General features: G+C 35.4%; 2 protein-coding genes and 2 pseudogenes across 7 annotated transcripts; 2 read left to right on the top strand and 2 right to left on the bottom strand.

Moving 5' to 3' along the window:
* Positions 1-2,999: 2,999 nt before the first annotated feature.
* Positions 3,000-3,435, bottom strand: LOC119242773 (tubulin-specific chaperone A-like). Its single transcript, XM_054692397.1, is given in 2 exon segments — positions 3,000-3,340; positions 3,343-3,435. Coding segments are annotated over 2 exon segments (324 nt in total). The 5' UTR covers positions 3,392-3,435; the 3' UTR covers positions 3,000-3,065.
* Positions 3,436-3,461: 26 nt separating this feature from the next.
* Positions 3,462-4,321, bottom strand: LOC119242761 (40S ribosomal protein S7-like; annotated as a pseudogene).
* A 6,848-nt stretch (positions 4,322-11,169) lies between these two features.
* On the top strand, positions 11,170-85,528 carry NDUFA4 (NDUFA4 mitochondrial complex associated). 6 transcript variants are annotated; one of them, XM_054692392.1, is made up of 6 exons: positions 11,170-11,345; positions 12,195-12,283; positions 12,956-13,016; positions 30,108-30,182; positions 63,204-63,239; positions 65,906-65,923. In XM_054692392.1, the coding sequence occupies exons 1-6, from the start codon at positions 11,304-11,306 to the stop codon at positions 65,906-65,908; spliced, it is 306 nt and encodes a 101-aa protein (XP_054548367.1). In that variant the 5' UTR covers positions 11,170-11,303; the 3' UTR covers positions 65,909-65,923. The 6 variants fall into 6 exon arrangements, with proteins under 6 accessions (XP_054548367.1, XP_054548366.1, XP_054548368.1 ...); XM_054692391.1 differs by lacking the exons at positions 63,204-63,239; positions 65,906-65,923 and adding an exon at positions 85,439-85,528; XM_054692393.1 differs by lacking the exons at positions 63,204-63,239; positions 65,906-65,923 and adding an exon at positions 34,605-34,647.
* On the top strand, positions 71,750-73,757 carry LOC119247032 (heat shock cognate 71 kDa protein-like; annotated as a pseudogene).
* Positions 85,529-121,896: the final 36,368 nt, after the last annotated feature.

The following is a 121,896-nucleotide window of genomic DNA, read 5'->3' as shown; positions in this document are numbered from 1 at the left end:
CAGCACTGTGAAGCTGTCCGCAGCCTCTGCAGTGCGGGTTCGATCCCGGCCGGCAAGGGAGCTACCCACATGGCGCAGTAGACCTTTCCTGTCTCACCCGCTGCTCCCCTCAGCAGTGTATTTCGTCAGTCTGCCTGTTCTGTTCCCTGCTCTATCTCTGGTGAATTCTCTCACCCCCCTGTACCTCTGGCCTGTACCCCCGTTCTTGTATAAAAATAAATAAATCTAAAAAAAAAAATAACATGTATGTCAAAATTCTTCTACCTTTACCCATTACCCAATTCCCAAACCATTTCCTCACTTTTAGATATTTAGATAGCACCTCACTTTTGGTACCCAAAATCCATATTAGTTTTCACGGAAAGCCATAAAAATTACCACAAATTGGATAGTATAACACAACAGAAATTAATTTTTTTCCTTTTAATTCTAGGTTCAGAAGTCTGAAATCAAGATATAAAGAGGGCCATAATTCTACCATGGCTGTAGAAGAGAGTCTGTCCTCTTTCAGCTCTTAGTGGCCCTTGGTATTGTATTCCTGGGTGTGTGGCAGCATAACTCCAGACTCTATCTCCATTTTATGATCTTTGCTGTGTGTTTCTGTATATTTGTGTCCTTCTCTTTTCTTTCAAGGATACCTTATCTTAACCAATTATATCTGCAAACTCCTGTTTTCATGAGTTCACACTTTTGATGTTCCAGGTGTTCATGAGATTTTCAGGGACACTTTTCAACACTATTCAATGTCACTGAACAGAAAACAGAGTCTGAGCTGTCATACAAAGTCTGCCAATCTTCAAAGTGAAATCTATGAACAATTTTAAAATCAATTAATTTTAACTTGCAATATTTTACTTGGGTCCCACCTTTTGAAAGATCTGTTTTGTCTTTGACAAAACTGCTATTATTAGCCTGGTTGTTGTTAAAGAAAGCGCAAGCGGACAATTCTTGTCATATATTATTTTGAGGTTAATGTTTGCTTTGTAATGTGAATTTGCAAGATTTCCTTTTCAATATTGGGTCAAATTTCATGGCACAGGGATTAGCTCTACCTTGAAGGTTTGATTGCTATTACGGATTGAATGTTTTTGTTCTCTCAAAATTGTTATGTTGAAGTCTTACTCTCCAATATGATAACATTTAAAAATGGGGGTATTTGGAGGTATTATATTTAGATGAGGTTATGAGTATGGGGTCCCCATCATGGGATTGTGTCCTTATAAAAAGAAGAAAAACCAGGACTCACTCTCCCTTTCTCTCTAAGGATACAACAAGAAGGCCTCCATCTACAGAGCAGGAAAATTTGTCAGCATTTGACCTTGGACTGGTAAATACTTTTGTATTTATCTGTTCTTAAAAACTGCCAAAAGTAGTTTGCTTTCTGTTGACTATAAACACGCATTGACTGTCTTACCTCAAGAATACATCCACTCTCCAATCCTGCTGCTGTTTCCTTGACCATGTCTTTATTCCACAGAAAATCAGGTTGGTGAGTTACACTGATGGTATCATGATAGCTTGACCTATGAATAAAGTAGTAATAACTACTCTAAACATATTGGCAACATATGGGTAGGGAGTTGGTGGGGAGTAAATGTGACAAAAAATCAGATTTCTGCCAATTCAATGAAATGTCTTTTTTTGTTGTTGTTAAGATTTATTTACTCAAGAACCGGGGTACAGGCCAGATATGTGGGAGGGTGAGAGGATTCACCAGGGACAGAGTGTGGAACAGAACAGGCGAACTGATGAAATACAGTGCTGAGGGGAGCAGCAGGTGAGACAGGAGCTGTCTGCGGCACCATGTGGGACCATCGCCGGCCGGGATTGAACTGGCACTGCAGAGGCTGCAGACAGCTCCACAGCGCTGCACTCAACTGCCTGTGCCACCAGGGGAGGCCCCCAATTCAGTGAAATTTCTAAGGTTACAATGATTGGGTACATGCCAAGATAGTCCTTTCAAGGTAAAGGATCTGTTACTGCATCTGGTTTTTCTTGTCATGAAGATGCATAATGCAATGTCTCTTTGGATTCTGGACATCAGTGCAGCTCAGTTGATACTCAAATGGATCTCACCTGGGTTTGCTACACTGACCCATTTACCAAGCAACCTAAAAATCTGCTAGTTTGGGCCTCCCTGGTGGCGCTAGGGGTTAAGACACAACCTATGAAGCTGTCTGCAGCTTCTGTAGCATGAGTTCAATCCCCGGCCGGCCAGGGAGCTACCCACATGGCTCAGCAGATATCTCCAGACTCGTCCACTGCTCCCCTCAGCCGTGTACTTCGGTCAATCTGCCTGTTCTGTTCCCCACTCTGTCTCTGGTGAATCCTCTCACCCCCACCCACACACACACCTCTGGCCTGTACCCCAGTTCTTGTATGCATAAATAAATATTTTTTAAAAAGCTGCTAGTTTGTGGGAGGACCTAAAACTGGTCTAGGCTTCCATGAAATTGCTCTTCAATTGAAGTGTATAGCCTAGCAAATGTGTTGGTGTTTAAAGCAAGTTATTATGCTACCTAAATAATCTATCATGAACTGGGGCTTGTCTGAACAATAAAACCATAATATGGTTGAATGTGCAAAGCAGCAGTCTATCGCCAAATGGAAATAACAGAAACCATATGAGTTTGAGCAAGTTATACAGGCATAATTTTCATGAACAAGGGCTGCAGATATCTAAGGTCCATACTCCTGAATAATGCCTCCTTTCTTCCTTTTCAACTTGCATTCATGATTATATGATGTATTCCCTATGACCTACTAAGTGAGGAAGAAATATTTGAGCCTAGATTGCTCTGTATGAAATACTGTCAATATCCCAAAGTAGATAGCTATTATCACTATAAATCCATTCTGGGTTGACCCTGAAGAACAGTAGTGAAGACAATATTAGATTTATTCTTTTAACTTTTTTTTAAAGTATGAAATAAACAATTTTATTAGATGACACATTAAAAAGAATCACATTCTCATACTACTTGAACATACTAGCAGTGGTCAAAATGATGAATTGTGGAATGGATCCCAGGATTTAATGCAAAAACACCCCGTACAGAAAAATTTCATGTTTCTAACTTCACTGAGTCCAGTACTGAACGTGCTTCTTTATATTCCTCAGCCTCTTCCAAGTCTTTTTCTTTCTCTAATATCTGCAGAAGATCGGTATATGCAGCTTCCAACCTGCGCTGGCAATCTGGGATCATCATTTGGGACTCTTGCAGGATCTCTGCCTGCTTTTTAATGGCATAATTTTCACCATCTTCAGCTTTCATTTTTTCAATCTTTTCTTCTTGTTGTTTTGCTTCTTTTTCATACATCACTTTTTCTTTTACCAATGCTTCACCACGCCGGTTTTGATCTTGATCTGCCTCACGAGGGGATCGGCCATGGTCCCTCGAGCGCCGCAGCAACGAGGGGCGGAGAGCTGAGGAACCCGGGAGCTTATTCTTTTAACTTTTAATTGTGAATGACATTTTATTCAGTCATTTGTTTACAACTGAAACTCTGGGAATTCAAAGTTAACATCCTTGCCTGTGAGTTTCTTATAAGACACCAGGAAAAGTTTTAATTTTGTGTTCCATGTTGTTCTGCTGTGTTTTATCCAAATGGACCTTTGTGAGCTGGCTGCCCTGCAGTTTCACATAGATTCTCTTGCCCACAATTTCAGTTGGGAAGACCAATTCCTCCAGGATGGTGTTGTGCACAGCTGTCAGAATGAGGCTCCTGGGACACTTTTGCTTATTTTTCTGAGTTGACTTAAGCAGAAATTTCCCTCTGAGCAATGAAGACACTTACTTTGCATTGAATTTCTTCTCCAATTTCTGTGCCAGTCAGACTTGAATTTTTTGGAAAAACTTCAGTTGTGAGATGGAAACAGATTACAGCTTTGCCACCTCCAACAAATTCAGCTTCCCTGACTGCTGTTACGGTCAGCTCCCATGGCTGAGCTTTGAGGTCCAAGTTCATCTCTAGCTGGAAGAAAGCCTGAGAGGCTTAGGACTCAATCTCATTTGAATTCTCACCTTTGGGCTTCATGATAGTTGTGCTCGAACTGAACATAGCTTTCTCCTTATTGAGCGCAGGCCTGGGAAGTGACTCTTATTTTATCTCTTGTGTTTCACTAGTGAAATTTTGACATACAATCCCTGCATCTGTGGATTTGTTAATCTAGAAATTTTGCTGGTCTATTCTGAGGGCGAAATATTTCTTTCAGGAGATGGGACAAAGATCCCTTTAAACTGGAAGTTTAGACTGTCCCTGATAAATATGAACGCCTCATACAGGTCAACCAACAGGCAAATCTAGGGGTTACTCTGTACCTTGCCTGAGTTTGATTAGCAAGGGGAACTTGGGACACTACAATTCAATGAAGGTGAAAAGGTGTATGTCTGGTATGCATGAGATTCCCTTCAGCTTTTACATTCCTGGATTAGGTTTATGTCTACTTATTTGACAAAGGACTCTAGCTTCTTCTGCAAGATAACCATATCCCTGAACTTCACAGTTTGGAAGCAAAGAGATACCTCTGGGGTCTCTCACCCTCATGGGTTCCACCGTCTCCACAAGCTTTAATGTGTCTTTCTCTATGTCATTCTCCCTTCCTGACTGCCTCTTCTGCTCACTTTGCTCTGCAATAGGTAACACTGTTCCTACAATTGCCTATTCCTACAATAGTGTTAATTTCTCATAATAAATCCCCATATATATTCTACAGTTCTGTTTCTCTGGTCGAACCCTGACTATCTCTGTACATTTCTGATTTATTCTAATTTCCCTTTTGATATTCCATTCTCCTAACCTGGTCCTCAATTGTGCATGTTCACAAGGATTTTAACACTGAACCTCTTCTCTCCTTACAGTCTTTTTAGACAAGCTCATCAATTCCCAATAACTCTCATCGCTATACCCTTTTCTTTTACATTGTACATCCTGCGCAAACTCATCTCTTTAGCCCAAGAGTGATGTGTCTACTGCCTGCCTTTGGAGCATCTCCAATTGGATATTCCAGAAGAATTCTACACTGGACATTTCCAAAAATTAATTCCATTCCTGGCTTGGTAAGAACACTGTACACCCAATAACCTAAGATATTATTCTAGTATCATTGTAGTATTTATCATAAAATTATAATAATTATATCTCCAGCCTCTCTATACTACAAGGTATTAAAGAAGATAGCAGTGTTATTCTTCCAATCCTAAGCACTCAGCACAGTGAACAATACACAGCAGACACTTAGTATGTTTAATGAATGAATATGTGAGTGAACAAGTGAATGAATTCATAGAAAAGAGAAAAACTGCAGGAAGATAATGGTTATCAACATAGATGAAAAACAGAACACTAAAAAAAAGCTATAATTTGAAGATCTAGGAATGTGGCACAATATTCTCTAAATTGTAAATATATAGTTTTCCCAATGTCATTGAACCAAAGGGTTTAGTGGAAAGGACTACCACTATTCTAAATTGTCCGTTTTTTTACTTATTAGAATTCATTAAACTTTGTACATAAAGTACTTCAGGTATTTAATTTAAATTGATGATAGTATATGAAGCTTTGAGATTTATAACAGTGGAAGTAAACTCCACAGGCCAAAATATGTTTTCATTTTTCTAATATAAATTTTATAATTACAGTTTATGCTAATTAACCACAATAGGACTCATGGAAGAAAATATTTATTTTTAGATTAAGGATAAATGCAGAATCTTTTCCAATAAGTGAAGGTGTAATTTGTATTTCTGTTATCAGAAAAATAACTTCAGTTGTCAATTTATGTGTTAGAAAAATAATTAAATGCTTAGATGCAAATAGTAAAAAAATATAAGACTCCATATTCAATTTGCATTAATATAATTGAGCTCCATGGCTCACTTATCAATTTATTCCTCTCTAAAGAAACAATTTCTTTACTGTCACATATTAATAACAACACATATTCACTATACCTTCCAGAATTTTCTAGATTTGAATCTTCAGAGAAACTATCAACAAAAATAATTTCTCTTGCTTGCTATTGATACATTGCCTAGATTATTTTAGAACTGCTCATCAATTTACATTTAATTTAGACAACTAATATTTATGCTTTTTGTATTTAAAAATTATTTACAAAAATTAGATAAAAAATGAAAAGTAAATCCATAAGGCACAAGTTTTAGATTTGGATGGTAAAAAAAAAAAAATTCCATTCATTTATTAAGATAATATAGCTTTCTTGCAGTTGTTTTATCTGTTTAATACAAAACTTTGAGTCTTCACTAACAGTAAAGACCTAAAACAAAAATTCTCAAAAATCTAGGCTACCCTTTGCCATTTCATTTCCTATCATTCCTCCCTACACAAACTAAGCTCCCATCAGACTGAACTCGTTTCATTTCCTTCTACACGTGATGCACTTGCATTATGATCTTTGATTCCTGTCTAGGTCAGGCATTTCATGTGGAATTCCTCTTTTCTGGCTTGATCATTCTGCCAAATTCATAGTTTGAAGTCCTTCTCAGACCCTATAGGTTTTTTTTTTCCTGTATTATCAGTAATCTTAACCCTTATTGCCTAAATTGTCACCTGGCTGTTTGATATCAACAGGAAAATAAAGTATCTTTTTCAAGTAGGGACATTAAACTTTTGTGAACAAAATGACAACATGCTGCCGGGAGTCCTGGACTAGGCTACACAACAATTTACCGTAGTCTGCCTTTCTAATTACAATCATCTAGATCTTTCTCCTTTTCTCTTTCAAAATATACTTACCCTCTTTACCAAGTGTGAGTTCTATTGTCATTTCTATCCAGCTCAATGATCTATGAGTGATGCTGTAGTCTCTGTTTGTTCTGAGAATTTCTCCTCTTGATCAGGAGACCCATGAAATAACAAAGATAAGCTATTTGACCCAAATCACAGAAAATACAATGTGGAACAGGGACAGGATAACCACAGAGAATGATCCTATTCAGAAAGAGAAAGAATGGGAAGCACAAGCTGGCCCTGAAATCTTACAGGACAGCAATTACTGCTGACGGAAAATGTGGATAAGTCCTGATTAAGCCTTGATTTTACTATCTGGGGATTAGTTTTAGCCCACTCTTCTCTGTGGCTCTTGCTTCACCCTCTGGAAAGTCTTGACTTAGATCCATCTAAGAGGACATTAAAGAATAGACCCTCCATGGAAGATGGTCCTGTATCTCAACTTACTTCTCATTTCCAGAAGACTGGAGAGTTCAAAGTCTCATTTCTCATCTCAAATAATCACCATCTCATTCATTCAATGTTGATGGTTCTTTTAGCAGTACTTAGTCTGCTTCAATTCTATTTGATTCCAATTTATTTTTTCCATCAATGTTCATACAAACAATTCTTTTTCAACATAGCTCTTTCTTTTTCTAGACTTAATTTCAGTCACTTTGATCCTGTCAGGCTTTGGTAAAAGAGTTACACTCATCTATTTGTCCAGACTTTCAAACTGTTCAATTAAAAGGAATTACTGCGACATTAATTTATTGAGATGTTTCAACAAAGGTGTGATGGCTACATGCTTGATTGGCCAATTTTTTGAGGCTTTAGTTGATTTTTGTAGCCCAAACACTTTCTCACTTTTACCGTTTACAGGGGAGATGAGAATCAGTCACATTTTCCAACTCTGCAAATCTCTAGATTTCTAGATGCTAAAATTCATCATCAGACCTTGCAAACTCACGTTTTTGACTCCAACTCTTTATTGCATGACCATGTCAACTGTTAACAATGGCAACTGACATGTTAACATATCATTTGCTTGCCATTTCAATGAAAACAACAGTTCATCAGAGATGTTAACTGCCTTCCAATTGAAAATTGTTTCAACAACTGTTACAGCAGTGGTCACATAGATTGCTAATACTTCTAGCCTCTGGTAATAGTTACCTTGTCACCTGAACCCAATGCCAGTTATTTTAGCATTTTTATTATGCTAACATGCCACCACACTTTCAGAGCCAAATTCTTTATTTGGCTTGAATCTCAGAGAAACTAGCCAGAGAAGGCTAACTTATCTCACAGTTACAAACTGCTTTCAAATCTGGTGACTTGCAACAATAAAGGTTTATTTCCCACTCAATAATGCTCCACACATGTCAGCAATGGCTGTGCTCCAACTAGTTTTGTCCCTGACAGACAAGTCTCTTTCTAGGACATTGCTTATCTTGTGGCAGAGAGAAAAGAGAGATGTATCCACTCTTTAAAGCTTCTGCTTGTGCATGACACATGATAATTTTCACATCTCATGTTAATAAAGCAAGTAATTTCATCAAGTCTGACATTAATGAGGAAAGTAAGTGATATATCTTTTGAAGGTGAGGCAGTAGGTATTTGTATACAACATAATCAACCACAGATATCAATCCTATTTGTAAGGTTAAAATTTGTTCTTACACTGTCCTCTATCATGGTTTCTTTTTCTAGACTGCCACTTCATTTTGGTATATTTAATGAAATTTGTATTCTGTAACCCTGCTTTGTTAACATCTCCAAAGACATCCCCTCACTGCCCATGTTATTACCTCTAAAAACTAGGTCAATGACAAAAAGCAGCCACTGGATTTTACTTTCTTATTAACAATGCATTCCTATATACATATTTACTTATTTTAGTATCGACTGATACCATTAAAAATAGAATATTGCAAGAAGCAGTCTTCCTTCTAATTTATTTGTTGGAAGTTTACCTACACTACTGCTTTTTGATTTCTGTGTTCACTTCTAAGCATATTTTATGTTTTTGTGCTGATTTTAATATATCCACACTCCTTACCATAGTCCAACATTTTTTTTTTTATGCCTTTAGGTGTTTTTTTTTTTTTAAAGATTTATTTATTTATGCATATAAGAGCTGGGGTGTAGGCCAGAGGTATGGGGAGTGAGAGGATTTACCAGAGACAGAGTGGGAAGCAGAACAGGTGGATTGCCTGAAATACACAGCTGAGGGGAGCAGTGCGAGACAGGAGAGGTCTGCTGTGCCCTGTGGGTTGCTGCAGTGGCTGGTGAGAACTTCACAGGGCTGTCTTTAACCCCTGCACGACCAGAGAGGCCCAAAACCTTACAACTTCTGATCTCATTTTCTTTTCCTTGGTTATGTATCAGTCACGCTGGTCTCCCTTGAACATTTTTTTGACATCTATAAGCCATTTCTCCTGATTACTGGAATGTACTTTTCCTAGATCTTCACCAGGTTGCATCTTTCTTTTCATTTAGGTTTCAGGTCAAACATTACCTTCTCAGTGTGACCTCTAGTGTTTACTCTCACTAAAGCAGGCTTCTTCCTTCAACTCCCCCAGAAGAGTTCCTCTCACTGTTATTATTCTACTTTATTGGCTTATCACTCTCTAAATTTACTACAATTGTTTTTTATGGTTTGTCTTCCCCAACCAGCAGGTAAGCTCCATTAGAGCAATTTTCTCATTCATTGTTATATCTATAGTTAGGTCAGTGCTTGGTAGAGAGTAGGTACTTTGTAAAGATTTACTGAATGAATGAAAAAGACATTAGTCTTCATGACCTATCATCTTAATAATCACAATCTGTCTTTTTCCTCCTTTTGTCACTGTCATAGCTCTTTCCCAAGCATTGCAGTTGAAATGCCCTTTGTCTCCTCACCCTGCATTCTCTCCTAAGCAATCTCATTCAGCCATACGGTTTTGTTTTCCATCAATAAATTAAGTCTTAAATGTATTCTTCTAGTCTAGATCTCTTCTCCCCTACAGAAAATCACTTGGATTTTACAGAAATACATATCCATCATTCTCTTATTTCAATAATTGGCATTAGTATCCAGAAAGTTCGTTAAAACTGAACCTACAAAAATATCCGTGATCCTCCTTTTCCTCACTAGTCCATATTCAGCCAATCACTAAGTCCTGTTAGTGCTACCTCCTAAATATTTCTGGAATCTGTTCTTCATCATAACATTTCCTACACTAGTCCAAGTTACTATTCTGTCTCATAATAATTGCAATGGCCCTTTAAACAGTCTCTCCCTTTCATGTTTTATGTCCTCTAAACCAATCTTAAAAGTAATTCAAAACCACTGCATCTTGCCTTTAATTTCCTAGTACTCCTCGCATAAAATCCATGATGTGTATGGTGGTTATTGTTCCATTAGCTCTGATCCCACCTTGCTCTCCTTCAAGTTCTAACCATACCCGGGACCTCTCTCAGGTCCTCAAAGGGTCTCTCTAGCTTCAGACCATGACATATGCAACCTCTTCTGTATACTAGCATCCTCCCTTATCACTTCGTTAATGTCTACTCCTTCAGATCTAATGTTGCTTTTTCAGAGGAGCCTCTTTTTACTCTTCCCTGTCTCAATTAAGCCAAGTATGAGGTTGGAGAGGATTCAGATCATCACTGGTATACCAAGAGCCAGTTCCATAAAAATACTTTTGGGTAAAAAATGAGGGGGGAAATCATACTGGGGTAGTGGGAAAGAATATGCGTAAGGATAATTGACCACTATCCATTGGAAACACAGCTTAAACAACGCAATTTCGGACCCAGCGACAGGCGATAGTGCCATGTCGAAAAGATCTTTGTGGGCTGGAATATTCAGAGAGGAGGTATCTGAAGGTTTAGAGATCACACTGACAGGCCTATTGCCATCTTTAAGTCATTTACTGGTTTTTAACTTTTGCTCATAAGCGACAGTCTAAGACAGGAAGCAGCTGCAGTCTTCTTAAACCACAGTCGCTGACCTTAGAGACACGAGCCTTGACCTTCAGTCTAGGCGCTCGGCACTCAGCCATCACAGGCGCCGTGCAGCTCCCTCAGCGGCTGTAAGAGCCTGGCCGGCGCGCGTCCGGCACGCGCGCCCCCAGCGCCTCAACTCCAGGACCTCGGTCGCAGGCGCCGCGCTGGAGGACCTAGTTCGCGGAGCGCGCGTACCGTCCTTCCGCCCGCCCGCGCCAACTCTCATAGGTGGTCCCCAAAGAAAGTGCCTGTTTAGTAATAGACAGATTTTCGTTCATCCCCAAAAATTACACGCCCAAAACACACCTATCACAGGAATAAGAATACATATTTCTCGGAGTGGCTCGTTGATGGTCTGGCTAGTTTAGGGCGGGTGCGTGAGGCGCGGGAATCAAAGCAGGCACTGTTACGGTCAGCCACATCCGGGTCCTCCTTCCATAGGATGCCCTTCTCGCCTAGGGGCCTTCAGGTAGGAGGTCCTGGATGACTTTGGACGTCCGCACTGACTAGGAGCGGTGACTTCGATCGGCCTTGCAGGCTTGTTCTCATCTTCCCGGCCCAAGGTCTCTCCCGCAGCCATGCTCCGCCAGATCTTCAATCAGGCCAGGAAGCACCCTAGCGTAAGTTTCTGACCTCTAGCATTTTGTATAGCATTGCATCTTTAATATTTGGAGCTTCCTCTTTTATGGCCGCTTACCTTTCTCGGTGCTGCGCTTTCCTCTGGGTTGCCCCAGGCGCTTGAGCTCTGACCTGCAGCCTGTTTTGTGGGGTTTGGGCCGAGCGCCAGAAGGTGAGGGATACCTTCAAAGAAATTGAACCCGTGAGTAGTGGCACACTATTTTCGTGGCCGCGCCTTCTTGGGAGTTGATCCGATCTAGCAGGATAGTTGAACGCTGTGTGGTTTGGAGACCAGCTGAGATCAGGTTCCCCTTTGGTTGTGCAGTGTGTTAAGGATCATGTACTGACGACATTGAATGGCCAGGCCTTTTGGTAAGTGTAAGGGTTTGTGATCTTGGACTCGTCCTTGTTTTGATAAATTTGGGGGGCTTGGTAGTGCAGATTTTAATCGCAGTTACAGATTTTTTGTAGCTGTTATTCCCCCCCCCCCGCAAGTCAGCGTTTTGTGGTCCTACAGCTTAATCACTCAATGTAATCTTAAAGCCAGTTGTTAACAACGCGTTAGACATTGGCAGTACATTTCTGCTCATTCAGATTCTCTTTAACAAAATTTGTTTTCCATGACGCCCATATTGAAGCATACTTAATTATAAGATGAAGAAGACCATCTATTTTCTTAGAAATCTTACCCTCAATGTAAGGTTCACCATTATGCATTTTCTACAAGATTAAAAATTTGCTTTTTTGAGATTTGGGAATCAATAAGTAGAAAGTACTGTAGCCTCTCTCTAGTCAGTATCTACGTGTTACTGGGTAGCTACTAATCGTGTCTATTTTGTGTTTGGTTCTAGTTGATCCCACTCTTCGTGTTTATTGGAGCGGGAGGTACTGGCGCAGCGCTCTATGTCATGCGTCTGGCTTTGTTCAATCCAGATGTCAGGTGAGTGCATAAAAATGTTTAGAATGGTTAGATGGTTTATCAAGTTGTTTTAGGAACCACAGTCTATATAGGGAGGCAATGCCAAGTCATAGAAAAGAGGTCAGTTTGGTGCTGAGACAGTAATTTCAGATTCCACTTTTAATTTTTCCTCGTTCATGGTATTATTTAAATTTCTTTGGGTCTCAGTTTCTCATCAATAGAGTAGAAATGCTAGTACCTCTGTTGGAATGTTGTGAGGAGTGAGAATATACTGTTTTTATAAAATATTTTAACTAGCTTTACTGGTTATTGTAGTGATTTTTGTCTGCTTTTCCACAATAGATGTTTCTTTTTGAGGTTGAAAATAGACAAAATAGATTGATTCATTGTCATTCTATGTATATTTGTAGATATTACTTAATAGATGAAATATTGATCATTAGTAAAAACAAAATTTCCTGAGACAGATAATGACAAAAACAATTGCCTTAAGAAGCTGTGCATTCTACCTTTTTTTCTTACTGATTATGTGGGATTGTTCATCATAGATTTGTTTTAGTTCCATAATGAAGACAACACAATACTTTAAGAGAAAGTTAGATCAATTAAAAATTTTAACTTCTTGAGAAGTACAAAACTTGTTTCAAGTATTGTTTAGTTACTGTAACAATTAAAATGTTTTGTTCCTTTTAGTTGGGACAGAAAGAATAACCCAGAACCCTGGAACAAATTGGGTCCCAATGATCAATACAAGGTAAACTACAAAATTGTTTGAGAAATGCTGGAAGTTGTATTTTAATAAATTTTGTTAGGGTTTTTTTGATATTGAATGTACAAGTAAAATTTCATTATAATGAATTTTGAGCAGCTGCTAGGTTATTCTGTGGAGTTAAGGTGGCATATTTTCCTAATATTTTTGTCTAAGGATATTATTTACATAGACTTTGGATGTGAAATTAAGATAATTTCTAAATTTTGATTTGGCTAGAAAAGAGGTAGTATATCTCTTTTTTACCAGTTTTTAGATATTGTATAGTCTTATGTAGTAGTTCTCAAACTTCAGTTTATATATAAGCATCAACCAGTGAAGTTGTTAAAACAGATCTTTAGCTCCACCCCCAGAAATTATGATTGAGCAGGTCTGTTGTAGAGACCGAGAACTTGAATTTGTAATTAGGTTTCAGGTGATAATGATGCTGCTGGTTCGTGAACACTACTTTGATAGCACTAATCTGATGGATGGTTGGGTTGTCTGTTTCTTACTGGTAGAGTTGAATATTTAAAGTGAGGATTAGTAAGAAGAATAACAAGTTTATTGAAAATTATATTTTACCATGACCCTTCTAGATAAACATTTTAACATCTTTTCTTGAAGAGTGGTTTGTGGAATTTCTCTTCCAAAGAATGATTTCATCCACCGAGACCATTATTTATTTTATTAAGATAAAATGAACATATAAAGTGTTGCATTGATAGCATCCGTCTTATAGTATAATTACTATAATATTTTAATAAACACCTTTATTGCATCAAATAATTTTTTTAGGGTTGAGAACCATTAAGATATAGCCGTTTAGTAGCTTTGACACAAGACTTGTTGATTATACTCACTATGCTATTCATTATACCTCCAAAGTTTATATATTAATTGTAAAGTTTGTACTTTTAAATATTTTATCGATTCCCTCAGTGCCCCAGGCCCTAGTAACTTTCATTCTACTCTCTATTTTTGCAAATTTGGCTTTTTTAGATAAGCAAGCCTTAATGTACTCACTCTTTGTTTTTCTTTGTTTTCTCATGTAATATAATGGCCTCAGTTGTACATTTTATATCCAGTCATGCCATTGCAAATTGAGACCATTTATTGGTGCCCCAGATATACTCTTGTTAATACAATGTTCTTGTATATTAAAAAAAAAAAATAAAACCCTTTCAGTGTTGGGGAGGAGTCAGCTTTTTTAGGATATAATTTACTACCTTACTGTTTACTGATTTAAAGTGTATAACTGGGGCCTCCCTGGTGACACAGGGGATTAAAGTCTCAGAGCTGTCAAGCCATTGTCAGCCATTTCAGCATGAGTATGAGTTCGATCCATGAGTGAGTTCGATCCCCTGCCAGGTAGCTAACCCACGTGGCTCAGCAGACCTCTCCTATCTCACATACTTCTCCCCTCAGTAGATCTGCCTATTCTGCTCCCCACTCTCTCTGGTGAATCCTCTCACCCCCTGTACCTCTGGCCTACACCCCAGTTCTTCTACACACACAAAAAAAAATCTTAAAAAAAAATAAAGTGTATAAAACTCAGCCACATGTATTTTCCACTATACCTGATTACATCATCAAATGAGAGAAATAGTAGTTTGCTTATGAGCTCCTAAGATGTGCCCTTACCAGTGAATGCCCAGTGTCCTTAGCTGATACCCCTCAATGATAAACTTGGATACCGATGCTGTCATTACTGTTGACAACACTTTTAAGATAGTTGTCACTCTTTACTGATTTCAAGCTTTTTTCTTAACTTGATAATTTGACTTCCAAATCTTTAAACAGATCTCCCTATAGGAAGCAAATAAAAATACTGGTTAGGCTGAATTGAACCTCTTATAGTTTGCCTCAAAAAATAAAGAATAAACTGGCATCCTGTCTTACTTGCTCTTATGTATGTGTTTAAGTTTATTCTAGAGAAAATGAGTCTACATCCAACCATTAAAATGGAAGACAAAAATAGGACATGATCCTTCATCAAAGGTCATATTGGAGTCTTTGGAAATGCATAGTTCAAAAAGCTCCGTGGGTGACTGATAATTCCAGTTACCAGTGCCCTTGAACATGCTATGTAAACTGAGAATGGAACGTTGAAGCTATGTAACTGAAACAGTGAGAAGCTATGTAAACTGAAAATGGAACGTTGCTGCAACCAAAGTCTAATGTGTTGGAATAGATTGGGTTTTGGATAGTTATTCACTGGTGTTAGTGATTGGAAAGATGGATCATAGTACATAATGGCAAAATATTTAATAAAATTGATCTAACATGGTACGTAAACCCTGTTCCTAAGGAACTTCTTATAGAAAAAGATTTGGAAACAAGAATTTAGTGTGCTAATGCTGAGTATGTTTGCCAAAAGATGAGCTAACAGAAGAAATGGGAGATTTGTCAAGAGAAATAAGTGGAAACCAAACCCAGAGACTTGAAAAGGGTAAAGTAAATGAAGCCTGCTACTGCTGCTCAACCCAGATAATGAATTAGACCATATTTTTCTGTCATTCACTGACCCTCATTTGAAAAATTTCTTTTTATGGTCCATTGACATCAAGCTTGGCCATGTGACTTGCTCTGCCAAATTATAAGTGAGGAGAAGTACATCTGCTACTTTTGAACCAGTGTCTGGCTTCCTCATTGTTCTTTCCTGTCCTGAGACCAGATGAACTACTCATTCATCCCAGGATTGAATGAAGATAACATGGAGCAGTCTTTTTATAAATGGCATACAATGAGTGAAAAATAAACCTTTGTTGTTGCAAGCCACTAAGATTTGGGAGTTAACTTAAAGTCTAACAAAAGCCAACTAAATGCAAACAAGGGAGGGATTAAAATAGAATTTTAAGCATCAAAGACCCAACAACATTTCTCACCTGACTGCCCTATACCGTGCCTTCCCAACTGTCCTCTATACCGTGCCTTCCCAACATCCCTCCAGAGACCTTTAAGGTAGCCATGATTAAAATGAGAAAAAGGATAAAGACATAAAAGCTGAAAAATATAGCAGATTTGAAATTTAAATTCTACAGGGAATTTTGATACTGGCATATGGAACTGAATAGAAACTCCAGAAATCTGTTTAGTTTTGAGAAAACTGGAAAGGTACCGTGACCTTCCCTTTCTGCCTGGGTATAGAGCCATAATCCAGCCACTTACTCAGTTTTTGGCAATTCGTAAAACTTCAGTTGCCTCTTTTATGAAGGAAGAATGAATAAGGTTATAATTAAGTTAACCATAAAACATTCTGACCACAGTGCCTGCAGCTATTCAAAAAGCCCAATAAATGTTTATTTTTTTAAGTATTATTTTCTAGTTTCAGTTGCTTCATAAGAGAACACTGCCAGAATGAAAAATACTGCTTTATGGCTTATACATAATTCCTTTTTTTAAAAGTCCATGTATGTGTATCTTGAGGATAACCTTTATAGCCTAGGATTTTTTTTGTAGGTCAAGTAAAATAAGAATTTTTCAGTTAGAAGTGAAGAGGTTAGCTTTGTTCGGAAAAATAAAGGTTTGAAGAAAAATGGACTTAGATTTTTGAACTTCTTGCTTTATAAAAAGCCAGAAGAAAAAGTTTGATGTTTCTGCAGTTTCAGCATTAGTATTTTTGGAGTTAAATGATATAATCTTTAATTTTAGCACAACCTCTGTCATTTTTTTTGTTTTTGGCACAAGACTGAGCAAACCCAAGATTGTAGTCTTATTTGGGCTTATGTGCAAATCTTAGTGCTTTCTTTGTAGAAACTCGGGAACAGAGTTCAAAGATAAATCATTAAAGTTCAAATTTGAACAGTGTCAAATAAAAATCATTAAAGTTACTGAGAGGGCAATTTTTTAAGGCAATAATAGTCTTATTTCTAAAATTAATTTTAATTGCATATAAGGAATTTTCAGAAATTATAGCTTTTAACTGTGCAGTTATTTGAATAAGATACTTAAAAACAAAAATAAAGTATTATGTAAAAGCTCTTTTTACTATAGGATGGCCTAGTGTTGGTTTGATACTGATGAAGTCTGTCTTAGAAAATTAAGGAAACTTCTAAATGAGAGAGAAAATGGAAAAACCATTGCAGCAAGTCAGTTTGTAGGTGAGAAGTTAATGTAAGCAAACAACAAAGCATTACCTTATATTGCTAGCCTATTTTTGTTGCTATAAATCTCTTACTTAAATTACAGCACTTCACTAATCAAGTAAGGATGATAATCCTTAGTATTCCTCTATTTTGGACAGTCACCCATTCAATTAGAGATGGAAGTGAAAGCATAAGAATTGAAGTATTAGAAGACATTCTTACTCACTGTGAAATTAAAGAATTTTTTGTTTCTAACATACTAACACTTCTAAAGTATATTAAATATTTTAACCTCACTAAAACTATCATTAAAGGACTGAAATGTTAGTATCTTTTACATTGTTAATATTCTTGATAAAAAATTAATGTCTGTAATGTTACTACAGAAAGTTGAATAAAAATAATTTTAAAACTTACCATCTCTGTGTATTTTGACAGATTATCTAAAATATCTTTTTTCTTTTCAAGTTCTATTCAGTGAATGTAGATTACAGCAAACTGAAGAAAGAAGGTCCAGACTTCTAAATGAAATATTTCACTATAAAGCTGCTTAAAATGAAGGTCTTCCAGAAGCTGTCCGCACAATTTTCCACTTAACCAGGAAATACTTCCCTCTAAATGCACGAAATCATGTTGGTGTATTCTGTAGGGGTTTACACTGATTAATAAATGTATCTGAAACTTGGTTTGTGTCTCTCTTTAATCCTGAAAACCTGACCTGAAATTTAAAGTAGGGTACAGCAAATAAAGTAGAATTGAAGGAATTCCTTGAATTTCTGTATATTTGTGTGATCAGAAAATAGGACTAAACTGCTCTAATACATGTCTTGTATATGGATCATTGGTAACTTTACTTGAGTAAATTTAACACCTGAAACTGGAAATTACAAAGGTCAGTCAGGAAGAATATTCAAACTTCTGTGCATTGGTAAAATAGAAATACATACCGAGTTTTGATACTAGCTGACATCAAAGTATGCGCAGTTGTGAACAGTAGTTTCTACCGTGGCATCCTCTTTGCTGAAGATTTTCAAGATTATCAGCTGCCGTGGTATGGGAATTGTAGTTTGATCTGAGTCCATTGTTAACCATGTAACTATTGGCTAAGAAGAAATGTTGAGAATTTTTGTTGAGTGTTGGCAGGTTTTGAAGGCTGAAAGTACATGAGTAGCATTTTAAGATGGGAGAAAATGTGAATTATCTATAAATGGGGTATGGAATTGGTATTTGGATAGAGAAAATGTTAAATGTGTATATTGGTGTTACTTGTTATATAGGTCTAAACCTTTTGGCTGAGTGGTCATCCAGTAAGTCTAACACTTCTTCAATGATTAAGCAAGAATGAACCGTATCTTATTTATCAAATCTTCACACAGGTGTGTGTTTATATGTCATGTAGAAATTTACATGGAACTTAGTACAATTTTGGATATTAATGCATAACTTAATTTTGTTTTCAAGCTATGATGCACTTTTTTTTTTTTTTTAAGATTTATTATTTATTTATTTATTTGTACAAGCACTGGGTACAGTCAGAAGCGTGGGAGGGTGAGAGAATTCACCAGAGCCAGAGCGGGGAGCAGAGCAGGCAGAAGGACCAAAGGACACTGCTGAGGGGAGCAGCGCGGCAGGAGAGGTCTGCGCGCCATGTGGGACCCTCCTCCCGTGGCCGGGGAGCAGCCGGGGATTGAACCGGCGCTGCAGAGGCTGCGGGCAGCTTCGCAACCCAGCGCTCAACCGCTGCGCCACCGGGGAGGCCCACGATGCACGTTTTACATGTTAGTAACTGAAATAATTTGAATTGCACAGATCATGTCAAGTGTTTTAATCTTTTTAAGCTGTTGAGGAAACAGATGGATTAGTAAATTTCCTCAAATTCATTCTCAGGATATTTGAACCCAGGTAGTCTTGAGTATAGAGTGCCTTTCACTTGGTTATGTTTTAAGTTCCTGGGTCTCTAATTTCCATCTCGAATGCAGGGTTTCTCAACCCATCACTGTTGATGTTCAGTCAGATAATTAGTGCTGTAATGGCACATCCTGTGAATTGCATTATATTTAGAAGTGATCCTTGCCTCTACTACTATAGGTCAGTAGCACTCCCTCTCTCCCCAGTTTGTGAAAATCCAAAAGTTCCTCCAGACATTGCCAAATGTCATCTAGTCAAAACTTTCTCATTCCTGCCCCTGTTGAGAACTGCTATAGTTACTTTGGTATGAATTACCTTATTACCAATTTTCAGCATGGTGGCCTTAGTTGTAGCCAAGTAATTAGAAAACATTAGGTAGTTCTAAGTAAACACTGCAAAGAAATAGTAATAGCAATTTTTAGTATTAAAAGTATACTTAAAGGGATAATTTTTAAGGATACTTAAAAATTCTTGAAAGTTAAATGATACCTGTATTTAGTATTATGAGATTTTTCCACGTAAGAATGATAACTTTGGTGTGAAATACAGTTGTGTTTTTGAAATTATATACTGTTACTGCTATTTGATAGCAATAGAAACTACAACGTGGATTGTCCATGTAAATGTCTAATAGGCATTTTTACCATGTCCAGTTCTGAAATTATGCAAAACCCACAATCTTCCAATCAAATTGCATTATAGGTACATCTTTGTTAACTTTTATCATACCTCATATCCAATGTCAGTAAATCATGTTCTACTTACAAAACATGCAGAATCTTACCTTTTAAATACAAAATTCCTCATCTAACACTTTGTCCCAAACTGTCATTAGCCTGGATTATTAAAATAACCTCTCAATTGATCTTCCAATTGAGAACAATCTCTTCTCAACATAGTAGCCAAAATTATCTTTAATATGTAAGCCAAAATGGCATTCCTTTGCTTAGAACTTGCCAGTATTTCCCCATTTCACTCAATAAAGAACTGGATACTTAAAGTTTTGACTTTATTCTGCTAACACTGAAGGGAATTCCTTAATCTTCCATAACAGGAATACTATCCCAGGACTTAGCAGTAGCCCCTTTACTGGCTTAGAATTTTCTTTTCCAGATATTGGCATGGCTTACATCTTTCTGGTGTTAGTTCCTGTGTTAACCTTTTCAGTTACATATATTTGAAGTATATATTTGAAGTATTTCCCCACACTAAAATGTAAGTTCCATGAGGACAAGTATTTTTGTCTGTTGATATATCCTCAACACCTAGAATGGTGCCTAACACACTTGCTATTCAATAATGTGCCAGCTCAAGTGTACAGAACAGAGCAGTCTAAAAAGTGGTTGCAAGTGACTTGACTTTGATGGTGGCAAGAATCAAAATTTGAGTCAATGATGCAAGCCATTTTGCAAAAAGAACCCTGGCTGTACTGTCACCACTTGGTTGATAATTTGATTAAGAGTTCTTTCATTTCCAAGTAAAGCATTATGTTTATATTGAAACAACATCTATTCTGGAATTTAAAGGCTATTCTACAATATTCAAGATGAATCTGAGTGAAGAATAAAACCAGACCCTCCACTATTTTAAAAAAAAACCTCTGAAGTTGACAATCCTATAGTTATCAAAACTACCAAATTTCTTTTTCTATTTTTTTTCTTTTTGCATGTTCGACATAGAATAATCGACAAAACACTGTCACATACCCAAGTTTTGCTTGTGGTGTGAAGTACATGTTAACGAATGCTGTTCTGTAACTACTTTCTCAAAAGTGCTCAAATACAACATTAAGGAACCTCATTTTAACAAAATTAAGTTGTGGTTGACCAAAACAGGCTATCTTATTTGAAATTTAAATTTCAAAATAATACAAATAGGTACATATAAATAAATACACATTTACTACAATTTAATGTTTCCCATTGTAGCAGTTTGTTCCTTCTAGAGTGGTTGGTAAATGCATTTTTGGAAAAACATCTCCATTTTTCTTGATTATATAGAAGGTAAAGAATGAGAGAAAGTTAAAAGAGAACATCTTTAATCAGGATGAAACTAGTGGACAGTGAAAGATTTTGAGCCAGGTGCCACACTAAGCTCTTTATATGTAATATTTTATATACTACTAGTTACAATGTTGTGAGACAGACTTATTACTACCCCCCATTTTTTAATACAAATTAAACCAAGGTATAAAAACATGCCCAGGGTCATATACAACACTAGGAAGTGATGGAACCAGATTTCAATCTAAGCAACTTTATTTTTGTGCCCAAACCGAGAACCAAACAAAATCCAAGCAGTTTGATTTAGGATTTTTGTGTCAAAAGTTGTCTTTAGAATCAAATAACATAATGCATTTAAGAGGATTAGTATATATCCTGCCAGCTTAGTAACTACCACAAGTCATGGAACTCATTTCTAACTCTCCTTCCATTGGAAATTTTAAAGGAAAATTTAAAATCCACATTATATAAAACTTAAAGAAAAAAATTAGTTAAAGTTCTAACTACCAACAATTTGACCAAATGATCCTTTATTGCAAATATTGATTTCAACATGTGGACAAACTGACTATCTTTTACAGTACTAAGATATGTGGTTTACATTTCTCCCTAAGTTTGCTAAAGAAATGCTTGCCCACATAGTGTCATTATACTGTTCCACCTTCTCAAGTTTGCATTATGACTCAGTACATTAAAATCTGATAAGTAGGTCATCTTTTTTTTTTTTCTCAAATATTTTTATTTATTTATATAAGAACCGGGGTATAGGCCAGATGCGTGGGAGGGTGAGAGAATTCGCCAGAGACAGCGGGGAACAGAACAGGCAGACTGACTGAAATACACTGCTGAGGGGAGCAGTGGGCGAGACAGGAGAGGTCTGCTGCGCCACGTGGGACCCTTGCTGGCTGTGATCCAACCAGTGCTGCAGAGGCTGCGGACAGCTTCACAGCGCTGAGCTCAACTGCCTGCGCCACCAGGGGAGGTCCCTAAGTAGGTCATCTTCCCTAGGTTGCAAATGATACTGAGTTTATTCTTGCCTGATTAATGAATGAATTCTTCAATGCTGTATGAATAAAAAAATAGCATCTGGAAAAATGTACCCCAGGTCTTTCCCCCTTCTTAAAAGGCAATATCTTATTTACTCTATAATAACTTTTTAAAAAAGATTTATTTATTTATGCATACAAGAACTGGAGTGTAGGCCAGAGGTGCATGGGGTGAGAGGATTCATCAGACAGAGTGGGGAGCAGAACAGGTGGATCTACTGAAATGCACTGCTGAGGGGAGCAGCGGATGAGACAGAACAGGTCTACTGTGCCATGTGGATCAGCTCCTTGGCTGGCCGGGGATTGAACTCTTGCTGTAGTGGCTGGAAGTACTTTGATAGTGCTGTCCTTAACCCCTGTGCCACCAGGGAGGCCCTATAATAACTTTTTTTCTCTTTGTTCCTAACCAAAAAGAGAAATGAGTTAATGTTACACAAGATTTCAGTCTCCATATTAATCCATTCTCAGTTACTTTGTATTGTTTTAAATTGGTCAAAGAGTAAGTTATCATTCCATGTTATATAGTATATTTAAGCATCTTAAATTACAAAGCCACTTTGTTAGGAGAATCCTGTTAAACTGCTTTAATCCTATAAATCTTGTAAGGGGTTTGCCTGATATTCCCTCTTGATTACTTCTAGTGGTGGTGTACTGATAAATACTTAACAATTAGCTCTCCGGGGAAAAGATCCTGATTTGTACAATTTGCTTATTTCTTTGATAGATAGAAGATTAATGTCTTCTCCAAAAGCTGTCCACTTCATAATGCCTGAAGCCTGAGACTATATTAGTTTGCATGGCAAAGGTTTCAGATGAAATTAACATTGCTAATTAACTGGCCTTATAATAGGGAGATTATCCTGGATTATATAGGACCCAGTCTAATCGGAAAAGTTCTAAAAAGTGGGAAAAGGAGGTGTAATTACAGAAGAATGATCAAAGAAAGGCAATGTTACTGGCTTTGCAGTTGGAGAAAGGAGACCATGAGTCACGGAATGTGGAAAGATTCTAGAAACCAGGAAAATGGAAATGGATACTTTTAGAGCTTCCAGAATTGGAGTTTAGTCCAATGAAGCCTGTGACTGGGTTCTAACTTATATAACTGTAAGATAACAGATTTGTGCTTTTTAGCCACTAAATTCACCATAACATAGTAGAACCCATGTCAGGGTTCAAGGTACCATTTTGGTGATTAATCATAGATTGGAAAAAGATGAGAACAGTTAGCTCTTGGGAGCTGAGGTGAACTGTCAGTAGCTTTAGCATAACTCTGAGCCAACTCAAATAAGATAGCCTAGTTTATTTTCTGCTTTTAATTCATATTATTTTCATAAAATGATAAGCCAGGAAAAAAGTAATACAAATATTATCATTAAACTATTTTTTTAGTATTTACTTTTTTGCTTTTCCCCCCTTAGGATCTAAGGCAGCTAGAAGTTGGTACATAAGCAATTAAAGAAGAAAAAAGAGGTGGGATAGGGTCATCACATTGAACAACTCCTAAGGGGACCTTTTCACATAGATTAAGGTACAAATGATATCCCATGGAATTAAGCAAAGTTAAATCATCAGTATGATTTTAGATTTTTATACAAATATAAAAACCACTGCTCTTTGATGAAGTGTTTTAATTTTTAAAATAGAAACTAAAGCAATTTTTAAAATTAAAACTTAAGAATAGTGTAGGAAAATCATGGAGTTTGAAATCACATAGACCTTGGTCTTACTGTCTAACCAAAGCAACCAAAAATAAATGAAGAGATCAAAAACACTAACAGAAATTATTCCAAACCTTGAAAGCAAACAAAATATCCTTTAGTAGATAAGTAGACAAAATGGATATTCAGAAAATTGATAATTGTTTATTCACCAAAAAAAATCAGTCCATGGAAAGAGGAACCTTAAATACATATTACTAATTAAAAGAGGCAATTCTGAAAAGCCTCCATGTTGTGTAATTTCAACTGTATAACATTCTGGAAAAGGCAAAACTATGAGACAATAAAAAGTTCAGAGGTGGATGGTGGGATGAATAAGTGGAGCATAGGATTTTTAAGGCATTGAAAATACTCTGATACCATAGTGATTATACATATCATGTATTTTTCCAAACCTATAGAATGAAGAATACTGAGTGAACCATAAAGTGACTTTTGAATGATTGTGATGTCAGTTTAGGCTCATAATTATAAGTAACTTTCTGTGGGAGATGTTCATAATGATGTTGATTATGCAGGTGTCAGGAAAGAGGATATATAGAAAATCTTTGTATCTTCCTGTCAGTTTTGCTGTGAACCTGAAGCTGCTCTAAAAAACCCAAAATTGGGCCTCCCCTGGTGGCACAGCCGTTGAGCGCTGAGCTGCCCGCAGCCTCTGCAGCGCCATTTCCATCCCCGGCCACTGGTGAGGGTCCCACATGGCACGACAGACCTCTCCTGCCGCCCGCTGCTCCCCCCAGCCAGTGTATTTCTTCATCAGTCTGCCTGTTCTGCCCTCCGCTCTGGCTCTGGTGAATTCTCTCACCATCCCGTGCTTCTGACTGTACCCAGAGCTTATATAAATAAATAAATAAACAAACAAACAAACAAACAAACAAATAAATAAATAAATAAATAAATAAATAAAATAAACAACAAAACAAAATTTTCATTTAAAAAAGAGGATGGTTAGAAAAAAATTCATGTGATTTCCAAACAATCTGCAAACTTAGTTTTTTCCTTCTAGCATCTTTCCTAACATGTGGCCATGGATTTAATACTTACGGTGCCTTTAAAAACTTTATATGCGTACATCTACTAACCCATTTCACACCTCTTGAGTACAACACTGAGGTTTTCAATGTACCCATGAGAATAAAATCTCTGTCTGTGTTGTTCATCATTGCATCTCCAGGGCTTTGTAGTGTCTGCACTTAATAGACTCACAATTACTCATTGATTGAATATATAAAACATAATGTGGTTGTAGAGGCTTTTGATTTATAGATATTTTCTCAGTGATAGTATAACTTAATTTGTTGATGGTAGCTGAATTTTGAATGAATGTTTATAAGTGAAAATTCAAGTGCTTGTAGGTTATTAAAATGAAAATAAAATGCAGTAAATGCTTTTCTTTTTATAAGCATCTAAGGGAGCATATATAAAATAGCAATAAAATAGCTTTTGAAAACCCTAATTACTGACAGGTGTTTACTATGTAGAAACCCATGCTATTTATTTGAATTACTCTAGAAGAATAATGTATACAGGCATTTTAGTTTATCATTATAATATAGTAATATACCCCTCTTTTTTTTTTTTACTAGAATCCCACAGTGTCTAACAGTCATAAATAAATTTATAGAGTTGTTTTTCATTTTGAAGCAAACTGATTATGAGCATGAAATGTCCTTTTAGTTTCCTTACAATAGGTAAATAAAACAAAGAACTGATTGGATAATGATAATAAGTTGCTCCATGTATAAATAGTTAACTAGATGCCTATTATTAATTATTAGATCCATAGACAGTCAAAATAGATCATGTTACTAGTGAATATTGGTCAAAAACCTATTTTAATTCTAGTTTTGAACTTGCCTTTCAGATAAGTTTAATTTTGAGTTCAAAAAATGTTATTTCCAAGAGAAGAAAATGAGTAATATGTTTGCTGGCATATCAATTTGTAGATGTGATCACAGATCATAAACAATTGCAAGAAATACAATGCTACTTATTTATTAGAATGCGGTGAGAATTAGCTCAATGGGAAGAAAACAGAAAGATTTTTTAGCTAATTTATATTGCTGCTTAAAAGCACACACCTAATGAAATATTGTGTTAAGAAAGAAATGCTTAGCAAGTAAAGAACATGAAGAAACATTGAGTAATCAGACTGGTAGGCATAAAAAATAAAGCTTAAGGAATTAGGAGGATTAATTTTGCTCTTGCTTCTGTAATTGATAGGCAGGGAGAGAGGGAGCTCTTGTTGAAATGTGCAAGGCTATTTACATTGGTTGTCTGGCTTTTTATCCTCACATCAGTCCTATTGGGTTATTATTTTTCTCATTTCCATATAAGAAATATAAAATTCAGGGAGCTGATTGAACAAGTGATTCAAAGACTCACTACTAGCTTGTAAGAACAGATAATTGAATCCAAATCTACATTGCTCCAAAGATCCACTCTCCTATGCCTCTTCTCTGGCAAGATTCTACTTATAACTATGCTTGCCATAGCAGCTTATGAAAGGTGTCAGTAATTTTGAGTCCTAAAGCCTTTAACAAAATCATCTGACTTTACAAATCTGCAAACCTAGTGGGAGTAGCTTAACCTTTTCTTAAGTATAGATTGCTCCTTTCATTGCCTTGAGGCTATTTTTATTCCTATTTTGACAGATGAAGAAACTGGAGTGTTGAGGTTAAGTAAATTAGATATGGTTGCACAAAATACAACTGCTGAAATGGGATTCGAAATCAGTCAGGGTTACTGCAGAACATATACACTTAACCCCACTGTACTAAAATAGCAGGTTTCATGGAGGAGGAAATAAAATCTTCCCTACTACAGGTTTCATTATCTCCTGGTGATTTCTGCTTCTCTGGAAAGGTGACTGGGGATAAAGGGAGTGCAGCAGAGGGGAGTATAGAGGTGAGGTAACTCAAATGTTTTTCTTTAATTTATTGCTCTGGTGATTGCTTCATGGCTCGTACCTGTGCTGGTATATGCCATGGGAGTCAGGAAAACAAAGGGTATATATCTGGATAGTGATAGATAGGGATATAAGATATAAAGTTTAGCATAGGGTATGTAAGCTATTAGTAATAGAAAAGACTGAAAATGTGATCGAGGACTGATCAAGAAAGGAAGAAAAGATAAGAAGATTAGATTTTATCTAATCTGAAGAGGAGCATTTATGATGGGTGCAATCAGAGGTTTGCTTTTGAGAGATTAATCTGGCATAGTTGTACATGGGGAATTGGAGAGAGGAGATTTTGGAATTAGTAAGTTCAACTGAAATGCTATTTAAAAAATGTTTTACTTGGGTCCTTGCTTCCAAGATGACCAAGAAAAGAAAATAATGGCTGTGCCGAAAAGGGCCCTGGCCACATGCAGCCTATTCACTGCATCAGCTGTGTGATGCAGGCCTAAGGACAAGGCCATTAGGAAGTTGGTGATACAAAACATAGTAGAGGCTGCAGCCTTCAGGGACTTTTCTGAAGCAAGGGTCTTTGATACCCATGTACTTCTCAAGCTGTACGTGAGCTACATCATTGTGGTGAGTTGTGGAATTCACATCCATGTAGTCAGGAATGTATTTTATGCTCCTGAAGCCCAGAGGATCAACACCCCCACCCCGATTTAGACCTCAGGTGCTGCCCCAGACCTCTTCGAAAGCCCACACAAAGGAGCTAAGTCTTTAAGGACTGAAGAAAAACTCTGGGGAGAAATAAAATGGAAATTATGCTTAAAAAGTAAATAAAAATAGGTTACACTGCATATATTTATCAGGGAAATATTAATTATTAAAACAGAAAAATGCCGGTCTTAACTCATGATACTATAACAAAATACCATAGATCTGGTCACTTAAACAACATAAATTGATTTTCTCATAGTTCTAGAGCTGAAAGTTAGAGAAATACCTGCATGGCTCAATTTCTTATCAGAATGTTCTTCCTAGCTTTTCACCTCTCTATGGCATCACATGGTGAGAGAGAGAAAAAGAGAATGAAGCAAACTCTTTAGTGTCTCTGTAAGGCTACTAATTTTGTCATAAGGTCCCCACCCATTGAATATCACCTAATGCTAATTACATTTCAAAGGCCCTATCTCAAATAATATCACATTAGGAATTAGGAATTCAACATATGATTTTTTGGGAAATAAATATTCAGTCTATAATCCTTCAAATCATCATTGCTTAATACAATAGCATTTAGTGAAGTTCAACATAGGTGCTCCTTAACCTGAATTTTTTATGAGTCATGTTCAGGAATTTATTTTTATGCTGTGAGTCTATCCTCTTGTAGGACCTTGGAGTCTTTTGCATAAATTTGGCAAATAGATAAAGATAATGGAGGGTCATACGGAGAAGGTTTTATAGGACTTGCCTGAAGTGGTTCACATCACTTCTGTTACGTGCCTTATACAAAAACTCATTCATGTGCCATAGCTAATTTTAAGGAGACAAACAGGAGAATGTACTTTAATCAGTCAAGATAGTTTAGATTATGCTGTTGTAAAAAAGCAACACCAAAATTGTCATTAACCTTACCAATGAAAGTTTATTTCTCACTCATTGAGTATTTTCAAAATAGGTCAATCAGGAAGCTCTGCTTATCATAGTTACTGTACCCCAAACTAATGAATATCTTATTTCCTAAAGTAGCCCCCTAGTCATTAAAACATTTGAGTCATTCTCTTTTTCTCCTACAAAGTGGTCAGTTTATTTGTATCTAATAAGGAGTTAATCTCAAAGTTGAGATTGATCCCTAGGAGATGTGTAATAGGTTCTACATCAGGGGTGATGTGTAATAATTTCTACTAGGTTAGTGCTAGATACAATTCCTTTTAATCCAGAAATTTAAGAACTGCAATATATGGTATTGATGAAGATGACCCCACTGCTGATAACAGCAACACTGCTATGACTGAGAAGCCCCCCTTGAAAGAGATGAAACACTTCACACATGGAGAAAGTAGACCAAGCTCTCTGGAGAATTACTTGTACATGTACATGTAAAATTCAGGGAGGCTGATTGAATAAGTGATTCAAAGACACACTGCTAGCTTATAAGAACAGGTAATTGAATCCAAATCTACATAGCTCTATGTACTTTATCTTCATTCCCTCTGATAATATATTTTCAAGGACTTTTTCTTTAATTTTCTTAGCACTTGTGGCATGATGATAACTAAAGGGGAAGATTTCAATCTTTTAAGTGTGATACTGGGATACTTCAGGTACTAGAGTAGAGCTGGATGTTTTGTAGTTTATGTTGGTTTGTTTTAACAGACAAATGTAACAAATGTTTAGCCCTTGTGGTCTAAACTTTCAGTGTTCAAACAAATTCCTTAGTATGAATCTGGTGACTTGGTGTTTATGGGAAAAGCATTTGTTAAAACAACTTTCATCTTCTGGATTTACTCTGTAATATTTCTGTCCCCTGTAGTTATCAATTGCATGTCTAATACTCTAGAAAATGGTATGTTGAATTGAACCAACTTGATGGGAATAACTATCTATAGTTTGTTTCCCAAAGAAAATTAGCAAAATTATAAGTCTACTTGTTGTAGACATGTTGTAAAGCCATTCAAAAGATAACTCAAAGTAAGTTTTGTGAATGTAAATGTAGTTTCCAAGTCACATTCTACTTTGAAATATAGTGAATTAATAAAGTAAAAAGGAAAAGAAAACAAAACATAAAAAAACTATAAGACGAAGTATCCACACCCAATCTACTTAATATATAATTGTAGAGCAGGGACAGAATAACTGCAATAAACTTTTCTATTAAGAAAGAGTAAGAATAGGAACACACAGCAGTCTCTTGTCCATTATAATTTTGAAATCCCTCCATTTTATAAGGGCCCCTGACCCTTATATGGTAGTTGACATGGAGAATTTATGATGGACACAGTCAGAGGTGTGCTTTTGGGAGATCAACCTGTTAGATGGTGAATTGGAGAGAGGAGATTTTTGGACTTAGCAAGTCCAAATGAAATGCTACTTAAAAAATAGTTTAGGTAATGTTCTTGATTGGGTCTCTGATTCTACTTTCTAGGAGGTGCTGCTCAGCCTGTTACTCTGTGACTCTCAGGTCATCCCTTTTGAAGATTCCATTATTCCTGTTGGTCTCAACTAAAATAAACATTGGGCGGTATGCCTTCTTTAAAGTCTGAATAACTTTCTTTCAATCTATCAAGAATTATGACATGAGTAGTGCTAGGGAGAGTAACAGTGGGCCGAAAGTTCAAAATTTACAATGCATAATTGGGAATGAGCTACAGGTCATAGATGGCCACAAGTAGAGATGACATGATGAAAAGAATAAGGGTATATTTCTTTATTTAGGAAGAAGAATGGGAAAATGGTGTGGAAATAACTAATGAAGAGCAAGAAGGACAACTACACCAGGAAGGGCTTTGGGTAGGAAAAATTAAATATATATATATATTTATATTTGATAACTCAGTTGATACTACAATTCCCACTGTGCCTGTTAGTGTTGCTTGTGTAAATTGATTGACCTATTTAACTTGCCTATTTGCATAAAAGATCATATTTTGTTAAAAAAATTCACATAATTCACACGAACGTCTCTGCTCTGAATGCTCAAAGCAATAGAACATCTGGTAACTCGCTTTTGAAGTCACCCCTACATAGTTCGTTGAAAAATTTAATTGACTTAATTTTCTAAAAGAGATTACTTTCCCTAGAGAGTCTCTAGGCAGAGAGACAACAAGAGACTATGACTAACCCTCTGGTTTGTCTTTCCTTTGTAATGTTTTATCCCACCCACACTAACATGGTCCATGTCTTTGGCTATGATGCCTCTGCTATCACTGTGATTACCTGCACAGGCTATATGAAATCTTTTTTGGAGACCTAACTTTCAATCTTACAGTCAGACCTGAATGAGTCACAGGTCAGCACCCATGAATGCTACTTTTATGATTATAAAACACTAAACATGCTTACTGGATGATGGAACAACCAACCAACAATTTAGTTAAGTAGATAAATCAGAGGAGGCTATTTATATATTAGACAACAAATACTTTGGGAAATCTTTTGTGGATGTAAAATATAGGCATTTAAAAATTTAAAAAAATCCTTAAAGCTGCTTTGTTTAAATTCTGATCTGCTTTTTCATCTTTTGAATTTATACAAAAATTTAAAGCATATAAAAGATGGTGCATAGTCAATTTAATTTTTTAAAGTGGGAATATATCATAGACCTCTGGTACAAGTGGTCCTCAACATTTCATTGTGACGGACTTAATTATTTTTTTTCTAGCGATTCAATATTTTGAAATTTTTACCAACATTTCACGCCTTCTTTTTTCTTTCTCTGTTTTGTGATGTTTGTGTAATTTTTTTTAATGCTTAGCTATTACAATTATTTCACAATGGCTTATGAGTTTTTTTGAAACATAATTTTAATTAGTCACAAAATATAACAGTGTAAGATTCACACATTTATCTAATCCCTGATTATTGTACATTTAGGTTGTTTTTGTGACTTCTTCCTTTTGAAGTGTTCTTGAGCCAGGATTTTAATTGAACAGCTAATGGACTTAGAGAACTGACCCCTTGTAAGGGACCATTGATGGGCATTAGAATTGGGCAGATAAAGTGAGATGTAGTTGAGGTGCATGTATAGCTGTTATTATACTCCATTATAGCCCTAACTTTAAAATCAGGTTCTGACTCTGGTCTGAAGTTGGGAGGATAAAAGAACAGCAGCACCAATTACATATCAATTTTTTTATAGACTGTATTTCATGATGCCGAAACAATTCATTGAATAATTCATTACAGTGAAAATATGACTTTGTTTCAAATCTTGCTATGCTACTAATGGTTGCTAGAGGGCAGCAGAAGCCAGGAACTGGCCATAAAAGCAATAGCTTGAGTAGGCTAAAGAGCCTCTGTCCAGGTCTGGAGAATGATGTGTTCAGTGTTGAGACTGAAGATTGAATTCAAGGAGTCTATAATAAAGGTCTTCTCAGTAACTTGAGAGGTCAACAAAGTAAAGGAGTAACAAGAGTGCTAAAAGGGTTTAGTTCTTAACTGCCCCATACCTACGATGTTTTAGAGGATTGAAACAAATAAGTGAAGACTAGGGAGAATCACCAAATTTAAGCCCAAAACATGGGTTACCAGGATATCCATTTGAAGGAGAGGGTAAAGTTAAAACTGTGGTCAAGTTTGAAGTGCATCAGGAACAAGATATTTGTATAATAACCAGGGATGTCAGAGGGCAGTGACAATATGATATCACCTTGAGCAGACCTTCCATTTGAAGAGTCCACATGTGAGAGCAACAAGTGAGCAAGCGTAAGGGCATAAAAACTTGGGGATCTGGAAGCTATAAGAAGAGGTAGAATTTAGTAAAATATTTCCTTCCTCCTGATAGTAGAAAGAACAATGGACAAGAGTCCTGAGAAATGACAATTGGATTTAAAGTCTAGTGATAAAATAGTTTTTTGATTGTGAACAAGTCACTAATCTTTCTTGGATTTCTGGTTTCTCATGGACAAATTGGGGGTTTGATAGCTGAAATTGTAGGACTGGATTGGTTGGTGATTAGTTTAAACCAAACCAGTTACACAGTGTTAGCAGTGGAGACGATAGCCAGCATCAATCCTTTTTTATTCTCTGCAAATTTTCCTAATGTAGTTAGGCTGAGAGTGTTGCAATTTAATTTCTGCATGTTTCATACTATGTGTTCATATAGAAGGAAGAAGAAAGTTTTCCCAGGATTTATTGATTCTATTTTATTTTATTTTTTTAAGATTTATTTATTTATACAAGAACTGGGGTATAGGCCAGAGGCACAGGAGGGTGAGAGAATCCACCAGAGACAGAGCGGGGAGCAAAACAGGCAGAAGGACCAAAAACACTGCTGAGGGGAGCAGCGGGTGAGACAGGAAAGGTCTGCTGTGCCATGTGGATATCTCCCTGGCTAGCCAGGAATCCAACCAGTGCTGCAGAGCCTGCGGACAGCTTCACAGCACTGAGCTCAACCTGCTGCGCCAGCAGGGAGGCCTGTTGATCCTATTTTAATTAGATGGATGTGTTTATTTATTAAATCTTTTTTTTTTTTTTAAAGCATAGATCTCCCTTTTTTTTTTTTTTAAAAAAAAAAGATTTATTTATGCATGCAAGAACTGGGGTGTAGGCCAGAGGTATGGGGAGGGGGTGAAAGGATTCACCAGAGACAGAGTGGGGAACAGAACAGGCAGACTGACTGAAATACACTGCGGAGGTGAGCAGCAGGCAGAACAGGAGAGGTTTGCTGTACCATGTGTGTAGCTCCCTGGCTGCCTGGGGATAGAACATGTGCTGCAGAGGCTGCCAATAGCTTCACAGTCCTGTGCTTAATTCCTTGTGCCGCCTGGGAGGCCTCTGTTAAGTCTTTAAAAAATTTGTAAGGGCCTCCCCGGTGGCGCAGCGGTTGAGCGCTGGGTTGCGAAGCTGCCCGCGGCCTCTGCGGCGCCGGTTCGATCCCCGGCTGCTCCCCGGCCACCGGAGGAGGGTCCCACATGGCGCGCAGACCTCTCCTGCCGCCCACTGCTCCCCTCAGCAGTGTATTTCGGTCCTTCTGCCTGGTCTGCTCCCCGCTCTGGCTCTGGTGAATTCTCTCACCCTCCCGCGCTTCTGACTGTACCCAGTGCATGTATAAACAAAACAAACAAACAAACCAGCAAACAAATAAATAAAGCATGCCTCTATAAAAAAAAAAAAAAAAATTTGTAAAAGAATACAAAAAAAATAAAATACTGAATACTGAACTTCAGTTGAGTCAGAGAGTTAGGAAGACTTGAAAGGATCTTAGAGATACTTTAAATTTGTCTAATCAGATTTTATATTTTTGAATTCTAAAGTACTAGATAATGATATACATATTGTCAAAACATTCATCATTTCCTTTCCCCCAATTATCACTGTATAGTTTTGAACAATTTTTTTTGTTTTCAAATTTCTTTCAGATTTATTTGTAATCCTATTTTAAAATGGAAGTTATTGCTATTTGAATTTTATGCCTTTATTGGAAAATTTAGTTAAGTAGATAAATCAGAGGAGGCTATTTATATATCAGACAACAAAATACTTTGGGGAATCTACTTTCTTGTGAATCCACATGGGGATGTAAAATATAGGCATTTAAAAATTTTAAACAACTTTAAATTTGCTTTGTTTAAATTCTGATCTGCTTTTTCATCTAGTTCTATATAAAAATTTAAAAAATATTACAAAAAATGATGCATGGTTAATTTGGATTTTTAAAATGGTAAGATATCATAGACCTCTGGTATAAGTGATTTTTCAACCTTTCACTGCAAAGGGCTCTTTTAATTATTTTTTCTCTAGTGATTCAGAATTTTGTAATATTTTGTCTATTTTTACCAATAAAAAACACACTCCCTGAATGATAATTAGGCTTTCATTGTAAATTAATCTGAAATATATGACATAGCATGAATTCAGCTATGATACCATCCTGAAATATGAATTTCAATTAAGTAGAAAAAAAAAGTGTTTAATACAAATTCACTGTGAGCAAATACATTAATTCTATTAAGGCTTGGAAATAGCTCTAGGACTCCTGAAAGCCCTAGGGAACTACTTTTCTTTAGCTCTCTCAAAGTGCGGATGAGTGGCCCAATCAGTTGTTTAAAGTCACTTAACAAAAAACTTAAAGAAATCCAGTGCTTTATCTTCAAGACTGTATGTTTCCTCTTATTTAGTATTAATCATTCCTGTGATCGAAATGATTAATACTTGTCGCAAAAAGTGAATGAAGATTTGGTTTTTTTTTTTTTTTTCCCCCTTTACGTTTAGACAATACTGAAAGTTTTCTGTTCCTCTTGAAATACTCAATTCACAAGGACCCCCCTAAGGAACTGAAAGTAAGTCTAAAGTAAAAATGTTTTACTTTCTCTGTTTAATAATGGGTACCATTTTTTCATCAAAGTCTTGTCATGAGCCAGGCCTTTACAGGCATCAGTTATGGTCTTTACAACCATCTTGTGGGGTGGTGACCACTAGCATTAGGATGTAGAACAGCACAGAAGTTAGCAGCATTGACTCGGAGTCACAGAATGCCTGGTGCTTATCTATATTCAAATTCTACACTGTCACTTAATGGTAGTGTGTGCTTAGTTTCTTCATCTTAACGATCTTGATACATAGTACCTCGCTCAGTATTGCTGTAAGTGAGAAAGAGGAAAGCAGTGCTTGAGAACCAAGAGAGCCAGGAAATAGCCTGGCTCTATCAGCTAGGTGTTTGGTGTTATTGGAAGCAGACATGACACTGACTGCTGAGCACATACAAGTTTATAGAATATCAGTAGTAGAGAAGGCCATTTTTTTTTTAAAGATATATTTATTTATTTATACAAGCACTGGGTACAGTCAGAAGCATGGGAGGGTGAGAGAATTCACCAGAGCCAGAGTGGGGAACAGAACAGCAGACCGACGAAATACACTGCTGAGGGGAGCAGTGTGCAGCTGGAGAGATCTGTCGCGCCATGTGGGACCCTTGCCGGTGGCCAGGGATTGAACCGGCACTGCAGAGGCTGCGGGCAGCTTCTCAGCCCATTGCTCAATCGCTGTGCCACCGGTGAGGCCCAGAGAAGGCCATTCTAATTGTGATCAGTCAAGACTAACACAAGACCACATTACCCCCAAAACACAATGATTTAATATCACCTTATTCTGGCAGACATAAATGACAAATTTCTATCAATTACAAATCTAACCTTACTCTGTTCTTTCTGACTTCTATAGAAGAATTATTCCAATGACAATTATAGAATTACCTTTGCTGTTCTACTTCCTATATAGATCTCCTCCTATATAGCCTGACAGAAGTCTAAATCCCAGTCCTTTGTTTAACACTCATTTGATGAGATTCCCTACAGTTCTCCATGATGTGTGTCTCCCTCACTGGAACAAATCAAAAAATCCACCTTGTTTGACCAAAGGTGTGTTCCTAGTGCTTTTAGGCTAGAGGACATTGACATGAAAAATGAATGACTTTATACATTGAAAACACTAGAATAGTGCCTAGTCTCTATAAAATGTTCAGTGGAAATTACCTATACAGTGTTTTATGATTTTATAGATGTTGGTATGGAATCTCAGAGAGAACCCACACCTGGAATGTAGTAGTGCAGAAGCTCAGTTCAGGTTTGTTATGCTCCAGAGCCCAAGATTTTATTGTACCACATTGCTATGCTTCGATTCCTCACAATTGCTCTATCCCTCCTGTTAGGAGGTACCTTTACTGGCTCCTGGGATTTAGATTTTGTCTTGATCTATGTTTAAATAAAAATTCTTTTCCTTTACACAGCATTGAAAATCAGCCATTAATCCTTTTCATTTATGTAGAGGCTTGTTAGGTGAAAGACCTTCAGATTTTCTGTCTTTTACTACAACTTTAGTCTTTTGATCATGGTAAAACTTCCTTTTATCCTTTGAAGTGTCATTGACTGAAGAGGCTATGGTAAAGAATGTTAACTTACCTTTTGTAAGATAAAGTGACTGGGAGACAAGAACGGCAATAGTCCCAAGCTAGCCCCAAAGTAGAGAAGTCTGAAGATGGGACCTCAGGGGTAGGAGGACTCAGTGAAACCATCCTGTTAACTGAGTTGATAAGGTAATGTCAGGGAATCTCAAAGGAAGACAACACACTGAAAGTAAACCATGCTTGACCTCCAAAATCATAGGTAAATGAGAGATTGGCAATAAATTAGATTATGGGTGTAAGTGCCTCTTGCATTTACTCCTCCTCTAGTTTATCAGTCATGGGAATGGGTGTAATTACTTTGGGCAAGAACATCTAATTGAATTTTCTTCCTAAATGTGTTTCTGGAGGTAGTGGTATTCTGGGGGATATTAATAAGTGTTCTGTGAAAGACAGTTTAAGGGTCAATTTTTGGAATTGTTCCAACCACGTATACTTCTTGTAGATTCACAAAAGCTTATTAATAGCAACTAAAAGCTATTAAAAATGCAGCTGCATATCTGTTTAACGTTGTGAAGGAGGCATTTCCCAAATTCATTTGAAATTAAGACTTTTTTTTACTGAGAACACATTATCGTCATCAGCAGCAACAGCATTATCATAGTTAACATTCATGGAGTGCTTGCTATACACGGGGCACTGTTCTAAGCACTTCACATGTATTATTTAATTGACACAACAATTTTATTATTGGTGGGGGATTGAGGCAGAGTAGTTGAGTTTCCTATTCATGGTGACACAATCAGTAAATCAATATAGAATATAACTGGTAATGTCTTAGGAGAAAAAGTGGGGAGTGCTGTTTTGACCTAAGGAGGTAACAAAGAGAAAAGAACTGATTCAAATATTCTGTCACCATTTACTGAGAAACTAGTATGAACTAATGCTATTGAAAGTACTGGAATAAGTACTTTCAGTAAGAAAGACAGGCAAGGTACCAATTGTTATAGAGCTTACATTGTAGTGAGCAGAGAAAAAAAAACAAACACAAAAGTAAATTAACAAAAAACCAGGTAGTGATAATAAATGCTATGTTGAAAATAAAGCAGAATGGTTTGCTAGAGTGTAGATTAAGAGTAGCTAAATTATTCTTGAAAATTAATTGCAATGCTTTTGTCAAATAATGCAGTTCCAACTACGACAGAATAACCAGCTTAATATTAGTATAACCTTTTAATATTACCTTTTAATATTAGTCTTACTGTTTATTGATTATGTGTGTTTGACCTGTTGGAAAGATTATCAGTTTGGAATTTATATTTTTAGAGCAGTTTTTTTTCCAAAATGGGGTCAATGAAGTATATTTCCAAGGAATTTTATATATTATTGTGTCTATGTGAAAATATTTTTGTAATTAAATATGTTAAATGGATGTCTTCACTACACCAATTATGCAGAGGCTTCAATATACCATTTTTTTTTTATTTTCTGAGAAAGAAATATAGTATACAAAATCCTAAACTTAAAAGGACTGTGGAAACTTCTCTTGTGGGAGCTTCTCCTGGAAGCAACATTCTGTGGACCCACTTTGGAATGCATTGCTTTAGAGTGCTCTCTCTCTCTCTCTCTCTCTCTCTCTCTCTCTTTCTCTCTCTCTCTCTTTCCTGCGCTGCATGTTTGTGGTACTATTGTGATGATTAATTCACTTAAAAGAATTTTTGGTCTTTTGCATTGATGTAGAATAATCCCTTATTAAATTCTCCTTTGTTCTTAGAATTCTGAAAAAGCTAGATTTCAGATCTGAAAGAAAAATATTAAATAGAAAAGTATTATTCTTTAATATTCTGAAATCTTGTTAATCCTGCTTATTGGCCTGTGCATATGTGAGTAGAAGATTGGACTGGAAACTAGATAATCTAATTTTCCACCCCTCGCTTGATTGTTATCAGTGTTTCTTGATAAACCTGTGCTGCTTTTGAGATCTAGTAGGTACTATGTGTTATGTGCACTCTATCAATTAAAAAAAGTATACCTTTTTCTTTCTAACATCGCATACATGTAATACATACACATATAAAACTCCCCTTTTGAACACAAGTGTAACAAGTAACAGTACATTTATTTACACCCCCCCACTTTATTTTACAATTAATCTTGACAATGTTTTTGCATCAGTATGTAAAGATCTGCATTGTTAATAAAAAGAAAAAAGAAAAGTACTACGGAGTATTTTACTATTTAGATTGTTAAATTGTTCTAATTATATTGCACTGTATGGATTACTATACTTTGATTATTTTATAGACATATAGTGACTTTTAAATCATTGTCCAAAAGTAAAATCTCCTAAATGGTAGACTTATAACTGGGGTTAATTTTGCCTTGATAGTTTTACTTTAATAACTCTATCATTTATGAACCCATGTTTTATAATTTAAAAGGATATTTTTGCTTTTCTTTTGGTTGGTTTGGTATAAAAATTTTTACAGGTTTCCAGAACACTGAAATTTTTAAACTTGTTGCAAAATCTAACTGGTTTCTTTATTAATAATTCTTTCCAATTTATTAATAATTCTTTCCAATTTTTAATCCAGTTTACTGCATCATAATATTAGGTACATCTTTCCTCCCCAAATTATATTTTAAAAGCTTTTGAGTTCTTCATTTTTAAGTTTTAGACTTAATACTGTTCCACATGGATTATTGGTCTAAGGTACAGTACTGCTGCATATTTGGTTGATGTCTTCCTATATAAACAAGTCACGAATAATATAAATGAGTTTAGATTGGATCAGATACAATGAGAGTTGAAGAGTGATGGTTCATGCAAACAAGAGAGGTGATTAGTATTGTTCTTGCTGCATGATAAATTACACTATATCATGCATTAAAACAATGGATTGTCCTTCAGGATATCAAAGAATTTTTAGCAGACAACATGATGGGAAATATATAGTCCTTTATCATTTCACAAAAAGTGTAAGTTACAATAACAATTTTGAGAATTCTTTTCAAATCGCAGAGAGCAGAGTGGTGCCAGCACTGATGAGAATGGACATTCCTTGTCCTTGGTAATGGGTGCAGTGTATTTTATTGCTCTTTTCCTTTTCAGTACTGTTCTGTCATGACATGTAGGCTGTTTTGATCTTTGGGTACTTTGGCTTAAAGTGAACCAGGAACTGTTCTACATTTGGGGGTGTCAGTAGGATTCTAATGATTCTGTTTGATCTACTATGCTAAACACAAATGAAATAAATCAGGAGAAATACACACAGTGAGTATATTTCTACTTCTGGGCACAAGGCAGTTGCTAAGCAACCTGTGTCAGACTTCTAGGTCATCTGTTACAAAGGACACAAAGTCAATGCTCACTCAAGACACATAAGATCATAAATGAAAGAAAATTATTTTGTTTGATTCAAGTAAAACTGTTTGGATAAATGTACAATGGTTGTGGGATATGAAACATCTATTTTCAGATGTGTTTAAGGGAGCAATGAAATTGGCAAAAAAAAAAAAAAAAACAAAACTACTTTCAATCCGAGCAGTCTGGGAGGACAAAGAAATAAATTAAATTTTGTATAAATTGTTCCCACTTCCCAGGATTTACCCTCAGAACCCTGTGGTTATCTGTGGGATGTAACAGCCTTAATAGGCCATGCTGTAAACCTTCCAGCCTCATAGGAGTCCAGAGTACACCTTTGAAATTTGGCATTTTATTGACAACTATAAAATCACTGATAGTATTCTTTCACTTTCTATAATACCACATTTTCTGATATGAAGTCTGTAACTAGAGGACGGTTTTATCCAAACAAGAAGTTTATGGGGTTGGTTTTAGACTAAGTATGGAGAAATTATGGTTTTTGCTTTGCAGAACCTATATCTAAAAATATGTGATGATTTTTCTTCTTCATTTTTTTCTACACAAATATTTTTCTTCTGGCATTAGACTACTGCTTGGCTGATCAAAACATTTCATTGTGCTCTGTTCCAAAGAGTCATCACTAACTATAAGTTCTCTGCAGTTACTGCTTACTCGTCACTTGGCTTTTGACAAAGTTGTTTTTTTAAACTCATCCAAACCACTAGTTTTGAAAATGTAAAATATGGATATAAATAGACATCTCATGGAATTGTCAGGAACTAGTGAAATAATATATATCAGTGACTAGTGAATAGTATTTTTTTCATTTTGTAATAATTATTACTAATGTCATAGACTACTAGGACATAATATTCTAAATTGGATTATTGTATATTATCTACTAAAGGAATAAATACTTTTTGATTTATATATTTTTTTATTTTGTTGTTCATTCTCCTCTCAGGTGTAATCCCCATAAAATCACCACCACCAAGACACCCATGCACCATCAACTTAGTCTTTATTGTTTCACTGAGCATAATCCCTTCTAGCAACATCCATGTTGCTGTGAATGGCATGAGTTTATCTTTTTTGATTGCTAAGTAATATTCCATTGTGTATATATACCACATCTTTTTGATTCAGTCATCTGTTTTGGGGCATTTAGGTTGTTTCCATATCTTAGGTTGTTTCCATATTTAGGTTGTTTCCATATCTTGTAATATGCTGCAATAAACAGGCATAAATACTTTTTTAATGGTAAAGTACAATAACTCATGTTTTCTACTGAGATTTGTTTTTGAGAAAGTGATCAGATTTTCCTTGGGTTCAAATAACCATTGCATTGAAGTTTAAAAAATATTACAGCTGGAAGTACTGATGACAGCCCATTCTTGTTTCTGCAATAAGTACTAAGTACCTAAGGTTTGTCAGTAAATGAATGTTTCTTTTTATAATTGTAATATCTTTATCATACAGATGATAAAAAAAAAGTCTATTACTCAGTCTTACCTCTCAGACTTAAAGATTCACTTTGGAACAGAGGCCAGTTTTTTCATTTTGGAGAAGACATTTTGGGTTTAATTTTGGGGGCTTTTAAAGAATCTGTTAATAATGATGAATTCAATGATTCTATAAAGTCAGTTGGGAAGAGCACTGCTATAATAAAGTGAAAGATCCAGAATCCTTCCTTAGGGAGTTATCGTTCATCTTTTTTAGGTCTGGTTAGGCATAGGTAAAGTTTTCGCTGTGGCAATGGAGCATTTTATAATTTATTCAGTAAATATTTTTTGCATACTTACTATGTGCTAGGCACTATGTCAGAGGCTAGAATTACAGTGGTAAATTCTTTCCTCCTATGTCCCGACCCACGGGATTTGTAGGCACGAAAAGAGAAGGGCTGAGGATGAGGGGCTTGAGACAACTTGATGCTAGCGCATGCTTCTTTATTTTCCCTTTTCCTTCTCTTACTTTTCCATGTATTTCTTTTCCCTGTCTTCCTTACTTCACTGGCCTTCTCTCTGCTCCTCTTGCAGCACTCTCCTCTCTCGTGGTTCTCCTCTTAAATCTCTTTTCTTCTCTCTCTCTCTCCTGCGTTCTCCTTTTATATCCTGGTAGCTCCTCCCCGTACCTCCCAGTCTCATGTGATTTACAGGAAAAACCTGTGGTCTCCGAAAGCGAAACGGTAAAGCGAAACTTAACTCATGGCATCCATACGCAACACGGCGCATGCTCGGAAGGCTCCGGACACTCCTATATCTTTGAGGAAAACAGTAAAGTTATAAGTGTCATGAAGGAAATGAATAGGGTACAGGAACAGAGAATGTTACTTCTGGGTTGAGTAAATGAGTTTAGATTACATAGGGAGAGTGGCCAAGAAGGATTTTTGAGCAGGGGTCATTTAGACTGAAGCCACTCAGAGCAAAGTTAACCCCTGGACCTAAGTAAGCATTCAGTGTGGATAGCCCCACCTTAGCCTGTGTACCTGTCGATGACCTTTCTTTGTCTTCAGGACTATGGAGTTTGAGTAATACAGCACAGTCTTCCATCTCCTTTCCTGTATGAAGGCACTTTGCTTTTATCTTTGTTTCCTGAGACAGCTGTTTCATTTTACTGATAGATGCCATGTCATCCTTTAGCAAACCAGTGCTTCTTTCATTTTATGAGAATTGTTTTCTTCTACACATTTTCATTTCCACCAATGTCTTTTCATATAAATGATGAGCTCTTTAAAAACAAACTAAAATAATCTGTTGGTAGAGATCAGGGAGGACCATAACCCACAAATTAAAGTGTGGTTGTTCCATTTTGCGGGTTTGTTTTTCTGTCTTGATTACCAGTTTCTCAGTTGAGCATTGCTTAAAAAGGAATTTAGAAGGTCATTTATGTAGCACTAATTACTGCATTTTCATAGAATTTTAACTCTTGAAAATTAATGTTTTATATATTTAGAGACAAGGCTGTGGTATAACAGCAGTAATAAAAGCATCCTTGTATTGGTGGGAGCAGTGTTTTCAATTTGGCTACCTTTCAAAACACCCATGAGTTGTAACAGTGGGAATACCATTAATCTACAAAATTTAAATGTTAATAGACTAGTGGTCATGTTTATATATTTATATTATTAAAACCTAAAGTGAACAATTTCTATTTTAATCAAATCAGTGTCTACTTGTCTACTTGGATGAGTGAAAGTTTTCATAATTTATAATTAGCATCTAACACTGCTAGAAAGGTATTATGAAAAAAGAAGGCAAACAATAAACATAAAACAGAATGCCACATTATAATAACATCTGTAACCCATGTTTTAGTTCCATTGTGTTAAACGCACTATATGTGTGTGCCTTCTAAAACTTAGCTAGGAGGGATACAAACATGAATCAGTCATGCACATAATAGAACTGGTTAGAATTTATTTTTTCCTAAGGATTTTTTATTGCTCACCTTTAATTAAAAAACAATGGAAAACAGCTTTTCCCATTACAGTCAGTTCTTTAATTTGTAAAGATTAAAAATAAGTATAATTATAAATTACAAAGCAAGGAATTCAGTTATGTCAAAGTATAAGACAAACATTTTTCAGGCTATATTTACATTTTTATAAATAACTTTCAGACTGTATATATTTTCTAAATCTTTTCTATGTATTGTTTTGACAAGTACCCAAATATCAATTTTTAGACTTTTTTTCTGTGTATATGCCATACCAATAAAAACATCAACACAGACATTTGGGAACAAATGGAAAGAATTCCACTTAATTTGTAAAATGGTGTTTTGAAGAATTTGTTTAAATATTTATGGTAATTTTGGATGGTTCAACTGACATTTTGGCTATGGCTATTAAAACTTGGAATGATAGCAGTAATTTAATTACATTTGATTAAAGTTCTGTGTTTATCTTTGACTGACTAATAGGCTCATGAAATACTGATGTGTCCAACTTGACCTTCTTAGTGATCCAAATCAATTACTTTAGCTATATTTCTTCGTAGTTATCTCATTAATGGTCTTGCTAAGATAGCCCTCTTTTCTGAGAATATACCCAGCTTTCCTCAAATGACTCACTATTTCTATTGAATAAATTCATTAACAACAACCCTGCTCTCCTTTAAAGAATATTTAGACAGAAGACAAAGCTGCTCTCATTGTGACTTGGCTCTCATTCCTGTGTAAATGCACACACTTCAGTTATATTTAAACATAATATCTTGTTGAGTGGATGCAAGAAGATCTGGCCTGGATAATTGCTCTCTTGAGTCCTAATTCTTCTGTATCTGAACTTTGGAGCATTGGTTTTTTTTTTTTTTAAATAAAGTTGAAGTCTGAGGTAGAGAAAATTTAAAGAATATTTGTGTTCCTACCTCCATTCCAGTTTCAAATTAATTAAAAATACCAGAATACTACTTTATGCTACCACTTCCTTGAAGTTGAAAAGAGTTAATTAGGCATAATTACCAGCTGTTTTATTTGTGAATTTACTTTTTAGTGTGCATGACTATGACTCCTGTTGTAACTCAAATAGGAAGTGTCTATGTCTATATTTTGCCAGTACATAATTTTCTTTCTTCTTTTATGCATCTTCTCACCTTATGGCAACTGTCGCCAGCTACAGTCCAGTACACTGAATTAAATAGCACAAGAGCGGTTCCTAGGTAAATGAGCATTTAATCACTTTTATCTCCTTTTTACTAGCAATGGACCCAATAGTGGTAGGAGGGGTGGTAGGAGATTTTGCTTTATTGGAGTTTTTAAAATAGTTTCTAATTTAGCTATTATTTTTATTATGGCTTTTATCCTCAATTTCATTAAACTTGTAGCCACTCTTCCTTTCTCTCTTTCCCTCTCTCCCTCTCAATCTTTCTCAGTTGATTTTATGAGTCAGCTTAACAGGTTTATAATATCCAGTTTTTCATTAAACAAAAGTTCTCACCATTGTCACTGTTGAAGGTGTTTTTATATGTGATTAACATTTAAATTCGTATAATTTGAGTAAAGCCGATTACCCCAGTATTGTGGGTTCCAAATCAATTGTAGTCTTTAAAAGACCAGGCTCCAGAAAATAAAAAAAGGAATTTTATATCTAGACTGCTTGCAGACTCAAGACTACAGCATCAATTCCTGTTGGAACTTCTAGCCTGCCCTGTGAAATTCAGATTTGTCAGTCTCCAGAATCATGTGAGCCAATTCTTCAGACTCTTTTTCATATACATAATATATGCAATCTTATATTTATTATTAGCTAATTATTCTATTTTTTTCTATTAGTTTTGCTTCTCTGGAGAACCATAATATATACACTCTTATCTTCTATTACTTTCTTATGCTATCTTTAAACTTTTGTGTTTTTTTTTTTGATCAATTGTTATTAAGTTAATCTATAAATTATTGGGAATTTTCCTCGATAGGTTACCTATTCAACTAGGTTGAGTTCTTTGACATATTTTTCATGTAGCATTTTCTTCTTTCTTCTCTTTCTTTGTCCTTCTCTCTTCTGCTTTTCTTTCTCTTCTTCCCTTTCTTGTGTAGTGCGTGCATGCTGTGTCTTTATCTTTTTCAACATGCTGCCAGTGCAACTCTATCCAAAAATTCTATTTGTGTTATGACTCAATCTTAAAAAAAAATTTAATGTGGTAAGCACATTTCATTAGGAAATACTGTGTTGAATAGTGCTAGTGAAAGTGAACATCCTTTTTTGGTGTCCGATCTTGAGGAAAAGCTTTTAGTTTCTCACCATTATCTATTATTGTTATCTATACATTATCTATATATTATTATCTATGTATTATCTATACATATCTGTATATGTGGCATATACAGATTATTACAGCCTTTATAATGTTGAGGTATGCTCCATTTTGAAATGTTTTTATCATAAATGGATGTTGACTCTTATCATATGCCTTTTCTACATCTCTTCATATGACTATATGATTTTTACCTTTCCTTTTTTGATGTGGTTTTACATGATATATATAAAATTTTAAGAGTTCAAGACAGTATAGTTAACTATAGGTACATTATTATACAGCAGATCTCTAGAACTTATTCATCTTGCTTAACTGAAACTGAAACTTGCTTAACTGAAACATCATTGATTGGCAACTTCTCATTTCCTCCTCCCCCCAGCCCCTGGAAACCACTGTTTAACCATTTTATTCTATGAATTTGACAATTTTAGATACCTTATAAAAGTGGAATCTTGCATTATTTGTCTTTCTGTGGCTACTTTATTTCCCTTAACATAATGTCTTCCACATCATCAGTGTTGTATATTGCATATTTTTCAATGCCAAATAATATTCCAGTGTGTTTATATTGCATATTTTCTTTACTTATTTATCATGTGATGAACATTTAGATTGTTTCCAAATATTGGTTATTGTGAATAGTGCTGCAGTGAACATGTGAGTGATAATACCTTTTTGAGATCCTGATTTCACTTCTTTTGAATAAATACCCAGAAGTGGGATTGCTGGATCATACTGTAGTTCTATTTTAAAATTTTTTTAAATTAAAGATTTATTTATTTATTTATACTAACACTGGGTAGTCAGAAGCACTGGAGGGTGAGAGAATTCACCAGAGTCAGAGTGGAGAGCAGAGCAGGCAGACTGATGAAGTACACTGCTGAGGGGAGCAGCGGGCGGCAGGAGAGGTCTGTGTGCCATGTGGGACCCTCCCGGGCAGCCGGCGATTGAACCGGCGCTGCAGAGGCGGCAGGCAGCTTCACAGCCCAGTGACCAACTGTTGAGCCACTAGGGGAGGCCCTATTTTTAATTTTTTGAAGAATCTCAATACTGTTTTCTATAGTGGTTGCATCATTTTGCATTCTCACTATTAGTGTGTAAAGATTCCAGTTTGTCCACATCCTTGCCATCACTTGTTGTCTTTTGTTTTATTAGTAAGAACCATTCTGATATGTGTGAATTGGTATCTGATTGTGGTATTCATTTGTTTTTTCCTGAGATTAATAACATTAAGCAGATTTTCATATATCTGTTGGCTATTTTAGAAATCGCTAGCAGAAGGAAAACTGGAAAATTAACAAAATATTGGAAAATTAAATAACATACTTAGATAACCAATAAGTCAAAGAACAAATCAAAATGAAAGTGGAAAATGTCTTGTGAAAAATAAAAACAAAAATAAAACATAGCAAAGGTATGTAATGCTGCAAAAGCATTACTGAGGGAAGTTTATACTGATGATTTCTATCTGTCTATCTATCATCATCATTATCTATCTACACATTTATCTATTAAATTGAGTGGTCTGCACACTATATATGATTTAGGGGTATAGGTTCATAACTCTTCAAATGTATATTATCACATCATGTCCATCACTAAAACACCAATAATTCTCCATCACAGACCATTAGTTGTATGAGTTATTTATACATCTTTAAGCATCCCTTGTTGGAGGTATGATATTTAATTATTTTCTTCATTCATATGCTGATACTTTTTACATTAACAAAGAAAGATCTCAAATAAACTAAATTTGTACCTCAGTAACTAGAAAAAGAACAAACTAAACCCAAAATTAGCAGGAGATAGGAAATAATAAAGATTGGGGCAGAAATATGAAATAGAGACTTGAAATATAGAAAAAAATCAGCAAACAAGTTCTATTTTGAAAAGGTAAGCAAAATTGAGAAACACATAGCCAAGCTTATTAAGTAAAAAAAGAGAGAGGCCTCAAGTAAAACTTGGTTTTAATTCTGTAAAAGCTTGATTTTCTTCAAAGAATTGCATGCTGTCTATATCTTCCATAGTGAAAGACTGTGGGGAGGTGAGTTGACATGAAATTTGTGCAGGCTTTGTTAGAATTGGGTTCTGTTCTCACTTTTGAGTTTTTATTAAGCATATTATACTAGGGCTCCCTGAAATTAATTGGAATACATATCCTATTCTTACTGAGGGAATAGGGGATTGGATCTGCCCCAACCTCTGTAGGTATATAGCCCTGGAGCCTTTGCTTACATAGGAACTTAGCTTCTTAGTTTCATTTTTCATTACCCAAACTTTACCTGTCGCTCTTTCCATATCTCCCCATCAGCACATCATTCAGTTGATTTTTTCCCCCCAAATTTGGAGATACAGACAACTCAGATTTCATGACTCACTATTCAGTTTCTGAGGAATAGGGCTGGGTGAGAAACTAAGTCCCTCACTATTAAATGCTTTCCACTTCACTCCAGATTCTCATTTTTTTCTCTTCTTGGTTGACATTTTTTAAAGCAAGATGGCATTGGATTGCTCAGATGCTGCTGCTGAATTTTTTCCTGGGTTTTGCATTTTTATCTCATTGTATTGGATGTTGGGAAAGAACATTCTGTGTGCAGTTTTATTCCACCATCTTAGCTTAGAAGTCCCCAATGTTTTCTTGAGCCATAAACTTTTTTCTATTCTTTGTGCAGATATGGACATTTCCAAATAGGAGATTAGGTAGCACACATTATCATGTGAACAAGTATTTAATTACATTAGATATGCAAATATTTTTGAGATTATACTTTTGTAAATAAGATGATCTTATTATAATGGAGGATTTGTGGTAAGCGCAATGTAAAAGAGCCTCAGAGGAAAAATTAGGAAAACTGAGTATGTGAAATGTTTATCACCAGAATTAGTTATATGCATAGAATCTAATAAATACCAAAGACTGTGTGCAAAATCATAACACAGTACCTTCTCTAATACAGTCTATTCTTTTAAATGTCTAGAGTACTTTTTATTTCTCGTAAAGAAAAATAAACTGAAGAAATGTTGTCTCAGACTGACACAATTCTTCATGTTTCAAATCTCTAACAATCAAAAGCATACTTGGCAGAGAACTAATTTCACACCTCAGGCATTAAAACCCAGAGTCTGTATTCATTGTTTATTTTACATAATGTAAAACAACATGAAGCATGATATATTATACAATGGATGAATGGGAATTTTAGAAAACAGGGAATCATTTTACATTTACACCTGGTAGATGACATTTTATATATTGGAAATTGTCCTGATATATCAAACATGATGGGTTTTTCAGTCAACTGAATTTTTTGTCACTAGCATATATTAAAGAATAAAAGATTTCTATTATTGTTTGATTATATTTTTCTGGAATATTATGGTTATTTAATGAGTTATGATATAAATGTTTATACATAATAAAAATAGAGGAAATATAGAAGTTAGCTATCTCCATAAAATTTAGGTTAATAATATTACAATGTTTATCAATAAATAGCCAGGTCAATTAAAAATAAACTTTCAGCAATATGATGATTCACTTACTAATGCAAAGGTTTTGAATTATCAGTGAATATATTACTAATTGCTGGAGCTAAATAGCTATATATCAGTATACTGTCTATGATTTAGAGTTATTTAAATTATTGATATTTTAGGCTTGGTTAATTGGTAAACTAAGTGCTTTAAGAAATAGTTTAGTAGTATGCCATTTTTAGGCTGCTGGGGACAAAACTCCCATGTTGTTACTATGGTAAAGCGTTAATCACATGGTATATCACAATACTTGTAGATCCCCTATCACAGTCATACTTATCAACTAATAGTGGGTGAGGTGTTGGTTCACCCCCAAAATTCTTAGATAGAGTTCATTGGAATTCACCATCTCTTAAAGTTGCTCTTCTGGTGGGCTGCTGTACTTTAATAGAGAAAATAAAATGGCTGGAGTCAGATCAGTGTTGAGTCTAATGGCTTCTGCTCAGTATCCAAATACTTATTGCACAGTCCTCCAAATAACAGGTTGCTATAAGGAAGTTATAATTGGAAGGAAGAGAAAGAAGGAATGCTCAATAGCCAAAGGGGTGTGCTGGGGACAGTTAATATGTGACAAAAGAACAAAGAGTTACATTGGAGAAAGGAAAATCTCTTCAATACACGGTGTTCGGAAAACTGGACAGACACATGTAGAGGATGAAAGTAACCACTATCTTAACCATACATAAGATAATTATGTATACATAATACATAATATATATACCACATATATTACGATATACATAAAAATATATACATAATACATAATGATATATAATATATGTATGTATTATGAAACACATATATTATATATCATTATGTATTATGTATATCATATTTTTATGTATATCATAATATATATGGTATATATATTATGTATTATGTATACATAATTATCTTATTACTATTTGTGACAACAGGGGTGGGCGTGGAGGGGATTAGGCTAAGCAAAATAAGTCAGAAGGAGAAAGATAAACACTGGATGGTGTCAATGTTTATGAGTATAGAGAAACAATACAAAGGACCAGATCACCAATAATAAACCAATAATAAATCCTAAAAATCTGACTGTAGAATTGAGGCACCAGAGGGGTAAGGGGCTGAGGAAAGCAAAGTGAGGAGGGGATACAGTGAACAATGGTGAAGGACTATATGTACCTTGGTGGTGGGTGTGGTAGCATACACATGGTCGTTGCGACCCTATACCTTTTTTTTTTTTTTTAATATTAAATTTTATTTTTATATTCCCCCATACAATTGCAAACGCCCCATTCTGACCCCAATCCTTCCCCTCCCGCCCCACACCCCCAAAAAGTGTCTCTGGTTCATAGTTTTTTTGATTTTGATTTTCACTTTTCTATATTCATTTTCCTGGTCCCTTATTTAAGTTTTCTAGATTCCTGCTATGAGTGAGACCATCCGGTATTTTTCTTTTTCTTTTTGGCTTATTTCGCTGAGCATGATCCCTCCAGCGCCATCCATGTTGCTGCAAATTGCATGTGTTTATCTTTTTTGAATGCTGAGTAATATTCCATGGTATATATGTACCACATCTTCTTGATCCAGTCATCTATTTTTGGGCATTTGGGTTGTTTCCAAAGCTTAGCTATTGTAAACAGTGCTGCTATAAACATAGGGGTGCAGGTGCTCTTTGGAATTGATGTTTCTGTGTCCTTTGGTAAATACCTAGGAGTGGAATTGCTGGATCATATGGAAGCTCTATGTTTAGTAGGTCCAGAAATCTCCACACAGCTCTCCATAGTGGTTGGACCAGTTTGCACTCCCACCAACAGTGCAGAAGAGTTCCTTTTTCTCCACATCCTCGCCAACATTTGTTGTTGCTAGTTTTTTTAATATGTGCCATTCTCACTGGTGTAAGATGGTATCTCATGGTAGTTTTGATTAGCATTTCCCTGATTACAAGTGATGTTGAACATTTTTTCATATGTCTGTTGGCCATTTGCATTTCCTTCAGAGAAGTTTCTTTTAGCTCTTCTGCCCATTTTTGACTGGATTATTTTCTTTGTTGTTGCTGAGTCTCATCAGCTCTTTGCAATTTTTGTGATCATCCTTTATCATTAGTGTTGGGTGCAAAAATGTTCTCCAAGTTGGGGGTTTCTCTTTGTTTTTGTTATTGTCTCTTTTGCTGTGCAGAAGCTCTTTAATTTGATGTAGTCCCAGCTGTTTATCTTTGCCTTCACTATCACTGCTTTGGGTGATGTGTCTGTAAAGATGTCTTTGATGTGCAAATCACGTAGTGTTTTGCCTATATTTCCTTCTGTATTTTATGGTTTCAGGTCTTAAGTCTAGTTCTTTAATCCATTTTGAGTTGATTTTGTGTATGGTGTGAGGTGGTAGTGGTCAAGCTTCATTCTTTTGCATGTAGCGACCCAGTTTTCCCAGCACCATTTATTGAACAAACTTTCTTTGCTCCAATGCATAGTCTTTGCTCCTTTGTCAAAGATTAGTTGACCATAAATCTATGGGTTTATTTCTGGATTTCTATTCGATACCATTGGTCTGTATGTCTGTTCTTGTTCCAATACCATGCAGTTTTGATGATTATGGCTTTGTAGTATAGTTTGAAGTCTGGGAGTGTGATGCCTCCATTCCCTTCTTTCTTTTCAGGAGAGCTTTGGCAATTCGGGTTTTTTGTGATTCCATATGAATTTCATCAATAATTGTTCTATTTCTTTGAATAATGACATTGAAATTTTGATTGGAATAGCATTGAATCTGTATATTGCTTTGGTAGGATTGCCATTTTATAATGTTTATTCTTCCAATCCATGAGCAGGGATGTCTTTCCATTTCTTTGTGTCTTCTTCTATTTCTTTTAACAGTGTTTATAGTTTTCTTTATAGGTCCTTTACCTCTTTGTTAGATTTATTCCCAATATTTTGATTTTTTTTGTTTCGATAATAAAAGGGGTGGTTTTTTTGATTTCTTCTTCTTCAGATTTATTGTTTGTGTATAGGAAGGCTACTGACTTTTGCGTGTTGATTTTGTATCCTGCCACTTTACTGAATTGATTGATGAGTTGAATTAGTTTTTCTGTGGAGATTTTGGGGTTCTCTATGTATTATATCATATCATCTGCAAATAGTGATAGTTTGACTTCTTCTTTCCTATTTGGATTCTTGGATGTCTTTCTCTTGTCTTATTGCTCTGGCTAGGACTTCCAGTATTATATTGAAGAGCAGTGGTGAGAGTGGACATCCTTGTCTTGTTCCAGATCTTAATGGAATTGCTTTCAGCTTTTCACCATTGAGAATGATACTGGCTGTTGGCTTGTCATAGATGGCCTTTATGATGTTGAGGTATGTTCCTTGTATCCCAAGAATTTCAAGGGCTTTTATCATGAATGGGTGTTGCACTTTGTCGAAAGCTTTCTCAGCATCTATTGATATTATCATATGGTTTTTATATTTCTTTTTGTTGATGTGTTGGATAACGTTGATTGATTTTCGGATGTTAAACCATCCTTGTGCCCCTGGAATGAATCCAACTTGGTCGTGTGAATTATCTTATGGATACATTGTTGGATTCTGATAGCTAAAATTTTATTGAGGATTTTGCATCAGTGTTCATTAGGGAGATTGGCCTATAGTTTTCCTTTTTGTGTTGTCCTTATTCGGTTTTGGTATTAGTGTAATATTGGCTTCATAGAACGTGTTTGGTATTGTCCCTTCCTTCTCAATTTTTTGGAAGAGTTTGTGAAGGATAGGCACTAATTCGTCTCTGAATGTTTGGTAGAATTCATTTGTAAATCCATCAGGTCCTGGCTTTTGTTTTTGGGGAGGTTTTTGATTACCATTTCAATTTCGCTGCTTGTAATTGGTCTGTTTAGGTGTTCTATTTCTTCTTTATCTAGCTTTGTGTGATTGTAGAGTTGTAGGAATTGTCCATCTCCTCTAGATTGTTGAACTTGTTTCCATATAACTGTTCATAGTAGTTACTGATTATTCTTTTGATTTCTGCTGTGTCCGTTGTGATTTCTCCTCTTTCATTGATGATCCTGTTTATTTGTGCTTTCTCCCTTTTTTTCCTTTGTGAGCCTGGCTAGGGGTTTGTCTATTTTATTTATTTTTTCAAAGAACCAGCTCTTGGTTCATTGATCTTTGGATTGTTTTTTTAGTTTCAATTTCATTTATTTCTGCTTTGGTTTTTATTATTTTTTTTTCTACTGGTTCTGGGTTTTTTTGTTGTTCTTTTCTAGATCTTTGAGCTTCGAGATTAGGTTGTTTCTTTGAGTTCTTTCTTGTTTTTTGATGTGAGCTTCTATTGCTATATATTTCCTCTTATTACTGCTTTTGCTGCATCCCATACATTTAGGATATTGGTGTCTCCTTGTCATTCAATTCAAAGAATTTTTAATTTCTTCTTTGATCTCCTCGTTGTCCAGTAGTCTTCCAGTAGTGTGGTTTTTAATCTCCATGAGGTAGGATTCCTTGCCTTCTTTTTATGATTTATTTCTAGTTTGATGCCTTCGTGGTCAGAAAAGATGGTTGGTATGATTTCAATCTTGGTGTATCTGTTGATGTTTGTCTTGTGCCCCAGTATGTGATCGATCCTGGAGAATGATCCATGTGCGCTTGAGAAAAATGTGTACTCCGTTTTTTTGGGTTTAGTGTTCTATAGATGTCTGTTAAGCCCAAATGCTCTAGGTCCTTATTTAGAGCTTTAGTTTCTTTACTTATTTTTTGTCTTGTTGATCTATCCATTGTTGATAGTGGTGTGTTGAAGTCTCCCACTACGTATGTGTTTTCTCTGATGTCTGTTTTCAGAGAGGACAACAGTTGTCTGATATATTTGGTGCTCTTTCGTTTGGTGAGTATTGTTAATGAGTGTTATTTCTTCTTGAAGTATTGTCCCCTTAATCACAATGTAGTGACCATTGGGTCTCTTTTTATTTTTTTGAGTTGAAGTCTGTTTTATCTGATATAAGTATAAGCTGTTCCTGCTTTCTTTTTGGCCCATTTGCTTGTAGGATTGTATTCCATCCTTGACTTTGAGCCTATTTTTATCTTTTGTAGCTAAATGTGTTTCCTGGAGACAGCAAAAGGTTGGTTTTGTTTCTTAATCCAGGCTGCAACTCGGTGTCTTTTTATTGAAGAGTTTAGTCCATTTACATTTAGAGTTAATATTGATATGTTAGCATCTGTATTTGCCATTATGTTTGTCTTTCCTTTGATTTTATTTATTCTTTAATAATTTTTTTTTTTTTTTGGTCTTCTTTCGTTGTTATTCGTCCTCTGAGTTCTGGCTTTAGGATTCCTTGTAGTATTTTTTTGGAGTGGGGGTATTCGTAATGAAATTTCCGGAGTTTCTCTTTGTCTGGGAAGGTCCATATTCATTCTTCATGGAGGAAAGAGAGCTTTGCGGGATAGAGTATTCTTGGTTGGCATCTGTTTTCTTGGAGTCTGTTGACTATGTCCCTCCACTCTTCCTTGCCCGTAGTGTTTCTTCAGAGAAGTCTGATGTCAGCCTGATTGGTTTTCTTTGAATGTTATCTGTTTCTTCCCTCTTGTCAGCTTCATTATTTTTTCCTTGTCCTGGATTCTTGGGAGTTTTACTATTATGTGTCTTGCTGTGTTTTTCCTTTCGTCGTGGAAGTTTGGTGTTCTTCTTGCTTCTTGTATATCAATTTTCAGCTCCTTCTTCGCATTGGGAAGTTCTCTTCAATTATCTCCTGGAAATATTTTCTCTGTTCCTACATCTCCTCTCCTTCTGAATTCCTATAACTCTTATATTTCCTTTCCTCATGGAGTCAGATCGTTCCCGAAGTCTTTCTTCATTCTTTTTCCTTCGTACTTCTCTTTCCTTTTCTGTTTTGGTTCTTTTTATTTCTGTGTCTTCAAGAGAACTTATTCGTTCTTCCATTTCATCTATTCTGCTTTCCTTGCTTTTCCCGGAGTTCTTTAGTTCCTCCATTAATTCTTTGATCTCTGCATTTCTTTTACTTCCCTCTTTAGGGACTCAATTTCATTCTTCTGACCATTGTTTTCCCTCTTTAGGGACTCAATTTCCTTCTTCTGATCTATCACTTTTTTAATCATGGCAATTTTAAATTCTCTTTCTGGAAGGCTCAGAAGTTCTTCCAAGTTGCTGTCGTTGCAATCTGGGGAGTGGTTTTCTTTTTGTGGTGTGCTTCTTTCCTGAGGAGTTGTTAGGTTGGTGTGGTTCTTCTACTCCCTACTGTCTGTTTCTAATTTGTCGTATGCGTTGGACACTGTGTTGCTCAGACTGACTGACACCTTGGGTGAACTTCTCCGCTCCCCTCTGGCTCTTCCAGGAGCCATCTCTGTCTTCTGGGGGAGCTTTCTGCTGGTTTTAGGCAGTTTTTACTGAAGAAATGTCCCTGTTCTCAAATAGCGAAGTGGGATGCAGTCCCTGCGCCTCCGGTTTCAGGCACACTCTTCTGCGCACCCGGTCTGCCCCGGACGTGGGTGCCTGCTCCCTCTGTGGGCTCAGACTGCTGGTCGGAAGGGGCCTGGCGTGGAATAACTTCCTGGCTGGCCACTGGGTCCTCCAGAAGACTTCTGCCCTTTTCAAGCAGTCTTAAGAAATTTCTGTTTTATGGGGTGTTAGTGACTTTTTTTCCTGGTCTCTAGGTGGCGCCAGAGATCTCTCCTATTGTCCTTGGGGGGCTGTTTTTCGCCTCCCCCCACCCCGTGGGACAGGGAACAGAGCGGGAATGGTAGGGTACACCTCAACAGCTTTGGGTTGCTGTTCTGCCTTGGTGCCCCACCGGTGGGGAACCCACGCCCCGAATTTTCGTGCCCCGGGTCTCAGTTCAAAGCCCTCAGTTCCAGGACGCGGGCTATAGCCCAGTTCAGTGGCGCGGGAATGGCGCCTTTTGCACTGCTCCCGTGCCTGGGTGCCTGGTTCCTGCTCACTCAGGGAGGGACCTTCACCTCAGTGAGGACCTCCGCGCGTCTCCCCACAAGCCTAGGTTGCAGGCGCGGGGACCTGGGCCGCTGCGATCCCGGTCCGCGTTTTCTTTTCAAGCTCGCCAAGCGCGCCACTTTCCCGCGCAGGCTTACCGGCAGCCCGGGCCGTGTGCGTGTCTCCCGGGGTCTTTGTTCTTCTCTAATGGCGCCTGGAGCCGTTCGCTCACCGCCGCGGCGAATCCTGCAGGGTTCGCCTCAGCTCCCGTTCACGGGGTGTGGTGGCTGCAATAGTTCCTTTCCACTCACAGTCCCGCTTGCTGCGTCGTTGTTCTTGTGGTCGTTTTGGTTTGTTGTTTTCCTCCTCTCTGCGGTTCGGAGAGTGCCGCCTATGTGGGCGGGGGAGGGGAGCCGCGACCCTATACCTTTAAATCATATCTAGTGTAAGTAAAAATGAAAGTAGAATCATACTGTTAAAATAAAAATAATATGAAATCTGACTGATCTGTATCAGTATTTTTGTTTTGCATTTGTATTTTTGAAGTTCTTACCATTTTATTTCCTTCCTTACCGAAGTATGATTTACATATATCGTGTTTTCTGATGTTATGGCCCATGATGCAGATATTGTTTCAATGGTATTTTGTAAAACATTATTTATTTATTTATTTATTTATTTATTTAAAAGATTTATTTATTTATTTATACAAGCACTGGGTACAGTCAGAAGCGCAGGAGGGTGAGAGAATTCACCAGAGCGAGAGCGGGGAACAGAACAGGCAGACTGATAAAGAAATACATTGCTGAGGGGAGCAGCGGGTGGCAGGAGGGGTCTGCGTGCCATGTGGGACCCTCACTGGTGGTCAGGGATCGAACCAGTGCTGCAGAGGCTGTGGGCAGCTTCACAACCCAGTGCTCAACTGCTGCGCCATCAGGGGAGGGCCATGTAAAAATATATTTAAATATTTGAAATGGGTTTTAATCATTTAACTCATCCTCTCTTGTTAAAATCAAAATTCAAAATTGATATATATATATATATATATATATATATATATACACACACACACATACAGACATAAAATGTAAATTGAACAAAAGTCTATTCCTTTAGGAAATATTTCTTTTAAATTTCTACAGTTATCAGACGGAGGATGCAAATAATAGTTTGAAAAGTAAAGCTTTCTTCACAAGACTAATTATTACTCTAGTTTAAAGATTTTTCCAATAATAGGATATGGAATAGGATATGAGAGCAATGAAATTTCTATCGTTATCTTAGTCCTGGCACCTCCATCTACACATTTGAAACTAAAGTGAGGATGCAGAATATGAAATGCTTTCTCTGAATAAAAACTGTAGCTTGTTATCAAAGAGAGTGCAGTTCCTGCAAAAAATAGAGCTCTCCAAAGTTACCAATTTTTATCCAGTTGTAAAAAGATGATTTTTTTTGACGATAAAGGAGTCAGACAAAATTATTCAGAAATAACTCATAACCAACCATCTCTTTACTATTTTTCTGGCCAAGCTGAGTAACAAAGAACTTTTATTCTGTGACTAGGAATGTTTATATGCTTTGTTTTTAAAAACAATATTAATTTCCTCCCAATTTTATATAATTAAACTTTATTTACTTTATTGTAGTGGATTTTGTTAATTTTGAATTTTACATTTTTAGTGATATTTTGTAAAAAATGCATTTAAATACTTGAAATGGGTTAAATTATTACACTCATTTAAAATGAACTATGAACATGCTCCATAAAATACCAATACTGATACTAGTAGTTTAATGTTATATAAAAGAAACAGAAAAATTTGGTGCTGGTATTGTGTCGGAGAAACATCTCTTCAACTTAATTTTATGATGAAGATGTTTCCTCACACAGGTAGTGCCAGAGGTGTGCTGGAGTCAGCATTTTTTTACTTCAAAAAGCAAATCGTTAAACTTTCAAGTCATTAAATATAGTCATTATTAAAAATCATTATGCAAACTTTAATTAAATACTTAATATTTTAAAATGTAATAAATACTCAAAATTTATTACTTCCTAATTATTTTATTACAATTTATTATTATCTATGCTGTTATGATTATCAAAGTCTATTGTAGCTTTATGCTGTGAATAGTATATAGTAATATGAGATTGAGATTATGTATCATTCCCAACTCTGTTAGTGATGTCTTTTTGTAGTTTGTTATTGACCATGGTGGAGTATTTTTCTACAAAGGTTTGCAAATACTACAAAGCAGGGATTAATTTGTTGTTTTGCTAATTATCTAGAATTAAGATAGTAATCGAAAAAAATTGATAATGTAGATGACACTTAAAGTTGTCCTGTTTGTAATCATTAAGTTGTGACTAGCCCCGTAAAATTCCCACCACCCTTGCTTTGATCCTACTCCCTGAAATTACATACATTGTACAAAAATGAAAAATCATGTAAAAATATGTAAAATATTGGGGCATTTGGGTTGTTTCCATAGCTTACCTATTGTAAACAGTGCTGCTATAAACATAGGGGTGCAGATGCCCTTTTGAATTAATTTTTGTGTCCTTTGGGTAAATACCTAGGAGTGGAATTGCTGGATCATATGGAAACTCCTTCTTTATCAGGTTGAGAATCTCCACACAGCTCTCCATTGTGGTTGGACCATATACACAATGGAATATTACTCAGCAATCAAAAAAGATAAACTCATGCAATTTTCAGCAACATGGATGGAGCTGGAAGGGATCATGCTCAGTGAAATAGGCCAGAAAGAAAAAGAAAAATACCAGATGGTCTCACTCATAGCAGGAATTTAGAAAACGTAAATAAGGGACCAGGAAAAAGACTAATTATAATAAAGTAAAAATCAAAATCAACAAGCAACTATAAACCAGAGATACACTACAGGGGGTGGGGGAGGAGTAGGGAGTAGGATCAAAACAAGGGTGGAAATTGTATGGGGACTATACCCAAGATGAAAATGCATACATTGTGCAAAAATGAATGGTGATGTAAAAATATATAAAATTAAAAAATATATATAAAATAAAATAATTAAAAATTGTGACTAGTGCAAAAATAGGAAATACTCTTACAATATGCAATTATTATGGAATTTCTTAACATTATTGAATTATTGAAGTTCTGACATAAACCTTTGTTATTTTATTTCACTTGTCAATGTAAAAGGAAATGTCAACCAACATTCATGTGGAAACTAAGCTAGTTTGTCAACTGCAATTATAGGTTGATATGGATGCAATACTTCAGCAGATATAATCAAAAGATTCTATGAGAATCAATTTCCTGTACCCACCCCACCAACAGTCTGGGTAATCACCAGATCTTTAAAAAAAATCTTTATATTGATTTATACTGTTATTTTGCTCCTTTTCCCACTTCCTATGTTCCCTGATAGAAGATGCCTTAAAGTCATATTAAACTTTTGGGCCTTAGAGGCCCTGCTTCATGCCAACCATTTTTTGGCTGGACATTTACTGATGGGTAACTTGGGGTGTTTTACTTGGAAACTAATATCCTTTCTTTCTCTCTTTCTTTGCACACTTAACCTATTAAAGTTCTTTTATATTAAAAAAAATTTTGACAGCTTTAGTGGAGTGCAATATATACAAAAACCTGCATATATTTAATATATACAATTTTATGCATATATTTAATATATACAATTTTGAACATATGCATGTACCTGTAAAACCATCATAAAATCAAGGAAATAAACATTATTTGTCACCTCCAAGTTTTCACTTGCCCCTTTGTGACAAGATACTTAACTTTAGAACTATTTTCGCTTTTTAAATTTTTAAAAAATTATTATTTATGCATATAAGAACTGGGGTGTAGGGCCTCCCCTGGTGGCTCAGTGGTTGAGCGCTGGGCTGAGAAGCTGCCTGCAGCCTCTGCAGGCCGGTTCGATCTCCGGCCCCCGGCAAGGGTCCCACATGGCGTGACAGACCTCTCCTGCTGTGCCCACTGCTCCCCTCAGTAGTGTATTTCGTCAGTCTGCCTGATCCGCTCCCCGCTCTGGCTCTGGTGAATTCTCTCAGCCTCCCATGCTTCTGACTGTGCCCAGTGCTTGTATAAATAAATAAATAAATAAATCTTAAAAAAAAAAAAAAAGAACTGGGGTGTAGGCCAGAGGTGTGGAGGGTTGAGAGGATTCACCAGAGACAGAGTGGGGAGCAGAACAGGAAGATCTACTGAAATACACTGCTGAGGGGAGCAACAGGTGAGAGAGGAGAGGTTTGTTGCACCATATGGGTTAGCTCCTTGGCAGGGGATTGAACTCATGCCAAAGTGGCTAGTAATAGTTTGATAGCACTGAGACTTTAACCCCTGTGCCACCAGGGAGGCCCTTGAGAACTATTTTCTAAAATTATAGTGAACAATATCTTAATTATAGGCACTGTGTTGGACAGCACTGGACAAATATTTTATAAATTCACTTATGTGCGGTATCTAAAATAGTCAAACTCAGAGAAACAGTGTTGAATGGTGGCTACCAGGGGCTGGAGAGTGGAGGAAACGGGGCTGTTCTGAGAAAAGTGACAGAAGGTTCAATTTTTGTTCTAGTTTTGGACATTCTATATATGAAGTGTCTTTGAAATCTCACAGTGGAGATGTTGATTGATATTTAGATATACCATGTTAATGCCTTTTATTTTAGTAATCATTTAGTATTTCTTTTGAGACTATGAAGTCTTTGAGGTTAGGAAAAAATGTGTCACTCATAGCTATTTTCAGGCAGCAGCTGCTGACTCCAATTAAGCAGCAAGTAGTTTATTGAAAAGTATTGGGGAAATATACTAGTTTTATGGAAGACTAGACAATGAGGCTTGGGAAAACATTTCTAGGAACAAAGCTCCAAATCCCACATTAGAACTGTTGTGATGAGGAAACCATGGATTACAATGCAGAACACCAGCTGCTACACCTGAACTGCTGCTTCTTGTGTCAATACCTCAACTTCACCACAGTTGGTACACAAGTCATTCTTGTGCCTTAACTTTGTATTCTCCTTTACCCTACTATGTCTATTGACAGTGTGGATGAGTCAGTCAAAAATGATTGTCTTTAATTGTAAAGTGCTAGGCCACAATATTATTCTTCTGCTTGCAAGAATGACTGGCAATGTGTCTAATATTTTCCATTCTTGTGGGGGTGGAAGCTTTTAGCCTTCCATCAAGATAATAAAATGGAGCCACTGCATACAAACTAGAAAGCAGTTCAGATTGGGTTAGATGCCTAACCCAAATGACAGATTCCCACTTACATATTTTATTCATCTATATATAATTAGTACTTTATATAACAGTACCACATATGGAATAATAACTTTTTTAAAAAAAGATTTTATTTACTTCTGTGTAGAAGAAGTGGGTGTAGGCCAGAGGTGCTGGGGGATGAGAGGATTCACCAGAGACAATATGGAGCAGAGCAGGTGGAATTACTGAAATACACTGCTAAGGGGAGCAGGAGCGAAACAGGAGAGGTCTGCTGCACCATGTGGGTTAGCTCCCTGGTTGGGGATGGATCTCAGATTCTAGTGTCAATAGCACTGAGACTGTGCCACCAGGGAGGCCCAAGGAATAATAAATATTTTTAATTGAATTTTGAAATTTCTTTGACAATGAATTAGAATAATTCAGATAAAAATTTTCTTTCTTATTTTGATCAAAGTTTTCTATAACTAGCTTATTTGTATCATTTTAATTTGCATTTGTAAACTAGCCCCACTAACCATTATAATTTGTTTTCTAGAAAAGTATATTTTTTTTCCCAAAACAACAGGGGTCTTACATTTTCTTTATTTGAGGTATGTAGGGCACATTTTACTTCCCAAAATGTTTTAGACATTTTATTTAAGGAAAACCTTTTTTTTTTTCTATTTCTCTTTTCCTACCTGTGCCTTATAATGCTAAACAAATAAATAATACCTGACATTTCCTATTGTTCCATGGCATGTTTTTGCCCTAGAACTTATTTCACATTCCATCAGTCCCATTCAGATTGATGGAGTGCAGTCATTTAGCACTTCTCTTGCCTTCTTCCTTTTTATGTTTTAGGTATTCTAAGTTTTATTTTTTCCTTCAAAAATTTAAAAAAAAAACTTGAAAAATATCCTTCATTATCATGATAAACTATAATAGATGAGTACAAGATTTAAGTTGAAACTTGTTTAATGGTGGTGATGATAAAGTAGAAAATGATTTCTTATTAAATTGAGAAGAGTTCTCTTATTAGATCTTTCTCTTTAAAATTAGACAATTTTACTTGCATGATATCATTTTGTCTCTCATGTTTTTTTTCCCCTGTTAATATTGCAATATTCCTTGATACTATCATCTTGATGCTTTGCCTATGATAACAAAACTGTTGTTTGAAGAAGTGTGCCATGTTTCAGTACTAATAACCTGTCTATTTAATCTGAACTTGTGTGATAGTTTATACTTTTGCTGGAACCATGTGTATTAGGACATTTCTCCCTGTTTGATTTTAGGTCAGTGTTGCCTAAAAAAGCACTTACTGTGAGATTTGGAAACAGAGGTAAAGAAGTGACCATTATTTTAAGAAGGTGGATGTGGTTAGATGCATTAATCAACAGATGCACATATGTCATCAGGTTCAACAAGTCCTTGCTCTATGTTTAGTTTTTCTTGTTGTGTGCTGACCCTGATGGCCCATAATGGCTCCTGGTCCACTCCCAAAATCTTTGCAACAGACTCACAGAAGTGGTAGCTGCACAGAAGCACACTTCCCCACCTCTCTTCTTGAACTTCCTTTTCACTGTGCCATTGCAGTGTTTCCATGTGCTTGATTTCTCAGATTAGCTAGCTGGTCACTCTCTGCTCCTCCAACTTCTTCTTGGATTCTACTTGCTTACCTCTTTCCCTGATTGTGTAAGATCCAACACCCAGGTGGGTCTTTATTCTGGTCGACCTTGACAGATTTAATTTTTCATGCTGAATCTTGTTCTTTTATCTGTTTTTTTTTAAAATCAATTTTTTGTTATGCATTAGTGATTAGTTTTTGAATATGTAAGACATCTAGGTATAAACAAATCTGATTTCCATTACTGGCATGCAACCTAAATTTTAAAAAATTTTCTTGAGTTTTTTAGTGCTCTCATTCTAGTGCATTCTGAGTACAACTAAAATTATAATCATTCCTTAACTACTATTTTAGAAATTGATTATGCTGAAAACCTTGTGCAAGGTCATGTGAAGATGTAGTATTAGAGTAGGTAGTAATCATATTATCTAAAATGTATTAAATGCATTTTACAGTACATATTTGTTGGAGGTGTAGCTAGATCAGTTAATTTGAATCTTCAACAAATATAACCAATATGTCTGAATATGGATTGATTAAATAATCTACTTTATACTTTCTACATTGCTTTTTTTTTTTTTTTAGGTATGGCTTTGCTTTATAATTACTCTTAATGGAGATGTAAGTATGTGTTTTCTATTTGAGAGTGCAGAAATACAGATAATCTATCAATTAAAATTTATATTTTTTAAATTGTGGAAAGTTTAAGCTAACATTTGAAACTCTAATGCAGATTTTAATTATGTATTTAATAAACTGGATTTTTAACCTTAATTCTTAAAATAAATCTTTGTTAAGTTTAATATTTTTTTTTTATCATCATCAGTTTAAGGGATTAGAAAACGGAGGCACAGAGGAGTAAGTACTTTGTATAAGATCACAGAGAGAATAAATGAATGGCAGAAGTAGGTTCTCAGTCAGAGCTCTTGAAGTCAAATGCTCATACTTGTAACAGATACACAATACAGCCTCCTAGTACCCATTCAGCACAATATGGTTAAGAAGATGGTAGCCTTTGAAGTTGGGAAATCATGGGATAAAATATCAGTGTGACAGCTTAAATGACTGAACTTGATTAGGGCACTTGAACTCACCTACAATTTAATGAATTTGAAAAAAATGAAATAGCTATATATCCCAGAGTATTTGTAAGAATGTCAATAAATTGTAAAGCATACTATAGTTAGTAGTCCTCAGTTTATATGTGAACTTACTATATACTCTCATTAGTAATAGAAGAGACACAAAAATATCTATGTTGTCATTGGGGAGTCTAGATGAAAGAGATATTGTTTAATTTAGAAATAAAGAACTTCAAGGAATCAAAAATAAGGAAAATATATATGAACAATCATGTGAAATAATTTGAGTGAACATTGAGAACATTTTAAGCATCAGGCATGAAAAAAAGTTAATTAACTTTGTTATGTATTCTTAGTGGAATATTATGAAGCTATTGAAATGATTATGAAGAGTTTATAATAATATGTGAAAATCTTTAAATATTAGTGGAAAAGTAAGATATAGAAAACTGCATATAAAAATACATTAAAAACTATAAGGAAGTGGTTTAAAACAAATAGTTGCGGGTCCACAAGTAAATATTTTATTCCTTTTTTTCCTGTGTTTTCTAAATTTTCTGATACCTTTAAAATAAAGTATAAGCATCATTTGAGAAGTTGTTAACTGCTGCTGGTACTCCGTTGTTTATTCATGGGTGTGACTCCACAATAAAATGATAGAGAAACTAATAAATCTCTATTTATTTCATTAGTAAATCTATAGTAGTATGTAAACAAACTTCTTCTTTGAATGTCTTAAAAATATTTTCTTCATTTTTCTTTTTCTTTTTTCCTACAGTTATTGCTAGGTGTAATGGTGTTGGCACAAGTACAGCATTTCATTTTCTGCAGAAGAGTGCATACAATATTTATATATTATATATCATTACTTAAAATCAGTTTATGATAAAAGGAGTCCCAACTCTTCCACAGGGCTCCTTCTTTCTGTTTAAAGAGGCATCTTTTCATTGGAGTGTAGTAATGGCCTTAGTACTTCAGCAAATAGCTATAAAACATGAAATCGCCCTCCTTTCTTGTATTAATCCATCAGGAAGCTTTCAGGGATTCTTCTTGTCTAAAATATTCATAGGCAGCAAAATGTCCTGAATGCCCTACAGACTTTGTGCAGAGCCAGGCAGATGATTGATAGTGAAGTTCTGTTCTGAGTCACTCACAGTATGTAATTCTATTTGTCTTGCCAAATATGGGAGAGCAGGCAACTCATAAAAGGTAAAGGTAACAGACACAGTATTATCTTACGTTTAAAAAGGATCCTGGTGTCTCCACTTCACTGTACTCCACTGAATATAGCAAATTTTTATAAAATAAAATAAAAAGCAGGCAAGCCATTCTTGGTAAAGAGGTATAAGTTTTATTAAGCAGAAGTCATCTATTACATTATGCATTTCTCATTGTTATAGTTTGCCTGCATGGGTGTTTCTTAAGTAAATGGTTTGCAAATGTCTCAGTAAAGAAAAACCAGTCAAGGATGCCTAATACAAACAAGGTTAGATATTTAGTATGTCTCTTAATGAATAAAATTCAGCTTTTATCTACCATTATTTTTGACATTACTTTTTTTAAGATATTAAGTTTTCCATTAAAATTAATGTTAAAAGTAATATTCTGTACCAGTTAAAACTCTTATGAAGTCAAGTAATATAATAGATGAGTAGTAGATGATATTGTGGTTACACTTTGTGTGTTGTTAGCACTTTGAACCACTCTTATTTCCTGAGGGTATAAATCTATCATTTGTACTTGTACCCAAGTCTCTGGATTTTTTTTAAAAAAAATATTTATTTATGCATACAAGAGCTGGGGTATAGGTCAGAGGTGTAGGGGGTGAGAGGATTCACCAGAGACAAAGTAGGAAGAAGAACAGGCAGATTGACCAACATACCCTGCTGAGGGGAGCAGCGGGTGAGTCAGGAGAGGTCTTCTGCGCCCTGTGGGTTGCTCCCTGGCTGACTGGGGATCAAACTTGTGCTGCAGAGGCTGTGGACAGCTTCATAAGTTGCGTCTTAACCCCTTGCGCCACCAGGGAGGCCCCAAGTCTCTGGATTTTGACAGAGTCAGAACCTCAGAATAAGGTCACTTTTGGCTTATATTTTCAGTGTATAAACTCATTGTCCATGTCAGGTATCAAGTTGCACTATATTTAAATTTATGTGCAATGTACAAAAAAGAATGAATTGCAATATTTGTATTTTTTGTGTTTTGCAGTGACAGGATCCCGGAAATATAGAAATAAAGTGTTACTCTGAAAAATTATTGATGTATGAAACCATTGAAACCAACGGGGACCTTCTACTGTGAGGAAGAGGTATTTAAGTTAAAAGCGTTGCTTATAAACGTGTAATTTGGTAGATAATAATCAGTTAAAAAACAGGAGTCTTATTTCAGTGTTATTCAGCTTTTAATCAGATGCATCATTTGCATATTGTAGATAATCAACAAATGTTGCATTAAGCCAAAAAACCCAGAAGGGTCTTAGATTATAGGCAATAATAATTTAGGCAGAAATTGCCAACTGGTGACTTTTTACAGGAGACTCACTAGACCTTGAAATTTGGGTATCACTGGACTAGTTTTCTTTACATTTCTCTTTGAGCTCTTTTCCTATCATATTTCATGCTTTAGAATTTTCCTTGTCTTTATTCTTGGCATACAAAATATGGTTACCTTCCAATCTTTGAGACAGACAATAAATTTGCCCACAGGCAATGAAAAAAATTTGCTGACACAGATTACCAAAGATGTATATGCATGTCTAACCTATCCTGAAAGTATCTTGCAGATTGTGATTTGATGAAAATTTTTACAACCATTCCACGCATTGGTGGAAAGTTTCTTTTCAAGTTGTATGAAAACTAAGTGAATTGCAATTCTCTAAGTTAATTGGTTTGTTTTTTAAAAAACAAACAAACAAAAGCATGTAGAAGAGCAAGGTTATGTTAGGCTGCTTTAAAAACTTTCAACTTTTATTTCTAATTTTAAATTACTTAGAAAATGTGACTATTGCATACATTTATGAATTATAAAGAATAGTATGCCTTTCCAAAGTTTTTGCCATTCTTTCCATCAGTTTTATGATTAAGTTGATGGTATATGTATTATGGACATACTTTCAGCTTCCTTTGTTGTATATGTTTATATGTTCAGATTTTCCTTTAGCCTGTCCTAGTAATTAGTCCCTTTATCTTATGGTTATCTAAGAGAATTATTTTAAAAGCAACAGGACAGGAAATTTGAGAAGCTTGTTCATTTATTTGCTCACAAATGTTTATTGAATTTCTACTCTTTATCAGATCTCAGCTGAGCAGGGGGACTAAAAAATATGAGAGAGTAGTCCCTCCACTTGAATTTACATTTTAGTGGAAAAAGCAGAAATAGCTACACACTGTGGTAAATATCTTAATGGAAAGAAAGAGCAGATTGTGATAGATATTAATGTGCAAGGTAGGTGTGGAGTTGTGCCTGTGTGCACCACTTTAGACAAGTGGTTGTGGAAAAAATCTCTGGGGTGGTGACTTTGAGCTCATCCCTAATGGATGTGATAGAGCCAGTCATCTATGTAAAAGGTCAAATGAATAACATTTTCAGAAAAAATAAATGCAAGAGCTTGAGGTGGAGCAGAACTTACCTTAAAAGAACAAAAACGCCAGAGTGGTTAAAGTACAGTGAGGAAGGGGGCAAATAGTATGAGTTGAGGTTGAATAGATAGTGGCCAGATTATGGAGGACTTTGTGGGTTATGTTCGAGTTTCCCTGTGTTCTGAGAGCAGTGTAATGTCACTGAAAGGTTTTGAGCATGAGAAGGACACAGTCACATTTAAATTCTATAAAAATAAACCTTTAAGTAGAGGGATTATATTTCAGGGAAATTTGAGGAATATAATAGAAAGACTATAAAGCAGGAAGCTATTGCACTAATCCAGGAAAGAGATGACAATGACTGAGACTGAAGTGATGTCTGTGGAGCTGGAGAATAGTGGACTGAGTCAGAATTTTTTGGAAGTAAAATTGACACGTCTCAATAGCAGATTTTGGAGCATGAGTGGAATAGTGATTATAAAAGACAGAGTAAAATTGTGCGATGTTGAAATATGCACTAATTTGTCTCAATTTCATTTTAAAGTATGAAGTAATACTGCGGAGTTTCCCTCTAAATCTTTAATCTTCTACTCTTAACTAATTATTTGGTTCACTATTTCTTCATGTAAATTAGAAGAAGATAGTAAGGTTTTGATAAAAAGAGGCAGTTTAAGAACACATGGGTTGAATACTAGTTCAATCATGTGCTAGATATGTGACCTTGGTAAACTTACTTTCTTTTTCTTTTCCTCAATGTTCCCATTTGCAATTGTACCTATCCAGCAAGTTGTGACTAATAAATAAGGCAAATCACCTAAAGTACTTGGCACTCTGTGGCATATGGGAAACACTCAATTGCAGCTGTTACTTTTTAATGAAACAGACAGTTCAAATAACCAATCTAGATAGCCAAGAAACAAAAATGTCATCTCAGCTATCTGGATATTTGAAGTTTATTGGGAGTGAATTACCTTACTTTTCTTCTCTTCTATTCAAGTATAAAACTTTATGTCCCTCATATCTTTTGTGGAAATTAAAACCCCTTTAAAATATCTTGTTCACATGGAAAGTTGAAATTATACAGAAATATTTTTATCTACAACTGTTAAATTTATCATTGAAAAATTTATTTTTCTTAAGCCTTGGACAATTTTTTTACACATCTCTAGTTTTTCCTAACAATATACAGAGATCACCTACGATAAGAACCTCCTTAGGGTAACTCTTGTTTATTCTCTTGTTGTTTTATTAAATGATATTTCCCTGGAGATTTTGATTCCTTAAACATGGTATAAACTAACAACATGGAATTAAAGACAGAGGACAAGTGCTGCTCTGATTATTGATGTTGCCACATGAGAGGTTCTGGCAAAAGAGAGGGTCTTTTCTGTCTCTCTCTATTGCTGCCCCTCTGAGGGATACTTAGGAACAGGAGCCATAGCAATGGGAGGCAGCCTCATTAGTGCTGCAGCCATCATCAATTAAAGCTTGTCCTTGGCGAGGATAGTCCTTGCCTCCACTTTGCTCTTAGTGCAAGTGCCTGTTTTGAAGGAGTAACTTGATTTGGCTCTCTTTTCCCATAGTTGACAAAGGAACAAATAGAAATAATATTTGTAACAATAATAACAGCAATTAACATTAACTTATCTATATATATTCATATTTTAAGGCTCTTGAAAAAATGAGTAGAAATTGTTTGTGTAGACAAGTAGGTAGCATGCTTCTGACTTATTTCATTCACCTGTCCAGATTTTATTTCTCCATATTCTGACCTAATAACTCCGAGAAGGTCCTGAACATGCAGCTCAAGGAAGACTTGTTGGTTTTGGATTGAGAAAAAGTATGGCTGGAAGGAGAATAGATGTATTTATACAGCAGGGATTATGTGGACCGGAGGCTCTACAGGTAGTCATAGGGTTGCCTGTAAGCAGCCCTAGTTTGTTGGGAAATGGAACCAAGTGATTTTGAGTTCAGTATCCCAGCTTGGAGTTCTGTTTTGGAGATGGTTTAAGGGTGACCAGCAAAGCAGAGCCCTGCTGTTTGTAGCTTGGGCATACTGTATGCTATCAAGAATCCAGGTGTGACACTTTTTCTAAATTAAGGCTTTATGGCCATGGGTACATTTACTCAGGTAAATGATATGCTGAGAAGACTGCATGAGCCGTTAGTTCAGTGGCAGGGGCTCAAATGAGAAGAAATGTGATATATGTAGACATAGAATTGATACATGGATGTAGGTAGAGGATTGAAACTTTTTAGAAGAATGAAAATATATTTGGGATTTGGCTAACCTGTGGAACTTTATTTAGTGGAAGCTTTTTAGCATGCTGGGTAGGTTATATCATCTGAGTGATTATGAATGTCAGGGTGAGGAGAATAGAGTGATTAGGATTTGATGGACTATGAATTTTTTTCTCTGTGACTGTAATACAACTTCTGCCTGTCTTCTGGTGAAAGTTTAATTAAAATCCCCACTTAGAGATTGTGTTTTATTTGGATATATGCAAAGTAAAATTGGATCAAGGAAAATATAGTATGAGAGCTAAAACTGTGAAGTTGTCCATAATGTGCAGTTTACAGGGCAAAGAAAGAGGATTGTGAAGTTCACACCATCCATTAAGTAAAGCAAGGGATTCAGAAAACATTCACCAATGGGTTCAAATACCTTGTCCAATGCCTGACATATAGCCAAGAAATATTTGAAGAAGCTTTTATATTTTAGAATGAATGAAAGGAGGCTAGAGAGTGTATATGCTGAGAGTCTACTTCATGGTAATCTGCTTAGTGTTTTCCATGTTCACTTTGAGCAAGTAGAGTGCTTAAAAGTTGTGGATGCATGCGTGTGCATACACAAGTGTGTTTTGAGGGCTAACAGTATGTGGGAACTCTGCAAGAAATTCTAATTCTTTTTTAGTTGAAGAATAAAACCAGCAAGCCAGTATATCAATAGCAAGTTCAGCAGTTTCTAAGTGATATCAAACTACTCTTTTTTTCATGTTGGAGGAATTTGTTTTAATGTGGATGTGAGGGTAGGTTATGGGGTTGGAGGGGCAGTTTCTTTTTGGACAGGATAACTATCCATATAGACTATATCACTAATGTTGATTATTAGTAAATTTCTTTCCTTTGAAAAACATGAAATGAATTATGACTCACAACTATTTCTTTTCTTCATAAAGTTTTCTCCCAAGAATCTTTATCACAAGTGAATAGAAACAAAAAAGAAGTAAAACTGAAGCTATTCTTTTTATCTTTTTCAATTTTTCATTCATACTCCTTTTGGCTATATTGATGAAAAAAATGGATTGGAACCTAGTTGATTTATTAATTTAGCCCTCATCAATATGGATTGCTGCAGGACTAGTTAAGCTGTTGTTGAGGAAAGTGACCAAAATAAAATGGATTTGAATATCTAAATCGCCATCATTCACCTAACTACAGACTTACTTATCTTTCTTTTAAATAATCAATTTGGCAATAATGCAGGTAACCTGAAAAGACAAAGTCCTTTTTCTTATTCTTATAGACATTGCCAGCTTAATTCCAACTGTCTTTTTTATCTCTAAAAAATGGATTATTGTTTGAAAAATTTCATTCCTTGAAATAAAGCTAGAAATATTGGAACTGGTACAAATATAAGTGAAATGCAACAAACTTTAACAGACAATAGCTAAAAATTATCTGAAAATTAATTGAAAATTTTAGGTTTTATTTTCATTCCTTTCTGGAAATCTGTGACAAAGGAGAATAAAATGTATGGTGGAGAAAGAAGGAAAGATAATTGACTACATATTCCTGATCACATGTGTTATTATCTTAATGGAAAATATGTATATATGTGTGTTTGTGTATCATATATATGTACACGTACAGAGTGGTCTAAAATAGAACATTGGTTTGAAACCAGTAATGTGGCAAAGGGGAGTTTTTCATTTAATATTATAGAATACAATTCACTGCTTTGAAATGGTAGCAAACTGAAATGAAACTTTATTCATCTTCTGTGACTATCTCCTAGTCTAGCTGTATTAATATTTTATCATCTTTGTAGCTTATTTTACTTTAAAGTGTACAATATATACATTTAGTGCATCACCTATTAAAATTCCTCACATTAGTTTATCTTTAAAATATTATTTTTTACTCATTGAACTCGGTGGCAACTCTGCAGAATACTATTTTCTTTATAAGCCGAGTTGGGCCTATAGTCAGGTAACCATGTCAAAGGACCTGCACTGGCATTGATATTGTTGCCTCCTATTCTTGTGTGGGTGTCTTCCAAGAGGGAAAAGTGGAAATGATTTCCAGTGATCAGGGAAACTGAAGCATCCCAACCTATTTCACCTCTACTGATACCAAATGATTGATTTGTGATACTTCAAAGAATCAAGTAGCAATGAACCCTACCAACACAGTTTTCAACGACAAAGAAGTACAAAACTCAAGCAGGACAATGCCTGCTTGAACATACATTTAATGATGCTAATGTTTAATCTGTTATGAAGCATTGGCCCTTCATGATGGTGAATGATGTACACAGGCCCAAAGTCCAAGTAGAATATAAGGGAGAGACACAATTTTACATCCAGAGGAAATGTCATCTCTGGTTTTGACAAAAGTGAAGAAAATTGCACAAGCCTACCTTGGGAAGGCTGTTACCAATGCTTCTGTCACAATACCTACTTGCTTTAATGACTCTCAGTCAGGCTACCAAAGTTGCTGGAACTATTGCTGATCTCAATGTATTTATAATCATTAGTGAGCCAACTATTGCCTATGACTTAGACAAATAAGGTTGGAGTTGAAGGAATGTGTTGCTCTTTGGTGTAGGAGGTGGCATTTTTGATGCATCAGTCCTCACTATTGAAGATAGAATCTTGAGGTCAAATTTACAGCTAGAGACACCCACGTAAGTGGAAAAGACTTTGACAATTGAATGGTCATCCATTTTATTGTAGAGTTCAAGTGTAAACATAAGATGGACATCAGTGAGAGCAAGAGGGCTGTCCATTGCCTTCATATTGCTTGCAAATGTGCTAAGCATACTCTCTTTTCCAGCACCCAGGCCAATATTGAGATTGATTCACTCTATGAGGAGGTGACTGCTATACCTTCACTACTTAGAGGTTATGTCTGATTTGAAAATTTGAAAATTTACTTGTTTTGTAGCCCCCTGGATCTGGTAGAGAAAGCTCTGTGAATACCAAGTTAGACAAGTCCCAGATCCATATTATTTTCCTGGTAGGTGGTTCTACCTGAATCCCCCAGTTCAGAAACTTCTATCAAACGTCTTCCATGGAAAAGAGCTGAATAAAATCATCAACTTTGATGAAGTCATTGTATGTGGTGGAGCTGTCCAGGCAGCCATTCTATCTAGAGACAAGTCTGAAAATGTTCAAGATGTGCTGCTCTTAGATATTACTTTTTTCTTTTTTTTAAAATAAATTTTATTTTTATATTCCCCATACAATTGCAACCCCCTTATTTGACCCCAATCCCTCCCCTCCCCGCCCCCGACCCCCCATAGAGTGTCTCTAGTTCATAGTTTTTGTTGATTTTGATTTTCACTTTCTTATAGTTATTCATTTCCCTGGTCCCTTATTTAAGTTTTCTAGATTCCTGCTATGAATGAGACCATCAGGTATTACTTCTTTTTCCCTTCCATCAAAACTGCTGGTGTCATGACCATCCTCATCAAGCACAATACTCCCATTCCTGCCAAGCAGAAACAGAACTTCACCACCTTCTGACAACCAACCTGGTGTGCTCTTTCCAGTTTATCAATGTGAGTGTGCTGTGACCAAGGATAGTAGTGTGCTTGGCAAGTTTGAACTCACAGGCATACCTCCTTGTATCCCATGGTATTCCTCAGATTGAGGTCACTTTTCACATTGATGCCAGTGGCATCCTCAGTGTTTCTGCTGTGGATAAGAATAAAGGAAAAAGAGAACAGGATCACCATCACTATTACAAAGGGCTGTTTGAACAAGAAAGACATTGAGCCTATGGCTCAGGAAACTAAGTACAAAACTGAAGCAGGACAATGTGTCGTCTAAGAATTCCTTTGAATCCTTCAACATGAAAGCAACTGTTGATGATGAGAAACTTGAAGACATTCTTGATAAGTATAATGAGATTGTCAGCTGGCTTGATAAGAATCAGGCTACAGAGAATTTGAACATTGACAGAAAGAACCGGAAAAGATCTGCGACCCTATCATTACCAAGCTCTACCAGAGTAGACGTGGCATAACAGGAGCCATACCTGGGGCTCCCTGGTGGTAGAGCCCCTCCATCAGGTGGTGCCTCCTCAGGGCCCACCATTGAGGAGATTGGTTAAACTTAGCATAGAATTTAGCATTGTTCTACCCAAAATGTTGAAGGGCCCAAATTTGTAGCAAATTCTATGGCAGTAAAAAGATGAGCTGCTGTAGTAATGCCTGGACATTCTTGATATTGACTGTGACACATGTGCACAGGTAAAGGAAGTAATGTAACATTGTACTTTATAAGCACTGTGTTGTAAGTGGAAAATGCAGTGTCTTAAATAAAATGATTTAAAATTGTCAAAGAATACATATTTTTCTTAACAGCATTGATTTTTTGTTGGGAACAGACATCTCAGAAATATCCTAGATTTAAATATTGTAAGTGCCTTTGAGATAGACAATTATCTGTGATGCTAAAATAATACAAAATAATAAACTATTCTAAGCAGAAGGGAAAACTTTTATTTTAAGTTTTGTGGACTTGTGGTTTCTTTTTTTATTTTAATTTTATTCATTTTTAATTATTTAATATATTTTTACATCATTTTTCATTTTTGTACAATGTATGCATTTTCATCTTGGTTATAGTCCCCATGAAATTCCCACCACCCGTTCACTGTGTGAACTATCACCATGGTCCCTTGTGCTCTTCCCACCCTTGTTTTGATCCTACTCCCTTCTACCCCGCTGCAGTATGTCTCAGGTTTATAGTTGCCTGTTGGTATTAATTTTTACACTATTATAATTAGTTTTGGGAAAACATTTTTTAAGGGGGATGTTTGCTTTCCTTAATGATAAATCATTCATTAAATAGCATTGGAAAACTTACTTTTTTATTTATATATATTTTACATCATTGTTCATTTTTAAACAATGTTTGCTTTTTTTTATTCCCCTCCTCGGGTTCTGCATTAGAAAACTTATAAAGAGAATTTTAGTTTGTGCAATTGTGCCATGTTTCTCTTGTGACGATTCCTTGATTTCTTTTTTAGTGTCCTATGAGATAAATGGTCCTTACCATTTATTCTTCTTGTGTGTTTGAAAACCAAGGCTTAAAAATACTCTCTTGGACTAACACACTAAGTGAAAAAAATGTAAACAAAAGCAAGGATCTTTAAAAATATATAGACTGTTTGTCTTCACTACAACACACACAAAAAAAAATCAAGCTATATTTTCAGAATAACACCAGAGAGCTTTCTGTGAGAGTTGGCAAATGCATCAAGGCATTGTTTGTAGATATTATTTTTGATCGGTTTGATATACAGCATAGTTTTCTGAGCCAATGGAATATTGTCTTCTTACAAATCTCATCAGGCCAGCAGTGCTGCTGCTATGGGCTGGCTTATCAGCTCCAGCCAGAGTCTGCTGCACTTGCATGCGCCTTCGTAGCCTGAGAGGAAAATAAATTGTACCCGTGCAGTTAATAAGAAAGAATTATTGTGAGTGAGATGCATGACATTATGAGCAAGCATCATGTTTTACAGACTAAATGTTGATTTGCCAAGAAAAAAAAAAAAACCTTCCTAAACATGAAATGAAAATTTTATTTCAGAATTGTCATTTAAAGTGTATTTTTTGGTTCCTTAGTTCAAGAACTGAATATTACCTATTTTTTGATGTGTTTTGGGGATAGTTCTAAAGAGGCAATTCCCATTTTCTGAGGTTTACTAATGGATATTTTTTTATCCATTTCAGCTATTTAATGAAACGTCTGTTTGTGTTTATTGAAGCCTATATACAGTGCCTATACATATATAAAAAGTATGTCTTAAAGCACCAAACATAGGAACATAATCTCCAGTAGCGTGACTGAATTGCTTATGAGGAGTCTAAAGTCCATATTACTTGTTTCAATTGTTTGGGTCAGCATTTCTAATGCCAAAGGATTTGTGCCTGAAAAACATGATTAATTGAATTTAATATGTATTAGCTGTTAATATAAAGTATAATCTTTGCTAAAAAGCTGATAAAATCTTGGTCCTTCTATATTATAATCAGCCAGGACCCAGAGATTTGTTAATACTTGATCACAAAGAGGTGAAATAATTTTTGTAAGGTCAAATAACTATTACATGAGGGACCTGGATTTCAAGCTGAGAAATGTTCAGTGCTACTCAGAAAATGCATATTTTGAATTAGTTTTGGCTGTTATATACCTAGAAAAAAAAGAAACCAGGTATCTGATAAAATAACATTATTTACTCTATCACATCAATGCCCAGTTTTCAATAGCTTGATCCAATAAAAATATTTGAGCACCTTTCTTCCATTTGGTGACTGAGGGACCTAGGACCCTTTTATTTATGACTCTCCCATCCAGTAGGGTCTCAAAGCCTTCAGCATTCTTTTGGCAGTTGGGAAGAGAGATAGTGAGGAGGAACATCTGACTTTTAAAATCTCTGGCCTGGAAGAGACACACACCATTTTCCTGATATTCTGTTGGTAAGAACTACTCAACATGTCAGAATGTGACTGTCCAACAGGCAAAATTTTGGGATACCTTTCCAAAGATATCTCACCTTAATCCATGGAGCTTATGAATGTAGTGAGATTTCACTCCCATGATTTTGTTATTTCACTCCCATGATTTTGTTCACTCCCATGATTTCACTCCCATGTTAAAGGTCACAGTTGTCCTAAGATAGAGATAATCTGGGTGGAACTGATAGATCAATTTTAAAAGCAGGGAGGAAGTCAGAAAGACTCTAAGCACAGTTATAGCTGTTGCTGGCTTAATTGGGAGGGGGTCATCTGAAAAGGAATGATAGCATCTTCTAAAAGCTGGGAAAGTCCCCTGCTGACAGTGGAAACCTCCTTTCTACAAGTACTGCAACTAGATTCTGTCAACAGCTTGAATGAAAAAGATTATTCACCAGTGTCCCAGGCTGACTGAAACCTTGAGGGACTCTAAATGAAGAACCCAGTTAGGACATATTATATTTCTGATCTATAGAATGTGCTATTACTGTTATTCTGAGCTGCTAAGTTTGTGGCAATTGTTATTCAGCAATAGAAAACGGAAATATTTTGAAATGTGGACCCTGGTTAACCCAACTGGCTTCTAATGACAGATACATATTATAAAAGAAGTATACAGTATTTCATAAATCCTAGTCATTTTTGCATATCAGAATATGTAAGTGTCAGTGGCAATGAAAACACTTAAAGATATATGATACTCCTGAAACTTAAAATTCCTGAAACATTTAAAAATATATGAAACTCCTGAGTTATTGATGTGATCGAAAGACTGTTACATATATTTCTAAGATTAAAAACAAAAAAGATCAAAAATAGTATGTATAGCTTATTTGTTAAAGAACAAATTATAGATACAAGAATAGTACAGAAAATTTCAAGATCTTAATTTAACATTCTTTATTGATTTGGGGAATATAAGTGATTCTTTATTATGTGCATCAATGCATTTCTTTTTGCTAAATTTTCTACATTGAGCGTGTATTAATTTTGTAGTTGGGAAAAAAGTAATTACATTTTTCACTTGGTGACATTATTGACATTGGCATTTCATCCATATGTTTAAGCAGAATTTATTGAACAAGTTCTAGTTTGATTAGGGGCTGGAGAGTCAAAAATGGTTAAAACACACCCAACCTGCCTTCAAGAAACATAGAAAGTAGAGGTCTTTACTGAGTTCACTTAAAGATAATGTGAAGTCAGATAATCATGCTTTTAATTTTATGCCAGGACCCTTGCTTGATAAATGAGGGAAAAAACTTCATTTCTTCCTTTAATGAGCAATTCATTGTAACTGGTTAGTTGAAGAGAATGATTATGTTTGAACTCACACAGACTTTAACTTACTTGAGTTGCTTGTTGCAAAATATGTATTCTGGGATTTTTCTTTAAATTAAATGTCTTTTCTGGTATGTCCCCATCAGTATGTTTATAAATATGATAACATTTGACAGTCTTTTTCTCCATTCAATTATGATAAGATTTTCCTGGGTTTCTCAGTAGAACATTTAGATGGGGGAAAAATTCTGGTCTCATCACACTGCACCTTGGACATCTCATATCAAGAGGACACTCATGTCCTAAGGAAAGGGCCAATAGACTAGGGCTAAATCCCTTACCCTGCTAATCCTTAAGAGTATATTGCTTCTTTTTGTAAAAAAAAAAAAAAAGTAATTCTTTTAATTGAGGTAACATTGGGATCCTCCCCATTAGGTATCACCACCATTGAGGACCCACACAAAATCACCCATAGTCCATTGTGCTTCCTTCCCTTTTTATTCCTACTCTTCCCCCATGCCCTTTCCCCTTCAGTTCTTTGGTCAGTTTTTAAGGGTTAACTTGAAAACTTAAGTTTGTCTTTCTCTGGTTCTTAACTTGTTTTCTCTATATAGCACACATTAGTGACACCATCTGATATTTGTCCTTCTTCTGACTTACTAGGATTAACTCTCCCAGCTCCATCCATCTTGCTGCAAATGGTATTAGTTTATCTTTTTTGATTGCCCCCCCTTTTTTTTTGAGGCACTGGATAATAAAGTAAGAGTATTAAGTGACCTAAACAAGGTAAAAAGAGGTTTCAAAAAGATCTTTTAACTTATAGTCAAGATAATATTAAATAATAATTGAATGTTTTTTGTACTGTTTTCTTAACCCTTGCAGTTGTGGTTTCTTTTGTTTGACAGTGGGAGCACTTGATAAGGTGAGAACTGTGTTTTCACAGCTCCTGCAGTATCTTAACAGGGTAGACAAGGAGAGGTTTGCACACTCTCAGACTATGACATCCTTTAGTCACCGACTTCTGTATTTGTAATTGACAACGATGGCAATAACTACTATTTTCTAATTTTGGGGACTGAGCAGAAGCATGAATGTGTTAGTAGTAGTATGCATTATCCTAAGGGATGAGGTTGTCAAGTCTTGCAATCCCAATAACTAGCCCATTGGTGACCAGCTATAAAGTCCATTTTCTCAAAAATGAAGGGAGGATTAAACTTCAGTCATGTGGTACACGTTGACAAGAAAAAACAAGATCCTTTTCTTTATTTTTATTTTAATAATTAAAAAATGAATGGGAAGTTGTGTACTAATAAAGAAATTAACTATGTTATAGAAAAAAATGGACATGGGGTATATGGTTAGTTGATAGCTTCTTCAGGCAGTTATTCTTAAAGTGTAGTAGGAACAAGACTTAATTGGGGTACTTATGAGGAGGGATGATTTCTGGATCCTACCCCTCAGAGAATCTAATTTAGTTGATCTAAAGTCCAGTCGGGACACCTGCATTTTTACCAAACATATTAAGCACAATCAGCTTGAAGAATACACTGAACGGGGAGAAAAAAGGATATAAGGCAATGGTTAAGAAGGATGCACACTTTAAAAATTTTTTTTATTGAAGTAAAGTTAGTTTACATCATTGTATTTGAGAAGTCTAGGATCTCCCACCGCCCTTTCAGGTATTGTTGACACAGTGCACCCAACACCAAAATACCCATATTCTTCCACCATAGACCACTGTGCTCCTCCCCACTTTGTTCTCACCCCTTCTCCTCCCTCTCCAGTAGCCTCAGTTCTGTAGTCAACTTTTAAGGGTGAGTTTATCTTTTTTGATTGCCCAGTAATATCTCATTGTGTATGTATACCATATCTGAGCCACTCATCTGCTTTTGGGTATTTAGGTTGTTTCTATAGCTTGGCTATTGTGTATAGTGCTGCAATGAATATGAGAGTGCAAGTTTCCCTTCAAGTTACTGTTTTTTGTTCTTGATATTTTTTGGATAAGTACCTATGAAGTGGCATTAATGGGTCATATGGCAGATCCATTTTTTTTAAATGTTTTTTTTTTTTTTTAATATTTATTTTTTTGCAAGCACTGGGTACAGTCAGAAGCACGGGAGGGTGAGAGAATTCACCAGAGCCAGAGTGGGGAGCAGAACAGGCAGAAGGACTGAAGTACACTGCTGAGGGGAGCAGTGGGCGGCAGGAGAGGTCTGCGCGCCATGTGGGACCCTCGACCGGTGGCCAGGGATCGAACCGGCGCTGCAGAGGCTGCAGGCAGCTTTGCAGCCCAGCGCTCAACTGCTGCGCCACCATGTGAGGCCCAGGCAGATCCATTTTTGATCTGAGAAGTCTCCATGTTGCTTCCAAATGAATTGGACTAGTTCATACTCCTATCAACATGCATAAGTACTCCTTTTTCTCCACATGTGCTCAATACTTATTGTTTCTGGTCTTCTTGAATTTGGGCCAGTCTCACAGATGAGAGTGGTATCTCATCATGGTTTTGGTTTGCTTTTTCTCTGATGATAAGCAATGATGAATATTTTTTCATGTACCTGTTGGTCATCTTTGATGACCAAATCTTTTATTTGCTTTTCTCTGATGATAAGCGATGATGAACATCTTTTCATGTACCTGTTGGTCATGTGCCTGTATGTCTTCTTTGAATAAGTGCCTATTTAACTTCTCTGCTCATTTTTTAAATGGTTATATATATATTTTTGTTGAGTTGCATGATTTCTTTAATTTCCTCTCCTTGTCAGAGGAATGGTATGCAAATAGCTTCTCCATTCAGTGGGATGTCTTTTCCTTTTACTTAGAGGTTCTGTTGATGTGCGGAAGCTTTTTAGTTTTATGTAGTCCCAATTGTTTATATTCTTTTTTATTTTCCTTGTAGTTGGGGATAAATCTGCAAAGACACCTCTAAAGCCTCTGTCCGGAAGTGTTTGCCATGTTTTTGTCTATGTATTTTATGGCTTCCATCTAAATCTTTTACCCACTTTGAATTGAATACTGTTTGTGGTATCACACACACACATTTTGGGCTAGTGCCTGTAGAAAATCTCTGCATGACCTCATTCAAGATAAAACTTTAAAATTCAAGATTGGCTTCCAGATTGTCTAGATTTGGGACCAGGATGTCTGTATTCTTTACATTATCCATGGGTGTTTTGGGCATCTCTTATTTAGAAACCACTGTCCTAAGGCTTACAGTATCCTCCTTCTGTGAGACCAGATCGCGACAGACCCAAATTCCAAAATTTAGAAAGGCCTGCTACTAAAGGGTAATCTCAGAAGTGCTACCTGAATATTTCTCCTCCTCTTTTTGTCTAATACTGAAGCGGCGTGGCTTTTCTTAATTTGTGTAGATAATAAGGAATTTGGTTTTGCTTTTGTGAAAAGCCAATATTTTTTTGTTCCGAACCTTTCCTAAAAGCATTAATGCTCACCATGTAATGAAATATGCTTTTATTTGAAGACAGAAAATGAAAGAAACAAACAATAATTAAATCCCCTAAATAATGTGAGCTTTGTGGTTAAATCTCCATGCAGCTCCTTGAAAATTTAATAAGGGAATAAAGACTGTTTTCCATTTATGTAATACAGTGCTGCATTTTTCTTTTCTATGAAATTGTCTCTGGCTAAAGAGTACCTCACAATTTAGGTTGCTGAGTATCTAGCTTGAGGGAATTTTATGTGTCTATTTTTTAACTCAAGTCACTCATGTACGACCATATTATCTTACATCAAAGTAGGATATAAAACGAGGAGACTAGGTGAGGAAGAAAAGTCAGGGATGAATGTCATATTATATGATCCAATTACACATAGTCCCTGACTTGCATATGCCTGACTTGTGAATGTCCTTGCATTTACAAATAGGTTCTTGAGATACAGTCAATAGAATTCCCCTTTCTCTCATCCCCTTTCCTTTCTGCCTTTTTCAAGGATTGAGTACTTTCAGAGCTGTGGCAAAGAGGTTTAGGCTTTTTACTGTTGCCCTCCTATCTCCATACTTTACAGTTTCTTAATACTAACATTAGAAATAGTAAATCATATGGAAATTAATAGAAAGTTCAGGAAATAAAAACTTCATTCTGTTTTTTTTTTCACTCTTTTATCCTCTTCCTCAGCCCTCAGAGTGCTTTCGTATAAAAATTTGAAATAATATCTTCACCCTTACTTTTCAAGTCTGTGCCTCACCCAGAGCCTCTCTCTCAGGTCTTTTGAGATACAATATTTATGAGCTGGAGTTGAAGCACTTCAGTGCTGGAAAAGAGTGTGGGAGAATAAGGAAGGGTAGTTCTTGTTCCTCTTCAGGGGGAAAAGTGCTGTTAACAGTCCATGCTGGAACTTGAAATACATCTTTGTATAGGAACAACTATCTGGATGAGTGTTAACATTTATCCTATTTGGGATGCCATTAATATACATATTGCATTTAATAGGATATAGATAATTATCTTTGGAGTCAAATTGCAATATATAAGCTACTTCCTGAACAATAATTTGGTTAGAAAATTGGTGTAGGAATGAAATGAAATTACAAAATAAAAGATGTAAAGTTCTTGTCACTGTGCTTAATTCATAGGCGACAATAGATTTTTTTTTTACTATGAGAAGTTGTACAAATTCCAAATAACAGACTCACAAGCTTTTTTTTTTTTTTTTAAAGATTTATTTATTTTATTGATACAAGTGCTGGGTACAGTCAGAAGTGTGGGAGGGTGAGAGAATTCACCAGAGACAGAGCGGGGAACAGAACAGGAAGACCGACGAAGTACACTGCTGAGGGGAGCAGTGGGTGGCAGGAGAGGTCGGCACGCCATGTGGGACCCTCGCTCAGCAGCCAGGGATTGAGGCGCTGCAGAGGCTGCGGGCAGCTTTGCAGCTTTGCAGCCCAGCGCTCAACCCCTGCGCCACCAGGGAGGCCCAAGACTTACAAACTTTTGAAATGTATCAGACATGCAAATCTGTTAGGTCTTTCTACACTCCTGTGCCTACAGAATGGGTGTGCTTCACATGGTATCAGGATTGAACTGTCAGTCCACAGGGATAGGACCCAATAAAGTACAAAAGGGTTTTATTAATACAACTGGGATCAGCCAACCAGATTGTTTTTTCTATGAAATAAAGAGTCATTATAAATAGTGGAGATTACTGAAGCTGAGGGTATTGATAAGGAATCAAGTTCAGCATTTCTTTTTTTTTTCTTTTTTTAAAGGTTTATATTCATGCATATAAGAACCAGGGTACAGGCCAGATGTGCAGGAGGGTGAGAGGATTCACTAGAGACAGAGCGGGGAACAGAAGAGGCAGACTGAATGAAATACACTGCTGAGGGGAGCAGCGAGTGAGACAGGAGAGGTCTGCCGTGCCATGTGGGTTATCTCTCTGGCTGACCGGGATTGAACCCACGCTGCAGAGGCTACGGACAGCCCCACAGCACTGTGCTTAACTGCCTGCGCCACTAGGGAGGCCCAAGTTCAGCATTTCTATGAAAGATAAGTTAGATAAGGGGACTAGAAGTTATTGGTGTAGATACAATCCAAGGGGAGAAGCACAGACAGGAGTCCATGGGCTGCTGAAGAATGGCTCCAGTAGCCTTGGTTCAAGCCTTTTCAGTTTCTAACTCCTGTTTACTGGAGATCTACTGTAGTTTGTTTCTATGCCTGGATCAAGAGCTTATGGCTTCTTCCTGCTCTGTGTGCCTCTTCCCCTGACCCCTGTTCTTTGTAACTGTGACTCAAGCAGAACTTAATGTATTTTGTGGAGCTTTCAGTATATTACTTGTTCTGGTGTTTCCTAATAAAACTTTGATGCCTGTGGAAAGAATGTATTTTGTGAACCCATTTTAATTATGCACTTAATACAATGCCCAATATTAAAGCTAGAAGGAATGTATGTCTTCCTTAAATTTTTTCTTTTTATTTTCCCCATTTACTTAGAAATATCACTTTCAGAACATTCATAGATTTGCAGTTCTAGGTGAGCTGCATTTGTTTACCCTTGTACCATTACTAATTTATTAAATTCAGTTGTAGAAAATCTTATGGTACCTTATGAAGTTAGAAAAATCAGAATCAAAGTTGGTAAAACAAAGATAGCACCTCAAACTTGTAATGAGGTTGAGTGAACTAAAGTATTTCTAAGGGTGTACGGCATTGGACATTAGTTTCTACTTTATTATTGTTAAAGCGAAGTGAAATGGTTAGCGATACTTTGTGTCTCTTTGCATTTCTTTTTGGTTTGTTATATCTTGACTGAGCTGCTGGATCTCCAAGCATTGAATTGATTTTTAAGCAACAGTTTCTCCTGGAACCCTGGTGTTGTGGTGCACTGGAGTGTATCTGAGCTCAATGTATCTGAGCTCAAGTTGACCACTTTCTAGTTGTCTTAGGGAGAGGGAATTTAATTTAGTGAAGTTCAATGACCTTTCGTTTTTGCATATATGAGATGCATGGTTCCCTTCTTAATTGGATCCATGATAGTTATAAAACTAATATATACTTGTTATAACCTGTCAGGAAAAAAACACAGAGGTGTATGAAGAGTTATTTTTCTTACCCTCCCACTTGTCAGTCCTGCCATTCTGATGATTAACATTTTTATGGGATTCTCACTAATCTCCTTCTCTGCTCCTATACTTATATGCCAGTATGGCACCTAGAACACATCTTAGCACATACTGAGAGCTGAAAAAAATTTTGGTGAATGAATAAAATATAATATTCAATATGTACGGGTTTTTCCTTCTTACAAAAATTAGATCATATGGTCCACATTATTCTGCAATTCTTTTTTATTGAAGTGGTTCTAAATGGTTCATATTTTGCATAAAAACAGTGCTGTAATATAATATTGTGTGCAAGTCATTATGTATGAATAATATTGTGTGCATGTCATTATGTATGAATACTTCTGATTTTTAGACAATATATTACAAAGCAGGATCACTGACTCTATAAGTTGGCACTTTAACATTTTCAATATATAATGTCAGGGCCTCCCTGGTGGCGCAGTGGTTGAGTGCTAGGCTACGAAGCTGCCTGCAGCCTCTGCAGGGCCGGTTTGATCCCTGGCCGCTGGCGAGAGTTCCACTGGTACGCAGACCTCTCCTGCCGTGCCTGCTGCTCCCCTCAGCAGTGTGCTTCGTCTGGTGAATTCTCTCACCCTCCTGCGCTTCTGACTGTACCCAGTGCTTGTATAAATAAATAAATAAATCTTTAAAAAAAAATATATATATATATATATAATGTCAGATTAAATATTCACCATCAATGTACAGACTGCCTGTACATTTTAAACCTTGGAGCATTAGCATTTAAGTTATGGGATTGTTAAGAAGATGAAGCTAATCTTTCACTTTTCCTCTAGCTCCATAGATAAGGTACTGGTACATGGCTGCATCAACCACCCTTCCTCTCTCACCTACACAAGCACATACATTTATTCTCTGTGTCTCCTTGTTATTGGAAATGCCTTATGAAAACTCTAATATTTTCTGTCTTTCTCAGTTGACTGCCATTACAAATGTGAAATATGTAGGAAATAGGATTCAACCTACAGTAATACAGTTTCTGCTTAGGTGATTCTGCACTAACTTTAAAAATTAGAGGAGGAATTTTCTATTGCTCAAAAAGAAAACTCTAAGTTCAGGAGACTTTATCCACCAGATTGTTGTGCACAATCTGATTCTGTTTGCTATTGCAGTGTCCTTTCTGTTTGTGTCTGTTTTCACTTTCAGATGTGCCTGGTTTGAATTATAAATTATGTACTTATCATACCTGAACTTAAAAATTGTCTAAGCCAGCAGGAAAATGGGCAGATTAAAGCTTAAAGATAAATATTTGGGGGAATAAATCCTAAAAGACTACCATAATGGAACTAAGTTACCAGAGTAGGCAGCAAGATATGAAAAGTCTAAAACATTATGAAAAAAATGGAAATAATCAATTAAGCGCTTTTGCTTTTCCTTAGATGAGTGAAAATGAAAGCTTCCAGTTGAGTATGTCTGAGAGATTATCCTAGTTAATGTTAGGATGAAGATTTATATAGTATGCACATTATTGCTTTGCCTAGGGAACTGAAATGTGGGGTGTTTATTAAATAGGTTTCTGTTTTTTTGAACAGGTATTTTTCTCTTATGACTTGGTTCCACTATATGATCACATTTCTTTGCATAATTTGTATTTGATATATGTATGATTCCCCGTTTTGAACAGACCATATGGAAAGCTCCACGAGTGCCCTGGGAACCAGGAGTATGTGGTGATTAACCATGGATTCTGCTATTTGTGCAGCAGTTGAGCAGAGCTGTGAAATAAAAGGCAACTCACAATTGTTTCATTGCCCTTATTTTGTCCTTTGTTTGGTGAGGCTTTACTAAAGATAAAGTAAAATGAAATAAGAAGTTCCAGACTAGAAGTAAGAGGAACGGCAAAGAGTTTTCCAGAATACAATAGAAGAAGGTATATCATTTATTACATGAACTTTGACAGCCCAAAGAGTAAAGTGTTTTGTGAAAATGAAACTCAAAATAAGACTATGGGTTTGTCAGAAACCCCAAGGATCTTTTAACATATGTAACACAATGCATTTGGCAGCTACTGGTTTTGTAATTAAATGTAGTTTAACGTGTACTTGTTTAATGTGCATATGTTATTGGAGGAAGTATTGTGGGGCATTCAAAACGATGCAACTACTTATCTTTATAAAATTTACCGTGTATTTGTGGACAAGAGTCTGACATAAGAGTAAATATTTATATAAACTAACAAGTCGAAGTTAATTTCTTACAAAATAATTTACTAAGACATCAGTTTCAGAATCCAATATTTGAAGTTCAAACTTTTCTTATCAATTTGTAAGTACAATGTTTAGTAGGTGATACATAAAATCAAACAAATGTCCTGGACTGTGTAAGGCATGCTTTGCCTTGTTAGTACAGAGTTGTATAAACTTGGCTAAGTTTATGTGTCACAGTATTGCTCAAATTTGTCTAAAAATCAAATTACCTAGAGGCCCTGTTAGCACAGTGTGTTCCAAGTCTCTTACTTATGAATTTACATTTGTTTGCTGAGATTCTAGAACAATGAAAGGTGACAGATACGGGTCAGCAGGAAGAAACAAAACTGATGGCTTCATTCTTCCCATTGGCTTTCCATGTGCTTGAACACTGAAACTTAATGTAAGAATTTTCTAGTGAGCATCTTTTCCAACATTCTTCAAATTTACATCACGTCTTATAATAATCTAGAAAAGGAAAGTTTGAGATGCTTTAATAATGTGTGCCCGTTTGTGTCTGGGGGAATTTTCTGCTTAGGGTCTCCATTTATCTTTTTATCTTTTCCTCATGAATGTTGGACACACATGTCTATGATACTGCAAGTTATCACTGGGAAAGTCCTGTTGCATTCAGGGATTCCTGATTTTGGATCTTGTTCTCAAATTAAATACAAACTAGTAATTAGTAGAAAAGCAAAGACTATGATATTTCATGGACTGGTGTTCACAATTCTGTGAGGGAGGGTTAAACACCTATATGTAGCCTGTGGGTGTGTAATGAGGATGCCCTACTTCTAGCTACTTGACACTTTCTGAGTTAGCATTATCAAAATTGTTTGATCACCCTCCTCCCCCACCTTCCTACTTTTCTATGCCTTCCCAACTACAGGTAATAGTGATGATCATGGTTATTAACTATTTGGGGGTTATTAACTTGCATCAATTTTCTCATTTGATCCCCACAAGTCCCATTTATGGACACCACTCCTGACACACTAGCTAAACCAAGTCCCTTTGAGAGAGCAGGCTCTCTCAAAGCATGCTTTTTCTCCATTTACTATCACATTTGTAAGACTATAAAACACTCAACTTTACATGAGCATGATCTACTCTGATAGCATCCAGATTTAATATGTATTCAATAAATGTAGAGTGAATAAACAGAATGGAATTCAACTGTGTGAAGGAACATTAGATACTGCCACTTACTTCACATCTTTAAAGAATCGAGACATATTGAAACTCAAGAGTTTTTATTTTCTTACAGCTTCTTATCCAGTTATTTTTGAAGTTGTGGCTTTTGGAAATAATTATACTTGCAGCTAAATAAGAATGGAATATGAAGTCATCTTGTCTTTATTGAAAACAAATAATTGTTTTCTGGGCTATAGAGAAGGAAGTAGAATCTGAAATTTTTTCATTGAAATGTTGAAAATATTAAATATTTTTTGAATAAATGAATCAATGAATACACTAATAACATTGTAATGGTTTAGAACCTTTCTGTTAAACATCATACATAGGAATCTATAAGCTACAACAATTTCAGGATAGTTCAATGTGGTGAAAATTATTTCTGTGCTTTCTTTACAGAAAAACAATGTAATTGAGAAAGAAGCATCAATGAGAAGGCTAGAGAAAATCATTCTAGAATAGTCTCAATGATAAAGTGGATCAGATTGAGAGATAAGTATATAGTTAGTAGAGTTTGGATTGGAGAATAAAAATTACTAAGGCAAAGAGAAGGGAGGCCATCAAATCAGGAAAAAAGAGCTATGTAGCATATTTCATTAGGACAAGAGCTAATTATTTTTTTTAAGATTGATTTATTTATTTATACAATCACTGGGTACAGTCAGAAGTGCGGGAGGGTAAGAAAATTCACCAGAGCCAGAATGGGGAACAGAACAGGCATATTGACAAAGTACACTGCTGAGGGGAGCAGCGAGCATGGCAGGAGATATCTACGTGCCATGTGGGACCCTTGCTGGTGGCTGGGGATCGAACCAGTGCTGCAGAGGCTGCGGGCAGCTTTGCAGCCCAGCACTCAACCACTGCGCCACCAGGGAGCCAAAGAGCAAACTATTTTTTAAAAGTAAATATTACATTGTGAGAGCAGATAGATATTCCCCACTTTCTGCTGGAGGGTAAACATATATTTGATGTGACTTTATAGAAAACTCTTTAAGTGTGATGACTCTGTAAGAGGAACAATAGTTGTTAACTCTCTGTGGGGAGATAAGTACAATGCAAGTAATACAAGTGCCTATTTAGCCACTATTAAAGGACCCGATTTAAAATTATTGCTTATATCTAAGGTTGCAATTTAATTTGATTACATCATAGAATTGCTTCAACAACCTCTGTAAAATATCACTTATGGCATTGCGAAAGTACAAATTGCTAATTAATACTTTATTTAAAATTGAGTTAAGATTTCTGAAGAAACGTTCATTGAAATTGTGATGAATACTCAAGTTTCAAGCTACTCTGATTTCCAAAGATAATAAAACTTAAGGAAGGAAATTTCAGCCAGTAACTTTATAAGTATAATTAAGAGAGTGGTTTTAATTAGATCAAAATTTCCATTAGTGCTAGAAGTGCATTCTTTGATTAAATACAAAAAAACTTAAAACCTTATGATGCCATTCTTAGTTTTCTGTTCAGGAGCTTGGAATAAATGAAAAACAGTGAGATTAGAAATTTCTGGCTTTTGTAAATGAACAGTTTTAAATTCTTTTGCTGGTGTAGTGAAAGAGTGATCTGATGCTGGTTCAGGTTGGTGGCAGGAGAATGATGCCTGACTGGGGTGGAGATTCGTGAATTCTTGAAGCAGAGTCCTCTGGGCTAGAGTTCTAGAGCAACAATTTTGCAACTACCACATCCAAGTGAAGATGGAAATATGGAAAAGTGTGCTGCTAAGACAGGAAGAAATGGAATACACTTAATGTCTACTACATGCCAAACTATGACATGAACTTTCATAAATATATTATTTAATTGATATGCACAGTGATGATGAGACAAAAAAAAAAGAGTACATCTATGAATCACATACATTAATAATTTTCTTGAGGTCAAGTGATGGAGTCAAAATGCACTTGGTGCTGTGTGTCTGTGAAGTCCATGATGTTTTCCAGTATATTATTCTGAGATGATGGAGAAAATGACAAGATGGTGCTTACAAAGAGCTATTTGAATATGGCTAATCTATTGGTGGGAGCTGCTAACATTAGTGGAAATTGTTTTTAGATGTTAATATATTTTTTATCCATTCACAGATATTTGTTTTTGAATGCTGACTTGTATTGAACACTGCTAAACTCTAGTGAAAAGATCAGCTGTTTCCCCTCTTTTAACCAGTAACATTAACTAGAGTTGGAAACTGGCTAGCAGTAGAACCTCTTCTTCAAGAAAAGGCATAAGAAAACAAATGATAATTGTTGCCCTAAAGGAATAGTCATTTTTGATAACTATAATTATTAGGTAAAAACTGAAGAATTCTATTGATGGTAATCTCTGATTTGTTTATTTTAATTTAAGCAGGCTGAGCTTTAATTTCTAGATGATATTAAAGCCAGATTTTAATTTCCGTCATCAAGCAAGTGTATGAATTTCATAAAACTGATGTGTCAATAGTAGAAGGACACTTGGATAGTCTTAGACTATAGAAAAGTGAACCATCAGTCAACAAGTTTCAGTGATTTTCTACTTCAGCGAAATCTTCAAATTTAAAAATAATTGAAGATGACTATAATTTCCCCCAACTATTCATTTGCAAAACTCTGTTCATACTTTACTAACTCTTTTAATTCACCTTCATTAACTTATATATCTTATCTATTTCCCTAAAGGCACTGAGGGAACCATAAGAAGCAAGTCTAGAGGTTAATCTCTTGACTCTATTTTTTCCTTTTCAACTTCTGAGAGATTTTTGAAGCACAGTTTATAAACCGTCAGCCTAAATAAATTACTGAACTTATCTGAGTTACACCAGAGTTGGAAGGAAGAAATAATCATAGATAGATAACAAGTGAAACTAATAATTTTTGCTAAATATCGAGTACATCCTTGGCATTGTGCTTAAAGAGGCTTATAATCTTGTTAAGGGGACAAACTATAAACACACCTAAAGTTAGTAGATTACTATACTACACCCGCTATGAAGGCACCCATCATCTTTCACCATTGTCCATTGTGCCTGAGGAGGTGAGATCCTGTATCTTTTTTTTTTAAATATTTATTTATTTTTATACAAGAACCTGGCCAGATGTGCGGGAGGGTGAGAGGATTCACCAGAGCCAGAGAGGGGAACAGAACAGGCACACTGATAAAATACACTACTGAGGGAAGCAGCGGGTGAGACAAGAGAGGTCCGCCATCCTATGTGGGAATCTTGTCGGCAGGCCAGGATCGAACCCAGGGTGCAGAGGCTGCGGACAACCTCACAGTGAGGCGCTCAACCGCCTGCGCCAACAGGGAGGCCTGAGATCCTGTATTTTTGAATCCTATACATAATTGCAAACCCATGTTACCTTAATAAAGATATATAAATAAAACTTAAAAATAGGTAGAATAATAAAGTAGTACACAGAGTAATTAAACAAAGGATATACAAACAGTTTAACAGACAAATTTGTAAGAGGCTAAAAATTCATGAAAGTTCCACAGAAGAAAAGATTTGGAACATAACTTTGAAGGATGCACATCTATGGGTAGATGGGAGGAGCAGAGTACAAAAGTCAGGAAAATAGTTTTTGTCCTAATGACCCATTGAATTTTTTATTTTAGAATTTCCTTGATGATTTGTTGATCAGTACTTTTTTTTCTTTTTTTAAATTGAGGTAAAGGTTGCTTTACAACACTGTATATGTTTCAGAGGTATAGCTTATACCGCTACATCAAAGACCCATTGTACTCTAAAATATCCATTTGACTTTCTTTATACTTTGTCTCCACTTCCTCTGCCCTCTCAAAGCTTCAGTTCTACAGTGGATTTCTAAGGTTTGTTATTGGTTTGGTTTTATCTGAGTCTTTGTTTTCTTTCTGTGTATTCCACATATGAGTGAAATCATTTGGAAATTGCCTTTCTTGTTTTGACTTATTTCACTTAGCATAAATCTGTGTGCATTTAAGCTTATTTAAAATATTTTAGCTAATATAAGTAAAAATTGTGCAAAGTCCCTAATTGTTTAAGCTAAAATTTTTTGAATGTTTTTAAATATTCATATGGTTGTAGCTTCAATTCTTACATAATATTCAAGGTCTTTGGAATTTCTCAGTGTGATATTCAAGTAATAATATAATCACAAAAAAAGTTTTAGTCAATTAAAATCAAGTATCATTCTGGAAAAAAACAAAAAAACAAAAAAACAAAAAGAAAAAAACCAAAACACTGCCAGTCCATCAAGTCCATTATAACTCTACTTTTCCCGTTACCTAACTAATATTTGACTTTAGTCTCCTTGTCTATTTCTCATTCTTCACGTACCTCATAGAGTAAACTTTTAACAACAGAAATATAATCCAGTAACTTGCATCTGATAGTCCCTCCTGCATATATTCAATATAATGCAGTTTACGACAGTGTCTAATCTTCTTTTCTAGCCTCATCATCCATAACATCTTCTTTCTCTTCACATCAGAATTGATTGCCCCATTCCCTTAAGTCTCTATTGTGAATACAGTTGCTATCCTTTAAATTTAGATTTGTACTTATTCTTTTTTTTTAAAGATTTATTTTTTATTTTTACAAGTGCTGGGGTACAGGCCAGATGCGTGGGAAGGTGAGGGGATTCACCAGAGACAGAGCAGGGAGCAGAGCTGGCAGACTGACAAAACACACTGCTGAGGGGAACAGCGGGCTCAACAGGAGAGGTCTGCCGCGCAGGTGGGTTTCTCCCCAGCCCGCCGGGATTGAACCCCTGCTGCAGAGGCTGTGAACAGCTTCACAGTGCAGCGCTCAACTGCCTGTGCCACCAGGGAGACCCTGTATTTATTATTTTGACTTTTTTCCTTACCTGTAGATATTAAACTCTTTGAGACAAGAGCTCTGTCATATTTGTGTTGATTTTCCAATACTTCTCATTTATTAGACAAGTCAAAAGTGGTTTCTTTAATATAATTTTTTATTAACTGTTATGGTATATAAAATATACCATTGTTATGGTATATAAAATAAGTATGTTATGGTTTATAAAATAAGTATGTGTGGAAGAATGACTGGAGATTTGAAGATAGATTAAGTTTGGGGAGTCTTCTCTGGACTGATTATAAAGCTATGGACAAGAAGACGAAGAAGTGTAAGATGTTTTTATAACAATTATGGTTGAATTGGGAGTATTTAAGGAAGATGATGGTCAAAACAAATTGACTTCATGAGAACATTTTGGGAGAAGGGAAAACAAGCCTCTGTTCAGGCCAGACAGGGAGCAGTGACTTTGAACAAATTCAGTAGATGTGGTGGGATGGAACGGGAGGTTAAGAGTGAAATCCAAAGCAGGTATTGATTTATGACTTAACACATGTTTGTAGTTTATTGATAAAAATTCCTTGAGAAGTAATACACTAAATGTGTTCAGGGATGAATTATTTCTTTAACCTATTTTAGATCGAATTTATGTGTGTTCCTAATTGTTCTAACTCTATTCTAATAAGAAATGCAATATTCCTTGTAAATCTCTACTGTGTCTTTTGCCTTCAAATTTGACTACAAATGTTTTATATCTAATATACATGATTCCTATCTAATATATTTAGTTATAAAAAGTTAGAAGTCATTCTTAGGCTTCTTTGCCAATGAAATTTTATCTTTTCCTGAGAGAGAAATAAATGATTTGTCACAATCATATTAATAATCAGTAAAATACATGTTTATTAATAGCATTTTCAATGTTGTTTTTTACAACTTGATTTTCTAGAATTGAAGCGCTTCCAAAGAACCAGAGTCTTAAGAAATGACTATTAAATCCCTCTAAATCTTTGTTTGGGCAAGATTTAGCACTACTGATTTGTGTAAATACTGGGATAATCCTCTTGCCTCTGGGAGGCCTGGGCATAGAAAGTGAAGGAAAATGTAACACAAAGCATAATTAGGTGCCCTGAACATAAAGAATATTGAAGTTAAATGCTGATGCTATAGACAGATGCATGATTTATCTTTTTTCTTTCCCAAGTATGAAGTAAAAAAGCTAATTTGACCTCTTTACCAAATGACACTGCAGACAAGAAATCCCCTACCATTTGGTCACTGGCATTGACTTCATGAAAGCTTTTCCATTCCCTGGTTTTAAGTGTTTCTCGCTAACTGGCACATAATTACTCATGTCAAATTGTAACAGGAAGACTGGAGTCCCACTTATCACCACTGAATGCCAATAAACTAGAGACAGGAAGTGAATATTTTATTTATTATTATTATTATTATTTTTAAAGATTTATTTATTTATACAAGAACTGGGGTACAGGTACAGGCCAGGTACGCGGGAGGGTGAGAAGATTCACCAGAGACAGAACAGGGAGCAGAACAGGCAGACTGACGAAATCCACTGATGAGGGGAACAGAGGGCTGCTGTGCCATGTGGGACCCTCGCCGGCCGGCCGGGATCGAACCGGTGCTGCAGAGGCTGCGGATAGCTTCACAGCAGGGCGCTCAACCGTCTGCACCACCAGGAGAGGCCCATGGAAGTGAATCTTTAAAGTGCGCTTTAATCACATGGCCAGCAATCTGGAAGACAGGGGTTAACACCCTAAATAAACCACCTTAGCATTCCATATCCAACTACCTTTTTATAGTGAGTTGCACAAAGTTCACAGTCGGGGGGCCTTCACTGCTGCCAGGAAATTCTGATGTCCATCCCCCAGAGCTCCTTATAGCCCTCCTGGATACCTGGCCTCAGGCTTGTCCCAGTGTGCTGAGGCTGATCTTCATATAGCACTGGCTGCCTGCATTCCTCCACACATGTCCTTGGGCTAGGAAATTAACTCATAGCAGACAGGCAGATTTCCTACTATACCAGGCTAGTGTCTCACCCAATCTCCTTCCACTCCCTAGACCCTATCAAAATGGAAAAAAAGACATGGGTTGGATCCTAGAATCATGACTTTTCATCTCTCTTTTGAGAATCTGTAGTATGTTTTTTTTAGTTTCTTTAGTAGATGTTTAAATATTGGAATATTTTTTGGTTAGAAATACCATTAAAAATAAGACATTAAAATATAAATGGAGCAGTTTAAAATACTCCTTATTTGTTTTGTCTTTTCATTTATCATAAGTTGAAAATTCTTAGGATAAGTAGAAGTTTGAATTATAGTTAGGAGGAAATGGAGAAAATGGAAAATTGCAGCTGATAACAATAGAAATAAACAAATCTTTTTATCTCATTTGGATGCTTCTCTTGTATTTCCTTTCTTAGATTGAATTAATAATAGGAACTCAGAGATAGTTGAATAGAAAAATTTGTGAAACATTTTGAGATGATTTGGGTTTGGGGGAGCTGAGGAGAATAATTTCTTGAAAGTATATACCTTGTAACAATAAACTCAAAGTAGGGCAATTTCAGATTTATGCTTGAATACCTATGTTTAGTTTGTTGATGAAAATTCAATATTCATCATTGACAGGTTAAAAAATATTCTGGTCAATGCAGGTTAGAATGTTTCTTAACCTATGGATGGTGAAACTTGTTTGCATTTTGTCAATGTTTTTGGTGAGTTATGAAAACTGTATAGCAAAAATTAGAGCATTTGACTTTTTCTTTTGTTTGTTTTAAAGTTTATATTGGAGTGACAATGCAATAAGTTGAGTTAGGAGATGAGACATCTGCAAGTAACTTTCACCCTAGGAAATCTGCATGTCTCATACTTCCTGTTGACTAGGATAATGACCCTGTACATTTTCCCAGACGAGAAAAGAATATCACCACAGGGCCTCCCTGGTGGCACAGGTGGTTGAGTGCAGTGCTGTGAAGCTGAAGCTGTCTGCAGCCTCTGCAGTGCTGGTTCTATTCCCCGCCGGCCTCGGGGCAACCCACATGGTGAGCAGACCTCTCCTGTCTCGCCCACTGCTCCCCTCAGCAGTGTATTTCGTCAGCCTGCCTGTTCTGTTCCCTGCTCTGTCTCTGGTGATTCTTCTTACCCTCCTGTGCATCTGGCCTGTACCCTGACTCTTGCATAAATAAAAAATAAAATATTAAAAAAAAAAAAGAATATCACCACATCAGTGATTCCAGAATCTTAGTGAAGCTTCAGAGCAAGCAAGCAAAAAAGGTTGAAAATTATTCATGGGCTATCAAAAACTTCATCCTCTGTAAGATTTGCTATTCATTGGTTCCTTGCCTTGCCTCCCAGGACATGATAAAATTACCTAAAACCAAACAATATTTTTTATCATACTATTGTCATATATAGTTATTCCGTAAAATAGTTAACTTTGTATTTATCTTTTTGCACTTTATCTAGACTTCATATATTCCTTGATTGCTTCTTAGGTAAATTTGAGCCCCAATGAAGTGTTAATTATGACAAGACCTCAGAATAAATGTCATTCAAAATTTTGGAATTTGTTTTTGGTAGGAAATACAGGTCTTAGTTCCAGTTTTTGTATTTTAACATTTTTAGAAGCATTTTGTTTATTTTTCTATAGCTGTTTCAATTTTTATTTAATTTTACTTTTTTACATTTATTTATTTTTAATTGAAGTAATATTAGGATCCCCCCATCAAGTATCACCACCATAGTACACACACCACTGAGTCACTCATAGTTCACCTCCATAGTCTATTGTGCTTCTTTCTCTCTTTGTCCTTATCCCTCCCTCATCTTGAAAATTTATACTAAAAATGTGATATCATAAACTATTGACTTTTGAGTATTAATTTTAAAGCCAGACTTTTTCCTGTATGTTCTTAATATTTATTATAGTTTTTGTGTTGAATTCTTGAAGTATTTTTCAGGTATATTAAATTTCATCTTCAAGTCATGATAATTTTACCTTTTCTTCTCAATATACATTTTTCTTATTTCTTCCATTTCATTGACTGATACTTCCAGAGAAATATTAAAAAACACTGGAAAAATGCATTTTCTTTTGTTGTGAATGTTGAAAATTTTCAAGAGCTTTTTTGTACATCTGTTGAAATAGATATTTCTAGACTATTAGTATGTTATGGCATATGAATAACTTTTCTGATATTGAATTGCCTTTAAGGTAAAGGGATTTTAATGAAGCCAATTTAAAGGGCACATAACCAGTATTATAATTATAATTAGAAAATGAACAGGAAATATTTTAAGATCACTATCCAAGTTGAAGCAGACATGACATTTTCAATAGTTTAAGTTTTAAGCATGTCTAGAACTCTATGTGTGAGGATATTATTTCCTCTGTTTGCCTTAAGAGGCATCAAGTCTAGTCAATTCATTCTTTTTCTTATCTTTTTTCAAAGAATTTTTTACTAACTTAAATAATATATTTTTCTTGAGTTAGCTTGCAAAGTAAATAATTACTTTAAATTTCTGTCATATTTCTGACATCCTTTAATTTAAATAAAACCTTTGTATAATCAGGATTTACACATCATAAAACAATCAAAAGATGCAATCTCTAGCTTGTTTATTGTGGAAAAGGCATTCTATTTTACTATGTCATTATCTTCTTTCTTTCAAGTAATATATCAAAAGAATTTTAAATAAGAAAGTGAATATGGGTCAAATTTCACATGAAAAGAATGAAAATAATGCCAAATAATATGTTATTCAGGGGAAAAAAAACTTTCAAATATCTGAATGTTATAATATCACACCAACCTATTTTCCAAAATAGGCTCTCTAGTGTACTTTCATTTTGATGCAGAGATTTATTAGAATACCAGATCTTATGACTTTTGAATAAATGTGAAATGTATTTTATCAATTAATTTTTTCAAACTTTGGTAAACAAAGTTAAGTAAAATAGTGTGGTATTACCAGGTGCTATTTCAGAAAACATCAAAGTGATATTATTATATATGAGGAAAAACAAGATGTTCTTTATCAGATTTTAGTTTGTCATATTCTTATTTCATGTTTCCTAATTTATTTAGTACAAAGTCAACTTCACTCAGTAAAAAAGTATTTGAATATATAATTTATCTAAGATAAAGTTCTCAGAAAAATTCAATTCACAAATCCTGAGTTTTATGCATGTTTGTATCTGTATGCATACGTAGATACATATATATTATATTTGTGTCTGCTCTAGTGTCTGGGTCTGAATATTGTTCATAACAAAATACTTTAGATATAGTATGTGACTTTATTATGCTTCATATGTCCTTTTTTCTAATAGTAAGGAGTCATATTTCATTGACAATGACGATAAATGCCACCACCTAGATTAAGTAGAAATTAATTTATAAAATTTGAAATCTCACCTATCAGACATCTCTGAAGTTTAAGCAGATATTATTCCTCATTTAATTCTGAGATTTGACCCTTGTCACAACTTTACTCTTTCAACACTTTTGGACTGGCTTTTAAGTAATCACTCAGGACCTTCATGATTTACAGTTATTGTGGGTTCTTAGTGATCCCAAATGATACAAAAGTTTAGTAAACCACATTTATTTTGGGGAAAATATGTAGAGCTTAAAGATTTGACATCGGTAATCTTACCTCATAAGCTACATGTTTTATGACATGCAAATTCAGGGCTGATGAAAAATTATTGCAAACCTCCACCAACCATGAGTGTTTTCACTTTTGGTTTCTCTTTCAAGACAAAAAGTGCCTTTCTAACTTGCTTTCTTGGAACATGTAATGAATATTTTATATAACATTTCACATTTTGTTTACATATAGCTTTACTTTGTTGCTAGTGTTCATTTAACTTTGTGTGTGGTTTGGATTGTGTGTATAGATGGTCCTTTAAGGATAGTTTGAAGGTTGTTTAATATTTTAAGTGGTAACAATGGCAATCTGTAACACTGGCCATAATTTAATAAATGGTGACAGGAAGAATATTTCACTCGAGACTTTTCTTGGCCTTCAGAAATATCAGAATTGTTGCTTATGTACAGTAAATTGTTTTGACTACCTGAGGTATTTGAAATAGTTACTGGCACTGAATCTGACTAGTAGAGCTACCTATTTAAGAAAATAGTTAAATAGTCCCTATTATATTTAACCCATTTTATATTTATATATCAATGTTGTTTATGCCCATGTCCACCTGACAGAGAGAAGATTTATTAAGGAGATGGCATGTGTTATCATGGGTTGTGCACTGTATGAGGGAGTTCTAAATGAACTTAACACTTGGTCTTTATCTAAAATAAACAAAAATATATTTGTAGAATCAACACTTAGAAATTCCCTAGTGGTTATCATAGTTCTTGGGCTTCAGTAACTAATTGAGCAAATGAATGAATGAAAACAAAGGCCAACAACAACAAAAAAAGCATAAATGAAATACTGAATATCATTAATGTGATTAGAGAGTAATTTTATGTTTTAAATCTAATTCCACAGCTCTCAATAGCCTTTATTGTGCCCGTACTACACTGCAGAGTTGGAAAGCTGGGATACAAATAAAAATATATAATAGAAAATAAATATCTTCAAATTCAGTTTTAATATATTTCATGAATACCACGATAATAGGAAAAGTTTTGAAATCAAACATACTAAATGTTTTAGTACATTTAAAGTTATTTCCACAAGTTTTGGGTGAAACATGTATTCATATGGAGGTGTAAGATTGTGTTCCTACAAATATATAGTTGTGTAAAAGACTGCCAAATTAATCATATTTGAAGAAAATAAGTTTTTTTCTAATTGTGAAGGTTGAAAGGACATATTACAAAAGTCAAAAATTTTAAAAATTTACTCTGTAGACAGGGCCAAAATCAAGGCTTGTCATCTGCATGCCATGTGTGTATATATATATATATATATATATATATGCAGATTTTTTGAGTTTATAAGGACAACTGGTGGGGCAGGGACCTGAATATGTTTGGTTAAGAGTCAAGTTTTTCTCTAGGTCCATTCATTTGTTGCAGATGGCAGGATTTTATTTTTTTAAAAATTAGATGACCAGTAATTCCATTGTGACTAGGAATTATGTTTAGTGACAGTAAAAGACAATCACCATATGACTTCACTCGTATGTGTTGTATAGAGAAAACAGATCATCTAAATAAAACAAAAACAAACATTTGGACTATAAGACCAATCAGTGGCTACCAGTAGACGAGGGGATGGAGGAGTATAAATGGAGAAAATGAGGACAATGACATGATGAAGAACCTATTTGGATGTTTAGTGGTGAACTTAATGCAGTATATGCACACACTGATTCCTAGTGATGCATACCTGAAACATTAAGTGGAGTAGCAATGTTATTTCAATAAAAATACACATATATTAAAAAAAAGTCTTCCATTTTTGAGTTTGAGTGTATGGGGACTACAAAAGATCTAAATTAATTGCTTTTAAAATTATTTTTATAAAAGTTTTATGGACAATTTTAAAGTCAAATTAAGCTTGTTATGAATGACACCAGGATTTTTTTTTTGCACTACTCCCCTCCCTGCATTTGCTGCTCTCATTAAGAAACTCATTTCAACTTTTAAAATATTTTAATGTTTAATATCATTTGGGGTAAAATGATTAGTTTTAGAAAATTTCACTTTCATAGCTAAATAATCCAATTTATTGACATAAAAATATTTATAGTAGTCTTATAATCTTCTGTATCTCTGAGATATTTGTTGTAACTTCTTTTTCAATTCTGATTTTTTTTTTAAAGATTTATTTATTTATTTATTTATTTATTTATTTATTTATTTATTTATTTATTTATTTATTTATTTATACAAGCACTGGGTACAGTCAGAAGTGCGGGAGGGTGAGAGAACTCACCAGAGTCAGAGCGGGGAACGGAACAGGCAAACTGAGGAAGTATACTGCTGAGGGGAGCAGTGGGTGGCAGGAGACATCTGCGTGCCATGTGGGACCCTCACCCGGAGGCCGGGGATTGAACCGGCGCTGCAGAGGCTGCGGGCAGCTTCCCAACCCAGCGCTCAACCGCTGCGCCACCGGGGAGGCCCTCCACCCCCTTTTTCTGACCCTAACCCCTCTTCTCCTCCCTCCACCCCCTACTGTAGTGTGTCTCTGGTCTATAGTTGCTTGTTGATTTTGATTTTTACTTTATTGCAATTAGTCTTTTTCCTGGTCCCTTATTTAGGTTTTCTAAATTCCTGCTATGAGTGAGACCATCTGGTATTTTTCTATTTCTTTCTAGCTTATTTTGCTAAGCATGATCCCTTCCAGCTCCATCCCTGTTGCTGCAAATTGCATGATTTTATCTTTTTTTATTGCTAAGTAATAGTCCATTGTGTATATGTACCACATCTTCTTGATCCAGTCATCTATTTTTGGGCATTTGCGTTGTTTCCACAGCCCCGGTGGCACAGCAGGTTGAGCACCATGCTGTGAATCTGTCTTGATATATTTTTAATAGCAAACACTTGAATTGTGTAATATTATTCCCTAAATGTTTAGATATGAATAAAGACATTTGGTGCGAATTTATCTGTTAATGACCTTATCTTAATTTGTGGAACATGGATTTACAATTTTTTTTAGCAATTCATTATCAGGAAAGTAAAATAGCATAATTTTCTGTTGTCTTGTTTACATTTTCTTTTGTAGTAGCACTCCTTTTCCTGATTTTTACTAATTCTGTCAAATTTAATTTCATAGAATACTACTGTATGTTATGTATTTCCTCCCTCCTCAGAATTTCAGGAAATAGCTAAAACACATGAAAATGTTTTCATGTAATTTTTATTAGTAAATTTATTTAACAGAATTGAATTCTATAAAGGTTTTATCTCTATTATAATATATCCACTCTTAAGTATAAGAAATTTCATATACATGATATATAACTGTAAGCCTCCAGAATCCACTTTCCCTACCCAAAGGGCACCTACAGTTGCATCCCACTTTGTAATCCAGACTTTGAGCCTTTTTTAGGATTATAGACTTTATCCTAAAGAATTATAGATTATAGAATTATCCTAAAATAGGTGTCTATTTCTATGCTGGCACAAGTCAATATTCTAGGTATTTACTTAACTCTCTTTTTAATAGTCTAGGTTAAACTTCAAAAAATCTTTCTTTAGGCATAGGAAGCTTTCATTATATTAGATGTAGCCATATTTTTCTTCTTGCTCTAGAGTTTTTCTCTGTTGATAGAAAATTGCTGGAATTTAGGAACTTTCTGACTTCTAGTCCTTCAAACCTCACCATCTCACTTCATTATGTATATTTTTCACTTGTTTTAGATATTAGGTGTTAGTAGAACCATGGAATGTTTTGTAACATAAGATTAACACTTTTTTTTTGACAAGTTATGCAAATACTAGAACAGTCTCCTAAAGTAGATTATGAAGATAACACAGGGTAATATTTTCCCACTGCTTTGCCATATGTTCAGATATACATAGACCTATATTTTTAGACTCTTTGCTTGATGTTTATTATTTGGAAAAATATTTGCAGTTAACTGGCCATCACTGATGTCCATAAAGAACGGAACATTTGTAGGAAGTCTATAAGGTCAAACAATTTGATTTTTTTGGTCATCTTAGGGTTCTGAGATAATATCAAGGTAAAAGATAGTGGCAATTTAATACTATATGTTACTCAAATAATATCTCTCTAGTGCATACAAGAGCCTTATTTTTTATAGACATACTTGTTAGCAATATCATGTTTTGGGGAGTACTAATGGAAACATATTTGGACCATGATGTAACTGCAGTGTCTGGTTTGGACAACAGCTACTCCACTTAATGGATTGGCTTTATTTTGAGTAGCCTTAGGGAGTTTAAATGATCCTGAGACACTTATGTCTGCATGAGAGAAGAGTAGTCTAGAAATTTTGGCTATTGTTATCCAGTGGATTCTCAGTAGGACAACTCAACTGCCAGAATTAGACCAACCTCCCCCTATCCTGAGGGTCCAATCTATGATATTAGTCTGAGAGAGCAGATGAAATTATTCTATTCCTGTCCACCATCCCTAATCAGAATTCATACAATGAGGACTTTCATAGCGAGATTTCATGTAGGGTGTCTGCAATACTGATGTGCACTGTCATGCTGAATATATCAATCTACCTGAGCACCTGTGGAAGCTTATTCAACCTCTTCAAAAAAATTTCTATTTTTGGTCATTATCTTAAGGGTCTGGTAGGCCTCGCTGTTATAACACTAAGAGTTCCCTGGGTTGTAAACATTCCTGATTACAGATGACTTCCGTTGGAACAGATTCCTCACTGCCTCAACCCATTCTTCTCTCACTTCTCTCCCCACATTTACCTCTTCAGCTCTCTCTTCTATTCCCATTCTCTTTTTCCCACTGATGAAGTGATTTATACAGCCTATCTTTTCATTTTGCATATCATATTTGGATTGGATTGAAAAAGTATAACATCCACTGGGATCTCTTATACATTTTGTCTGTAATCATTAGATCCCACTTAATTTGTATTTCTGAGAATAATGGGACTGTTTTCCTTATGCAAACAGGTTTAACAACTTTATGTCAAATTGAATGTTTCAGAATGAAGTAAACTCACAAAGGTGATAGAATATAGTGAGTCATCATTTAGACTGAGCAACTTTATGATTACTACTTTCTCTTTTTTTGTGGCTATTTCTATGAACTAATAGGACATTACATATGCTGTTTTTAGATAGTACTGTTTATGTTGGTTAGTAAAGGGTTGTCACTGTGAGAATCAAAAGCAGAAACATCACTTTAAATCCTGCAATTAAGTATATGCTTGTCAGCAGCTCAGTAGTGTCATCTTTGATAGTGTGGGTAATGTGTGTTTTCTTCTTAGCTTACTGAGGCTGTGGTAATGGATGCCAAGCTCAAACATCAAAGAAAAGAGGTTTTCCTTTGTAGGAAAACATCATTACATTTTCACACCATTATGGTGATAGAAGTATAGCGTCTCCTCTGCATGAAGTAGATGCTTTTGATTATGCTTTTTTTTTAACTAAACAGTGACTAAGACACTTATAATGCTGATCATTACTTGTGTATTTATTAATACTTCAGTGTCCTAAATAATGATTATTGATTACCTTATTAACATTTTTAGGAAAGGAGTAAAGAACTCACTAATTGAAACTCATTTTAATTATTAGGAGTTTCTTAGACATATCAGCATCTAATTTTCTGTCATTTAAATGACATTCCCTTGAAAGCTTGAAGCATTGTTCATGATAGCCTCATAATAGTCAGCCTCAGCAATTATTGAAGTGAGGACATAAGGCAATTTAATCTCCAACTGAAATCAGGACTAGATGCAGAGGAATGACAGGAATGCCTATTATTCCACTTTTCTCCATATTGCTAATGAACCATTTTACTACATGAAGTGTACATATACTTTAGCAACTGAGCTTAGTGAAAAGTTTTACTAAAATAAAGGCGACATTGCCAAGATGCTGTAGAATGACTATAGATGAGCCAAATATAACCAAATTCCATAGATATTATTTTTATTGTTGTTCAAATAACTTTATCTTAACCAAAGTATTGCTCCCAAGATAGTGCTGTTAAAATAACAATGGTAATGGTAGTGACAAAACCACCTCAAATCCACAAAGATGAAAAAATACATGACATATACCAGAGTATTTCTCACATCCAAAAAGATTGCCAGATGTATTCAACAGAACGCCAATAATCCCACAGGGAACAAAGCAGTAATAGAAGTTATAGGTTTCAATCACTAACTCATTTCCCTTTGTTAAAGCTATTGAGTAGGTAAGTAAGACCAAAATGGCACCCTTTACAGCTGTTGATTATTTTCAGTACTTTTCAGGTTAAATAATGTCATCATAAAACTCTTAGCAGCTGTCACTTATTGATAACTGCCTATCAATATTCTTCAGATAACATAATGTCAATTACAAATACTTTGGGGTATATCATAGAAATAATGACATTGTTTTAGTATCTCCACTTAAAAAAAGCTGAATTTTGCTTTAGTATGACATTAACTTTCCCAAAATACATAAAATTAGCCCTTATATTTATGTAAAGCAGGAAACTAAGTTATTATAATAACATTCTCTATCATTGATGATATAAAATAGCTAATTACTTTAGGGTTGTTCTTCAGGTGATTTAATAACTTGTTAGCTCTATTGTAAGAGCTAGAAGCTTACAAGGCAGAAAATATTCACATTTTGTTTAATAACAGGTATATTTCTACTTGATTTAAATATATGCTTCTTCTGATTTTTCTGTTATTTAGCTGCTCTCTTTTTTTCTCTTTATTTTTACTAGTTTGTACAAATTTTGTTTTTCCTTTCCTCTCTCATTTAGCCTTTAAATAATTGGTGATTGCAATATTATTTGCCACAGAAAAATGCAAACAGGCCAATGAAGTAGGATAGGGTCCAGAAATAGATTCCACTAAATAGAGAAATTTAGCATGTGACCAAGATTTAATTCAATAGGAAAAGCACAGTTAACTAGCCATTTGGAAGAAAATAAGTAAACTACCTCATGTTATAGACTTCATATAGAGTAAAACTTAAATATAAACATTAAAATAATCTTAGAAAATGTATGCTACTTCAAGCAAAAATTAGAGATTAGGAAACTCTTGAGAGAGATGGGATACTCAGAATCTGCAAAAAAAAAAAATTACTCAGCTATTTATAAATTAAAACCACTTGCGTAAAATTTCCTATAGATAAATTCAGTAGAAATGATAAACTTGGAGAACATTTAAAATGTGAATGGTAGAAAAAAGATTAATATCTATAATAATATCATGAATGTTATAATAAAGATAATTACTGAAACTATCCTATTAAAATATTGCAATTTAATAATACAAGTCCAATTAAAAATTCTTAAAAGTATGCAAAAGGATTTAACTCTGTAATTGATAGAATTGCTACTTACATTTGCTAAAAATCTGAAGTTCACTACCTGGTAAAAGCAACTGTGAGAAGTCACTTTATACCCATTAGATTGGTGACATTTAAAAGAACATTGCATCTGTACTGATGGGGATGTGGAGAAGGGATGTTCATATATTGCTGGTGAAATGTGACTCAGAATGCAGTGTGGCATTTTCTACCAAATATAGAGATGATCCTTTAATAACCTTTAATTAGCCCATCTACTCCTGGGAATCAAGCCATAGAAATAGAATATGGATACATAGGGATTTATGTATAAGGAGTTTACTGCTAGAATATTTGTACTGGGAGCAAACTGGAAACAAGATGAATGCCATGAAGATGGTAGTGGTTGAATAGATTGTGGTAAATCCTTGCAGTGGAATATTGTGTTTCACTAAGAAGTATAGATTGGATCTTTGTCAGTAAAGTTGGGAAGATTTTCAAATAAGAATAACAAGGGGCCTCCCCTGGTGGCACAGGCGGTTGAGCGCAGTGCTGGGAAGCTGTCTGCAGCCTTTGCAGTGCAGGTTCTATCCCAGCAAGTCCACAAGGGTCTCACATGGTGTGGCAGACCTCTCCTGTCGTGCCCGCTGCTCCCCTCAGCAGTGTATTTCGTCAGTCTGCCTGTTCTGTTCCCTGCTCTGTCTCTGGTGAATCCTCTCACCCTCCTATGCATCTGGCCTGTACCCCGGTTCTTGTATAAATAAATAAATAAATACATCTTAAAAAAAAAAGAATAACAAGACTGAAAGGAGAGGGTATAGTAGCTTTAGTTTTGAGGAAAAACACTGACTAAAATTTCCCCAAATTTCTACTTAGGTAGCTGTGTCTTTATATATTATTCTTTTGGCATAGAAAAGATTATGAGTCACATGACATAATGCTAACATTGAGAGGTGATATGTAATGATAAAGAGCCTGGACTGTGAGTTGAGCTTCTTTCATTCAAATCTTAGCTATGCAATTTACTAACTTTGTGACTGGAGAAAATAATTAATTTTTTTATGCCTCAATTTCCTCTTCTGTAATATAAAGATGATGATAGAGCCAATCTCACTGGGTGGTCATATTAAATTATGGTTATATATATAAGTTTTATATATATATAATATATATAAACTTAAAGCCATCTGGTCATATCAGCTTGTGAGTTATATAAGCTTGCATAAGGTTAATGAGGAGAAAGAAAAAAAGATTCACCATAAAAAGGAAAGAAACCACAGTCCTGTTTTCATTCTCTTACTGCCCAAGTTGGTTACTTAACCACATTTTTTCATACTCATTTTATTCAAGTGTCTGACAGACCCTCTTTATCTCCAAGCCGGATTGGTTTCAATCCTGTCCCTCTGTCTCTCAGGAACTGAGGCATGAGGGATAGATCTTCCTGAATAATGACTATAGTTGATCTTCAGAATACAGACTAAATACCTTTTTACCCCATTACTACATTGGATAATTTCGTGATGTTTTTGTCCACTTTAACTGTGCAGTTCGTTTTTGCCTTAAACTGACCTTGTTCTTTTCTTTGTTATTGGCAGGGGGTTGGTGGGGATAGGGAAGGGAGCAGAGATTTATTCAATCTTTTGTTTTCATTTCTTCATGGAACCTGTGCTGAAGTCTGACCCATTATGTTTTAGGAGATAGTTTTCTTTGGATCTGTAATTTTGAGAGCAAAATTACTGGTGGTTTTTTTTTTTTTAATTGTAGAACAACCAACCTGAGAAGATACAGTGTTTCCTTCCCTAGTAAGGGAAGTTTTATTTCCAATTCAGTAGAGCATAGTTAATGCCTTCTACCACAAAAAGGGCAGATTTGCTTTTACCTCATATTAAAAGATTAGTTTTTTTTTTTTAATTTTTGACACAAACCTACTGTGTATGCACAAACCTTAGCTATAATACTACCCCAGTGACACCTGGGGACAGGAGAACTAATGTGAGCATGAAACTCATGCTTCTTGCTGTGTCATGAGCAATAAAGTTCTGTGTTTCTGACCCACGAGTCTCATGTCTTCTACCAGCACCTGTAAAACTCTGACAGGCTAACTCCTTAATTTGGAAGCAGGCTATAATCTCAGAATTTTTACAGTTCTTGACTTCTTTCACATGAACACTTTGTACTTTTGAGATGAGATAATGTAAGTGCTCATTTAACTCTAAGGAAAATTTTAAGATTATAATGCAGACAGAAAAAGAATATTTGTCCATTATCTCAATGAAAATATGGTACATGTTTTGAAGGAAAAACTTGAACTTTGTAAACATTTACTGTTTTACAGAGTTGTATAGGGCAGTAATATCCCCTAGTAATTTACAATAAGCATCTCAAGCTCCAAACGAATACTCCTAATTGCAAGGGAGACTGGAATATCTGATCTTTGGATAGCTATATGTGTCCACATAAATTTCTATTTCTGTGTAAGATAGGAGAATGGGAGTTGGAGTACAACTGGCAATCAAACCGACTACTTAGCCTGTAAATTTGTTTATGGTTTAGATTTATTAGGGGAAGCTTCTCAGAGTAAGTAGTCCCCCAAATAATTTATAGTTGCAGTTCAGTTTGACCCAGGCATGAATTAGGAAGCAGAGGACAGAATTAGGCCATGGCATGATTTACCTGAGAAGGATGAAAATTGTGCTAAGTTTTGGCAAGAGATAACATCAGTTAGGTGGAAAAGGGAAAACTTAACGAAGGGACTCCAAGGTTATGATGTGGATCTATTAAATGACTGAGAAGTGGTATACTTCCAATATGTGCTTTTTAATATTTTTCACATCATAGAAAATAATAACAAGATATTCTAGGATATAAGGAGTAGGTGGTAGGTGATTGATAACAGTGACCAGAGCATTCAGGGTGCCGCCTTCTCTGAAGGAGTCAATGTCTGTAGTCTCCACACTATGATACTGTACTTCATTGCACTGCGTGGGAGGCTCTGCACCTAAAAGCACTTGTATAGATATATCCTTAGTCAAAGTTATAAAGACAGAAGAAATAACAGACGGAACATAAAATCGCTAGAGCTATTGCTTCCTTGAATGGAAAAGCATGCACTTAAGTCTGGTTACCTTAGAGAATTTACTTGCTTCTGCCCCTGGCTCTGGTTTGAGAAGCTTAAAAATATCATTTGTCAGTGGATCAGAAAAAAAGTTGCCTCAAGGGACAGACACACACAGAACAAACTAAGAGAGATTGATGAATAAAAACCAGGAAGCCAATCTATTAATTTATATTAAGAACTGAATGTGTTAAATGTATCTAAAATTCAAGTTTGTTGGCCAATACATTTTCTCCCTGTGGTAAGTCTTTGTACAAGGACAAATTATGATCAGAGTGTTGCTCAATGAGCCTGGGAAAAGACTACGGGGTATGGATTGTGTAATCTTGGACTTGGGTCTTCTGTTGGTAGATGGGTCAAGATATTCTGTGATTTGGGACCACTGGACCCTAAAGTATGGTGAAATACACTGCATTTTAGATGCTGAATCTTTTATTTATTTATCTATTTATTTATTTATTTATTTATATTTTTAAAGATTGATTTATTTATACAAGAACCAGGGTACAGGCAGATGTATGAGAGGGTGAGAGGATTCACCAGAGAAAGAACAGGGAACAAAACAGGCAGACTGACAAAATACACTGCTGAGGGGAGCAGTGGGCACGACAGGAGAGGTCTGCTTATTATGTGGGTTTCTCCCTGGCCGGCCAGGAATTGAACCCGCACTGCAGAGACTGCAGACAGCTTCACAGCGCTGCGCTCAACCACCTCCACCACCAGGGAGGCCTGATGCTGAATCTTTTTTATAGAGAACATCTTGGCAATTCTCCTTTGCTCTCTCTCTCTCTCTCTTTTTTTTTTTTCAGAGAGATTAGCATGCAAACTTCCTTGGACATAAATATTCTTAGTTTCAATCTAGTCTCTTTCTGCTTTACTGAGGACTTATTTCAGGTCACCTTGGTTGATCATGTCATTCCTACAAATGATCTCATCCCTTGCATTTTGAGTCTTCTATGATTTGATGGTGATGTGAGCAGGGAGGGAGGGTATGCTATTAAGAATTACATTTGGAGCTGAGAAAAACAATTATTAAATATTTTCTCACTTCAAGAAATTTCTTTTTTATTTGTAAATATAAGTCTTACATTTTCTGCAAAACATAATGGTTGTAATAACTGTAATAATTTTTGGCATTTATTTGGAAGAGGGAAAATGTAAGCATTACATTTTAATCTGAAGTCCTTAATAAAGGTAAATTTAAGGGAGACTTTAAATTAGAGAATAATAGTACAACAGCATGGAAAATCACACAGGTACAGAGAGACATATAAACATATAAGGCATTTTTGTTTTGTGCAGGTATTTGGCATCTCACTATTCACTAGCAATATCCTTAAGGGAGTGAAAATTTTTGGTTTAACTTGGAGAAAAGTCAGAGGTAGAGAGGCCAGGGATCATTTGTGAATAGCTGGCTACAGAGAAGTTTCTTCAAAGGATAATAGGAAATTGTGGAAATCGTTCATACTCTGAGGTCTTAGTTTTATAAGAGCAAGAGAGAGAATGAGCTTCACTGTAAATAAAAGAAACTTGACTTGATTTTCAATTAAATGATAATATTAACCAGTACTTAGGGGGTCCTTATATTGGTCAGAGGCTTTTCATTTTATCACATGTCATCCTAAAACCCTTTTGAAGCAGGCTTAGTTCACACATGAGGAAAGTGACACTTACAGATGTTGAACTCTTTCAGTTTTCAGTGATTATTTTCTGGACCAGGCATGGTTCTATGTGCTAGGAATACATCAGTGAACAGGACAGACAAGATTCTTATCGTGTGGAGCTTGGATTCTAGTGAACTGTAAAAAGATACAGCAATGTCTCTAGTTCAGGGCTGTCTGAAACAAAAACCTATGAGCTAAAATAGCAAACGACTTTGCTTCCATAGTATAGTAATCTTTTTTTAAAGACACACTTGAATATTTTAGTCATTGTTTATTCCAGTGAGGTGAAGGAGCCCACATTTTCTTATAAGACTCAGTCAAAATGAACTGACATGAATGAAACCTGACACATAGCACAAGCTCTTTGTCTTTTCTTTCTTCTTTCTCTTAATCCTAAAATTGTAATTTTTTAAAAAGATTTATTTATTAATTGACACCAAAACTGGGGTACAGGCCAGATGCATGGATAGGTGAGAGGATTCACCAGAGACAAAACAGAGAACAGAACAGGCAGACTGATGAGGGGAGCAGCAGGCGACAGGGGAGGTCTGCTGCACCATGTGGTTATCTCCCTGGCCGGCCTGCCGGGATTGAACCAGTGCTGCAAAGGCTGCGGACAGCTTCACAGTGTGGTGCTCAACTGCCTGCGGCGCTCAACTGCCTGTGCCACCAGGGGAGGCCCCATAAAACTGTAATTTTAAGTACTTCTTAATCTTAACATTGAATTTTTTTAGCATTTAAAACATTTTAAAAAGAAAAACCAAAACACTGCTATTTATCTCTTAAAATTGGATTAACATGGATATTTGAGAAATTTGGAAAGGAGCAATATTTGTGGGAATTCTATGATGACCACACAGCCATGGTTTAGCATTAAAATTAATCAATTTCCATCTGTCTTGTTTGGTGATACCACTGTATCAGACACCACATATTATCTATGAAGAGTGTCTCCTGCTGTTACTACACTGTCTGCTGGTTTTATTGCTTGTTCAACATAGACAATATTTCCTTTGATTAGAAAAATAATTTGCTTGTAGCTGATTCTATAGAACAAGTTTACCTGATAACCACAAGAGAAAAAAATGTTAAAAAATATACTCATTACCTTACATAGGGAAATATTTGTCTTAAGGAATATACATTACTATATATAAATAAAATTATTTAGTAATTATTAACAATTTAAAAAAATATGACAGGAGCTTGATGCTACCTTTAGCAACTAAAGCATCTGCTCACCTATATGAAAACATTCATTCACTCAATATTTTTTCAGTCTCTAGGATGTGAGTCACTATAATGTCTTCTTAGTTTTTGGGGTAATATTTAGAAGAATCTGAATTAGAATATTGACAACTATATATACATATATATATATATATATATATATATATAAACTTAACTGATTTTGATTCAATCCAATTCACCAAAATGAACTGGAAAATTGCTAGAAGTTGTGTACACAGCTGGAAGATTGGATAATAGTCCTTTTTTAATGGAATATTTTGTAAAAGAATGCAGAGTACATTATGCATAAATTCTGAGCTATGTGTGCAAATGAACAAAGGCTGAGAAGAAGCTTGAAAAGTGAACAGAATTATTACACTAAGATGGCAGAAATTTATGGTATTTTTTCTTAATTTTAAAATTTGTAATAATGATATTATGGATTAAATTGAATCCTCTCAAAATTCATTTTTTAAAGCCCTAAACTTTAGAATGTGAACTGTATTTGGAGTTAGACTCTTTAAAGAGTCAATTAACTAAAATGAGGTCATTAAGTGGGCTCTAACCCAGTATGACTGCTTTTTTAATAAAGCAAGGAAATTAGGACACAGATATACATAGAAGGAAGAGTTTGTGAAGACACAGGGAGAAGATGACCATCTATAAACCAAGGAGAGAGATCTCAGAAGTAAATGTCTTTGCCGACATCTTGATCTTGACCTTTCAGCTTCCAGAACTGTGAGAAAATAAATTTCAGTTGTTTGAGCCGTTCAGTCTGGTATTTTGTTATGGTAGTCCTTGCAAACTAATACAGATGACAAAACAAATAATGTGAAAAATCTTGAAAAAGATCCTTTATATTTTTTACCAGATGTGAGTAACCCTGGGTTTCAGTGCTAATTTTTCCTCTTGCTGCTCTGTCACCTTGAAGTCAGTTAACTGACCTAAAAAATCAGTTTACTCACCTAAAAAATTAGTTTACTCACCTAAAAAATAGGTAAACATATCCTTTCCACTTAGGTCATCTTGTAGTTTAAGGATGAAATGGTATTGTGATTTGAATACTCATTTAGACCATAAAAAACCATGTCAAGATGAGAGATATTGACTGAGTAAAAAAGGTTTTTGATTTCATATAAATGTACAACCTCTATCCCAAGTCAGTTATTTCATGAATTAATAGTTTTTGGTGATGTCAAGGGTCTTCACTATGTACTAAACATTCACTTTTCATCTTACAATTTAAATAAAAATGTTACCGCAATTAATAATTTGTTTTATTTTGATTTTCTTGTTCATGAACTGTTGGTCAGCAACAAAATAGCTTTAGGGATGAGGTCATATTAGTTAAAGGAATTCTGTTGTTCACCTCAATCAAGCAAGATAGAATCTAAAAATTTTAGGCAGAATGGCATTTTTTAAAAATGGATTTTTTTCTTTATTTTAAAATAGAGAAATAAAAAATCTATTAAAGGAATGACATTACAAAGTAAAGCTGACTTCAATTTTTTTTAAAAGATTTATTTATTTATGCATACAAGAACTGGAGTACAGGCCAAAGGTGTGTGGGGGAGGTGAGAGGATTCACCAGAGACAGAGTGGGAAACAGAACAGGCCGATTAATTGAAGTACACTGCTGAGGGGAGCAGCGGGTGTGTTGCTCGCTGGCCAGCTGGGAATTGAACTTGTGCTGCAGTGGCTGCGGATAGTTTCATAGGTTGTGTCTTAACCCCTTGCGCCACCAGGGAGGCTCCTGACTTCAGTTTTGATGCATTTCCTATGCAAATATGAACCACAGACAAAAGCTACAGGAAGTTATATGAAGTTCAAGGAGGAGAGATAGAGACAACTGTAGAGTTTGCTGGAAGTGTTTGGTCAGTTGATTGAAGTGATAAAGGAAAAGGAAATACCAGGTAAAATAAAATGATGCTTCAGTTGTAGATAAGGGAAAAGTGACCCAGGGCAAAATGAACATGATTTGAATGCTGAGCCCATATTGGAGAGGGGAACCTGATCACTTTCTTTTTTTTTTTTTTTAAGATTTATTTATTTATAAATAAATACAAGCACTGGGTACAGTCAGAAGCATGGGAGGGTGAGAGAATTCACCAGAACCAGAGCGTGGAGCAGAACAGGCAGACTGATGAAGTACACTGCTGAGGGGAGTAGTGGGCACAACAGGAGAGGTCTGCGCGCCATGTGGGACCCTCGCCTGGTGGCCGGGGATAGACAGGCGCTGCAGAGGCTGCGGGCAGCTTCGCAGCCCGGCTCTCAACTGCTGCGCCACCGGGGAGGCCCCTGATCACTTTCTTTGTATTCATTTTTCTCTTAATCTTATATTTTCTCTTTTATATCCCCTCTGGCACTTTTGCTTTTTATATTTGAGAACTCTGCAGTTGACCTTCATGACATCATTTTCCAATTCACATGCAACTATCACAAATTGAAAGACTAGCATCTGAACTTTAACTCACAGGGAAGAACATTTTTACTTTAGTAATTCAAATGGAACTGGATGTTATTAATGAAATATTGTCATTGAAAGAGAGATTTCATCCCTACAAGAAAATCAAGGGGATCCAGATAGCAACTTTTTTTTCAAAATGGCTAATGAAAAATATCCTGCTGTTATTATAAAGGGTGCTTTTTGCAAACTAAAAGTTACTGTCATCAGTGATTAAAGGATCTATAGGTGATTTGCAATTTACTTAATAAAGTCTGTTAGATAGATACAATTAATAAATCAAGAGTTCATGAAGGTAGGGAAAGGGAAACCTAATGCAAAGTAAATGTATTGTTATAAGTATCAACAAAGATAAATATCCAAAGGATAAAGTATAAAATTGACTGAGAAAAGCAAGTTACAAAATATGTGATTATATTTATGAATATATTTTAAAAAACCAAACTATTTTAAAATACTATATGTGTATTTTTGGTAAAAGTATTATAATATGCTAGGAAATGATAGCACAGATGTTAGAATAGTGATTATTTCCAGGGGAAAAAGAGTTGATACTGTGTGTGGGGCTTTCTTTAGCTATATCTAAGCCTTTTGTACGCATGAATGTTGTTTATAGAAAATAAAAAAATGTTCTAATGTTATTAAGATCAGAGGCAGTAATGACCCTACCATTAAACTTTGCAGACTTAGACAATGATGCATTTAAAAAGTTCTTAAATCTGGTACCAAAAATCACCAAGAAACTCGTAAAATCAGGAATGAATTGGCCAAAATATTCCAAAATGTGCCAGAATGTGCTAAATTGGATTGTGAAAAATACAGTATCTTATTAGTGATATAGTGTAAATTTTCCTATAGTGAATCTGGACGCTTCAAACTTATTTTATATTTTAAACTCTTGTTGATTTTTAATACGACTAGCATCACTTCAACTCTAACTACATTCTAATGTCATGTGGGCGATATGAGGAATCTATTATACAAACTAAACATCAACTTATATTTTTAATTAATAGAAATGAATTTAACGTCTCAATAAGTAACTTAACCTGTGGAAAAAGACAATATGCTGTGCTCATTATTCTAAATATCTCAAGAAAAGATATTTCCAACCAAGCACCAGACATTTTGATTTTCCAAAGGTAGAACTTGCCTCTGATTTCACTTTTAGATATAAATATTATTCAAATAAATAATTGTTAGTAGGAAAAAAAATCACAACATTGATAGTTTACTCAGTTCAGGAAGACTGACATTAGAGACAGTTAACATTTCTGATACATTCTGATTGTGGGAATTTAAGATTTTAAATCAATTCTGACACTGCAAACACCTTTGTCTAAAATACTTCCCCATCACTATGATAAATCCTTATCTTAAAAAAAACCTGAAGCAAATATATTTATATTTTCATGTTTAGTGTAGGTAGTAGGTTCACAGGTATCTTTTGCATTATTTTCTAAATGTTTTAAGTATATTAAAATTAAAACTAGTTCTGTATTTTGTGTCTTTTGTGGGGCAGTTCACTATATATGTATATCCAATAGTATATTGGTTTGTCTGATTCCAAAAAGGCAATGAAAATCCACCCAAATAGTCTTTCTTTTCCATTGGGCATGCTACCTTCAAATGACATGAATTATTGTAAACAATAGAGTACACAGAAATAAAGCTAAAATGGTAAGAGTATGAGCACTGGAATTACAGACTTAGTGTTGAGTTCCAACTCCAGATTTAATAGCTTGGAAAAATAGTTTAAGTTCTTTTGGTCTTGGTAAAATGGAAATAAAGTTATTTATTACATGAAATAGTTGTAAAAAGTAATGTGTGCTATAGATCAAATGGTCAGCAAAGTGAGCAGTATAAAGTAAACAATAACTGGTAGCTATTGTTTTTGTACATATATCCTGTTTTTAAAATAAATTACTGGTATCTTGTTTTTGGTAAATAACAACATGGTAAATTGATGGTTGGCCAATTTTTACAAAAGATGACAGCTTATTTTGATGATGACACTTCTTGCTTCATGACTACTTCTGCATTGTCAAAATTATAATTACTTCTGCATTTTCAAAACTATGGTTCTTTCTAGGTTTTCCAAAGAAGATATGGAATTCTTCAGAATGACATAATAAAAAAGAGTTCTCCAATATTTTTTAACAGCCTTTATCTTGTGTTTACATTACAGAATATCTCTAAGGATGATTAAAATTTTATGAGTATAAATCTTTAAAACTTTAGTTGTTCATCTTGAGGAAAATTTTAACATCTTTATTTTAAAAAGATTCAATTAATTTGGTCAATGTCAATTAATTTGGTCAATGTCACAAAGTGAGTTACAGATGGAATTACCTTTCAAACTTAGATTTCTTGATTGTTGGTTTGTTCTTTATTTTAAAAATTAGAATGTCAAAAAACAAGTACTCATAAAATAATATTGTATATAAAAATTAACTGTGGACCATTATAACATGCTTTATGAGAAATGTGTACTTCAGAAAATAGAGAATGACTGGATGGTAGCATCAATTCAGACTCTTGGTTATTTTGGAGTTAGAATAAAGGAATCAGATATAATTAATTTGGATGGGGACATTAAAAAAAGAAGTAGAACACGCTTTATGCATTCATTCAATTTAAATCTTAGCCATGGTTTCTTATAAGAACTTTTCCAAAACATGTATTATAGGAAATTATTTACTATAATTATAATATAGTTCATATATCATATAACTAATACAAATAAATATATAAGTATTGCAATAAAATATTATACAACTATATATATAAACATTTAAAATGTACATATGTTGCATATACTCCATTATGCCATATGTTATTGCAGAAGAGTTTGAAACATTCTTGAAAAAGTAAGAAATAAGAAGCAAAGTGTATATAGCTCATTTTGATTAATCAAATGATTGTTTTCTGAAACTGAAATTGACTATATTAAGATATAATGGGTGTGTATAAATTTATATTGACATGATATTTGTCTACAGATAAATATATATGTATAAAAATATAAATGTTGTTTATGTTTTGAAAATATAGGAACCCCATTTTGGTTCTGTTACCATAGTGCTTCCACCATCAAAGCACCCATAGTCCACGACCATAGTCCACTGTGCTCCTTCTGACTTTGTTTTCATCCCTCTCCTTCCTTTCCCCTGAACATCTATATTTTAGAAAAAAATTACTAAATGAATAATGTACTCTATAGTTTGAATGCCATCTTTATTATTTCCTTGTATGAATCCAGAATATACCCAACTTGATAAAAGATGTAATCTGGTATTAAATCAATAGAGAGAACAATGTAATTATAGAAAAATTAGGACTTTAGGGTGCAGGTTCACTTTAAAAATCTAGAGGAGGCAAAAAACTTAATTTGGCTCTGGAATGGTGGTAATTTTGGAGCTCATCCCAGGGTGTTTAGATCTCCAAATAGCTGATTTGATGAGATTACAAAGCAGCTCATTAAAATGGCCAGATTTTTTATATCAGGCTTTTCAGTTTCTTATTTCAGAAGTGATATCACTTTAGCCAATAGCAAAGGTTAAACCAGCTAAGTTCATTATACTCTAGGGGCTCTCTACTCAGTACCCCTGCCTTTCCCCACCTCTTTTGTTGCACCCCCTTCAAGCTGTGCTCTTCAGAGCTGCCATATTCAAATTTCTTCCCTGGTACAGCTGATTGGTTGAGGTTTAGGAACCTGAGATAAGCTAGCTTCCTATAGTAAGCAGAGACGTACTTGTCCAGAAACTGAAGCTGTAGTTTGTATTTTATGGAATTCAAGGTGCCCTTATTTGTGTATGTACTGTTATTTTGTTTACTGTTATGAAAGAACAATTGCTGTGGGTTAAACAATTATATATGTTTTATATTTGTGCAAAAAACTTTTAGTCTTGTTTATATATCAGTTAAGAAATTCATCACACATTTACTTTTATAAAAAGAAAACTAGAAGTGAACTAAAGTGTTCCTAGTAATTCTTTGGTTCCTAGTAATTTTTTCCATTCAAAAATCTGACTTTTCAAAATTTCCTTTTGACAATTATTGGTACTTTCCATAAAACGTTATCTTTTGTCATCACAACTAGTAGCGATTCAGCATTTCTTGCAAGTCCTCTGTAATTGTCTTTAGTGTTTTCTTTCAAGCTGCTGTTGGCTCTTAATCTGGATACTTTGATGCATAAAAGCAGATTTATATTCACCGCCTGGCAATGATGAACATGAGTAGGCCAGTCATTACATCTCAAATACTCTAGCAACTAATCCAGCTAGAGGTGAACATATTATAACATAAAAGGTGAACATATTTATAACTTAGAATAAAAAAATATTGTATATGAAGTTCAAAATCTTTGGGGAAAAATATGTGTAGAAAAACTGGTCTAGTGTAAAAAAGAAAAATGAGGTCATGACTGCGACTGAGGCAGAGTGAGTCCTGATGATACTCAAGGCCCTAATTCCAATACTTCCTGGGGTCAAATTTTAGATCTTTCTTTGACTTGGCTGTTCTCTGAAATACTTTAGTCCTCCTCTAATAAATTCCCTTCATGGGTTAAGATGGTTTTATTGGGCTTCAACAACTTGTATCCAAAAGAATTGCCATGAATGCAGTTTGCATTGTGTTATGTTTGTAACAAGGCATATATTTTTTTTAAATTTAGTCATCTATTGTAGGTGAAAGAGAAAAGAATTTACTCATAGTAATGTCATAGAGAGATAAAACTATAGGAATAAAAAAGGGTTTTACTGTTAGGAAAGGCATCTGTGGGTGGGAATGAGAGTAAAGGTCTTGGTCAGGTTGGTTGGGTCACATACTTGTGAAGTTAACTACCATATTGCTGTTCCCAAACTTTCAAAACTTATTTGCTGGGTTACACTAATCTCCATCTTAGACAGAATAACCAAAAAGAATTGGAATTCTACTGCTGTCACTCTGTTGACCTGAAAAAAAGGTGTGATGTGATAAATTTAGTGTAAACTATTTCCCATAGGATTGACTCAGAGGAGCAGATGGCTTTGTGAAAGAACTGTCACCCAACCAGTTTATTCTCTGTTTAGAAAAATTGGCAAAGGGCTATTAACAAAGAGATACATTCTGTTAACAAAGCATTCTTCCCAGCCTCTTTCTGTCTTTCAGACACTCAAGGTTGATGCATGTATGTATGATATTGCTAGTGATACCTGCTGTGTTTTTTAAAATATAGCAAAATTTTTTCTCATGGAAAAATTTGTTAGATTTGTTCCCTTGAAAGTAAGAGACTTCTTTGCATTTTACTTCTAGAAATGGACAGAAGTAATGTAAATGTCAGCTGAACAGCACTTTTACTTGATTTAGAGACTGATGTTTTCATTTGGGCAATATGAACTGTGTTACAGGATTTGTAGTCTCATTCAAAATGGATCACAAAGGTGGTGAGCAGTATAGTGTGGTATAATAACATACCAATGTAAAACATGTATGACCTGAGATTTTTCTTTTGCGACTTTTTTTTTTAAAGATTTATTTATTTTTATACAAGAGCTGGGGTACAGGCCGGATGCGCGGGAGGGTGAACGGATTCACCAGGGACACAGTGGGGACCAGAATAGGCAGAGTGTCTGAAATACACTGCCGAGGGGAGCAGCGGGTGTGACAGGAGAGGTCTACCACACCATGTGGGAATCTCCCTGGCAGGCCAGGAATTGAACCTGCGCTGCAGAGGCTGCGGACAGCTTCACAGCGCTGCGTTCAACCCACTGAGCCATGAGGGAGGCCCTCTTTTGTGACTTTTTCACAAAACTGTTACCTTTAGACTTTTATTTTTGCCTCTCTGAGATGGGAAAGGAAGCCATACACTCTTAAAAGACAATTTTTTGGATTAGCACACCTCTTGGTAAAGTTTTTATCTTTGGGATGAAAATGGTACTGATAATGATAAAGAGGATAACTGATAAAGCACTTATAAACTAGAGAAATTGATAACTGAACTGAGGTTTCTGAGGTTAGGAGGAAGAGGGAAATCAAGAGGGTCAGAAAAACTCTCTCTCCACAGCCTGTCTCCTTGCTTAGTTAAATGGATTCTCTAACTGGGACCACAATCAGGAGCAAGAGATACTGGATGAAGAGACTCCTTAGTTTTTAGTTTTACTGTTAGAGGTGTCCAGTGGCAGAAATGTCCTTAAGGGATAATATTAGGTGCTGACAGCATCCACAGTATGGGACAGGAGGACCAGTAGAGGAGGTGTTGCTGACTCTCCTTGCTCTAGGCCCACAACTTTTACTTTACTCTAATTATCTACAATTCTTGGGCCTCCCTGGTGGCACAGGGGTTGAGCACCGCACTATGAGGCAGTCCACTGCTTCTGCAGCATGGAGTATGATCCCTGGCCGGCCAGGGAGAAATCCATATGGCGCAGCAGACCTCTCCTGTCTTGCCCGCTGCTCCCCTCAGCAGTGTGTTTCAGTTAGTCTGCCTGTTCTATTCCCCAGTATGTCTCTGGTGAGTCCTCTCACCCTCCGCATCCCTGGCCTGTACACCAGCTCTTGTGTGCATGGATAGATGAATCTTTAAAAAAAAAAATTATCTATAATTCCTGCCCAATTTCTGGGCCTGGCTCGCTAACCTCCCTATTGATTCTGAAAGACATAATATACTTAATTGTCTTCAAATAAATTATTTTTAAAAAGCTAAGAAGACAATTACTTTCTTTTATTTGAATGCAGTAGATTTTTAAGTAAACTCAGTATAATTCATACATTTATATAAGTGATATATTTTAAGATAATCCTTTTAGAAAATATTTTCTATTAACTTTTTGGATACCATAAGGACAGCTGCTCTATTACTTTGTGATCAGAATTGGCTCTGAATTATTTTGGTTACTTTAAAAAATTGAATCCCATTCAATTTGAAAATGAGCTAGCTAAGCACATTGAATAGAACATGACACTGGCTCAAATAGAAATTCCAAATAAGGAATTTTAAAATTGTTTTAAAATACTGGCTGCATTGTCACAATAAGAGCTTTTCTAGTTCCTACTTTGGAAGATTATATTTGATTTAGGTGTTTTAATTCACAAACACATATACCCACACACACACAAACACAAACATATATACACTCACACATTGTATTTTACCAAAAAAGCATAGAATTTTTTTTCTTGAATTTTTAAGAAAGTTTTTTTTAATATCATTTCAAAAGTGATAGGGAGAAACAATATGTTTCCTTGAAAATAACTAGAAAATTTTGGGGAAAAATTAATGAATATGCTCATATTCATTTAATATCCGTTTACTTTGCCTGCTACAGGATTTTTCTTAATGAAAATTTATTTTTTAACTTTCATTGTCTAGCCTATTTTCAAGATTCATATTGTTGGTTTTCTTTTCAAAACGATCATGTAGCCATTTTGACTTGTAACAATAATAAAGTCTTATAGCTCTGAAGACCAAATAATTTATTTTGAAAAACACAAACTATCACTACTATATGATAGTGTCTCTAATTTATAACTTCATATTAATACATATAATTTCTCCTTTACTCAGTTGCCTATAATTCTGTATGCCCCAGGATAAAATAAAAATGGGGATATAATTCGAATATGTGTGATGTAATTGTGTGTGGCATGATAAACTAAGAAATTATTTACAGAAATATTAACACTTCTAAAATTATTACAGGTACCAAAAAGTACAGGGGCAAGAATGAATCCTAAATGATTAGTAACGTGATTAGTTGTATGAAAAATCAAAGCAGTGGATTATTTTCCCATTTCCTCAATTTATGCATCGATTTAAAATAAAAATCTAATTTTAAGCTTTATTATTTTTGCTATTTATTGCTGTTAGATGAAGAGCAAGTTCTTTTAATTTTTAATATTTCCTGCTTTTTAGGGGATGTAATAAATGAAATTCTTTAAGGTATCAGCTCTTAAAAAACAGACTTGAAAAACATTTTGATTGCATTCATATCTTCTTCTTTCACAATTAGTAGAAACAGCTTTAAATATATTTACCATTTTAAAACTGTATGTCTGTTCCAAATATCTTAGTCACTTTTACTTTGTAGATGAGTGAATTATTCCTTGATTATTGATACTCATTAAAAAGTGGAACTACATTGCAGCACTACTTGCAACAGCCAACTTACAGAAATAACCTATGAGTGTGCCAAGGGAAGAGTGGATTAGGATGATGTTGTAAATATACAAAACAGAATATTATTCAGCTGTAGAAAAAGGCCAACTCTTACCATTGTGACCACATGATTAGAACTGGAGAACATCATGAGAAGTGGAATGAATAAGGCATTGAAAGAAAAATACCACATGGTTTTACTTGTAAAGAAACAAAACAAAGAGTCAGACAAAACCAAACCAACAAATCCTAGAAATCTGATTGT

This window comes from Talpa occidentalis, unplaced genomic scaffold, assembly GCF_014898055.3.
Source record: "Talpa occidentalis isolate TD23 unplaced genomic scaffold, MPIMG_talOcc4v2.1, whole genome shotgun sequence".
Lineage (NCBI taxonomy): Eukaryota > Metazoa > Chordata > Mammalia > Eulipotyphla > Talpidae > Talpa > Talpa occidentalis.
Note: the sequence above shows the minus strand (reverse complement) of the source record. Positions and strands in the feature narration are given on the sequence as shown.

What these genes read in the sequence shown, in the direction of transcription:
- NDUFA4 (XM_054692391.1), top strand. Translation starts at nt 11,304, where the DNA reads ATGCTCCGCCAGATCTTCAATCAGGCCAGGAAGCACCCTAGC. An exon ending in TTGTTCAATCCAGATGTCAG is followed by an intron (nt 12,284 to 12,955) that starts GTGAGTGCATAA and finishes TGTTCCTTTTAG; the next exon opens with TTGGGACAGAAAGAATAACC. An exon ending in GTCCCAATGATCAATACAAG is followed by an intron (nt 13,017 to 30,107) that starts GTAAACTACAAA and finishes TTCTTTATTTAG; the next exon opens with GAAGAAGAATGGGAAAATGG.